Below are 144179 nucleotides of genomic sequence, written 5' to 3' on the forward strand. Positions count from 1 at the left end.
AACTGATATCATGAGTCACTGAGTTTGCTATCTGCAGTTTATAAAACATTGCTTGCATATAGTAGTTACTAGGTAAATGTTTGCTATTATTGCTTAATATATTATATTAATACATTAATTATACATAAATTACTATAATATATAGCTTATGCATATGTAATATATAGCCTATATGATACATAAAATGTTTAATATATGATATTCAGAAATTATTTAATAATAGCTTAATATAAATTATTGCTATTACTATTCATTTAAGGATCCTCAGCACTTGTACAATACCTAGCATGCAGTAAGCACTTGATAAATGTCTATGAATGAATGAATATGGCCTATCAGTGGCCTTTAAGAAAGTGATTTCAAGATAGAGAGTTGGGAGTAGTACCCACTCTTAAGACATTCTTCGTTTTGACTCTGATTAGAACTAGAATATCACCTAGACCCATGTTTGCCTCTTACAGTTGACAGCAAAGGCACTTTGCCAGCCACCAGAGGAAGACAGCTGTTCTGTAGTTGTCACTGGCTGTGCATGTCCAAACTTGCTCCTGCAGGCAAGGCATGTGTTCACTATTGTGCCACCTTAGTAAGGTAAATTACATTGGTTGCCCCAAATATGACTGAATTTTAATTTTAATTTGGATTCTTAATTTTTGTCGACAAAGACAAGGTTTGCAACTATGACATACATTGAAACAGGGTCTTTGGGTATGTAAAGAAAGTCAGTTAATGACAGGAAGAGTTAGCAAACTTCTCAAGTCACAGAATTTCCAAAGCTAGGAGAGTTATTCTAACTAACAGATATTTTACAAGTCTATTTCATTGCACTGAACTACTCTCTGCCAAAACCCCTGGCCAACTTTGAAGAAGAGCTTTTAGACATCCAGCCATAAGTGATTCAATTAAGGGAAGAAGGAGGAACAAAACAGATTTTGACCAAATGAAGATACAAATACAACACTAATATTCTTTGGTGTGGTTTAGAATCACCCAGTCCCAGGAATTTGCAAGCAATTAACATCATGTGCACAAGTTAATAATGTCAGCTTGCTTCCACAATGCCAGGCACCATTGCCAGGGAATCTTTAGGCTCTAGAAACAAAAAGAATTTAGGCTAAAACTTTGAATGTGGTAATGAAAAAGAAAGAGTATGTAATTGTATGGATACATGATTGCTATTTTCACTTAGTAGAAAGAGTATCAGCACAATTAATATAGTGTTTCTCTGCTCTGTCCCCACAAAATTGTTGTTCCTAAATTAACACAGTATCTTATAGTCAGTGGCATCTGAGTATACTAAGGATATCCAGTAATTCAAGACCTGATTAGACCAGTGATCCCCAACCTGGGTGCTCACTGGAATCATCTGGGGAGATTTTAAAAATTAGGGTCACCAGGCTTCACCAGAAACTCTAGGAGACAGACCCATGGATCCACATTTTCTTTACACATTCTCCTGATGATCAGCCAGGTTTAAGAATCAATAGTAGATGGCAACCAATTGGTTCCTTCCTGGTCTGAAGAATCAATGGACCACTCTTGCCACTATCATTACAAGGGAAAGATTTGGATGGTAAAGAAAATAGAAACCACGCATAGTCAATTTCCAACTTTCCACTTGACGTCGAGCTTTCTGATTACAATCCTAAACAATGTTTAGCAATAAGATAGGAGTTTGTTACTCGCTCACACTGTCTGTTCATGTCCTATTATTCATAGGTCTTATCTGAGAAGGATACATTTTTCCATGCTTTGTGAATTCAGTATTAGAAGAGATTTAAGAGCAATTTTCAAAGTGGCAACGTAGCATTACATTACCTTATCATAAGGAAAGGTCCCACTCCTGCCTTCTGAGCAACATACCCTGTATGAAAAAAGGTAACAGTAACTTTAATTGGCATTCTCCTTATCACAAGAGACATAAAAACAGGTTCCATTCTTCCATGATTGCAGAGAAAATAGTAATTATACATTCAACCAATGGTTTGGGTAGTTAATTATCTTCCTATATGCCACATACATGAGAAAAATCTACTTACTCATTTTTGTTTTACTTACTGCTCCTCCTTATTTTTTTCTTTTTAGATAAATTCTTGCAACTTCAGAGGGAAAATATGCTCCCAGCCCAGGACAAATAAACCTTTGAAGCCAAAATCAGTCAAAGGGAGAAATAAAGTGGGAGAAACCTGTGTATTGCTTACAATATTATTCTTTAGCACCAAACTCTGAGATGAACACCATATAATATTCCCACCCCACTCTCTCCCCATTTCATAAATAAGAAAAATGGGGTGCAGAGAGATAAAGGAATTTAACAGGGTCACAAGCTGTATGTGGTGAAAGAAAGATTTGAACCCACCAGGTGTAATGCTTAGAGCTTAGATCTGTAGCCCTGCATGATATTTTAGATCTCATCTAAACTCCAACTATACTCATTGTGCTTCTCTTAGGTATGAGTGTACATTCAAATCCTCAAGCAGAAAGCAAATGTCCCATGTCAACCATATCGCCCAAAGAAAGGGCTTAATAAATATCTGAGTGACCAACAGACCAAGTAAACACCTTGCTATTTTTAAGCCATGACAGTCAGTAATCAGGTTAAAAGTGAGATTCTGAAATAGTGAACCCCATCAATATTACATTGAACTCATTAAGAGCAAACCATCAGGGTAGAGAGGGAATAAAACTGGCTCCTTGAAAACTTGACAAAAATTATATGTGTGCATGTGTATGTGTGTGTTCACACATATTTATTAACACGCCGTTTGCTAAATAGACACAGATATAGGTAGGTAGTTAACAAACATGTAGGTTTGATCAAAACAAACTAGTTTACCTTTTCCAGGGCAATAAATCCCTCTCACCTTTGAGGTTGACTTCTCTCCCAGGCTCTAAAATCCTAATGCTTTACCTGCTTCTGCAGGTTAAGTGGTTACACCTCTATAGGGCTGTTAACCCTTCCCGCCTTTATCAGTTATTTATTGACCAAAAGTCACATCCTGCAGACTGTCAGCTGAGGAGCCGTGTAAACAATAGAAGGCCCTGCTGTTCCTAAGTAGGATGGGTAGAAAATAGGAGGAGGTACCCCAAACTGGAGAATTTTCCTGTTTCTAACTTAGGATTTTTTCGTTTTCACTCAACCTGTTTTCGGGATGGAGACAGATCTGGCGGGCTTTGCTTTGGCCGCTCCTCTCCGCAATTTCCTGGGATGTAATTTGTTCTCGGCGGAGGAGAGGCGCAAGGCCGGGCCTCGGTGCCGGGCGCGGCGGCAGCATCGAACCGGGACGAATGTCCTGGGGTCTCCCGGCGCGCCTCTTCGCCCCACCCCGCGGCCCCGGCGGCGCACACGGGGTGGCGGGGCGCGCACGGCCAGTCAGGCGGCGCGCGAGAGTGGGCGCGCGGGGCCGTGGCGGCCTCTCTCGGGAGAGGACTTCGTGCGCGCGGCTTCCTCCTTCCGGCGCGCGGCCGCCCCAACCCAGGCCCGCCGGGCCTCGGCGCGTAGGCCGCCAGGGCAGCAGTGGCGGCGCGCAGGCCTTCGGGCGGGGCGGGCCTCCGGCTGTCTCGGACGCCGGGACCCCGTGCGCTTTGCCCACCCGCCCGCGAGGCCGTAGCCGAGCTTCGCCCTTGCAGCCACGCAGGGCCCGAAGACCCCGGCCAGCCCCGACTCCACGGAGGGTGAGCTCAGGGACGGGCGGCGGTGTGGGGGGCTTACAAACCTCCGGGCCCGACCCCCACCCCATGCCGGGAAAAACGGGGTGAACTGCTTTCCCTGCGCGCAGCAGCCCTGGGTTTTGGCGACTTGAGAACCTCTGATTAATGGGAAAAACCTTCATCCCGTTAATCGTGCAGTGAGACGGTGTCCTTGCTGCGGGGTGCTGGGATGGGTGGAATTACTGATAGTCGGTGATCTACAATTTACTTATTTCATCCTTGGCTAATAATTTGCATTTGTAATGGGGGGGCGGAAAGAGGAAGAAAATGTTCCGCTCCGGTGCGAGGTGCACGCCGAGAGATGGCAGAGAAGGTACGTCGCAGCCTTTCCTAAGCGCACAATTAAGGACGCCTTCCGTGGCAGAGCGGGGAAGGGATGGTTGGGATGCGTGTTTCCTGCCAGTCAGGCTCCTGAGTGCACTCAGCCCTGGTTTTGACCATCTAGAAGCCTGTCAGAAGTTGGAGGTTGGGGCCTAAATTTCTTCACTTCTGACTGGGAAGATGAACCAGGTTTTCCAAAAGCTGCGTTGTTACGTTCCAAGTCCGCTATGGCAGGAAACGGCCGGGCAGTGAGGAGAAAAGCAGCGCAGCCAGGTTCTGGTAACTGGGCGGGCGGGCTGTCGTTAAGGGGTTTCTGTCTGGAACATCCAGAGTCTGGGCTTTGAGCCTTAAAGAGATGGGTATTGGTCAGTTTTAACTAGCAGAATGAGAAGAGTATTAGACATTCTTAAAATGAGGCAGCCCAGTTTAGCTCTGGCTTGCTAATCTTCAACACCTACTTATTCACTTTTTTTCAGTAACTGGGTTGAAAAGACAGAATGAGAGAAATCTTCTCCCTTTCACCCATTATAATTGGGGCAGCATCTTTCCATCTTTGCCTTAGACCCTGAAAAACAGAATCTCAAAGATACCCCTGAGAGGAAAATTCTTTCCTTCCCTGGAATGAAAACTGGAGTGCTTGCCAAACTGACAAAGAAAGGAAAGAATTAACAAATGTCTTAGGCAATTTGCAGTTTATTCAGTTCCTTGTTCAAATGCTTGAGCTTATACAATAAAAAGGTGAGAGAGAGCCCGAAATAGAAGCAGGGGAGAGAAGTAAATGCAAGATACAGAGATTGCAGAAACCAAGAGAGTCTGTTTTCTCCTGATACAGGTATGGAAGAATCTAGATGTGAGTACAGAAGGCGTAATCTTTTGATCTACGTAACACGAAATTGCTTTTAATTTTAACACTGAATTCTTCAGAGTAGAGGGAAGCATAGCTAGGCTGGGCTACATGCATCCCAGTCAGTTTGGACAGTATTGTCTGTTCAGTGAGTTATATGTTTATTTTGCCAGCTAACTCTATTAATAATCTGTTATCTCTAATTCCATGAGTTTGGCTTGTTTCCAGTTATTCCTTCATGATAGGACACTTGGCTAGAATTTGTCAGGGTGTTAAAACTTGAAGAAATGCAAAACCCAGAGAACATTTTGCATTGGAAGATGTGATCATTTCATAACGGGAAATCTTTTACCAAATTGAAACCTATGAAACAGGCGTAATAGGATTTGACTAATTTTCCTACAAAACATTTCATTTTTCACACTAAGTTACAAGGAAGAGTCATTTAAACAAGTATCTCTTTGGTACCTTTAGAATACTTATTCATTTACCAAGAAATCCTAATATAACCCACCTAAGAGACCTGTTGTACAAAATATACTTGAATAATCAAAGTGGTTAGCTATTTCCCAATTATAAACCAAGGTGTGTTAAGTAAGTCTATCCTATAACTTTTAGTGGTATTTATTGTCTTTTCAGTTATCCTGCACAGTGACAGGAGGAACCAAGAACTTTAGGCACAGCAGCTACTGCAAGGAAATGTGGACCCCAGGCCTCAGAAGGTACGTGAAGGAGGGTGTGAGCTCACTGGTTATTTGAGTTCCATGTCATTTAGTAGGCTTACTGCCTCCTTTCTTACCCGTATGAAGATTTTAGGAAACTTCAAAGTGTTAGAAATGTTTTCTTAAGTATAACAACAGGAGCACCCTCTCAGGCTGGGCCTTAGGTGAGTTTAATACCTACTAAAAGCAGTGCCTGACATGCAGCAAGTCCCACACAGGTATTTACTGTTCATTATTTTTACTCATGAGAACCCTACTTAACTGCAGATACGTTCTTCAGCTGGACAGAGTTAGGAGTGTGTTTTCATTCTGGTGATTAAGGATGATCAATCATTCTAAGATAGTAAATTGTAAACATGAAAGTCAAGTAGGCAAAGAATATTTCTGAACTTGGATCAGGAAAAACCCTTACTATGAATTTAAAAATCACATTGACTGTAATGGGACTTTATATGTATTAGGAATTCATATGCAATATTTTATTTTATTAAGTTGTAGTTTAATAATTGTACTGATTAGGGAATGCATTTTAGTTCAAAATCAAAAGGTATAAAAGGGCTGATTATGGAATGCCCCCTGCTCAGCTGTCCACCTTCCTCTTCCCTGTTAATCTTCCCAGGTTGACCAGTTGTGGTGCATTATCAGATTTTTTTTTCTTGATATTTCTTTTGGTGTCTGGATAGGTTTTGAATGAATGTTTTAAAAACAGAACCCTGGACATGTGATCCTTTTCCCTGGGTGCATGTGCAATGGGGGTGGGGATCCAGACGATTCCATCTAAGTAAAGGGCTGGCCATTGACAAGATTCTTCATCTGGGCCACGTCCTTGCCCCCCTGCTCCCTTTGCATGAGGGACACTGGCCTCCTTGCTGCTTTTGGGGTTCTGGTATGCAAGTTCTTGGCCCAGGAAGCTGCATGATTTTGACTCCATTCAGCCTTTTCTCAACATCAATCACCCCCTGCCCAGGACCCTTCTTTGTTAGTAGCCCTGGGACTTGGTGCCTACCTCGTATGATTGTGTATGTTTCTGGCTCTGTTTGTTTATGGCCTGTCTGCCTCTATTAGAACCAAGCACCCTGAGAGCAGGGAGTGTGTGTTCCCCTATCCCCAGGGTCCAAATCCCAGAACAACAACTGGCCCAGAGTGGGCACTTGGTAAATCTTGCTGAATGAATGAATGGTATTTGGAATAAAGCTGTTTTAAATAGAGTTAAATGGGCATATTTTCCACAGAACTTTTCAGAACTTTGAATAAGCAAGTTGCATAGCATAAGTAGAACAAGGCAGGTGGAGTTAAGCTCCTCGGTACAAAGTCAAGAAAGGCTTTGTGCTTTTCGATGACAACTCAAACAGAAAAAGCCACTGGCAGGAATGTTATTGGCAGCCGAACTAAATGGATTTACAAGCGTCTTCTTGATAATCAGGAGAGGGAGAATTTACACCCAAAGGCATTGATAGTACCAAACCCATTGTGAGTAATTACAGACATGTAAAATGTGTGCTTGCTTTTAGCTGAGAGAGAGAGAGAAGCAGATTCAGATTTCCTGTATGGTCTCACTTCCCTGATCCTCTTTCCCCATAAGAAGGGAAATCACCTTAGCCACCAGTTCTGACTTGTGGGTTTTCAGAGTTCAACTCTCTGGCTTGGCTTCAGATTCTGCCATTTTGAAGTGGAAATCCCATTTCCTCACCGGACCCAAGAAGGCTCTGAAGGTGGATGCTGACTCCTGGGGGCTGGAGGGCTCTGCCCAGGCAGCACACCTGACACAACAGGCCTAGGGTTCCCTCGGGTTTGCTCTTAGCTGCAAGAGGCTGCTGGGGAGTTGTCCTGGCTCCTTTAACAAAGGAGCATTAATTACAGAAAATGTCAAGCTTTTTAAAGTCCATTTGTTACCAGGCTGCAGGGACATCAGGGACTCTTTGCAGGGCCGTGGAGAAAGGACTGTTGGTGTCAGGCCCCGTCTCTCTGCAGACAGAAATAGTGAGTCTTGAGGGTGTCATCCTTGTACAGGTGGCAAATCCCATGGGGAATTTTTATATTCAAGGAAACAGTGCAGACAGTGGGGCAGTCTTACCAGAGCTGGACTTAAGGGAATTTGGAATGCCTTTTTTTTTTTAATTAAAAAAAATTGGGGCAAGTTATGATGATTTGTCAATGTCAGGTCAAATACTAATTCTTTTTTCCAAAGGCCAAATAGTTAATATCGAATCACTTTGCTGCAGTCAGGGAATACCAACACATTGAAAGACAGCGTTTTGGTTATTTAAAACGCTTCTACATTCACTTGCAACTTGAGGAGCATTCATGCTTTAGTGGACTAGATTTTAACACAGAGTAGGAAAAAGAAAAAAAAAAAACGAATTTGGAGCTCAAGTCCCTCCTTTGCTATGTGCTGCAGTGAGTTTTCCAATTCCCGTTTTGCCGGGGAAAGCACGCTTAGAAGATCAAATCAAACTGTCCGAAAAAGGCTGTCTGCATCTCTCATGTTTAAAAGAGGAGTTTCTTTCCCTTTCCTTCACACATAAAAGAGGGCACTCGGGGAGGAAATAAACCATAATTAGGTATGAGCGAGTAAGCAGACAGACCCCTTCCTCTGCCTTCCCCATCTCCGCCCCCTAAGCCCTAGCCACAATCCTGGGCGCTAGCTAGGGGCCGGCCACCGCAGCAGCTACAGCTGCAGCGGGCGCGCGGCAGCGGAGCCAACCCGGAGGTGCGCTCGCTCGGGAGCGCGCTCATACAGCGGTTTTCTTATGTCACAATCCAGAGGCTTCGGCGCGGAGGGGCGGAGAGTCGGCAGAGGGAGCAGCGCGCTCTCATTGACCGCGGGCTCCTGCTATTGGTTGGTCGGCGAGGAGCGCGGTGTCATTCGGTTCTGAGAGCGTTACTCCAGCCACTCCAGAGAGGGCGGAGGAGGAGGAGGCTAGAGCGCAGCGGTGATTTTGTGCCTGAGCTTTACAGAGGCGCACTAAAAAAGGCTGGCGGGGTTCAAGAAACTGAGGGGTTAGGAACAGACGTTCAAGCCCCCTCCCCTCGGGGAGGGGTCGAGCCCTGCCTGTCGTTGGTAAGGTGCTGCGGGCAGGGAAGGCTCCGCGGGTCGAAGCGGTTCCATGCCCACTGGTGGCTGGAACGTTTTGAGCATGGGGGCCGCTTTGAATCCTTAGCGTGGTATCTAACGTATTTCATTGATTTCCTCCTACTTAAGCGTTGACCAATTCCCTAGGCGTATTTTTGTGATAGTTCCTTTTACAAATATCCGTAAAATGGAGAACGAGAGTTTTACGCCCCTTGTGGAGCAGTTCATGGCCAGCCCCTTGGTCACTTGGGTAAGTAGGGTGTTGTTTATCGTATTATTTTTCTGCATTATTTGTGGCTGCAGAGATGGAAGTGGGCGTTTGTATCGTGATGACCGTTCTGTTCCAGGTTAAAACGTTTGGACCTCTGGCTGAAGGACATGGGACCGACCTGGATGAATATGTGGCTTTGGTGGATGGGGTATTCTTGAACCAGGTCATGTTCCAAATGTAAGTGTCTTTTTCTTTTCTAGATAACTTGTTTTACTGAAAAATTGCATACTGTAAACTTAGAATTTATGTTTTAAGCCACTGGTTTGGTTCTTTGGCCAGAAAAATTCAAGTGGCTCAAGAATTGGACCTTGAAAGGAGCAATAGTCTTACATGCCCAGCCCATTTATCACAACCCAGTAATTATACTTGTTGAAATTGTGAAGCTTCAGTTTTTCATTCTGCAAACCAAGTATTGTCATTTATTGTCTTCAGTGCTGAAATGCAAATCACACTGTAACCACTTTGATTATTGGTAAAATGGGAGAGAGAATGAGAATAGTTTCCTAAGGGGAGAAAAACCTTTACTGTGAAGTTATGTATATCTGATGCAGAAATGTTTCTCATTAACCTCTGTGTCTAAAAATAAATGGCTCAAATTTTGAAACTGGTGAAGTAATAACATTTTAGAAGAGAGAATTTCAAACAGTTCTGATTGGAGAGGACTGTTGCTGTAGCAAGTAATTTAAATGTGTAAAATGACTGAAGTCTGATTAGATGATTTATCATGTGATTTATTAGATTAATATTTGTGGGATTATTTTAAGGTACTCAGAGCTAATTTTGACATACAGGTTACTGAAATCTTTATAACAACTAGATAATGATTTAGTAGGAAAATCTTGGTCTTTTATACTTATGATTTTGGGTTCATATTAAGTAGGAATGTGTTTTTGAGATGGTAATTGAATATCAAAATCATACCTGGTAGCTGGACCAGTGAAATAAAACTCCATTTTATCATTTTAGGTAGTGTAGCATACATGCATTCTAAATACATCACTATAGGTTCTCAAGCTGAATATTACAGTCGTGTTCCAAATAACATGTATTTAGCTTTATTTCTTTTGAATAATACTGATAACAAGAGTAGTGTAGAGCTTTCAGTTTCAGGAGATTCTTATCTTGGGAATTTAGTGTATTATTAATAAATTGTTACTAGAGAATAAGTCTAGTAGACTACTACCCTAACAAAATATAAATTCTGTATTTTATTGGGAATTCTTTTTTAAATTTCTTTATTTAGAACTGGGTAGAAGTCAAATCCATAAATAATTATTTCAGAGGCAACTTCTCAGTCTGTGTGCTCAAAGAGATTTGTGTTATTTTTCATGTATGTGTCAATCCTACAAGATGTCTTATACTACTATATGTTCTCCAAAAGTGTATAGGCAGCCAAGGAAATATATTCGTTGCCTAAATGTGTGTGTATATTTTTTTTTAGAAAAAAGGAATGTGGACATTAATTATTTACAAGGATAGTGAATATTTTTTTGGCACCTCTCCTACTGTAACTATTTTTTATCTTTGAAATATCCCACTATTTCCTCAACAAAATGGTAGAATAATTTAATTGATTTCTGTTTTAGGTCATGCATTTCAGGAAGGGTAGCCATTACAGTAGATAATCAGATCTTGTTCCTCTATGTCTTTTATTTTTAGACAAAAAAATTTTAATTTGTGTGCTGAACCCTAAAAAAGAAGGTGTGTTTACAAAAATAGGAAAACAGTTTTCCACTTTAATGTTTTTTATTTGAATGATTCTTTTTCCAAGAAATACTTAGGTTTTTTTGAGTCCTGAATAGTTACGTAGGTGCTAGAAACTGACACTCTAGCTTATTTCCACTTTGAGTACAGTTCTATATATTTTTTTAATGTATATGTATATTTTGAAAGTAATGGTGTTCCAAAATAGTGGTTATCAGGTTGTTTTTTGAGAGGACTAGCTCTATTCCAAACCTCAAATCTGCTTCTATTTTCAGTTTCACCTCCCAGTTTCTTTAGAAGTTTTTTCGGTGTCCTAATTCTGTTTTTAATGACCTATATAAATTAAAGGAAAAAAAGTAAGAAGTATGCTTTAGCTTTAAAAAAATTTTTTGCTAAAATATGATCAACACAAATTTATTTTAACCAATTATTTACCTAGTGAAGCAGCAACTTATACTTTATTTTAAAAGCTGTATTTTGCTAGTTTTGAAGTCATTAAGATTTCGGTTAAATACTCTACTCAAATTAATGTTTGATTTAATGTACTCTATTGAATGGTCAGTTGAAACTTCACCCAGTAACTAATCTGAAAGTTAGCCTTAGTCTAAGTAATTTCTAGATTACATTTGGTTATGTATTTTGTGAGTTTTCTTCATGTTTCTTGTGCTTGGATTGTTGAGCTTCTTGGGTCTATAAATTTGTAGTTTATATCAAATTTGGGAAATTTTTTACCATTTCTTTAAATACATTAAGAATATTTGTAATGTAATAACATATATTTAATATACATTTATATAAGAATATATAAATGTGTGTGTATCTGTGTGTGTGTGTCTGTGTTGACCCCCTTCTCCCTTTTGGAAGTCCAGTTAACTGTATATCAGGCTGCTTGATGTTTATTGATGTTCTGTTCAAAGTTTTTTTTTTCAGTCTTTTCTGCTCTGTGTCATTTTGGATAATCTTGTTATGAGTCTAAATTAATTAATATTTTTCTCAGTAATGTTTAATCTGCTGTTAATCCCATCCACCATATTTTTCGTTTCAGACATTCTAGTTTCATCTCTAGAAATTCAGTCTTTTTTTGTATCTTCCAGTTCCATAGCTTTCATGCTCTGTCTTTTCCCTAGTTCTTGCATATGTATAATACAGTTACAACTGTATTAGTGTTCATGTCTACAAATTCTGTCTGTGTCACTTCTGGACTGGCTTTGATTTCTCTTCATTATGGATTAACTTTTGCTTTTGCATACCTGGTACGTTTTGATTGGATGCCAGACATTTTTTATTTTACCTTGTTGGGTGCTAGATATTTTATATTTTACTAAGTATTGAACTTTATTCTGGACAAACTTAAGTTACTTGGAAAGAATTTAATCTTTTAAGTCCTTGCTTCTAAATTGTGTTAGGCAGTACCATCTTGTCCCACTATAGTGGCAAAACCTTTCTGAGTACGCTGGCTTATGGGAACAAGAACTGTACCTGGACCTGTGTGAGCTCTGGGTGCTATTCCCGCTCATCCTGTTTGGTGGTTCTGTTCTGCCCTATATACTGGTAAGTATTCAGCTGAAGACTTGTTGGATACCTTCTGCAGGTCTCAGGATCTTCTGTGCGGCTCTCTCCTCATAGGTACTCTGCCTTGTATATGACAGTTACCTTGCTGTCTCTAGAGTAGAGTCTCTAGCATCTTCTTAACTCAGACCTCTCTTCTCTTCCTGGGTTCCCTATCCCTGTTTTGTGGCCTAGAAATTCTTCCAAGGCAATAAGCTGGGGCAACTGTAGGACTCATCTTGTGTGTTTCTGTCTTACTACAGATCTACTATCCTTTATTGCCTGATGTCCATTTAAAAAATGCTTCATATTTTTTTATTAAGGTATCATTGATATACAGTCTTATGAAGGTTTCACAGGAGCAACATTGTGGTTACTAGATTCCCCCCATTATCAAGTCACCACCACATAACCCATTACAGTCACTGTCATCAGCATAGTAAGATGCTATAGAGTCACTACTTGTCTTCTCTGTGCTGTACTGCCTTCCCTGTGCCCCCCTACATAATGTGTGTTAATCATAATGTTTTTTAATCCCTTTCTCCCTCCCACCCCTCCCCCTTCCCTTTGGTAACAGCTAATCTCTTCTTGGAGTCTGTGAGTCTCCTGTTGTTTTGTTCCTTCAGTTTTGCTTTATTGTTATACTCCACAAATGAGGGAAATCATTTGGTACTTGTCTCTCTACGCCTGGCTTGTTTCACTGAGCATAATACCCTGTAGCTCCATCCATGTTGTTGCAAATGGTAGGATTTGTTTTCTTCTATGGCTGAATAATATCCCCTATGTATATGTTACCCATCTTCTTTACCCATTCGTCTACTGATGGACACTTAGTTAGCTTCCACATCTTGGCTATTGTAAATAGTGCTGTGATAAACATAGGGGTGCATATGTATTTTTGAATCTTGGATCTTGTTTTCTTCAGGAAAATTCCTAGACATGGAATTCCTGGGTCAAATGGTATTTCTGCTGTTAGTTTTTTGAGGCACCTCCATATTGCTTTGCACAACGGTTGAACTAATTTACAGTCCCACCAGCAGTGTAGGAAGGTTCCCCATTCTTTGCATCTTTACTAGCATTTGTTTTTCCTTGTCTTTTGGATGCTGGCCATCCTGACTGGTGTGAGGTGATATCTCATTGTGGTTTTAATTTGCATTTCCCTGATAATTGGTGATGAAAATGCTTCATGTATTTTGTCTTTTATTTTCCAGTTGTTTTAGACGGGGGGGTAAATCTGGCTCCTGTTATTCTATCTTGGCCAGAAGTGGAAATCTGTTTATATACTTATAATTACATTTTTGCTCTGCCAGTCTTGTGTTCCTGCTTTCAGAAGTAACATTCAGTTTTATTAGAGGAGTCTTACAATAGGATTTTTTTCATTTAAATTGTTAAGAGTCAGAGTATTTGTTAACTTAGTGACTGGATTTGCCTTTTTGGACACAGAATTTCAGAGTAAAGAGTTGACTTCTTCATGCCAGTTTACTTTCTCTGCCTTATAATTTTAGAGTCTGTTCACAAGGGGGGACCTGGATTTCACTGAGTAGCTCCTTGACTCAAAGAATCTCTGTAAGAGCTTGTGACATGACATTAGTCCTCTTTAACTAATGGGAAAGGGAAGCTATTTAGAGATCTGGAATGATGGGCCAGCTGTACTGCATGCTGCAGGGCATTTTCCTTCTTCAGTGGAATGAAATCTTTTTTCTTCAGTGCTAGTTACAAGACATAGGGCTTGGGGAGAGGGAAGTACAAGTAATCATCTTGTTTGAGACATCATGCAGTTCTGTAATCAATTTTGAATACTACTTGCTGTGAGTTTTTTAAGGGACTTGTGACATTGTAGTTAATTTTATAATCCTAGTTTAAAAAGGATGCTATTCATATTACCTAAGCACTGAAAATATGGATGTTAGAGTTTTAAGTACTTATTAAAATTGTTAATGGCATCAGATCAGTATTTGGAATTACTCTCTATGGTTCAACCCCATAAGATAGCTATAGAGATCTATACTTGGAATACTTGGTAATTGTGATACTTGTTACGGCTTTTTTTCTTTTAGAATCTTGAGTTTGAAGGGACCTTAGGAGTCACCTTCTATGAACATAATTTTATTTTTTTATTTATTTATTTTGGTATCATTAATCTACAATTACGTGAAGGACATTGTTTACTAGGCTCCCCCCTTCACCATGTCCCCCCCACATCCCCGTTCACAGTCACTGTCCATCAACATAGTAAGATGCTGTAAAATCACTACTTGTCTTCTCTGTGTTGCACAGCCCTCCCCGTGCCACCCCCACACTATACATGTTAATCATAATGCCCCCTTTTTTTCCCACCCTTATCCCTCCCTTCCCACCCATCCTCCCCAGTCCCTTTCCCTTTGGTAACTGTTAGTCCATTCTCGGGTTCTGTGCTTCTGCTGCTGTTTTGTTCCTTCAGTTTTCTTTTGTTCTTATACTCCACATATGAGTGAAATCATTTGGTACTTGTCTTTCTCCGCCTGGCTTATTTCACTGAGCATAATACCCTCTAGCTCCATCCATGTTGTTGCGAATGGTAGGATCTGTTTTTTTCTTATGGCTGAGTAATATTCCATTCTGTATATGTACCACATCTTCTTTATCCATTCATCTACTGATGGACATTTAGGTTGCTTCCATATCTTGGCTATTGTAAATAGTGCAGCGATAAACATAGGGGTGCATCTGTCTTTTTCAAACTGGAGTGCTGCATTCTTGGGGTAAATTCCTAGAAGTGGAATTCCTGGGTCAAATGGTATTTCTATTTTGAGCATTTTGAGGAACCTCCATACTGCTTTCCACAATGGCTGAACTAATTTACATTCCCACCAGCAGTGTAGGAGGGTTCCCCTTTCTCCACAACCTCACCAACATTTGTTGTTGTTTGTCTTTTGGATGGTAGCCATCCTTACTGGTGTGAGATGATATCTCATTGTGGTTTTAATTTGCATTTCTCTGATAACAAGCGATGTGGAGCATCTTTTCATGTGTCTGTTGGCCATCTGAATTTCTTCTTTAGAGAACTTTCTATTCAGCTCCACTGCCAATTTTTTAATTGGATTATTTGCTTTTTGTTTGTTGAGGTGTGTGAGCTCTTTATATATTTTGGATGTCAACCCTTTATCGGATCTGTCATTTACGAATATATTCTCCCATACTGTAGGATACCTTTTTGTTCTATTGATGGTGTCCTTTGCTGTACAGAAGCTTTTCAGCTTGATATAGTCCCATGTGTTCATTTTTGCTTTTGTTTCCCTTGCCTGGGGAGATATGTTCATGTTTATGTCTAAGAGATTTTTGCCTATGTTTTTTCCTAAGAGTTTTCATGACTTACATTCAAGTCTTTGATCCATTTTGAATTTACTTTAGTGTATGGGGTTAGACAGTGATCCAGTTTCATTCTCTTACATGTAGCTGCCCAGTTTTGCCAGCACCATCTGTTGAAGAGACTGTCATTTCCCCATTGTATGTCCATGGCTCCTTTATTATATATTAATTGACCATATATGTTAGGGTTAATATCTGGACTCTCTATTCTGTTTCACTGGTCTGTGGCTCTGCTCTTGTGCCAGTACCAAATTGTCTTGATTACCGTGGCTTTGTAGTGGAGCTTGAAGTTGGGGAGTGAGATTCCCCCCCCCCCCAACTTTATTCTTCCTTCTCAGGATTGCTTTAGCTATTCGGGGTCTTTGGTGTTTCCATATGAATTTTTGAATTATTTGTTCCAGTTCATTGAAGAATGCTGTTGGTAGTTTGATAGGGATTGCATCGAATCTGTATATTGCTTTGGGCAGGATGGCCATTTTGACAATATTAATTCTTCCTAGCCAGGAGCATGGGATGAGTTTCCATTTGTTAGTGACCTCTTTAATTTCTCTTAAGAGTGTCTTATAGTTTTCAGGGTATAGGTCTTTCACTTCTTGGTTAGGTTTATTCCTAGGTATTTTATTCTTTTTGATGCTATTGTGAATGGAATTGTCTTCCCGATTTCTCTTTCTATTAGTTTATTCTTAGTGTATAGGAAAGCCACAGACTTCTGTGTGTTAATTTTGTATCCTGCAACTTTGCTGAATTCAGATATTAGCTCTAGTAGTTTCAGAGTGGAGTCTTCAGGGTTTTTTATATACAATATCATGTCCTCTGCAAATAGTGACACTTTAACTTCTTCTTTACCAATCTGGATTCCTTGTATTTCTTTCTTTGTCTGATTGCCGTGGCTAGGACCTCCAGTACTATGTTGAATAACTTTGGGGAGAGTGGGCATCCCTGTCTTGTTCCCGATTGCAGAGGAAAAGCTTTCAGCTTCTCGCTGTTCAGTATGATGTTGGCTGTGGGTTTATCATATATGGCCTTTATTATGTTGAGGTACTTGCCCTCTATACCCATTTTGTTGAGAGTTTTTATCATGAATGAATGTTGAATTTTGTCGAATGCTTTTTTGACAAAAAAAATGATCATGTGGTTTTTGTCTTTCTTTTTGTTGATGTGGTGGATGATGTTGATGGATTTTCAAATGTTGTACCATCCTTGCATCCCTGGGATGAATCCCACTTGGTCATGGTGTATGATCCTTTTGATGTATTTTTGAATTCGGTTTGCTAATATTTTGTTGAGTATTTTTGCATCTGCGTTCATCAGGGATATTGGTCTGTAGTTTTCTTTTTAGGTGGGGTCTTTGCCTGGTTTTGGTATTAGGGTGATGTTGGCTTCATAGAAAGAGTTTGGGAGTATTCCCTCCTCTTCTATGTTTTGGAAAACTTTAAGGAGAATGGTTATTATGTCTTCTCTGTACGTCTGATAAAATTCCGAGGTAAATCCATCTGGCCCAGGGGTTTTGTTCTTTGGTAGTTTTTTGATTACCGCTTCAATTTCGTTACTGGTAATTGGTCTGTTTAGATTTTCTGTTTGTTTCTGGGTCAGTCTTGGAAGGTTGTATTTGTCTAGGAAGTTGTCCATTTCTCCTAGTTTTCCCAGCTTGTTAGCATATAGGTTTTCATAGTATTCTCTAATAATTCTTTGTATTTCTGTGGGGTCCGTCGTGATTTTTTTCCTTTCTCGTTTCTGATTCTGTTAATGTGTGTTGACTCTCTTTTCCTCTTAATAAGTCTTGCTAGAGGCTTATCTATTTTGTTTATTTTCTCAAAGAACCAGCTCTTGGTTTCATTGATTTTTGCTATTGTTTTATTCTACTCAATTTTATTTATTTCTTCTCTGATCTTTATTATGTCCCTCCTTCTGCTGACCTTAGGCCTCATTTGTTCTTCTTTTTCCAATTTTGGTAATTGTGACTTTAGACCATTCATTTGGGATTGCTCTTCATTCTTTAAATATGCCTGGATTGTTATATATTTTCCTCTTAAGGCTGCTTTTGCTGTATCCCACAGTAGTTGGGGCTTAGTGTTGTTGTTGTCATTTGTTTCCATATATTGCTGGATCTCCATTTTAATTTGGTAATTGATCCATTGTTTATTTAGGAGCATGTAGTTAAGCCTCCATGTGTTTGTGAGCCTTTTTGCTGTCTTTGTACAGTTTATTTCTAGCTTTATGCCTTTGTGGTCTGAAAAGTTGGTTGGTAGGATTTCAATCTTTTGGAATTTTCTGAGGCTCTTTTTGTGGCCTAGTATGTGGTCTATTCTGGAGAATGTTCCAGGTGCACTTGAGAAGAATGTGTATCCTGTTGCTTTTGGATGTAGAGTTCTGTAGATGTCTATTAGGTCCGTCTTTTCTAGTGTGTTGTTCAGTGCCTCTGTGTCCTTACTTATTTTCTGTCTGGTGGATCTGTCCTTTGGAGTGAGTGGTGTGTTGAAGTCTTCCAGAATGAATGCATTGCATTCTATTTCCTCCTTTAGTTCTGTTAGTATTTATTTCAGATATGTTGGTGCTCCTGTATTGGGTGCATATATATTTATAATGGTTATATCCTCTTGTTGGACTGAGCCCTTTATCATTATGTAATGTCCTTCTTTATCTATTTTTACTTTCTTTATTTTGAAGTCTGTTTTGTCTGATAGTAGTATTGCAACACCTGCTTTTTTCTCTCTGTTGTTTGCATGAAATATCTTTTTCCATCCCTTGACTTTAACTCTGTGCATGTCTTTGGGTTTGAGGTGAGTCTCTTGTAAGCAGCATATGGATGGATCTTGCTTTTTTATCCATTCTATTAGTCTGTGTCTTTCGATTGGTGCATTCAGTCCATTTACATTTAGGGTGATTATTGAAAGGTATGTACTTATTGCCATTGCAGGCTTTAAGTTTGTGGTTACCAAAGGTTCAAGGTTAGCTTCTTTACTATCTTACTGTCTAACATAACTCACTTATTGAGCTATTATAAACACGGTCTGATGATTCTTTATTTCTCTCCCTTCTTATTCCTCCTCCTCCCTTCTTCATATGTTGGGTGTTTTGTTCTGTGCTCTTCTTAGGAGTGCTCCCATCTAGAGCAGTCCCTGTAAGATGCCCTGTAGAGGTGGTTTGTGGGAGGCAAATTCCCTCAACTTTTGCTTGTCTGGGAATTGTTTAATCCCTCCTTCATATTTAAATGATAATCGTGCTGGATACAGTATTCTTGGTTCGAGGCCCTTCTGTTTCATTGCATTAAGTATATCATGCCATTCTCTTCTGGCCTGTAGGGTTTCTTTTGAGAAGTCTGATGATAGCCTGATGGGTTTTCCTTTGTAGGTGACCTTTTTTTTCTCTCTGGCTCCCTTTAATACTTTGGCCTTGTCTTTGATCTTTGCCATTTTAATTATTATGTGTCTTGGTGTTGCTCTCCTTGGAGCCCTTGTCATGGGAGTTCTGTGTACCTCTGTGATCTGAGAGGCCATTTCCTCCCCTAGTTTGGGGAAGTTTTCAGCAATTATTTCTTCAAAGACACTTTCTATCCCTTTTTCTCTCTCTTCTTCTTCTGGTACCCCTAGAATGCGGATATTGTTCTGTTTCAATTGGTCACACATTTCTCTTAAAATTCTTTCATTCCTGGAGATCCTTTTATCTCTCTCTGCATCAGCTTCTCTGCGTTCCTGTTCTCTGTTTTCTAGTTCATTAATGGTCTCTTGCATCTCGTCCATTCTCTTTTGAAGTCCTTCCAGAGCTTGTTTTATTTCTGTATTCTCCTTCCTTAGTTCTTGCGTATTTCTCTGCAAGTCCATCAGCATGGTTATGACTTTTGTTTTGAATTCTTTTTCAAGAAGATTGGTTTAATCTATCTCCCCAGGTTCCTTCTCAGGGGAAGATGTAGATGTTGAAGCTGTCTGGGTTATTCTTGTCTGGATCATATTTTTTTGCCTTTTCATGTTGATAGGTGCAGTGGTGTGCTATTGACTCGTCTGTCATCTGGGAGAGTCAAGACTTTCCACTTGCTCCTGGCCTTTCTTTACTGGGACAACTGCGACCCCTAGTGGCTTGTGTTGGGCAACTGCATGTAGAATGGGTCTCTGTATCTTGCCCGGCTGGTATGGAGGAAGCTCCCTTGCTGTGGGCGTGGCCAGCCTCAGGCTTCTGCTCTGCTATGGCGGGGCCCCAGAGGGGTAATGGACAGGGGGCTATTTGGCTGTTTACCTCCGTGAGGGGTCTCAGAGCTGTTGCCCAGGGGGTTAATGCGCCCGGAGTTCTCTGGAATTTCCAGCTGCTGAAGTGTGACCCGGGATGCTTCCGTCCAGCTGTGGGGTCCCTGTCCCTTTAAGACTTTCAAAACGCACTCGCTTTTCTTTGTCCCAGGGGCACCGGCTTCGGGACCCACTCACAGGTCTTACTGTCCTGCTTCCCTAGTTTCCAACACCCCACGCACGGACTGTGTGTCCGCGCTCCAGTGTGGGTGGTTAGGTCTGGGTGTTCCGCAGTCCTGGGCTCCCTCTCCCTCCCCGCTCCGACTCCTCTCCTCCCAGCAGGAGCTGGGGTGAGGGGCCTCTGGTCCCCCCGGGCTGTGGCTTGTATCTTATCTCTTTCACCAGGCGCTAGGTTCTCGCAGGTGTGGATGTAGTCTGGCTGTTGTCCTGTGTCTTCTGGTCTCTCTTTTAGGGATAGTTGTATTTGTTGTATTTTTAAAAATATGTATGTTTTTTGGAGGAGATTCCCACTGTCCTACTCATGTCGCCATCTTGGTGCCGCCCTCTATGAAAATAATTTTAATTAAGCCCTTAACACATGGTTATCCAACTTTTGCTTAAGTATTTCCTGAGAAGGAGCTTCAGAAAGAATACCTAAAGAAGCCATTTATCTAAGAGAGGAAGTTGAGAAATGTTCCTTAGTTCTGTCAGTGCTTAAGCTTAAAAAGTAGATTATGTTAACTTTATGATTGCAAGAACCAATATCTAGGTTATCTTATCAAGTATGGCATTAACTCTGAATGGTCACTCTCAGGTTTTCTCACTGGGCCTGATAGTTTTTGTTTAGTTCTGTTTTTGTTTGCTGCTTCTTTAAATACACACACATGATGTTGTTATCTTATTACCATTTTTTGTGATTTACTTCCCATATATTTCTTGGATGTGCCCCTGACTCCCTGACTTTGGACTAATGCAGTATCCCCTGATTGGTTTTCTTACCTTTGGGCTTGCTGCCTTTAAAGCTGTCTTCTCATCTGTGATTGTAAGAAACTTTCTAAAACATTGATTTTATCATGTCACTCTTGTCTTTCAAACGGTTCGATAGCTTTTTTCTGCCTTCAGAATAAAACACATTTAAGCATCTAGACTCCTGAAATCTGGCTGCTGCCCAAATCCATAGTTTCATCTTTGTGTAGTACTACTCCTCAGTGTATGGCCTAAAATTGAGCAAATTTATAGTTCTCAAAGACCAGCTCTATTCGTACACCTCTGTGCTTTTCTACATACTGTTCCTTTCCCTAGAACACTTGCTTTCTTTAACCGATTCCTACTTTATCGTTGCTTTTCTGCCATTCCCTGTCTCATCCTAGGCTTAGAACTCCTTGTGCATCTATAGGATCTCTGAATACTTTGGTGATAGCATTTATCTCACTGGGTTGCACTTCTTCATATGCTTGACTCTTCTGACTAACCTATACATCTCTTGAACCCACTTTATCTTTCATCTCTCTATTCCTAGAGTAGTGTTTGACATATACTGGTAAGGTCTTGATACACTTCTGTTTTCTTGCATGCATGTCCAAGGTGCTAACTCTTATACTCCCTCTTCTAGATACTGCTCCTTGGCCCATGGGTCTACATGTGTGTAGCATAGTCCATCCTTAGAACAAGTGGCCCATTCAGGCCTTGAAATTGGGTTGGAGGTATTTGGGCAAGAAATTCCAGAGTTTTAAGTGACTGGAGTGTCATTTAGAAGGAGGAGTGTATGGGTACATTGTCTTATTTCCATGGACTTCTTGCCCAGTGGTGAGGGGTGTGGCCCTGAGGAGGGCCAGTCTGGAACTCAGGGCTGAGCCCTCTTTTGCCAGTATCTAAATATAGTACTTACTGAGAGAAGTGTGAAAGGATGGTTCATCAAAGATCAGTCTAGTCAGTGAATGGTTTCTCAGTGCTTACTGCGTGACTTATTCTATATGACAAACTATCTGCAAGGTGTCGGGCATATGATGCTGAATAAGTAAGGTATGGTCCTTGCTCGCTGGTAAGGGGAGACAAGCATGTAAACAAATTGTAGTGTGATGTATGTGTTGTATCCTGTAATTGAGTTCTTGATACAGTGTTGCCACAAAGTGATCTGATGAGTTATATGGAGGAAAGGCTTTTTGGAGGAAGAAGCATTTGAACTAGAACATAAAAGTAAAAATTAAGTAGGAGCAATTGGGTGAATAAGAGTTATAACCAAAAGTAGGAGGAAGGACATTTTAAGCAAAGAAAATAGCATGAAAAGTGGCATTAAAGATGTAGACAACAGTGGTATAATTAAAGAACTCTAGGTTATTTGGTATGGCCAAAGCAGAGATTTGTTTTTCTTGCTCATGGGAAATGAGTTTGAAGAGCTGGGGATTGGGAGATTGTCCTTAAATATCATGTTAAGAAGATTGGAATTTTTTTCTGTAGAAATGTGTGTTAGTTCAGGTTCTCTCCAAAGAAGCAGAACAAACAAGGTGTGTGGTGTGTGTGTGTGTGTGTGTGTGTGTGTGTAGAGAGAGAAATAGATGTATTTTAAGGAACTGGCTCATGAGATTATGGAAGTTTGACTAGTCCAAAATTTGATGGGGGTAAGCTGGCAGGATAGAGTCAGTGAAGAATTGCATTGAATTCCAAGGCAATTTGCTAGAAAGAGGTCAGTGTTTGTTCCACTAAGGTCTTCAAATGATTGGATGAGGCCCACTCACATTATGGAGGGTAGTCTGCTTTAAAAAGTCCATTGACTTAAATGTTAATCTTATCCCCAAAATGCCTTCACAGAACCTCCAGAAATTATTCAGTATCTGGGTGCTGTGGTCCAGCCAAACTGACACATAAAATTAACCATCACAGCTAGTGTTCCTTAAACTGGGTCCAGAGATATTCTTGGAAATCTGGGAGTATTTTAGGAATTTTAATTTCTGTGTTTTCATTTTAGTAATTTAAATTCTTTTTCAAGAAGTAGTAGTAGTAAAATTCTTTCACATGGGTAATTTACAGTTGAAAAAAAATTTTTTTAATACACTAAGACTAGTTTTTTGAACCACTTTCTCACTAGGTCCATGGATGCTTAGAGGTTTCTATGAGCAGATCTGCAGAATTCTTGATAATTTTTTTCTTAAAAGTGTTGTTACTGTACTCCAGCTTGAAAAAGCATAATACAGGCTATAGAAATCATAAAAGGAATTGAAATATTTAAAAAGTTTCCTGAAAAACTGAGATATGCCACAGTATTAGATTTTCTAATATAGAATAACGCTAATATAAAAGTCACAACTACCAGTCTTCTTTCCCCACTACTACATTGTTAATTATAACCCTGTTAAAACTAGCTATTTATTGATATTAGTACATAATTATTCAGTTGGAGGGCCCTAAAACAGTTTATTTCTCTTGGGCCATTTGTAGACCATGCTGTGAATTTCCTTAACTTGTCTCTTAATAATTATTTACCTCCGTTTGTGTCTATGGGCCTTTCCTGTAACTTGGTTTTTAGTTCATCACATCTTTTTCAATACTACACTTGTTCATATATGTGGCTGTTTTTTTCTTTTCTATTTTACTTTTTATTATATTTCTTCTTTTATTTTTGCCCTTTGTAGTGCTTTTTTAATAGGCATCTATTATTTGGTGGTCTTATAATGAAGTTAGCTTGTAATCCTTTGAAGTACTTTTAAAAAAATTATTTTGGTATCATTAATGTACAATTACATGAGCAACATTATGATTACTAGACTCCCCCCGTTATCAAGTCCCCACCACATACCTCATTACAGTCACTGTCCATCAATGTAGTAAGATGCTATAGAATCACTACTTGTCTTCTTTGTGTTATACTGCCTTCCTTTGAAGTGCTTTTATGATACACTGAAAAGGGCAAATTCAACCAATATCGTGGTGATATTATTCTGCTCTCAATAGAATTCAAATTCTTAGAGTTATCCTATGTGGAGACTCTTTGCTTTAATACTAGAGAAACTGATGATGAAAAAGGGTTTTCTTACTGAATTTTGAAACTTCCTACTTGAGGTAAGTTTCTCTGTACATTTTAGTTCATTAATTAAAAGGTATTGTATTTTGGAAAAATACTTAAGGTTTTTCCTCATCTTGGAGGGCCTTATTTCTTCTCAGAAATAACAATGATAGCTGTTACTGGTAATTAATCAAGTGAGCTATTTAAGTTACTCTAGGAGGATTTATATACTTCAAATTAAGAGTTCTTACTCTATTGAATTGATAGTGTGGGAGTGAAAGCCCTGCTAGTTATGTCTGACATTGATCAAGGAAAGCACGTAACTACACATCAGCTCAGTTTGAGATTTGTTGAGTCTCTAAGACTGACTAGATCTGGAGCAGATACTACCCCAGAATGCTCATTAAATTAAAACAAATCTGTGTGACCCTATCGTAAGGTTTAAGGACACTGGGTAAAGGTCCCATCACAGATAAGTGATGCTCATTGGTGCTGGAAACGTACTCATTTAAGTTACTGGCCATGTGGTTGGACCACCATATAAATGAAGATTTTGTTACTTTATGAAGTCACTGATTGCATAATATGAAGTCCTCAGGTCTCCATACCAAAACAGGAATTGATTTCCTTTATTCAGTTCTCAAAGTGAGGTCAACAGACTTTGAACAAAATAATGTATCAAAGCACATTGTAGAGGCAGCTTTAAGAATTCAGATGTCCTTAATTAAGACAAGCATTAAGGAGATATACAAAGTTGTAAAAGAATGTCACTCCCCATTAAATTATTTTGTTTTAGGAAAAAATATTTAACATAAAAGTGGTCTTTAGGTTAACATATGAGTTTGTTCTTAGTGGATTAATAAATTATTTTTTAATCCTTTTAATTTATAATATAGTAAATATAGGTAGATACAGGTCACATAAACAAAAGCTTTTTAGAGTCCTCAGTAATTTAAGAATGAAAAAGGGTGCTCACACCAAAAAGTTAGAAAACTGCTAGTCTAATATTTGAAGGAGTCAAATACTGAAGACTGGCTCATTCTAAGAAGTAAAGCGTAGATCTTCAGTCATTTTGTCCAGTTCAGATAAAACCAAAGTTAAGGGTATGTATTAGGTTTGATTTTTATTTGTTTGTGTCCATTTGCAATTTTTAAATCAGAGCATTGTTTCTCTTGATTTAATACTTTTTTTTTAAACCACTTATTTCCCTGATTATACTCAAGACTGAGATGCCTTCTTACTTGGATAACCTTAAATGGTGATAATTATTTTTCATAAAGCACTCATACTGGTATATGCACATTTGAAGTTAGATATGCAAGTTAATTATTTGAAATGTTTCATCATGACATGGAAATATTATAAAATATACCCCAAATTAAAAAGAAAACCCTGTATATATAGAAAACTACTTGTCAGTTAGAGTGGCATGATCAAAAACGAGTACATGTTGTGAAGCACCAGCACTAAACAGATGGCCCAGGAAGGTACATAACAGGTGTGCAGTCTGGGCAGAAGAACATGAAGCCATTAAAGCTATCAGTTTTCTTTTTTTGTAGATACTGATCTATGAATAAATAAAGACATAATCCTTGGTTATACAAGGACCAAATTTAGAATATTAGTGTTGCAGAACTGCTAACATTTCCTTTATTTCTTACCCTAATTTAAAAATTAGCTATGCACAGTGGTAGATAACACTACTGTTTATTGTAATTAATGCATCTGGTCATAAGTAGATCATTTATAAATGTGAAATTTCTGGAGGCCCTCTTTTCTTGTCATGTTATATTTAACTTCCGGCCAGACGGATTTGAGCTGTATTGCTCTAGGCTATTTGCCTCTAAGTAAAGCATTTTTCTCTTTTCATCATGTGAAAGGAAATGGTCAGTCTGAGATAATGTTGGCTTGGAAATAGCTATATAAGATTAGAAAGGTACTTGTTCACAAATCACATATGTATAATTCCATAGGTTTTCTTTAATTTTAGAAAAACAGGTCTTTCCAAAGATAAGATTTTTTTTAAAGTATGCCTTCTAAAAGAGTTTAATCAAAACTTCATTAACTATGATTCTGTCTATTCTGAATTAATCTTTGGTTAGCATTTTAATTATTAAATGTGAAGGAAAGAGAATATTGAGAATACTTGAGAGACTACAGTTTCCTTTTAGAGAATTGTAGATTCCTACTATACCCAGTTTGTTTAAATTACTATACTGTGACTTCTACTATATAAAGAAACAAAACTTAAAATACATGGAGGAATAGAGTTTTTTCTGTTTTCACACAGAGTGCATACTTTCTACAAAGAAATTTTTTATACTGTTTTGTTTATGCATAGTCTCTCACACTTGTCTTATTGAATCTCTATCATTGAATCCTACAAATATATAGCCTCATTAAATGTGTCTCAGTTAAATAATAGTCAGATACAATTACTTAAATTTTTCCCTACAAGTAAAAAAAATGGACAGGCTTCATGAAACATAATTTTTTTGTGGGTATTTTTTCTCTCTTTAAAAAATGTTTACATGGTTAAAAGGATTAGTTAATACCAAAAGGTTTGTAATGAGAAACAGCAGTCCCCTGCCCTAAGTTACTCACATCTCAGTTCTGTAACGTAAAACCTTTGAATTTTTTTAACAATTTCTTCTATCATTTAGCCCATATATAGTGATAATATGTCTGCCCTAGTATATGTTGATTTATCCCTTTTAGACGTTATCTGTTTTCTTTCTGGATAATGGTAAATGGGATGTGATCTTTTTAATGCCCCATCTTCTTCCCCTGTCCTTCTAATGTAGTTATTCCAAGTTTAGTTAAATCAGTAATCACTGTATACTACACTGTATAGTTATATAGTATAACTATAATGTTCTCTGCAGTGCCAGATAGTGTACCATTATCACATTTTTCTTTTAAAAAAAAATACTCTTTTCTGAGTTACTTTGTTTCTTGATTTGCATAATTTTCAGTAAATCTATCTTTGAATATTCAACTATTTTTCATGGAAGTGGAGATAGTACTTTTGGGGCAGTTTCACCAAAGGGTGATCCTTCTCCCATAAAGAGATCACACTCTTGGACTGAAAGGGCCTGTTTTCCATATTCCTAACATATGTAAGTATGATCATAACTCAAAGTAGACATGAGTCAAATGAGAAATCCAACCCTTTTAACTGGAAGTTTATTGCTCATGCCCAGAGTGCTTAGTAGTTATCCTGGTCTCCAAGTCCAGAAAGTTTATAGATAAACTGTGATGTGATATCCTATGATTCTAAAGAAGTAGGAATTTTATATTTCTGTTTGCACACTCTAAATAGGTATAATGTAGATTAGGAACTGAAACTGAGGCTGTGAGAACCTAGGTATCTGCCTGTTCTACCAAAGAACTCCACTATTACATTGGATTTCCTAATGAGTCAACCAGTTTATAAAAATCCCCTTAAATCCCATGTAATCATAGCAGAGATTTGTAAACACAAAGCACCAGTTTTATAAAAAGATGTAGAAAACTTTCATTCCCCTATCTTTAAGATCCCTGTTGAATATGAGGTTACTTTTAGTTGTTAAAATACTTTTCTGTGAATTTTTCAAAATACTTTCTCTAGCTTCTCTAAATTGCATTTTTTTCTTTTTCCTAGATTACTAAAATAATTTCATCTGATATCTTAATAATTAAAAACTAAACAGTTCCTTTTTTAATATTCAGAATTGTCTTAATTGTTTCAAGCAGTCCTTCTCAAAAGAATGAAAATAAAAAAACATAAAATTTACAAGTAGTTTTTTTTACAAAAAAATCTTAAAAGATCAAGCAAACCACAGTTCTAAATTCTTAAGACTCACCAATTCTTAGAAAAACTTCAATCAAAGAAAGAGACTATGGGCCTTTCTGGTAACTGAGTAAGTTTTGAAATATCATAAGGAGGAGTGTTAGACATAAATTTAACAAAAAGCTTTGGGAATTTATTTTTTAAAAATCTAAAGAGCATGGGAAACTTGGTAATAACCTGTCAGGGAGAAAGATTATATGTACATTACTTGTTAAGGTGAGAGTTTTTTAAAGTGGGAATGAAATCACACATATTTATTAGAATATTATACATCCATCCCAAAGTAAAAATCCAAATTGTTTATTGTCATTTAATAATGGCTTGCATGTAAATTTGTACAGTTTTTATAGTTTATACACATGTTCAGTAGTAATACTGAAATATTTCTTAAGTATTTGTTTTCAGAATTAAATACCTAGATTTATAATAAAAACTACTGTAATAAATAAGAGGTGGGGAGAAAGAAATGAATTTTCATTAGTTTGATTACTTATTATGAAGACAAAATTAGGGATGTGCTCCAAAAACATAGTGAAAACAATGATTTGTGCACATGGATTTTATAGATAAAACACTGCTGAAACTTTTTTCTGCCTGTCTTTTCTTTGTTTTCCTGAATAATCCTAAAAGGGAAAAGCTGAGAAAGAGAATGGAAAAAAGTGGTAAAAACCTATACAAGTTACTACTTTGGACTTTGATTTTCTGATTTATAGTGAAACTAGATAATCTCTAAAGTATTTTTTAGGTTTAAATGTTACCAACATATGAATAGGAGAGTTGTGGATGAGAGGTATATAAGGGGATTCAAATATAGAGCAAGGAAAATAGAAACAGAGATGGAAGAAGACTAGAGAGGAAAAGATTTACTGAGTGCCTAGGATTGCAGATGAAATTTACATAACTATCTAATATTTTTGTTACTGGAGTTGTTCCTACTCTCTTCTCCCAAATACAGATGTACTTTTCTCCACAATGATAGCTTGACTAAACTAAGCTTTTATACATTAATATAGCCACAGTAAGTACTCAATAAACATTTGTTTAATTTACTGATTTAAAGTATACCAGAGTCAGAGTTAATTATATAAAACAAGTATCCTTCAGCTCTCTTTTGAGTTTTTAACCATGACTTCGTGACCATGCTGCTGTTTGTCTGTCTGCCATCACACATGATCTGACATCTGTGATGTAGTTTCCTTGTCTTTGTAAGTGACTAATTCAGATTCATGCTTTTACCTAGTTGACCCACTTTTACAGTTATAATCTCTTTTGCCTTGGGCTATTCATTATTTCCCTTGCACTAAGCGTAAATCTGTCAGGGGTCAGATTTGGCTTGCCATTTTCCTACTATTCTCCCTTATTTGGTAGATCTCAAATTGTATTTAGGACTCTGTTTTCAACTGATTTTGGAGACACACGCATTGGTAGGAAGTATCTGTTCCAGGCTGCCAAGTGAGTTACTAGCTTGGAGAATGTCATCTCATAACTCTTACTAGAAAGCAACAATTTAAAAAATACTATGCTTAGTCTCAGATCACTTATTCTTATCTATTCAAACAACATTTGTGTTAGATTATATGGTAATTTTATAGAGATAAAAATGTGAATATGATATGGTCTCTGCTCTCGAGAAGCTTAGTCTAGTGATAACATGACAGGCATAATGGCAGTTATTAGAAAACCTGTGGTAGAATTATATACCAAAAAAGGGGAGTAGTTGTTATACTGTGGGGTGGAGCTGATGGAGTAAATAGTCTAGGATTATGAGAATGATTCAGTACTAGAAGATGTAACATTAATTCACTACATTAACATGTCAAAGGAGAAGGGTCAGGTGGGTATAGATGTAGGAAAAATTGGATAAAATTCAGCAACTATACAGATAATTGAATAGGAATAGGAGGGAACTTAACTTGAAGGAGAGTATCCATTAGGAAATTATAGCATTAGTGGAGAAACATTAGTGAAGAAATATCCCATTAAATTTAAGAACAAGATAGGGTAGCTCCTATCTCCATTATTATTTGTTAATATAGTAAGTAGAGATATAGAAATGATATGTAAGATTGCAAAGGAGGAACTAAACTGATATTTGATGATGATAAGATTTTTTTACCTGGAAAACCTAGAACAATGAACTAAGTAAACTAAATTTTGAAAGGTGGTTAATCAGAAGTGCAATACACAAAAACTACAGTTTTCCTGTGATACACTGGCAATGATAAAGTAGACAATGAAATAGCAAACATCCATTTCACAAAAACCCAAGTTAAAAAAAATTTTATTCAAATGTGTAACACTTTTGTGGGGGAAATTTTTACATCTTACTAATGCAAATGTCAGTGTTTATCAAATTAATACTAGTGAAATCCTATTAAATCTCAATGATGTTTTTCATAGAACCTTATAAATGTCTAAAATTCATAGAAAAGAGTGATGTATAGGACCAGTCAGGACAAGTTAGAAAACAAAAACATAAAAGAGGAGCTTTCACTAAAAGAATTAAGATAATAATAAAGCTATGGTAATATTAAAAAGATTTTAATGACACAGGAATAAACATATGGGTTAATAGGACAGAATAGACTACGAAAGTAGACCCACACTTACATAATGGGCATCTAGTATACCATAGAGATCAGTGGGAAATGATAAGCTCCTTAGTAATTGTTGGGATAATTGATGATCAATATGGGAAGACTAAATTATATTCAGGGAACCTCAAGGAATATGAAAGGACAACCTATTAAAGTTCAGCAAGATTTCTAAAGATAAGAATGATACACAAAAATTGATAGCGTTCATATATGAATAATAGCCTATTAACAGATATAATTTGAAAATACTACATTCACTCTAACAGCAAATACTAGAAGGCATTTAAGCATCTAATAAAAGACCATCATAAAGAATATTATAAAGTGGCTTTGAAAAAAAGCCCAGTGATGGATATGGCTGCAAAAGCAAAATTCATCAAATGAGATTGCATCAAACTAAAAACTTCACCACCACAAAGGAAATGATCTACAAAACAAAAAGATAACCTATGGTAGTTATCAAAGTAATTATAGTACTAGACTATGATCAGTTGAATACTATTTGTACCCATGAATACATACAGATATAAATAAATTAAAGATCAGATATTGACATAGTTTCAAAGTTTGTTCCCACAAAATACTTAATACAAAAGAAAAAGAGTAACTCTCTTAGAGAAAACTGGCAGATACCAGTTGAATCAAGTGAAAAGGGAATGTCAACAAAAATGGGATAAATCAAAATCATGTACCACCTCTTAGCATGCATTAAGAACACAAGATCTGTTGTCTGTTTTTCTTGTCAATGATATATAACCCGAACTTGAGTCAGATACAGACTAATCTGAGAAATTCAATTGAAGAATGTTCTATGAAATAACTGGCTTGTAACCTTTTTTTTTGGAGGGGGGTATCATTAATGTACAATTACATGAGCAACATTATGGTTACTAGACTCCCCCCATTATCAAGTCCCCACCACATACCCCATTACGGTCACTGTCCATCAGCATAGTAAGATGCTATAGAATCACCACTTGTCTTCTCTGTGTTGTACTGCCTTTCCCGTGCTCCCCCTCCCCCACATCATGTGTGCTACATTATGTGGAGAGAAAATGAGAATGAAGGGTAGCATTTTACTTAATGTTTCAGATTTGTTTTGTAGGTCTTAGAACTATCAGGTATATTTATTATAAATTAGAAGCACAGAATACATGTCAAAGTAATCGTTTGTCCTTTTTTGGATTCTCTATTAATACAGCTGAACGCACAAATTTAAAAAATGTATTCTATTATTATTTTTTGTCATCTATAGGCTGATAGGTGTATGTCAATATAATTGTATCTTAAAGCATTTAAAAATTTTTCTTAATTTCTTTAATTTCTTGTTTTAGTAATCCTAAATTGGAGAGTCAGAGAGTCAGTAAAAAAGTCAACAATGATGCCTCACTTAGAATTCATAATCTATCCATTTTGGTGAGACAGATAAAATTTTATTACCAGGTAAGTGGTCCCTTTTTTCAATTGTTAATTTCATAACTGCTTCATACTCATATTTTTGTGGTATTTAGTATCAATCACCTAATATATATTAAATTCTTATTATGTACCAGATCTGGTCTTTTTGCTGGAGAGAGCAGGAATAATATAGTTTATTTCTTATGCAATATTAAAAATACAAGCAAGCCCTTCATAGTTATCTAATTTCACAAATAATTGATAAATTTTTAAAACCAGTTCCCAGTTTCCTGAGAATTCACATAGTGTAACACTTTGTAGCTTACTTGAATTTGCCTTTGAAAAATGTACTTTCTGTCATCCTTTTTAAAACTTAAGTTGATTGCATATTTCAGAGTTTAAATATGAGCATTTTTAAGGCTATCAATATGCCTCTTAGAATTGCTATAGCTGCATCACACATTTTGATATATTTTTTAAAGTGTTTATGCATTTTCTAATTTTTGTTATGATTTCTTATTTTACTTAATGTTATTTGGAAATACGCTTTTAGATTCCAGACATTTGGTATTTTTCAAGCAGTCTTTTTTGGTTTTCATTTTTGTCAAAGAATATAGTTTGTATGGTACTGATTTTTTGACATTTGTGAATAATTATTTGCCCTGACCTAGTATTTCGTCAGTTTTCATTATTGTTTGACATATGCTTGAGAAAGATGTGTACTCACCAATTGTTTGGGTGAGTCAGAGCAAGTTTGTTTGTTAAATATATTATTCAGTCTTTTGCAGCCTGACTAATTTTGTCCCTTGATCTATTACTTAGTGAGAAAGATGACTTGGAATCTCCCATTTTGATAACAGTTTTGTCAAATTTTCATTTATACATTTTAAAGCTATGTTATTGTGTACGTGAATTTAAAATTGTTTAATTAATCTGCACAATTACACATTTATCAGTTGTTCAGAGATAACTTAAAATTAATACTTGGAAGTAAATTAAAAGGTAGACCTTCCCCCCCACCAGTCTTCATCATCATAGTAACTTGCTACTTTTGTTTCACTTCCTACTCTTCCCAACGAAAGTCATACACATAATAAGTATGGAGCTGATTTAAGCCTAGGCATTCTGGTTCTGCTGTACCAGAGTACTCTTTACTAATTCATTCAATTTCATTACACTAGAGTACATTGTTAGATACATAGAGGTAAGTTTAAATTTAGCAATTTACAACAGCAATTTGCATCATCCAAATATAATCAAACTTCATAGTGTAAAGGTCAGCTGTATTATCACATGATGTCATTGATGGTGCCCTATGGTGAAAGGATATATGAGATTGCTTTCATCTTTGTGGGGAGACTGAGCTAGCATGAGAGCATGGGGTAACATAGTAGGCAGGAAGTGGGGAGCCAGCTGAGGAAGAGGGTGGAGGATAGAGAGTGGACCGTATTGAAGATTCCTAACCACTTTGGACAGTTTCCTCATAAAAGTGTAACAACATAGAAAAATACCTAGTAAATCAGTTACAAAATTGCCTTGGAAATGTAAGCTGATGTTTTCTAGCTGACTCATCAATTTTGACTGTTAACCCCCAAAATAAGTGGTGTGAATAAGAGTTATCTTTTATCTTGGAAGTTGAGATAAAGCTTTTCTTCTGGTAATTCTGGATCTGGTCAAAGTTAAAGCCTCTATGAGAATGAATTTGACTGTTCTTTGTTCAGGCTGAGACTATCTCCACTAAATGGGATATAGACAAAGCACTGATTACTTTTTTATACATATCTCTTCTTTATGATTTCTTTTAAATATCTACAGTGATAGTCCTGATAATTTTGCTTCCAGGCAAGGAAGCTAAAAAATTAGAATGAATTAGAAATATATTCCTTTAAGTCCATTTAGCTGCTGCAGACTTAGCTATAGCATATTCCCTCTTGACATAAATTGCTTTTAACTGGAAAATTCATTTATTAAATAGCAAATTCACTATAAATCTTTAGAGTAAGTGATTTTAGCAATTTTTAATACTCTTAATATTCCTAATTATACTTACCTAAATGATGCACATACTGAGTATACTTTTCTTTAAATGTATGTATATTTTTGGTGATAGTTTTTTTAAGAGCTAGTATATATAATGCTGGAGAAAATTTTTTGAAACTTTCTAATACTTATCTATGAATAATTATATATGAAAGATTAATTCTAACTACCTACTGGTGTCTTGCCACACACTGGCTATAGGAAAATGCTTTAGTGGATCTAGAATTACACATCTTTCAAAAAACAACACAAATTAACTTTTCATGGTTATTATGCTTCCTCATCAGAGTATTAAGAATGATTTGGAAAGAATTGAATACTTTCAAAAACTCATTCCTCAGTAACTAGTTATGTCTGATGATGTATTAGAAGCTAGATTGTAAAGACACTTACAGTTATTTCTGTAATCTTGCAAAGACTCAGTATCATCTGTAGCCTAATTCATCCCAGATCCTTTGTAGCAAATCATTGTAATGGTTGTAATGACCGACACCATGTGTTCCTTTATTTCCTCAAAGGAAAGGTAGCGTAAACAGAAGGTACATACTTGATGTATTTCCTAAAATTAGTAATTTGAAAGTATTCAGTTCGTTCTGAATCATCCTGTACCATCAAATTGTGCATATATTCTTGTCTAAAAATTTGACAGAAGTAAAAAAAAGTAAAACATCTGTTGTAGATAGAAAAAAATGATTCACTGAGGAAGACCTCACTTGCATGAAATGATCATAAGATAGAGTTTCAAATAAAGTAGCTTTCTTAATTTTATCTATTTACTTATTTATGTATTTTACCTTTCTTAATTTTAATATCAGTTGACATTTTTAGTTCCCTCAGAGAGAAGTAACAAAAAAAAGAGAGTACACATGATTGAACTTTTCTTGAAGAATGATATTTAATTATTTAACACCTAAAACTTAAATTTCCAAATTATAAATATTAGACCACTTCTACTTGGACACTTTTATTTTGTGGGTAATTGATATATAATTGCTGTAGTCTATCTGATATTATAATTTTAGTTATTTAATTCATTAACTTAAAGGTACAAAAGACTTAAGACCTTGGATATCTTTTTTCACATTTATTTTTTTTAAGCTTCTAAATTGCAGTATAGCATACCTACAGAGAAGTGCACAAAAGTTAAGTCATGGCTTACTGAGTCATTACCTAATCAGTATTACCCATGTAACAACCTTTGGGTATCTTTTTTTACAGGAGACTTTGCAGCAGTTGATCATGATGTCATTGCCAAATGTATTAGTCATTGGCAGAAATCCCTTTTCTGGTAAGTAATAGAATTGGTATAATGTGATAATAGAGCCTTCTCTTTATGCAATATTGTAATGCTTACCAAGATCTTGCTTATTTACATTAGCACACTAGGTCTTTTATGACTTTATAGGGAAAGTTGGAGGTGATAATCTGTTTTATAGAGATAAAATAAACCTAAAATATTTGTAAGTTGTATATGGGATCAGATACACATTATACATTAAGTCCAGAGTTTTTTTTTACTACCAAATTGATACTTTTTTGTGATGATTTTTAGTGTCTCATTATAAACAAAAAATAGAAGATAATGTAGTCACAACCTTAGAAAAGTGATTTTGAAGTAATTTCTAGGTTGCTATGTGTATATATACTATCTACCATTGCCAAATTTGTCTGAATCTAAAGTTTTACTGACTGATAGGTTGTAATTTATATTAAACTACTTCTGCATGGGAAGCTAAGAAGCAGTTTCTTGGATCATTTAATTTACTTTTCTGAAACTTTTCTGCCCTTTACCATATTTTAAATGTGACATGTTCAGAGTTTTAATTTTGAACAGTTGGGGAAATTAGCAGCAACCACAGAGTTTCAACAAAGGACTTACTCTTCCTACAAGCTACATGTAACCCAAATCAAGTATATTTTCCCCAAACCCCACCCCCACCCTCAAACAAACAAAAAGAAAACCAGAAGAAATTTCTAAAAATGAAAAAAATATTTATTTGGGGAAGGGTAATTAGTATGGTTCAGTGTGGCTAAGAAGGTAGGTCGTTTCATTTAAAAAGATTTTGACTTTGTCTTGATCTTTTATAGAGGAATGTTTTTTTAATTATTGACCTGTGGTAAAATTTTGGGCCAAAGAAGTGACTTATTTTGTCAGCTGAATGTTCTAAGGAAAATCTGATATGAATGCTGTTGGACAGTGAATGAACTCTCTAGTTCTATTACAGATCATTAACTTTTTCCAGCATTATTTATTTTACCAGTGTCATTGTAACTCACTGCATTTGAGGTTTTGGTCCTCATGAATCTACACTGTGGAAATACATATAAATTTTATAGATAGATAAATCTGTATATAAGATGTGTTTTAGAAAGAAAACACTAATAGGCCTAAAAGAAGCCAAACCTGTTAGGAACCATTTTGGCTTTGTGACATGTCCCTATATAAGCAGCTCTTCATTTGGTATGCTCGTGTGGTATAATTTATGGAAAATTAGTGGATTTATAGTGACCATACTTTTTTGCACAGAGCCTGGCATTCTATTTTATCTATACTACAGCCCTTTAAAAAACTGAGATCCTCCCCATCTTCTGCTATTACTTCATTGTGCACATTCAGAGCTTCTATTTAAAATTCTTCACTGTACTTTCAGACCTAATCCTTTGGTCAAATTATGACTCTTACTTCTAGAAGTGATTCTGCCAATACTAAGAAAGAGTGTTGAAGTAAAGTACTTAGTAATTATTTTTATTTCAGAACAAGGCACAGAAGAAGTTAAAAAGTTGCTTTTACTTTTACTGGGTTGTGCAGTTCAGGTAAGTTAAAATATTTCTTCATATTTTCATTTTAATAACTTCCTTATATGTTTTTTCAGACTCTGGTTTCTAAAAGACTTACAGATAGGCTATTGGTTTCCAGTCTGTTAGAAAGTTTTAAATAGCTGTATAACCTCCCAAGGAGAATTTGGAGAAAAACATTTGTTTTGTTATCTAATTTCAAACTTTATATTATCAGATAGTCATAGCATTTAAAATCTTTGTTTTTTTTTTTATCCTGAGGCTTCTAATGGCCCCAAGTTTTTCAAATTTCCGTAGAAGTACCCTTAAAAACCTCCCCCAAAACATAATCCTTATGATTTAAACAGATGCATTTGTATTATAGAAAGGAAGCAGAATTAACAATTAAAAAGAGAATTATGAAAACTAATTTAGGAGTCTGAGTTGTAATTATATTGCCCTTTGGTCAATGATTATAATAATAGGAACTGTGATTTATTGAATGCCTACTTTGTGTCAGATATAATACCTTACATAGGTTTTCTCATATTTTTCAGATAAGGAGGCTGTTATTTAGATAGGGTGATATTTAAGTTATCAAAATTAAGTCACTTGTGAGAGTCAAGAAGGGTTCTCTCAGCAGTTACAGTGGAACTGCACGTGCATGTGTCACTGGGGCTGTCCCCGACAAACCAAGGGGCCGCTTTAGGTTTAAATTCTGTCGCTGGCAGGCCGAAGAGTTGAGATTCACTTCTGGTCTCTCGACTTCAAAACCTGTTATATCATGTTGATTTTCCTTTAATTTGACATTATTTGGATGAGTGATTACAATGTTACTTTAAACTATCTTAGTTCTTTGTGGAATAAAGTTATTTGTAAACAAATAAATAATGTGGCCACTAATGATTTTTTATACATATGCCAGAAGTTGTATATTCAGGAATATTGACTTTTAGAGCTGACTGCAGAACTACGTATTTTTATGTTATTAATGCTTAATGATATGTAATGTATAGGTGTTTACTTCATAATTGATTAAATATGAAGTTGAATATAGTATTGATACTCATTGCTCTTCTAATTTGACCACCAACTGTTGAGTTATAAAACCGCATTAATTATTTACATCCTTTCTGTACTCTATTTGCTTTAAAAATACTCTGTTGATGAATGTTACGTTAATTTAGGTAACACAGTGATGGCATAAATTTGGTTGTTATTTCTGGTTACTATGTGGTTATTATTGCTGGTTAGTAAAATTAACAGTGAATAAAGAAGAACCAAGGACTCTTTTATGAACGAACACCTTAGGGAATGCTTCAATATTAAGGAAACTAATGTTATTACCATCTCTAAGAGTAACAAAGAAAGATTATGATATCTTAACTGCTTCCCCCTTCCCTACCATTTTCTGTAACTCACGTAATAGTGTCCCAGATGCTGGAAAATGAAAAGGATGGCATGAAAATAACATTCTTTTTCTAATAAACTAAAGCTTTAGGTAGGTTAACCTATGTAAACCAGAAGTGTCTTCTCTTTTCTTCTAGATTTAAGAAAATATTCCTTCTGTGTACCAATATATTGTGTACCAATATATCGGTGATTTCCTAAAGAAATTTACAAATAATTTTTGACATTTGAATGACTATTGATACATAAGTTTTAAAACAACTTCCTTCATTTTACTTTACTATTGAAATAAAGCACCTCTATGTAATGGGCAAATTTTTCTTAAAACTACTTAATAGCCATTCTAGAAATCATCAGTTATAATGTCAGATATATACATTCCTTTTTATTAATGCACAGAAACTACATGTGCATAGACTTACTCTTGTAAGGAGCCCACTTTCTAAAATAGTTTCCATTAGTGTCAGCATGTAATTAAAACAAGAAGATTTTCTAGTGATGTTAAAGTATTCTTATTTTTTTCTATTCATTTGTTAGCTGGTTATGATTACCTGTACTTTAGACTCACTTATCTGGGAAGGGCTTGTTAGGTAGTTGTTATTTCAATTGGTCATTGGAGAAAGGAAGAAGAATATTTGGGTATATTAAGGTTTAAGAGACGGCACAGAGTGGGAAAATTGTGTAAAAGAATAATTATATAAATATGCATTGGTGTGACGTAAATAAAGTAACCGAGAAAATAAAGGCAATTTTAAGATGTTTCGAGAGAGCAGGGCAGTGTGAAGGTAGGTTTTAAGGTTGACAGAAGGAGTTCATTAGGTTTATAATTTTTTTCCTAAACTTGAGAATAGTTTAAAGAGCCACTAAATGAAATGTATCTGCCACGTGAAAGTGTGACTCTTGGGAAGTATGAGTGGAGTCAGTGAAGAGTAATTTGTAGCACTATGTTTGGAAGATGTCTAGGACCCAAAGTAGCAAACGCATTTGAAAATAAAGAAAGAATAAATACAGGGAAGTTCATTTTTCATAGTAAAGATAGATTTTACCAGTTGTCAAAAACAAAGCAAAGACTCAAGGAGAGCATCATTCTAATCTTAACCTGTGTCAGCATCATTCAGAGTTTTTATAGAAATGAGGAGGTGGGAGGGTTGTCAGACCTTCGTCTTTGAAGTGAATTGATGTAAACCAGTCATAGTATATATCTTATGTATTTGCAGTCATGGCAGAAATTTTTTTTTCACTTGAAAGCCCTTGAGACGCATCTGTTGTGCCAAAAAGTCAGATCTACCAAGAAGGAAGAAGGATCCAGTTTTGAAAAAAATACTGTATTTTTTTCATTCTGTATTTTTTAAACTGTTAATGATTTGGTTTTGTTTTTCCCAAATGTACACTATGTACCAGATGCTGTAGTTAAGAACAGGGACAGGGATTTTTTTTTTAATACAAATCTCAGGGAGTTTAAATTTTAGAGACAGACCAAACAATAAACAGTACATGGTAATAATTACGATAATGCAAGATATATTGGTACACAGAGGGAATATTTTCTTAAGTCTGCTTATAGTGTAAGGGAATGCCTCTCTCAGGAGGTAATATTTGAAGTGAGAGCAAAGATATTGAGATAAACAACTTGTTAGGGACCATCAAGTATGGTTGGAATGAAACATGCTTTGGGGAGAATGGCAAGAGATTAGAGGGGTGACAGGGATTGGGTCACAAAGGACTGGATTTGCCATATTAAAATAGAGTTTGTATTTCATCCTACAGATATTTGGGAGCTACTAATGCTAAGGACATTAGATGTGTAACAACAAAATTTATTGCTAGCCTTCAGCTCTAACTATATGAACAATTAAAATAAATCTTTGTTGATACTGAAAACCAAAATGTATTTAGGACCAGAAACTTTAGAAAACCAATCAGTTGACAAGTATTACTTGAACACTTTCTAGAACATAATCTCTATTATGGAAAATCAGTTCATCTAGTAGTTGAATAGGTTAAAGTTCTAATATTTAGTATAATGTATAAATGGCATAAATGTTTTATCACATTAAGATCTCCTTTATCTATTATACTTCTGATTTGTAAGTAGAAATAGTAAGTTTAAAGTTTGCTGATTTGATACTATAGTCCAAGAATTCAGTGGGCTTTGGGTTTTTCTTTTGAAGAAAAAATGATGAAATTCTTAAGGGGAAGCAGCATTCAAAAACAGTAACACTAGCCACTATCCAAATATCTTACCTCACAGAATAAATTATAATTAAGACTTTTATATATAAATACATATATATGTAAGCTATAGGAATAACTTTGAATATGAAGAAAACTGTTCAAGACCAGTGTTTGTGTATTTTCATTATTGGTGGGCTAAACCAGTCAGTTCCCTCCAGAATCTTTTTTAGTGGGTAACACAAGTTTCCTGAACCACTTCTGAGCAGCTAGAATTTTCAGAGCTGTATGGCCCTGCATCCCCACTATGAGGTAGTTGAGAGATTCCCACACAAATTCATCCCACACAAAAGGAAGAATTTTGCAGTGTATGTTGTTTGGAGATTTCTCTTCTGAGACCAAGTCTTGGAATTCACCCCTTTTCAGCAGAACTTAGGTTTTATATCCGCAAATAACCTCTGGCTATTCAGTATCCAAAAATATTTATTTTGGACTTTGGCCAGGTTCCATTAGTGCTTGAAAGTAACTGAGTGTCAAATGTGGTTGAAATTAAAATTTTGACCTTAATGTGTGCCCTCACAAGCAATTCTGACATTAGTATTTGATTCCAAAAACCAGTTTCAAACTTGGTCAGCTTGAGGGCTACAATCTATTGTTTTCCTATCGATTTTCTGTAAAGCATGTTAAAAATTAGCATTTTGAAACATTAATTATTGTATTACATTTTGGGGAGATAAAACAATCTATAACTTCTAGCTGAGGCATTTCTGTTTCCAAAAATATGTGAAAATAACAAATGTAGCTTAACTTAAAGAGGTAATTTATTTGCTGATATTTTTTAAATTTTTATTATTTTTTTAGTCATGGAAAAATATACGTAACATAAAATTACCATTTTAACCAATATTTACAGTTCACTAGCACTAAGTACATTCACAGTATCATGCAACCATCATCACTATCCATCAACAGAACTTTCTCTTCTTCCAAAACTGAAATTCTATACCTACTGAATAGTAACTCTCCATCCCTTTTGCTCCCAGCCTTTAACAGTCACCATTCCACTTTCTGTCTCTATGAATTTGACTGCTCTAGGACCTCACCTAAGTGGAATCCTATACTATCTGTCCTTTTGTAAATGGACCCTTAGTATAATCTCTTTAAGATTCACTCAATTTGTGAAATGTGTCATAATTTCCTTTTCAAGAGTAAATAATATTCCATTGTGCATATATACCACATTTTGTTTCTTCATTCATCCATTGATGGACCCTTGGGTTGCTTCTGTTTTTTGGCTACTGTGAATAATGCTGCTATGAACATGGGTGCACAAATAGCACAAGCTCCTGCTTTCTATTCTTTTGCTATGTATTCAGAAGGGGAACTGCTGTATCATATGGTAGTTCTCTTTATAATTTTTTTAGCAACTGCTACTGTTTTCCATAGTATCTGTACCACTTCAAATTCGAAGCAATACACAAGGGTTCCAACTTCTCCACATCCTCTCCAACATTTATTTTCTGGGTTTTTTTTTTTTTGTAATAGCCATCTTTTAAGGAGAGAATTTTAGTTTCCCTTTATTAATTTATTGTGGCTTATTTTTGGTGTTACTTAGATAGAACTATGATCTGTTTAGTGATTGATGTTTTTATTATTGAAAGGACTGTAATGTATTCCTTGCTTTATTATTTTCAGTATCTTGTTTTGGGTATTCCTTCCTCTATTTTAGTGTAATTTTTCCACATAAGTCTGTCTTCTTCCTTTAAGAAATGAAAGCACTGAGAGTACCAAGTGAATATGAGGAATTTGAGGAATAATGTACTAAGAACTTAAACTTTCTGCTGGAAGAAAGTCAATTTCAGGGTTAATGCAATTCTCCTTCCCACACCTTGCCACCCAAATAATTTTTTTGTTCTTTTCCTGTATTCCAGTGTCCGTATATACTCTTGGAATATCATGGTATTTTGCAGGCTTAGGAATCCGTTACTGTAATAGAGTTAGAAGTAACTTTAGTGCTCATAACCCTTGAAGAGCTGTATATACAGACAAAATAGAGCTTGCTTTTAAGTGGAAAAGATTTGCTGATGATTATTCAGTCTTCACCAGAGTCTTTATAGCTAAAAGTGAAACTACTTTTATGTCTTTTTTTAACACCAGACTTTTTTATGCTCTTGAACTAGGCTTGTTTGTACAATAGCCACTGAACATGTAGCTATTTAAATTAAAATTAACTACAGTCGAATAAAATTAAAATTCAACTTCTCAGAAATGTAGCACTAGCTACATTTTAAAACTCAGTAGCCACATGTAGCTAGTAATTACAGTATGTGACAACACTGGTATAAAACGTGGTCTGATGATTTAACTTCAAAGTTTGAATCTTCTCCCATTCTCTTGTCCATCTTTTAATAGTCTTTCTTTTTTCTATCTTTCAAGATCCTATAAACTTCATCCTGTATTCTTTAAGAAAACCTATTTATAAAGCATTTTCAGAATTCTTACAACATTTAAAACATTTACAGTTTGAACAAAGATGAAGTTTAGTAGAAATTGTGGGTATTTTAAGGGTAAAGGAAGAATTATTACTGATTTGTGTTGGTACTGTGTTAGAGGTTGAGCTCCTAAAGATAGTTTAAGTAAAGAGACAATGGCTATGGGGCTTAGAAAAGGGAAGTTATATGTGTTTAGTTTAAACTGAAGTCAAAGATATGACAATTGAATTGGAGGACCCTTCAATGATTCAGTCTTAACCATGCCATTTTTATATGCTCATTGGCTCAGAAACTATGCATAAGTCAACATTTTTGGAAGCATTAAATTTAGAAATTGGGGTTATCATACCTAAAAGGTTAGTTTTTCTGTATACTACAAATATACTGTCAGAAAGTCATTCTTAATTATTTTCATTAGGCCTGTCAAATATTATTTACTGGACAAAAAAAATTTTTGTTTTAAAAATCCATAATTTTCATCCCATTTCCCCCAAACTTCTGACTTTCTAGTCACAGCTGGGAAATGTACATTCCTAGTAACTTAATTTTAAATATTATTATATCATCCTAATAATTGTGTTTTTACAACATAGATATGAAACTTTTTGCACTGATGGGAGGGAATGTGTTTGATTAAGCTGAATTGTATGGCAATAGAAACAGAATGTTATGATTTGATGTAATGTGTAGAGTATAAATCAGAACCTTGCTAAATATCTTGATTAGAGAGCCAGTTTTTCTTTTTTGACTATATTGTCTTCACTAGTAGTTCAGAAATTGGCTCAGGAGATGCAGCTAAGCTAGACAAGGCAATGCTGTCTATTTTGTATGCACTTCTCTTTTGGTAACTGCAAGAATACAGTTATACTAGCAGTTGGATTGCAGTGGAAGAGATGCGGACAGGAGGCAGAGATTAAGATGCATGTTAAATATTTATTCAATACTGATTGGAAAAAAAGGGATTATATTTGCATTGTAATATTTTTAATTGATTTAAAGCTCTCTAAACGTTACACAATAAAGAATGCTGCCTTTATTCTGCATGATATATATGTACTTATATATGCATTCTTAAATTTTGCCCCTGGTAACTTTATGTAATGGTAGAAACAAATTAAACATTTGTTGTATTACCTTCTAAATGTTGAACTGGGCCTCAGAAGTAGGTCTTTTATTAAGATTGATAGGATGAAGATGTGAGAATGAATTGTAAGCTTAAAATAAAAATTGCTTAAATTTTTTTTCCAAGAAGAAAGGATGTGTTGTTTGATGATAGCCAAAGACTGAGCATTTTGGCTGTATTCCGAATTCTGCCACTGACTCACTGTGTTTTTTGACAGTAACCCACCCTCCCTGAAACAAGTTCTTGATTCTTTACTTCTGTTTGTAACGTTAGCATAATAATAATACTGTATTGACCTCAGATAGGTTGTGTAATGGTTTCCCACTTTAGTACTTCGCAGCATAAAAATAGTATGGATTTTCAGTGCCTTGCTTTTTAAATAAATATTTCTGAATTCGTATCTTTTTATTAGGTATGTACATTAAAGACCATTTAAATACAAAGTAAAACAAACCCTCATTGTACTGTTCAAACATAGCCAGGCTTTTTGACCTGATGAGTTTTAGCTAAAGCTTATTAAGGACTTCATCTGTTAAGTGTGAATGATGGTTTTATTCATTTCTTTTAGTGTCAGAAAAAAGAAGAATTTATTGGAAGAATTCAAGGCTTAAATTTTGACACAAAAGCAGCAGTTGCTGCCCATATTCAAGAGGTAATATAACCTGCATACAATTTTTATGTACTTTTTATGAAGCCTGTGGTGTATTTGAATATGTCCCAAAATACTCAAAGAATAAGCATGAACACATGAAGGTCAAATCCTGATGAACTCTGCTTTTAGGCATTTTGTTTTCCTCTTGTCAGAAATAGTTTCTTAAATGAATTATCTTATATATTCTTATATATGGCACAGTGCTTAACTACAGATGTACTGTGCTAGGGACATAGGCACAAAGTGTTAATTTGATGAAGTATATGTCTTTGTTAGCACAGAGTGAGTAGTGTAGTAAATGGAAGCAGCAGAAAGTGGATCACTTCCTGTAATTCAAAACTAAAGTGAGGTAAGGTAAGATAACAACCTTAGTATTATGTTCTTCTAGTGATTTTCTTTTGAATGAATATTCAGCATAATTTTTGTTGAAAATATTACTAGAATAATAAATTCCTTAGTGATTTTACTATCCATATAAAACTTCAATCTAGGACATACTGTGCAATGTCAAATAATTAAAGTTAAGATAATTCATTTGTTAAGATGGATTTTAAAAGCTGCCATTTCTGCCTCTATCGAGTGATAGGCTTTTAATCTTGCATGCTTAACAAGACTTTAGAACTAGAGCATATGAGATTTTCCATGTTAAGCAGAAAAAGAACTGAAAAGGGAGGGGAGCAAATTTTTAAATGGTGAAAATAAATGGTAGTGTTTAAAAATATTATCTAAATGACTTTGTGTTCCATCTATCATCTTTTCTCATAGTTAACATTCACAGAGCCCAGCTTTCTTCTCTGTAATATTGTTGTCACCAGTAAGCACATTAGTACTCTATAAAATACAGTTTAATTGGTTTTGGTTTATGTATGTGTGAATATATATATGCACATACATATATGTTTGTTTTTGCTAGCTTTGTGGTTTGTATTTTATTTTGAATAAATGCTAAGTATTGCAAGTTATGAAATTTGCCACCATTCTTGAAAGTGTTATTCTTTCTGTTTATTATAAAAGTTAAAGGAAAATATTAGAATCATGGTGAGAAATGGAAAATAAGAAATAAGTATTTTACTAAAATAGCTTTTCCATTCTTAAAAATCTTTTTCATATTTTAATATATAAGTATGAATTTTATTATATAAACATGAATACATAAATATGAATATTATATATCTCAACAAATATTGTACTAAAATGAAACCAGTTTTTAAGTATTAGCCATTTTTTAATTGTTTAATTGGTTTGCTTTCCTAAAGGTAATCAATAATCAGGAGAATGTTTGATCTTCGGTGGATGGAAGAGACTGATATGTCTCAGGAGGAACTAGAACCACTCTTGAAAAATATGGCATTGCATCTAAAAAGACTTATAGATGAAAGAAATGAACATTCAGAGGTTTGTGGGTTTCTTTCAATGTATTATAAAAGTTTGCTTTCCAAAAAAGGAAAAAAGTAGCTTCAGAGAGTGTTTAGAATTGATACTCTGTTGCTTAGGGACAGTAATAAAGTACTGTATGTCTTTTTTTGTGCAACACAGGAACTAGAAAGGATGTATAAAATCCCCAAATTGCTAGTAAGCAGATTGCAGTTAGGTTTTCTTTTCTCCTTCCTTTTAAATTGTTATTCTGATTTTCGTCCTGTATGTTTTTGCAGTCATCTCCATAGCTCTGGCAGTAGTACAAAAATGTGAAACTGAAAATATTGTTGATCTAGATGGAGAAATCATTGCCTTGAAGCATAAGAATCAACTTACAGTTATCTTAGTTTTATTGCCACATTTTGAGTTTAGAAAAATAAGTGTTAATGAAAGGAGAATAACAGGTGTTCTGAATAAAACGTCCCACGAAATATTTCAAATTTCTGTAGTCAGTATAATGACGTGTGATTTTTAAAAAAAGAATTATTATACCCTCCTTTAAGAGAGTACTTTGCTTTTATTTTTCTTAGATGTATTTATTTATTTATTTATTTTGGTATCATTCATCTACAATTACATGAGGAACATTATGTTTACTAGACTCCCCTCATCACCAAGTATCCCCCACAAACCCCATTACATTCACTGTCCATCAGTGTAGTAAGATGCTGTAGAATCACTACTTGTCTTCTTTTTGCTGTACAGCCCTGTCCGTGCCCACCTCCCACATTGTACATGCTAATCGTAATGCCACCTTTCTTTTTTCTCCCCTCTGATCCTTCCCTTCCCACCCATCTTCCCCAGTCCCTTTCCCTTTGGTAACTGTTAGTCCATTCTTGGGTTCTGTGATTCTGCTACAGTTTTGTTCCTTCATTTTTTTCTTTGTTCTTATACTCCACATATGAGTGAAATCATTTGGTACTTGTCTTTCTCTGCGTGGCTTATTTCACTGAGCATAATACCCTCTAGCTCCATCCATGTTGTTGCAAATGGTAGGATTTGTTTTCTTCTTATGGCTGAATAATATTCCATTGTGTATATGTACCACCTCTTCTTTATCCATTCATCTACTGAAGGACACTTAGGTTGCTTCTATTTCTTGGATATTGTAAATAAAGCTGCGATAAACATAGGGGTGCATCTGTCTTTTTCAAACTGGGCTGCTACATTCTTAGGGTAAATTCCTAGAAGTGGAATTCCTGGGTCAAATGGTATTTCTATTTTGAGCATTTTGAGGAACCTCCATACTGCTTTCCACAATGGTTGAACTAGTTTACATTCCCAGAGAGTACTTTGCTTTTTAAGGAGAACAAAATTACACAGATTTTTTTGCCTGCCCACTCTGAAAGCAGCTTATAATTTTTAGAGGAGTCTAGACTTTGTTGCAAATGATGCTGAGTAATGTTTTCTTAATAGCTGACCAGAGTACTCTGCCTTTCAGGAGAATGTGTTGCTTTGATCAGATGTTCCATTTACATGGGAGAGGCAGTTTTGAGCTTATTTATAGAAAATTTGTTCACTCGTTGGACTAACGAAAGACTACATCAAAGAAATTCCTAAAGATTTTTATTTTCTGAACCAAAACTCTGTGTTGCTATACAGTGTATTCATTTCTGATAAGAATTTTCAGTTTTATTCGCACATTAAAAGAGAAAAAGTATAGGAAATAAGTAAATATTTTAGAGCAACAATTAAATTTTAAAAAAATCTGAGACACTGAGACTGAAGAAAGAAAACAGTGAACTAAAAAGTATCCTGAGTATATATCAAACTTATTCTGAGGTACTTAGATCATTTCATTTTCAATATGAATTTTGAATCATATTTGCTGTATATATATATACTGAATATACTGTATAGTCTTTTAGTATTAGTGCATTTTACTGCTTTATCAATTCTCTAGAACATTCTTTGTTCTAGAGCATTTTGATAAGGTGTCCTCCAACTTCTGAGGAATTATTTCTAAAAATCTATACTTTATAGTTTCATGTAACTGGTGGATATGTATAAATTGACCTCACATGAAATGATTAATATGGGGTGAAGGAAGACATTACTTTGGAGAAATGTGAACAAAATGCTTGTCATTACATAATCTGTGTCAAAATATAAAAACAGAGTGATGAAAAACCTTTTAAAATCTATTATATTGACTGATTAAGAACATTTTAAATGAATTTGTTTTTCTAACAAGAAAAAAGAAGTCACATTCTCATATCACGTATCTGGAAAGCTAGTTTAAACCCAGTTTTCTGGGGGTAAAATTTTTTCAATTTGGTTGCCAGTGGAATAATTAGAAAAGATAATGTAAGATAATTGTGAAAAATATTAGACAAATGTAAATATAATTCTCCATCATTCTGTTGGATTGAAACAAGCTGTTTATATATTCCCTTTAACTTTTTTTGACTTTTTTCTCCAAAACATTTCATTAATAAAAATTTTATGTAAAAAGCAAAATAGAAAAAAGTTATATATGTCACACTGATAACACCAGCAAAGATGGAATAAGGAAAGAAAGAGTAGCTACCATATTTATATCATTTTTGGGAACACTTCAAAGTACAAAAAGCATTATGCTAATTTTTAAGTACAAAGAAGGCTTATAAAATAGACTTAAAACTTATAAATAAAAATCTGTATATCAAAGATTTTCAAGGCCTTTCTGTGTACATAGCACCATGTAGAAAGAAAAGTGGAACTCCCAAGTGTTTCAGATAGGGTGTTACAGATTTGGCCCATTTCAGCTTGTAGGACCATCCCCTCTTTCTCAAGGGGAAAGCCTCAGTCAAGTTGAAGAGAGTCATAGGGTTCACCAGAGAGACCTTATGCTCCTTGTCTGTGCTATCCTTATCCTCTAGCACCACACTGAAGGAGCAGAGTGGAATTTGCAGTAACAGCTTGAGCTGTAGCACTAGTGCTGGAGGCATAATCTTTGCTCCCATCCTGCTGGACATGCCTACCAGCTCCAGCACTGTGAGGTATCAAAGATCCAGGCCGTGCTGTCCTTGTTGTAGCATTCCCAGCTGCAGCCAGAAGAGGTTTCCAGCTATGGGTATGGACACCATGAGGACCCTCCTTTTCTGATAAAACTGATCCAGGAGTCAGAAAACTGCTATTCTGACACCCACATTGACATTCATGGCTGTACACGTGGGCTCTGTGCCAGACCAAGCCAGGTTGGACTGACAGACTTGGTCAGGGATACCCTGTAGTTCATAGCCAATAATGCAGAAGGTCTGTAGCAGTAGGACCCACAGGTGGGTCTGTAATTATGGCTGTTGCTGGAGCACTTTATGTAACCATTCTCTGGAGAGTTGAGTTTCTGCTAGTGTGTCTTCCTTGCAAATGCCCTTCTTCTTGGCCCTGTTATGAACTGTGTACTGGATCTTGTGGTCTTCTTGAAAATTCAAGTCTGGGAGGATGCCTTTTAGAATAACATCAGTTAAAATGTTGTCTGATATGTTTCTTCCCTCAGGAGTCTCCCTGGACACATGGACTGTCAGTTTATTTGGTTGCATTAGTGTGCATCCTTCACACTTGGGCATTTGATTCTAGGAGGTTCCTATGAACACAAGAGACTGGTCAACAGCTCCACCCTATCCATACACATGACTGCTTCCGCTTAAATATATTTCAACAAATAAATATTGAAGGTCTACTCCATACTCTATACAAACCTATAATGTGTACCCTGGTGAGCAGTAGTCGTCTCACTGGGAGTTAAAATAGGCACCATCTATGCACTTAAGAACCCTACATTTGCAGGCATGGCATGAGTGAGACGTCATTTTTCAGTCAGTATTGGCAACTGCAAGCTGCCCACTGGGGATGCTCTCTCTGTTTAGAACAGAGAGCCCTTTTTTTTCTGTCCTAATTGATCTTTTGTCTTAATTGTCTCTTCAATCTAGAAAGTATAGTTTGGTCACCCTGTTTTTATTTCTCTTCACTTTTTTAATCTGACTGCTGTAGAACAAGGGTCTTTTTAATCATCTCCTTTTATTAAGAACCAAATAGGAGAGCTTAATAAATTTAAGATCTCTTTATTATTGCTGTTTATTTTTTTGCCAAGCTTTATGTTACAAGGTTATCCAGTACTATCTTATCCATTGTATGCAATAATCCCATTTTATAGATGAGGATGTTCAAACTCAGAGAAGTTAAATAACTTATCAAGTCTAATTCCAATGCTTGTGTTCCTAACCATTATAATACCTTTGCCTAAATCCACCTTTACCTGAAACATATCTTTGATTATTTTCCTTAATGATGAGTGTGATTAAGTAGAATTATTAGGTCACCTGATTTTTGTTCTCAGCCTTGATATATCTTTTTGTGTTCATTCTAATGTATTAGTAAGCCCCTGTTTTTGCAAGGTCTTGTACTAAGAGTGCGTTGGAGCAACAAACTAACTTTCAAAAAGACGCATAGATTGTTACAATCCATTAGGGAAGTTATTTTAATAAAATAATTAACTAATAAAATTTTAAAAGTGATAATTACCAAATGAGACATCTATCTAAATACTGTAGGAATTTAAAGAAAGAAGATGTTATTTGCAACTGCTAGCAGAATGTCTAGGGTCAGAAGGACGAGAGGCAACTTATGAAATTAAAGTTATGCTTTAATACCATTTCCTCTCAGATTTTTTTGAAATGTTTGGAAGCTTTGTGCTCAAGAAACTGTCACCATTAGAAGTCAAAATGCTATGTAATTTTAGTTGAAAATACTTCTGGATACTCTTAATTCTTAGTACCAGGTTTCTTTCTTTTTTTATTTTTAAAAAATAGTTTGCTGTCCATAGTTTTTTCATAATCTGTTGGCATCTGGAAGCTCTCGATAATCTCTATTTCACTACTTAACTAAGCTCAAGTGGACTATGTGTCTTCAGTACTTCTCTTGAGTTTTCCATTTTGTGAGTCATTTAGTTAAATAATTATGAACAGCTCTTTTTGTGCCCACTACTATGCTGGATAAGAACATTTGCCAGGAACTGAGCAAGATTTCCAATAAAACAATTGATGGGCATTACAAAGAACATACTTGAAAATGGATGTCATGATCTGTATCAGTGCTGTGTATTTTTTTGTTTTTGTTTTTCTTATAGAGTTCTTTATCACCTTGGAGCAGGAATAGAAAAACTAATGATAGAAAAATAACATAGTGTTTTAGTCAAACTTAAATTTGAATTCCTGTTAACTACCATTAGATATGTGACTTTGATTATTTAATCTATATGAACCTCAGTTTCCTTATGTGTACAGACATAATATCTCTATTGCAGATTATAATATTGAATGAGCTCTTATAGGAAAATCCCCTAGCTAAGAGTTCTCTAAATATTCATTCCCTTTTCTTTGTTCCCCAATGTGATTTAGAGTCAAAGAATGGAATGATAGTATTACATTCAAAAGTAAGGGTGATACTTAAGGGCTAAATTGTAGTTCCAGGCTACGTAGGAACTCTGCAGTAAAAGAATAATCTTTTTGAGTGGGCAAAAAGCAGGGAATTGAGTGATTAAAGGTTTAGGATAGATACATTGACTTGGGAGTAATGCTAGTAGGAAACATGGCACAAAAGGGGAATGGTTCTCTCATGGAGAAACCTCTATTTAATGAATAGCGAGTGGATGTGGAGTTGTAGAGAGAAAAGGGACTGGGAAGCCACTCTCTGTGGTTTATTAGTAGGCATACTGGAATCTGTAAAAGCAATAGTTGGACAGACCTTGATTCAGGTGCTGAAAAAAAACCCAAAGGATAAAGAAATGAATTGTGATGAGTAGTTAAAAAAAAGAAAAGTAATGATTTAGTGAGAGCATTATAAGACTTGGTGATGAGAAGCAAAGTGAGGATTGTGATTTCATGGTCCCAAGGTGGTATTCCCACCCATTCTGGAGCAGGACAGTTGAAGTTGCTATTGAAGACAATTTCTGTTTGCCTGAGAAGTTTGAAAGAAAACCTGAGAAATTAGTTTAGAATAAAGAGAGTTTTCAAAAAGAGGAAAATTAGAGGAGAATATGATTGAATGAAGTCCATGTAGGTTAAATAGCCCTTTAAAATTAAAGTTCAGTTCTAGGATAAATAGAAGGAGATTTGTGTCCCATAAGGGTCTTTAAACAAAGAAATAAAAGTAGCATTGACATGGGAAGCAGATTGGACCAGTACTGTAAGAGGAGAGCATAGGATATGGAGTCAAGAGACTGGCCTAGAGTCTTGGCATTGCTTGCTACTAGCTTGTGTGATCATAAGCAAATCAATTCCTGTGACTCAGTTACCTTACTTGCAGAATTAAGAAATTGAACTAAACTTCTGAGGTCCTATTAGGTCCCTGTCAGGCCCCTGTTAGGTCAGTTCTAGAGCATTGTCCAGTTCTGCAGTGATGGCAAGATTGTATTTCTGCTCTATGCAGTACGGTAACTACTTTATATATGGCCATTGTGCACTTGAAAGGTGGCTAGCATGACAAGGGAACCTTGTCTTTAACTTGAAAAGATTTTAATTAAATAGCTACTTGTGCTATTGGCTACAATATTGGCCAGCACAGTTGTAGACATATCACTCTTGGGTTAATTTTTTTTCTATGTCATTTTCCTATGCCTTTCCAACATTGCTATCGGAATCATTACTTTTATCACAATTGATTTCTTAAAAGAACTAGGAAGGAAAAAAATAGTAAGTTGTCTTCTAGTATTGTCAACTAAATAGCTTATCCATGAACTGTTGAATGAAACTTTTAAAAATGAGAACTACGTATCACAAAGTTAAGATATTTTTTGACCAATGAGTTGTTTTTCACATTGTAGTACAGTACTACATGCAGTGAATCATGTTGATGTTCTCATAACCTAGAATACTAAAAGTGAATCTGTGTTTATTTCTGTATTTCCTTAGACTATCATAGAACTCTCTGAAGAGCAAGATGGTCTTCACTTTCTACCCCATGCCTGTCCATCTGTACAGTCACCCTGTAGTTCTCCAGGCATGAAGCAAACAGAAAGTCGACAACTGGCAGACGCTAAAGCCAAGATAAGAAGGCTTAGGGACGAATTGTAAGTTGCTGATTTTCAAGTTTCATTGAATTTATATGGTCACAGAGTTGACCTAAGTAATGTTTATAGACCTATGGCATATACAGCAATGGTTCCCATTGACTAGCCTGTGTCAGAGTTTTACTAGTATTTGTCAAAATGAGAAAAATAAGGAAACTGGCATAAGGATTTCCTGACGCTTAATCTTACCAGTCTAAAGTATGTCCTTTATTCTGGATTTTTGTCCTTCCTATGTTTCTAGTTTTAAAATATCCTGTCATTTATAAAATAATGTTCTTCCTTGGTATTTTGGGGTCTTCTTAATTTTTTTTATTTTAACATCCCATGAAATCCAAAATACTAGCATCCACCAAACCAGATCAACAAGTCTAGCTCTTAAAATTAATGTTATAAAAGACTAAATTGTTAGCATAAAGTATTACAAAAAATTTATATTGTGTATGTATTCTCTGCACTGAGTAATGGGAATGCTTGAGTCATGTACTTAGAAATGGTAAATACTCAGATTGGTTAGTGCTGATGAAATTATATTTATTTAATCTTCAAAGATCATTATAGAAAAGTCAGTATAAATGTCACATAGGCATTCCTTGGTGAAGAAAATGTCGAGGCATACCTCATTCTATTGCTCTTTAATTGCGTACTTGGCTTTACTGCGCACACAGATACTGCATTCTTTACAATTTGAAGGTTTGTGGCAATCCTGTGTCAAGTAAGTCTATCGGTGCCATTTTCCAAAACCATTTGCTCACTTCATGTTTGTGTCACATTTTGGAAATTCTCACAATATTTCAACTTTTTCATTATTTTTAAGTTCGTTATGGTGATCTGTGATCGGTGATCTTTAAGGCTACTGTAATTGTTTTGGGGTACCAAAACACACCCCAAAGTTAATCCATAAGTGTTGTGCATGTTCTGATTGCTCTAACAACTGGCCATTCCCGTCTCTCTCCATGTTCTCGGGCCTCCCTGTTCCCCGAGACACAACAATATTGAAATTAGGCCAGTTAATAACCCTACGATGGGCTCTAAAGTGTTCAAGTGAAAGGAAGAGTTGCACATCTCTCACTTTAAATCAAAAGCTAGAAATGGTTAAGCTTAGCGAGGAAGGCATGTCAACAACCGAGGCAGGCTGAAAGCTAGGCCTCTTGCGGCAGTTAGCCAGGTTGTGAACGCAAAGGAAGAGTTCTTGAAGGATATTAAAAGCACTACTCTGGTTAACCCATGGATGAAAAGAAAGTGGAACAGCCTTACTGCTGATCTGGAGAAAGGTTTAGTGGTCTGGATAGAAGACCAAACCAGCCGCCACATTCCTTAAAGCCAAAGCCTCATCCAGAGCAAGGCCCTAACTATCTTCAATTCTATAAAGGCTGAGAGAGGTAAGGAAGGGGCAGAAGAAAAGTTTGAAGCTAGCAGAGGTTGGTTCTTAAGGTTTTAGGAAGGGAGCTGTCTCCAAAACACATCTAAGTGCAGGTGAAGCAGCAAGTGCTGACTCAGAAGCTGCAACAAGTTATCCAGAAGATCTGGCTAAGGCAACTCTTGAAGGTGGCTGCACTGAGCAGTGGATTTTCAATGTAAACAGAACAGCCTTGTATTAGAAGAACTTGCCACCTTGGACTTCCATCCCTAGAAAGGAGAAGTCAAAGCCTGCCTTCAAAGCTTCAAAGGACAGGCTGGCTCTCTTGTTAGGGAGTAATGCAGCTGGTGACTTGAAGTTGAAGCCAGTGTTCATTGACCATTCTGAAAACGCTAGGGCCCTTAAGAATTATGCTAAGTCTACTCTACCTGTTCTCCATATATGGAACAACAAAGCCTGGATGACAGCATATCTGTTTACAGTATGGTTTACTGCATATATCAGGCCCATTGTTGAGAGTGACTGCTCAGAAAAAAGATTCCTTTCAAAACACTACTGCTCATTGGCAACGCACCTGCTCACCCAACAGCTCTGGTGGAGATGTGCAACAAGAGTAATGTGTTTGCGTGTCTGCTTACACAACAGCCATTCTGCAGCCCATGGATCAAGGAGTAATTCTGACTTGCAAGTCTTGTTATTTAAGAAATACATTTCATAAGGCTGTAGCTGCCATAGATAGATTCCTTTGATGGATCTGGCCAAAGTAAACCGAAAACCTGGAAAGTAATCACTATTCTAGATGCTATTAAGGACACTTGTGATTCGTGGAGGAAGCTCAAAATTGTCAATATTAACAGACTTTGGAAGAAGTTAACTCCAGCCTTCATGGATGACTTTGAGGGGTTCAAGACTCTGAGGAGGAAGTAACTGCAGATGTCGCAAAAACAGAAAGAGAACTAGAATTACAAGTGGAGCCAGGAAATGTGACTGAATGGCTGCAACCTCATGGTAAAACTTGAATGGATGAGGATTTCCGTCTTGTGGATGAGCAAAGAAAGGGGTTTCTTGAGATGCTATCCATTCCTGCTAAAGATGCTGTGAAGATTGTTGAAATGACAACAAACGGTTTAGACTACTACATAAACTGAGCTGATAAAGCAGCAGCGGAGTTTGAGAGGACTGACTCCAGCTTTGAAAGATGTTCCACTGTGGGTGGAATGCTAGTAAACAGCATAACACTCTCCAGAGAAACCAGCCACGAAAGGAAGAGTTTGTCAGTGTGGCGAACTTCATTGTTGTTTTAAGAAGTTGCCCCAGCCAGCCCAGCCTTCAGCAACTACCACCCTGAGCAGTCAGCAGCCAGCACCGTGGAGGCAAGAAGATGATAACTTGCTGAGAACTTGGGTGATGGTTAGCATTTTTTAGCAATAAGTATTTTAAAGTTAACATGTGTATATATTTTTAGACATAATGCTATTGCACACTATTAACTACAGTATAGTATAAACCTGACTTTTATATGCATTGGGAAAGCAAGAAATTCATTTGACTTGCTTTTTTGTGATATTCACTTTATTGTGATATTTGCTTCTTGGGGTGGTCTGGAACCAAACCTGCAGTATCTCTGAGCTATGCCTGTAAAGACATAACCAATCTCTAGTGGAGATTTTTTATTTTGCACTTCAAAAAGAACACAGGATTTTTGTGTTTGGAGTTTTTTTCTTTTTACCTTTTTTCTTGATGTTTTCTCCTAGATTTGGACTTCAGAGTATAGATTTAAATTTAAAGACACTATATAGTGATTAAGTTTATTTACTGATTATTTAAAACATTTGGTTTAAAAATCCGACTGAATATACAAGGTATTAAAAATGCAGAGTCTGTAGGAAAACTTGAAAACAAAAAGATACAGCTTTCATTGTGGATGTCCGTATTATTATGTACCTGTTGAAGTGAACACGCCCAGGATATTCTATAAACAGCTGCACCAGGGAAGTTGGAGGAGAGATTGCTGTTCTTAGTTTGACTGACAGTTAATGGATAGCCTAAACAGTGAACACTAGTTGTTTCCGTATAATTTAGCATAATCTTCTTCAGTATTTAATGTATGCAGTTAGAATTGCAGTGATGGCTGTGAACTCATTTAACATTTTGCACTATATTAAAATTTGATTTTTAAATAAAACTTACTTGGCCCTGGAGTATTTTAAAATTCCAAGCAACTTAGAGTGATTGATAAAATTGAGTGTCTCATATGCTGGTGGAAAAATGTAAATGAGGATTTTAAATGAGTAAAGAAATGTGCCAGATATAACAGGTATTCCCAGTAACTAACATTTTTTCAAATGCCATCTTTGTTATTCTCTGAAAATGCATTCCTTCATGGATTTCTTCTATTAACATTAGTTTTACGTATTTTTGTTGGGACAGATCTTTACAAAAGTGATAAGGTGTGGGAATCATGGTAGGTAAAAATAGTTCAGGTTGCCTTATACCTAATGGAAATAAGTAATTGTAATGAGAACATGCAATGGATAGCATAATTACTTATGGGTAGTACATTGTAATATAATTGCTTTTGATTTATTAATATACAGAGTAAAAGAATAATTTGTGAATTGGATGGAAGAATACGTAATTCCTTATAAATTTCACTGTTTGCATTAGTTAACATCAAAAACTTCATTTTTTTCTTCTTTTTTATTGAAATATAGTTGACATACAGTATTATAATGTTTTCAAGTATACAACATAGTTATTCAACAGTTGCTCACATTGTTAAATCCTCACCCCAACTAATGCAGTTACTGTCAACATAGAAAGATTTTACAGAATCATTGACTGTATTCTCCATGGTGCACTTCATCCCTGCAACCAACTTACATTATGATTTAGATTTTGTGCCTCATTATCTCTTTTACCTACCCATCCTAACCCCGCCTCCATGGTAACCACCAGGCACTTCTCAGTTATCAAAGACTTTCTTTAATAATTTTCTCTGCTTCCTTGTATCTAATGTATTCAGAGTTTTTATTTCACACAAATTATGTATTTTTTTAAATAGATTTCTTGAGATATAATTCAAAAATCAGAAAATTCATGTTTCTAATGTATACAATTGCATGATTTTTATAAAATTCATAGAGCTGGGCAACCATCACATACCATCTAATATCAAGTAATTTTTAACACCACACAAAGAAACTGCATACTCATTAGCAGCCATTCCCTGTCCCTTTTTACCCAAGGCTCTTGGGAACCATTAATCTACTTTCTAGTCCATGGATTTGCCTATTCTGGACATTTCATATAAATGAAATTATATACTATGTGGCCTTTTGTTACTGGCTTCTTTCACTTAGCATAATGTTGTCAAGGTTTGTCCTCATTCTAGCATGTTCCAGTACTTCATTCCTTTTTATGGCTGAATAATATTCCATTACATGGATAATATCACATTTTAGTTATCCATTTATGAGTTGTATGTTTGGATTGTTTCTCCTTCTTGGCTTTATAAAACAATGTTCCTATTATCATTCATATCCAAGTCTGTATGTGGGCATTTGTTTTCATTTATCTTGGTGGTTGTATACCAAGAAGGAGAAATGCTGTGTTATATGGTAGCTCTATGTTTAGCCTTTTGAGGAACTGTCAGACTGTCTGCACTATTTTACATTTGCACCAGCAATGTCTGAGGGCCTCAGTTTTTCCATAGCCTCACCAATACTTATATTATATTCCTTTTTGGTTACAGCCATGTTAGTAAGTGTGAAGTGATACCTCATTGTGGTTTTGAGTTGCATTTCCCTGATGACTAATGATGTGGAGCATCTTTTCCTGTACTTACTGGTCATATGTGCATCATCTTTGGAGAAATGTTTATTCAGTTCCTTTGCCCATTTTAAAATTGAATTTTGAGATAAACTTTTAATCAGTGAAGTTACATGAAACTGGAGTTATATAAGCAGTCCATATAGTCTGCAGTTGAAACCTAAAGGATTTTGGTCACTTCTGACTTGGCAGCGAAAAGGGAGGGTGTAAAGAAGTTTTCATAGAGATAGTCACATTTCAGCTTTAGTAGACATTAACTACGTTGAAAAAGCTTATTTGGGTGTTGTGAGCAGAAGGTGAAGTTGAAGATTTTCAATAAGATTTAAGGAGGGCAATGGCAAGAAGTGAAGTTGAAATGATGGAGTGAATACCAATGGAATATTATTCAGCCATAAAAAGAAAAGAAATCCTACTATTCACAACAACATGGATGGAGCTCGAGGGTATTATGCTCAGTGAAATAAGCCAGGAGGAGAAAGACAAGTATCAAATGATATCACTCATTTGTGGAGTATAACAATAAAGCAAAACTGAAGGAACAAAACAGTAGCAGACTCACAGACTCCAAGAAGGGACCAGTGGTTACCAAAGGGAAGGGGTTGGGGTGGAGAGGGTGGGAGAAGGGGATTAAGAGGCATTTTGATTAACATACATAATGTAGTGGGGGGGCATGGGGAAGGCAGTATAGCACAGAGAAGACAAGTAATCACTCTATAGCATCTTACTATGCTGATAGACAGTGACTGCAATGGGGTCAGGGCAGGGGGACTTGATAATATGGGTGAATGTTGAAACCACAGTGTTGTTCATGTGAAACCTTCATAAGATTGTGTATCAATGATATGTTAATTAAAAAAAGAGAGGGAGGAAGGGAAGGAAAGGAAGGAAATGTTGGAGGGAGTACATGGAGGGTCATATATGTAGTACTCAGAAGTTCAGACTTTAAATAGCAGGGACCAATTGAAGATTTTTTTGTGTAGGAGTGTAATATGATCTGATTTGTGTTTTACTAAAGACATACTAGTCTTAATAACTGATTCTTAGTGACTTTTTAGACTAAAAAAATTAATTCTGTTGACAATGTGAAGGTTGACTGAAGGGCAGTCCAGGCATATAGTGTAGGTCTGATGCAAAGTTGTAATAGTGAAGTTGTAGAGGAGGTAAGGGAGAAGGCAGGATCTTAGGTATAATTCCTGGTTTCTTACAATTGGTTTCTATTGGGATGGTGATGCCATTTAGTCAGATAGGGAACATAACAGGGAAGAAGAATAGTAAGGTAAAAGACAAATTTAGTTTTTGACATATTCAGTTTGAGGTACCTTTGATATATCTCCATGGAGATGATCCCTGGATGAGCGATTTGGAATTATTAGGATATACCTGATGCAGAATAAAAGCAGCATTGTGCATAGGAGTTGAACCTTGGGAGTGGTATGACTGCCCAGGAAGAACATGAAGAATGAGAAGAATGTGATCTGAAAAACACAATATAAAGGTGTTTAAGTGGTTAAGGGGAGACTTCACCATTTTTTAGCCACATTACTGTATTTCTTCACACATATTATTCAACCATATTATAGATGTATTCATACATCTGTCTCTGCATTACTCTGTCTCTTCATAAAAATGAAATTCTAATATGTACCCTGGAGAGAGGCTGCCTGTAGCCTATGATCAAGTGCATGAGCTTGAGAGGCATTCTGCCTGAGTGAATCCTGGCCCACCACTTAACTGAGTGACTATGGCCAAGTTACTTAATCTCTCTAAGATCAGTTTCCTAGCCTATTAAGTAGGAATAATAATTGTGCCTATTGTAAGGTTGTTGTGGGAGGTAAATTGTCAAGTGAACAGTGTCTAGTACATTAGTGCTCAATAAATGTAAGCTGCTATCACTGCTACTGTTTCTTTAGAGGGCGCTTGTGAGGATTAAGTGCTTGGCAAAGTGAAAAGTGCTTAACAAAAGTGCTTGGTACAGATAATTCGAGTTTGATAATTTTGGCCAAAAGATGGGCACAAAACACGAAATCAGTGAAAGGGCTAGAGTTAATGTGTAGAGGAGTAGAAACACCTGAGTGTGGAGTCAGGAAGTCAAAGGAGAGTGTTTTAAGGAAAAGAATGGAGTTGATTATATTAAATTCTGCTAAAAGATCCAAAAATAATCCACTGGATTTGGCAGTAAGGAAGTAATCAGCTCTTGAAAAACAGTGTCAGTGGGGAAGTGTGGATGAAAGCCTCGTTGCTATAAATAGTCAAATGAGTGCAGAAGGAAATGATTATTGAGGCTGGAAATCCTGGATAACTCTTGGAAAAATTATTTAAATTAATATTGCACATAAACCAAATTGAATTTCAGATGGATTAAAGAGCTAAATGTAAAAAATTAAATAATGATGAAAGAACCAAAAAGAAATATAGAAGTATGTATATATATTTGTCCTCTAGGTAGGGGATATCTTTGCACAAAGCAGAAGAAGTGGTTGCTCTTTTTTTTTTTTTTTGATATACAGTCTTATATTAGCTTCAGGTATACACCACAGTGGTTCAACAGTTACCCATATTAAATCCTCACCCACACTAGTACAGCTACTATCTGTCAACATAGGAAGATGTTACAGAATCATTGGCTATATTCTCCATGTTGTACTAATATCCCCAGGACCAACCTACATTATGATTGAGAATTTTTGTGCCGCTTTATCCCCCTCACACTCCCCACCCACCCACTCCAATGCCACCCCCATAGTAAACACCAGTCCCTTCTCAGTGTCTATGACACTACTGCTGTTTTGTTCATTGAGTTTTGCTTTGTATTTATATTCCACAAATAAGTGAAATCGTATCGTATTTGTCTTTCTCCATCTGATTTGTTTCACTGAGCACAATACTCTATAGCTCCATCCATGTTGTCGCAAATGGGAAGATTACTTTTCTTTTTATGGCTGAATAATATTCCATTGTGTATATGTACCACATATTCTTTATCCATTCATCTATTGATGAATACTTAGTTTGCTTCCATATCTTGGCCATTGTAAATAATGCAGCAATAAATGGGTGCGTTTATCTTTTTGGATCAAGGATTTTGTTGATTCAAAATTCCTAGGGTAAATTCCTAGAAGTGGAATTACTTTGTCGATAGGTGTTTCTATTTCTAATTTTTTGAAGAAACTCCACACTGCTTTGCACAGTGGCTGCACCAATTGACATTCCCATCAGCAGTCTAGGAGGGGTCCCATTTCTTCACATCCTCACCAACACTTATTTCTTGTCTTTTGTATAGTGGCCCTTCTGCTGGTGTGAGATGATACCTCATTGTGGTTTTGATTTACATTTCCCTGATGATTAGTGATGTAAAACATCTTTTCATGTGCCTGTTTGCCATCTGTATTTCTTCTTTGGAGAAATGTCTGTTTTGGTTCTCCACCCATTTTGTAATCAGGTTATTTGTTTTTTTGTGTTTAGGTGTATGAGCTCTTTATGTATTTTGGATGTTAACCCCTTATTAGATAAATCATTTACAGATATATTCTCTGATACTGTAGGTCGCTTTTTTGTTCTGCCGATGATGTCCTTTGCTGTACAGACACTTTTTTGTCTGATGTGGTCCCACTTGTTCGTTTTCAATTTTGTTTCCCTTGCCTGAAGGGATGTGTCCAGGAAAAAATTGCTTATATTTATGTTCAAGAGATTTTTGCCTATGTTTTCTTCAAAGAGTTTCATGGTTTCATACCTTATATTCAGGTCTTCGATCCATTTTGACTTTACTTTTTTGTGTATGGAGTTTGGCAGTAGTCCAGTTTCATTCTCTTGTATGTGGCTGCCTTTTCCCCATTGTATATTCATGGCTCCTTTATCGTATATTAATTGACCATATATCTGTGGGTTTATATCTGGGCTCTCTATTCTGTTCCATTGGTCTATGGGTCTGTTCTTGTGCCAGTACCAAATTGTCTTGATTACTGCGGCTTTGTAGTAGAACTTGAAGTCAGGGAGTGTAATCCCCCAGCTTTGTTCTTGTTTCTGAGGATTGCTTTGGCTCTTCAGGGTCTTTTGTGGTTCCATATGTATTTTAGAAGTAGTTGTTCTAGTCCACTGTAAAATGCTGTTGGTATTTTGATAGGAATTGCATTGAATCTGTAGATTGCTTTGGGCAAGATGGTCATTTTGACTGCATTCTTCCTACCTATGAGCATGGGATAGATTTCCACTTATTTGTGTCTTTAATTCCTCTCATGAATGTTTTAGAGTCTAGGTCTTTCACTTCCTTGGTAAGGTTTATTCCTAGGTATTTTATTCTTTTCAATGCAATTATAAATGAAATTATTTTCTTGATTTCCCTTTTTGCTAGTTCATTGTTAGTATATAGGAGTGTAACAGATTTCTGTCTGTTAATTTTATATCCTGCAACTTTACTGAATCCAGTTATTAGTTCTAGTAGTTTTTTCATCGATTCTTTAGGGTTTTCTATTTATAATATTTCATCTGCAAATAGTGACTTTAACTTTGAAATATTTATCAAGATGATTTGTGATCTCTGTTTCATTTAGCCCTCTTTCTGGTGTCTTAATCTGTTGTTTTGTTTGGAACATAGTTCTCTGCCTCCTCATTTTGTCAGGGTTCTGTGTTTTTTCTTTTCTATTAGATGGATTGATCTGCTATGCTTCCTGATGTAGAGAGTAAAGGCTTTATAAAGAAAGTGTCTTGTGGTGCCCAGAAGCTCAGGACTCTTTCCTCACAAGTCCCTGCTTCCCCTTTTCTGTGGAGCCCCAGCTGCTGTTGGTGGGCAATGGGTGGGGTTGCCTTCCTGTATGTCTTCTGGCCATGGTTTATCTCAATCTGCTGAGGCCCAGCAGTTTTCCTCAGCCAGGCCTATGTGATCATACCAGTGGTTTCTTTTGGGATTGTTGTGGGCAGGGCTGCCCTCTGCCCTGCAGCAATGGTGCGGCTGCTGCCTTAACAGGGTGTGCCGAGTGGTTTCAGGGGTAGTTGTACTATGTCAGGGTGCAGGCGTTGTCAAATCACCTGGTTGTGGAGTGCAGGGGTGCTCAGCAGTGGCTTAGCTGTGTGATTGGAGGGCATGGGGCATGCAGTAGCTGTGGTGGGGTGCTGAGGTGCTGGGAGGGGTGTAGGTGTGCTGAGTCAGTTAGTCCCGTGGTGGGTGTGGGGGGGTGCGCAGGTGTGCAGTGGGAGCGAGTTGTGCAGTGGGAGCCCATATCAGCAGTGCAGGCAGCATATCATGCTGCCGTGGCACACAGCTGCTAGAGCAGTGAGTCCTGTGGGTGCCCTCTACCAACAGTGGGGCACCATTACCCAGCTTGGCCACCCTTGGGGAGGAAGATACTCTCATATCTGGCTCCTGCAGGCACCTCCCCAGTTGGGCTGAAACAGAGCTGTGAAAGCTGGGAGAGTCTCCCAGGCAGCAAGGTCCAATGCTGTTGGGCTGAGTGGGCTGTCGCATTGGTGGGGTACAGGAAGGCACTTCAGAGTGAGGCCAGCAAGGAGAATGGCGTATCTAGGGCTCCCATGTGTGCCCAAGCTGTTGGGCCAAGGGAGTGTTGGGGAGGTGTTGTCCACCTGCCCTTCCTCCTGCAGAGATACGTCCCTCCAGCCCTTGCTCCTCTGGCTCCCCTCCCACTGCTGGCAGGTTTTTCAAACTGCTGCCTCTGCTTTTGGGCCTCAGCAGGACAAATGGAGCATGTCTGTCCTCCAAAGGTGGCTGGTGTCTCATCTCTCAGAGTATTCCAGCTGCCCCTGGTGTCTACTCCCTCTAATCAGCTGAACATAGTGCAGTGTGGTCTCGTGTTCCCAGAGCAGATCTCCAGGGCCAGGTGTGCAGAGTTCCTGGGCACCTATCCCCTCCCTGCTCTGTTCCTCTTCCTCCTGCCTGTGGGCTGGGACGGGTGAAGGGCTTGGGTCCCACTCCATTGGTGCTCTGCCACTTTACCTTTTCTGTGTGGTCTTCTCTTCTCCCCCAGGTGTAGATGCTCTGTTCTGCAGTCTTCAGTTCATTTTTGGGTTTAATTGGATTTGCTGTAGTTGCTTCCTTTGTGTGTGTGTGTGTGTGTGTGTGTGTGTGTGTGTGTGAGTGTGTGTGTGTGTGTGTGTAGATGTCTGTCTTGCCTTCCTACTCCTCCATATTCAGCCTCCCCTCCTGGTTGCTCTATTTTTATAAAAAATATTAAATATATAGACATCCAGAAAGAAACGAGTAAAATTAAAACATTTGAATATTAATCATAAAGTTAAACATAGAACTTTCATATGACCTAGATTCTGTGCCTAGGTGTATTCCCTCAGAATTGAAAACAGGGACTCAGAACAGGCATTTGTTATGCCTGTGTTCGTTGCCGCATTCTCCCAATAGCCAAGAGGTGGAAACAAGCCAAGTGTCCATGTACAGATGGATTCATAAACAAAATGTGCTATAAGCATATGATAGAATATTATTCAGCCAAAAAAGGATGAAATTTTCTTATCTGCTACAACATGAATGAGCTCTGAAAACAATTTGCTAAGTCAGATAAGACAGATACAAAGGACAAATATTGTATGATTCCACTTAAATGAATTATCTTTAATAGGCAAATTTAGAGAAACAAAAAGTACTTTAGAGGTAAGGGGTTGGAGGAATGGGGGAGTTATTGCTTAATGGTTTCAAAATTGGGGTGATGATGAAGTTCTGGGAATAAGTAGTGGTGATAATTTAACAACATTGTAAATGTCATTAATACCCCTGAATTATATATTTGAAATGGTTAAAATTACAATTTTATGTTATATATACATAACAATAAAAAAATTTTCTTAATTTTTAAAAATCATTCAACAAACTATAAAGAAATATTTGTAAGAAATATCTTATAAATCACAAAAGTAATAGCTTTTTTTCAGTTAAAAGACTTAAAATAATAGCTTTTTATCAGAAGAAGTTTTAGTGGCATAAAATAAAGCACAGTGATTCTTTCTTTGTATGCAAATAAATGCAATTTAGATCAATATCAGCACTTTTCGGTTGTTAAATTTTTTCACATATAGGCATTTTTATCCTCTGCTGGGTGTATTATAAATTGCTAACGACCTTTCTGAAGATCATTTTGACAGTATACATCAAAAACTTTCAAACCTGTAATGTATTTTTAGAAATCTGGAATATGTAGGTTTTATGTATAACTTTATTTACCAGACCATTATTCATTACAGTGAAAAATGGAATTCACTTAAATAAATTATAGTTTCTCTATCAAAGGAAATATTTTTCCATTAAAAATTATTGTTTTAAAAAAATGTATTGGTATGAGGGGATGTCAACAACACATTGTTTTTTTACAATGAACATTTACCCTTTATAAAAATTGAAATACAGTTCATATACACAAACATTTTATTAAAGAACAGATGGTGGGGGTTTATATGGGGGACCTGGTATAGGGGAGAGCCTAGTAAACATAATATTCGTCATGTAAGTGTAGATTAATGATACCAAAAAAAAAAAAAAAAAGGCAGTTCCTGTGTGGAGACCTCCAATGAGTCCTACACAAGGGTATAAAGGGCATATAAAAGTGTAGGCAAAGGGTCTGTTTGTGTTTATACAGAGGATCAAAGCCTAATTGGGCTACCCAGAAAATGAACTAAGATACGATATGAAAAAGAACTTCCAACATCAGCACTTTCTGGAAGACTCATGCCAGAAGGTGATCATCAAAAAACCCCAACAAAGATCCACGCACTGCTACAGGTGTAGATGCACTCATCCCACCAGTTCCTGGATTTCCCATGGGAATGAGGAAGGAGGTATCTAAGCTGGCCTGTGCATACAGTAAAACAACAAATTTGACTGGATCTATACTGTTGGAACTCAACCAAGAATTAGGAGAAGTGCAAATTGTAGTGCTCCAAATTCTTAAAACTACAGACTATTTACTGTTAAAAGAACATATGGGATGTGAACAGTCCCCAGGAATGGGTTGTTTTAATTTGTCTGATTTTTCTCAGACTGTTCGAGCTCAGTTGGACAATATCCAACATATCATAGATAAGTTTTCACAAATGCCTAAGGTGCCTAACTGGTTTTCTTGGTTTCACTGGAGATGGCTGGTAATTACAGGTATGATTTGGTTATGTAACTATACTCCTATTATGTTAATGTGTGTGCACAATTTAATTAGTAGTTTAAAACCTATACATGCTAAAGTTACTCTACAAGAAGATATGTCAAAGAAATAATCAATCTTCCCATGTTTTCTGCCACCTGCTACTTCTATAGCTTTTCTTCTTACTTCCTAATTACAACCCTTAAATAGAATTTGTGCCTCATATCAAATTTACCGAGTATCATAATTCTTCCAAGTGGTAAAGATACCTCAAGACAAATGCTGGGCATAGAAGCCACAGGGCATAAATATGCAAAGAAGTAAAAAGCTAACCTTTTCAAACAGTAAGGCTTCTCTCTCACTTACCAACTTCACATTTCCCTGTATGGCCCCGGAAGATGACTGGTTAGCCAGAGACGGGTAAGATTCCTCAAGGGAGGAACAACCTAAGACAGGCACAGTCGCAGGGGGGCCATCAGGTGAGAAATTGGGGATCAACAGAGGTGAGGCGTAGAACCTCAGCCCCCTGTTCTGAGAGAAATTTCCTGCATACATGGTTGTTTTATTGCCCTTGTCTAGCTTGGATTAACACATAGTCTACAGGCACACACCTGATCATCTACATTTGCTCTCTTACAACACTAAACTATGTTTTCTACCTTTATCTTGTATCTACCTACCACTTCAGCATTTTATTAAAAATAATAATAATAAAGAGAGAAATGTGGTATCCACATATAAATCAAGTATAAAAATCAAATGAGTATTCATATTTGAACTGACTGTTTATAGTTCATAATGCATGAGCAAAACCAAAAGTTTCTGTGATGACTGCCCTTGTACTGTTCACCATGTAACTTATTCACTATATAAGAATTTGTTCTCCATGTAAGAACTTGTTCGTTACGCTTCAGAAGATTGGAGACTGATGAAAATTAGGCTTGGGGTGGATTAATGATTGTGCATTGAGCATTGACTCCCCTATACAGAATTTTATTGTTGTTAACAACCATTTGATCAATGAATATGAGAGATGCCCTCACAACAACAACAACAAAAAGTACACACTTCCAATTGTAAAATAAATAAGTAACCGGGATGTAATGTATAGCATAAGGAATATAGTCAAAATATTGTAACAACTTGGTATGGTGATAGCTGGTACCTAGAATTATCATGTATATAAATGTTGAATCACTGTGTTGTACACCTGAAACTAATGTAATGTAATACTGTGTGTCAACTACCCTTCAATAAAAAATAATTACCTAAAAAAAAAAAAAAAAAAAAACTTTGTTACAACATCTAAACTACCTTTCAATAAAATTGTCTTTGTTAATGGAAAAAAAAAAAAAAGAACAGATGGTGGAAAGCCTCTCCCAGTTCTGCCAACCCCTGGGAGTTTCAGTTGCTGCTCTGGACCCCCACAGACCCCAGTGCCTCCTCTATCACAGCACCAGTCACATTGTCTCCAGACAAACTGTAGGTTCAGCAACGGCAGAGCCTTTGCTTCACCCATGTGACTATCCAACCCGCAGCCCAGGGCCTGTTTCAGAGCAGGAACTTGGGAAATGCTTTCTCAAGGACCCAGATGCCTGGTTCCCTTACCTTCCTGCCTCTGCACTGTTGTCCCTGGATTGCCTTTTCTTTCTATCCCAGCCTATGCAACTCTGTTTTTATTGTGCAAGTCCTAGCACAGATGCCAGCTTCCCCGGGGTGTCCTTCCTGAGCAAACTGACGCTGTGACTTGTCTCCCTGTAAAGCTTCAAGCTCTCACTGCTTCTACCACCAACTTGCCACTTTCACATAAGCTCTCCAGCTTGGTACCTTGAGGTTTTTTGCTTGTTTTGTTGGATACTTCTTTTCTTTTCATGTTACATTCCCAATGAAATTTTGTTTTCTAGTGAGGCTGTTGACATTTGCCAACATTTATCATTAGGGAAAGCTAGTTCCTTTAGACAGGTATGCATAGCATGTGGAACATGGTATGTACATGTAAAATCATGCTATTTGTTTCCTGTCTACTTCAGAAATAGATTTTAAAATGAAATAAGGTCGTAAATTTAGTTAATGGTATTGTACCAATGCCAAATTCCTGCTTTTGATACTATACTGCCAATATATAAAATGTCACCATTGAGGAAAGCTGTATGAAGGGTACATGAGAACAGGTACTATTTTTGCAATTTCCTTTAAGTCTATAACTATTTCAAAATAAAAATTTCTATGAAAACGACTTAAGACTGATTAAAAATATAAAACCACATTAAGTATTAAAATAATATGTAGATTAGATAGGACATACACATTTGGCTGTGCAAGCTTATTTATTAAGTTTTATAATATTAAAAGACTGGTAACAACCTAAGTGTATGACTATTGGTGATTATTTTTTGAGAACAGCACCATATAGAAATGGATTGATGGTATTTATGTATTATGCTTTTTTTTCTATGTATTGTTTTGTGAAAGTTTTTCCAATATCCTGTTGAATTAAAAATATCAAATGATAAAAAAAAAAACAACAGATGGTGGAAAAGTAGGGATAATGAGTGGAGACTTTATTTATGAGCGTGGCCTTGAAGGGAAGATAGAAAATGGGAGGTAGAAGTAAAGCAATTTAAAGAGAAAAAAAATAGTAGAAATTTGAAGATGTTTATAGACTACAAGGAAGAAACCAATAGAGATATAAAGACTATAGGAATCTGTGTGGCAGTGTATGATTTCCTTTAGGCCGTTGACTATGTTGAAAATAGTTTGGAGAACCTTATAAGTCTCAGACCCATATAGTATTGCCTTGCATGAAAACTCTTCCAGCTTATTTGTTTTTGACTATGCAGAGAGGGAGAGAGCAAGAAAGGGGAGTGAGAATGGAGGTTGGCAGGAAGGGTGAAGAGAGAGAAACTACCTTGTGAACTAAGAGGGCATTAATCCCTGAGGTTATTAGCCTTTGGAAAACTTTAAGGGGTAGTTTGATTAATGACATCCGATCACAAATTCCCAATGCCCATTTCTTTCTCTTTCTCCCCTTGGTTGGGGTTATGCCTAATGCTGTGTTCAACTAGATATTTAGTAATAATAATACATTTGTATTAATGCAGATGATGATCATAGTTTTCAAAAGCAGTAAGCTTATTATAAAATAAAGATTTTTTGCATTTAAGGGACGAAAATACTGAAGAGTTATTGGACTGCAAAGAAGAACTTGAGCAAATGGAAATAGAATTAAAAAGGCTGCAACAAGAGGTTTGTACCTGGAACTTTTATTATGTAGGACTGCTAAGTAATTGGGAATTAATTTTTCTCCTTATAATTTATAACTTTTACTTTAATGAATTATGAGGTTGCTGATGCTTAAAGAAATTTGATGACTTTTCAGTGTCTCTTTTCAAAAATTCTAGAGCCAAGATTAGAAATCAAGGTCTTTGGACTTTTCTTTTTTCTACATCAGTGTTACTCCAACCTCACTAAGATTCAGAGGAGCCTCTTAGGCCGAGGGCAGTTCCAAGTTTCTCTTTTATGTGCATTTGACTTCAGTGGGCTTGGAAGCTGGAACACCTGTACTGTAACCTGTGCTGGTTATATGTGTCTCCTTAGGTCTCTGCTCTTTGATGGTGCTTTATGTTAACTTATATACGATAGAATGTTTTTTGCTTTTTCCCTTTTTTTTTATTAAGATAAAAATTTTTTACTTTAAAAAAGTTATTTTTAGTTTACTAAAGCTTTATGTTTCTTAATCTTGAACCAAGATTGTTTAAGAGTTCACTTCTTTTAATAACTATAAGGTTTCATTTCCATTTGGAGGTAGTGCTTGAGGTCTTCTTTAACCATAAACGGTAGGACTGTGGTAAGCTGGACAATTATTTCTTTTCCTTACCCGAACGTGCCATTTTAAATTGAGGGAATATTCTACTTGCAGGATCATAAACTGGAACCTTGCTAGATGAATGACACTGGGAATCATGATATTTATTTCTAAATATGCTGTGGTTGCTTTCTACTTTTGGCAGCAGAATTTTTTATATGTGTGTTCTGTCTAAAACAGTGATTCTCGATCTTTTTGATCTCAAGACTCTTTTCCACTCTTGAAAATTAATAAGGATGTTTAATGTGGATTGTATCTACTGGTATTTACTATACTTGAAATTAAAACTTAAAAAACTAAATATTAATTCATTTAAAAAGAATATACAACCCATTCTATGCTAAAAATTATGTTAACCAAATAACCATTATTCCCCCCCACCCCCGCCAAATTAAGAAGACTTGTACTTTTACATTTTTGCAAATTCTTTAATGCCTGGCTTAATTGAAGACTACCAGATTCTCATATCTGTTTTCTGCATTCAGTCTCTTGAGATTTCACATGCTATGTAGTCTCTGGAAAGCTCCATTGCACTCTTGTGAGAGAATGAGAGCAAAAGGGTAAATAATGTTTTAGTATTATTCTGAAAATGGTTTTCAGCTCATGAACTCCCTGAAAGGGTTTCAGGGACCCACAGATGTCCCTGGATCACAGTGTGGTAACTGCTGTTCTAAAGTATTATGATAACTTATAAAAGGTTGAATTTTAATTTGCCTGAAATGACATTAAGATATGCAGCTAAGCATACCCTTGGAAGTATTAAAAAATACTCAGCAGAATTTTGTTACATTACCTGGATAGAAACATTATTTTTCCAAAGTAAGTAATGATGAATTTTAGTAATACAGTTTGCCTCTTCTGTGTTCTTACCCAGTATTTTAAAGTTAACTTTTTCACCTTAAGTTAATTATAAATGATTATGTTAAATAGAAGTACATTTACTTTAAAATATCCTGAATACTTTTTATATTCCTATATATAACATTTCATAAAAATTTGTGTTAAGTAGAGGTTCACTTATTTTAAAATATCCTGAGTATTTTTTATATTCCTAATACAGAATACTACAGAAAAATTGTATGTAAGCTTAAGTTTGTATATTTATATGTAAAAAAATATTTTAAAATACTTTTTATTCTTGGTTTTAAAAAAACTTATCTGTTCATTTAAAAAAAAACAACTTGAGATATAATTTACCTACCATAAAATTCACACTTTCAAAGTATACAATTTTTTTATTATTTAGTAAATTCATCAAGTTGTGCAACCAAAGGTTATCAATTTGAAAATATAAAACAATATTAAGATATTAATATTTATGTATATTTAGAACATGAACTTGCTTTCGGATGCTCATTCTGCAAGAATGTACCGAGATGAATTAGATGCACTTCAGGAGAAGGCAGTCAGACTTGATCAGCTGGAAAGTGAAGTCAGCAAATATAAAGAAAGGCTACATGATACTGAATTTTATAAGGCAAGAGTTGAGGTATGTTGCATAATTTAAGCCACTCACAATTTTTTTCTTTGAAATTGTTGCGATTTTTCAAAGTGCATTTCAAATGCACTTAATAAATGTAAGGAACTCTGGAAATGTTGACAAACTGTAAATACTTCCAGGTGTTTATGATAGGTGAGCATATCACTTAGACTTGTAAAAAGGGTTTGGGGACATAACTAATCTCATCGAATTCTTTGGGGTTCTTCTTTCATTCCTTTATTTTGCATTATAGGTAGGGAAGACTTGAGTCCTCTCGTAGTCAAAATAAAGTGTGTATCTCTACTAATTCAAACATGTTCCTAGAAGTGAAAGCAAAACGTATTTCTCTTTGCTGCTCAATGCAGAATACTAAAGTAGGATCAATGAAGGCTCTCTCAACACATGCTCATGCTCCTTCCCTTTCTCTCTCCCTCCCCTCTGAATATTTTTTCTTACTTAATGGTTGTGCTTCAGTGTTATGTGAAGTTGAGTTTGACAGCTAGAATTTGACAGTGCTTGCTTCTGCATTCTTTTTTCTTTTTTTAGTTTCTTCATTGTAAATGGGAGAATTTGGTTCACTTTCATTATGGGGATAAGGAAGCTGTATGCAAATTCAAGTGAAAATATTATAAGTGAAAGTAGTTAGAAACTAGTTCATTCCTGGTGATATAGATTCATGACAAAATAAAAGCATGCTGAATTAAAAAATAAAAAATCATTCATCATGACCAACTGTGGTTTATTCTAGAGATGCAAGGATGGTTCATTATCATCAGTCAGTGTGATACACCACATTAACATAAAGAAGGATAAAATCCATCAATAGATGCAGAAAATATATTTGACAAAATTCATTCATTCATTATAAAAACTCTCGACAAATTGGGTATAGAGGGAATGTACCTCAACATAATAAAGGCCATATATGACATACAGCTAGCATCAAAATAGTGAAAAGCTGAAAAAACCTTTCCTTCAAAAATCAGCAATGAGTCAAGGATGCCCACTCTTACCACTTTTTTCATGATATTGGAAGTCCTAGCCACAGCAATCAGACAAGAAAATGAAAAAACAAAAGGCATCCAAATTAGTAATGAAGAGGTTAAATTGTCACGATTTACAGATGACATGATAGTTTATATAGAAACCCAAAAGACTCTACAAAGAGTTAGAAAATTTAACAGATGTTAACCCATTTGTTGTAAATAAAGCCTATTTGAAATGCTTTTAGGAATTAAAAGAAGACAATCAAGTTTTATTTGAAACAAAAACCATGTTGGAGGTCCAATTAGAAGGCACTCGAGCTCATTCTGATAAATTGCATGAATTAGAAAAAGAGAATTTACAACTAAAAACTAAACTGCATGATATGGAAATGGTAAGTATTTTAAGGTAACATGGCCTCTAAGAAAAAAAAATACACGCTTCTTCTAATTTCGTTGTAATGACAAGGATGGCTAGTGCCCTTGAGGCTTTAACAGAGAACTAGCTAAATAAATTATATATAAATAAATTACATATAAATTTTATATAAATACAGGAGTGGTAGAATTTTATGCTCTTGTTCAAAATTATTATTTATTAATTTTCTCTTCTACTTTTTCAAAAACCCTAATAAGCTATTGTGTAAACATGCCTTAAAAAATACAGAAATAAAACTATTTGCTAAAATTTAGCATTGGGTAGGAAATTATTTATTATACTACCAAAATGGTATATTCACATGAAGAAATTTTCAGTGGCCCAGAGATTACTTTTTAAGGATGTCAGACACCTGCTCAGTGTAATGACCAGTAGTAATGATTGTAACCGACTATTACCTCCAAACTGTGAAAAATTTTAAGGAACTCAAAATTTATCCTCATATTGTTCAGTTTCTGATAAATAAGAGTAATAATAAAATATTAGCTTGAAATTGTACAGTTTCTTAGCTTCTTTTCTCTGTCTCCTCCCTGCCAATGAAAAAGGAATGTGGTATGGATAGAAAAAAGATAGAAGAGTTAATGGAAGAAAATATGACTTTGGAAATGGCACAGAAACAGAGTATGGATGAATCATTACATCTTGGCTGGCAGCTAGAACAAATATACAGAACTAGTGAACTTTCTGAAGGTATTCCCTATATCATTTTAATTAAAATGATGAGTGAGTAAATGAAGTCATATTTATGCTTACATTTCTGGATATTTTATTGCAGTTTTATATTCCCTGCCTGGAGATGTCTCTCTAGATATGATGTCTAGAGTAATTTTAATTACCACATTCCTGGATCTGGTCCTTATCTTTACATGTCTTACAACTCAACTTTATAAGTGCAGTGACAGATTTGATCAGTTGTTTAGGCATTATTTCATGTTAATATCACAGGAAGCTGGAATACGAGTTTATTAATTTATTTTGAAAAAGATAGCCATCTACTAGATAGTACAGAAAAGTCATACTTAGCTGGTCAACCTGTTCTTTGACTAGAGGCAAACCTAATTAGAAAGTCAAAATGCAGAGAAAAGATTCTTAGGAGAATATGTAGCCAGATTTCTAAAAGCAAGTTAAGGATCTTAATGGCTATTTTCATCGATATATGTAATCAGCAATTTAGGATTATACCTAACAACCAGTCCAGGCCAGTTATACCCTAGAGATGATGAAAGACCCTTAGATAAATTTTTAACTTTTGACTCTTTTTTCATACGCTCCATATTGACTTGTCCTCTTACTTAAAGCTGAGCATATACATATATTTATTTGGGTTATAGCTTTGAGAATGCTAGTACTGCTATGTTTATTGAAATTACATCTAAGTCACATTTATTTGAATTAGACTGGTTCCATAATTCCTCAGTTAATCAGTATTAGATTATTTCACCTGCTTTCCTTCCTTTTGCAGATATTTAATAAGCATCTACCATGTGTAAAATATTATAGCAGGCTGCAGATACAGTGGTGACATAGATATAAGGTCTGAGAAAGCTTATAGTCTGGTGCTAACAGAGTAATTACAGTAATTACTTTCACAGATGATTTGTCATATTTATTACCATTAGGCTTTTCCTGATTTTATACTTGAGAACCCAATTCCAAATTCTAGGAATTCCCTTTGTCGTAAGTGATAATATTCAGCCAGTGAACTTGGTGAGATGTGTTTCTTAAAATACCTGTGAAACATTTTTTATTATATTCTTTATGAATTGTTACAAGGAAAGCAATTCAAACTAAAATGTTTTCTATACCAAAGTAGTTAAAATTACAGTTTTCCCATCTGTTAAATGAGAACAATAACAGTAAATACCTTGTAGGGCTGTTGTGAAGATTGAATTTATTAATACTTATGAAGCCCCTAAAATAGTGCTTGGTAAATAGTAAGCATTTGAACGTTTATAATTATTATTATCATTATATCATCGTCATCATCCTCACTTGGGGTTATAGACCTGCAAATCCATTCTAATGGGTTGTAGTTTGGTTTTTTAAGTTGTACAAGGGACTTTATAGAAAATTTGGAAAAAATATAAAATGCGGAAAAATATAAAGTGAGAAATTAAAGAAACAAATACTTTCTTAAGTCACTTTTACATTTCACAAAATTTGCTTCTAGAAGTTTTTTACACATGCATAGATATTTTAGACATTATTAGATTAGTGTGTATACAATTCAGGTTCTTTTTCACCTAGGATTATAACATGGGCAGATCCCCATGTTGTTAAAAATGTGTTGTAAGCATCCTTTTAATTCTGCAGTGTCTGACCTGAAACTTCTTTCAAACACAGTTACTGTATTAAAAGTATTACTAAGGTATATTGCTTTAATAGCTTAATCTTGTTTAATTGAAATGCGTGACTACAAATCATGAACTAGAGTTTTACTAAAGAAGACTTGGACAACTAATGGAATTTTAAAAGTGAGTGACTCCCTAGTACATCAACTTTTAAAAGATTAATAATATGCAGACTAGAATAAAAAGCTAGATAGAAGAATCAAGGCTTTCTTTGCTTAAAATCTAAGGGATAGTCTATCATACCTAATTTGGAAAGAATGTATGCTTGTGGGGATATTATTTTGTGTGTTCATATTTCTTTACTTTTTATGATGGAGAATTTCAATATACACAAAAGTAGACAGACCTAGAAAGGCCTTCCTGTACTTCTGTTGCCTTTCCTGAAATTGAGGATTTTAAAATAAATTATAGGTGTCTTTTTTTATTTGTAAACCCTAATATTTTTATATCATCAAAGTAAATATTTTAAATTAATTAACAGATTAAATGAGTCTGCTGCAGGGTTACTTAAAAATAACTATTTTAGCTTACCGAAGAGTATCATTTACAGAACTAGAAACTGAGTTTTCTTAATTTAAAAAATGTAATGCTCAAATCTGTTTAGATTTTTTTTCTTTGGCAAAGTGAAGTACATATTGCTCTTTACACTTAGGTTTACTAGGGATTCTTAATTTAGAGAAAGACTTTTTCAAGGTGACCAGTGTATGCTGTCTTTCCTTTTTCAGAATCAGATTAGGATATTTTAACCCAAACTGTCCTTTAATTTTTGAAGGTGTGGGGATAGGATATGTTTTATACTTCTTACTTGAACCAAACAATGACTCCAGGAGAGAGCGCACAGGGCAATAACTATATTTTGCACAAGTAAACTAAGACTCATTGAACTTAAAGTGGCTGGGACATTGTCAAATAATTGATTTCTCATGGAATGAGAGCTGAAACTCTAGTCTCTTCAGTGTAAATTTTGTACATTTTTTCCCCACTAGAATGTCTGTGGATGCAATAAAAATTCAAGATTTACCTGCCTTTAATATGTTATTTTTTTATTGTGTATATCTTGTATCACTGTAGAAAATTTTATAAAGTTCAGGACCAGGTGATATAGTACATTTAGACTCAACAATTTAAATAGTAAAGAGTAGACACAGATTTACCAAATATATATTTTTCAATATTTTAGTACCACAAAAATCTTTGGGCCATGAGGTGAATGAATTGACATCAAGTAGTTTATTGAAATTAGAAATGGAAAACCAGAGTTTGACAAAAACTGTAGAAGAACTTCGGAGTAGTATGGATTCTGCAGAAGGTAACACTTCCAAAATCCTGAAAGTTCAGAAGGAAAATCAAAGACTAAATAAAAAGGTAAATTCAAATTAATTTTTAATGTAATGTCAAAAAAATATATGTAAAAGTATCAATTAATAGCACTGTCAGAGTACTTACTTTCCAGTTTTTAATGTACTCTCATTTTTTTACCTTACTATGAAAATTTTCAGACACATAAATGTGGAGTAATGAACTCCTATATTTATTATTCAGCTTCAACAATTATTTCTTACTTCTACCCTGTCTACTCTCCCTACAACCACTAGATGATGTTGAAATAAGTCCTAGACTTGGTATAATTTCACCAATAAATATCTCAGTATATATTGCTAAAAAGTAAGGAATTTTTTCAGAAAACAAGAACAGTGACATTATCACACTTAAAAAATTAATGTGTTTTGGTCAGTATTTCAGTTTCTCCAAATCTGTTACGATTTTTTTAACGTTTTGTTGGAATCTAAATCCAAGTAAGATGAATATGTTCAATCAAAAAAGACTCTGGTTTTAATATGTTACAAAATAATAGACTCTTAAGTTTTTTTTAGTGTATAGATTTATTCTTTTTTCCTGGCAATTTTCCTCTTGAAGAAACCAGGATTTTTGTCTAACTATACCCCACAATCTAGATTTTGCTCCTTGCATCCTTTTTGTGTCACTTAGCAAGTTCTTTTGTCTCCTGTAATTCTTGTTTTATCTGTAGGCATAATCAGGTTCAAACTGAGTTTTTAGTAAGAATATTCATAAGGAGTATATTTCAATCAAGAGGCACATTGATTGATTGGTTGTCTCTCTTTTTGTAATGTTAGTTGTCATGGAAATCATATGCTTGGATCCCTTAATCAAAGTTGCAAAATTTTGATATTGTTCTTAATTTGGTAACTAGATTATTTCTATAAAGAAAAACTTTCTCTTAAAAATTATTGGTTTAAACAAAAATCAGTCGTTCGTTACTCTGGAATAGCTCTATGGAAAAAGCAAGATGAATGTTTGAGTCTTTCCCTTTATTTACAAGTTTCCAAGTAAGGAATTGGTTCTCTCATATCCTGAGATAATGAATGAGTTTGTTTGTTTTACTGTCATTATGAACTCATGGATTTAAAATATTTGAAGTGTTTCAGTCCACTGCATTTACGTTTGTTACTGTCATAACTCTTTAAAATGCTTCCTTAATCCTTAGGACATGACCTTAGCACTCCTTGTAAGCTACCTTGCTTTCTGCCATGACAAAGTATTCTAGGCTCCTCTGAAATATTTCTGTAATTTCTCCAAAAAGCCCTTGTTCCTTTCAGTGGTAAATGGTTTAGAGACCACAATTTAGGCATTACAAAACCTGAATTTTAATTAGGCTTGGTTGAATCAGAAGTATTACAATTGTGTGATAGATCCAAGTAACTTATTTTTGCATATCTTTCTGCATACACTCATACACACACATTTTATATAAATAGAATCATGTCATAGGAACACACGTGATGTTTTTATCAGGAACACCTGTCATCACATTTTTTCCCCCAAATGTGCTTTCACTTTTGTTTCCAGTTCTTGGTCACTGGGAAAAGTATTACAATAAATACTCTTACACATATGTCTTTATGAATTAGTTTTTATTTCTATATGTAGTCAACCATGTCTAGTTTTTCCTTTGATAGATTCTGGGTTTCTAGACTTGGTTATGAAAATCTCCCTAACCCTTACAATAGTGGTTTTGAACTATAGATTCATCAGAATCATTTTAAAGACTTGTTCAAACAGATTGCTGAGCCCCCTGCTCAGAGTTTCTGATTTGGTAGGTCACAGCTAAGGGCTAAGAGTTCTTATTAATAGGAAATTCTTAGACGATGCTCATCTTCTTGTTTTGGAACCATGCTTTGAGAACCACTGCCTTAGGTAATGTGAAAAGAGTCCTTGATTTTCTTAAAAAATTTTTACTCATTTAAAGCATTTTTTATTTCTTTAATCCATTAACCAACTAATAAGCTTTTGACAACCAATATAGTGTTAAAGTGTAGGAGTAGCCATTTAGTATTTGGAAGTTTTATTTTAGTTGTCATTATAGTTGGATCTGGAAATTATAATTTGATTTTGAAATTAGCTTTGCAGTCTAATTTGTAAATTCTTAGTGATTCTAGCAATTTCTGATAAAGTCATTGCATGAAAGATGTCTTGTAAACTGAATGTTTCACTTGAATTTCACTGATGTAAAACGAGTGTAATTGAATACCTGTTATCCATATATTTCAATCTGTAAAGGTAGAACCGTTAGTTATTAATAGCTAAAACCTTCCTGAACATGGAAATTAATGTTGACTTGAGTTCCTGGATAAGATTTGCAAGTTGATGCTTTTGAGATAATATGGGAAGACTTTTTTCCATGTGAGATTATCTTCCATTTTTGTTAAGGTTAAAGTAGAAAAATAAAACTTCCTTTACATAAAATGATCAAAATTCTTAGAATTCTTAACTATTTAAATAAATTTCCTAATAGCAATGTATTTAACATTTGTTGAAGTTATTTTAAAATGTATGCAAACAAAATGTCATAGAACATTAAAGGGAAATATTTTAGAATTTTTTAGATTTTTCAAGTAACTATGGTTTTACATAATTTTCTCTCATATTTTAGGAAAGTTGAAAGGAAAGCTTAAAATTTTTTAAATTGCCATTATGCTTAATAATCTTCTGGTATAAAATTTTGCCATAACTGTGCTTTAAAGTATCTGTGGAAGAGGGCTACAGATTCTGAAGTCCCTGAGTAGAGGCGGAGGGAAACACCCCTGTACTCTACCCTCACTGAGGAGGGAGAAGTGGTGGCAACAACATTTCTGGGTACTTTCACATTTGCTTTCAAGGGTTGATTGGTCATTCTCATTTTATGCTTGAGGAAACTGGATAGATTGAATGACTTCCTAGTTTAAAATTTCTATTTATTTTTTAGAAGTAAGATGATTTGTTTATATTATATAGGTATAGTCCTCAGGCCACCTATAAAAATACAGATTTCCATAGAGCTACAGAACAAAAATTCTATAGCCAACCATGAATCTGTACTTCTGTAACTTCTTAAGGGATTGTTTAACACACTGAATTTTGAGAACCATTACATTAGGCCATGATATAAATTGAATGGATTAGTTCAGATGTTCCAGGAGATTTTGTCATTTTGATGTTGGCAAATTAGAATTCTTTTGGGGAATGAATACACACATACATATATATACACCCATATATATATATATATATACATGTAAAATAGAGCAAAATATTTATTGAAGACCAATGTATATATACATTGCAAAATTAATTTAATTAAAAGCTTATCAAAGAAATTTAAGTAAATATGTGTGTGTATTTCACCAGTATTCATACTTGAAATTAAAAATATAATTGTATATAACTAAAGGTCATTTTGAGTAATATTGAATACATTATGAACTCCTGAAAGACATGAGCTTTAATGACCTGGCCGACCTGGCCGTGTGTTCATACAATGGTGTCTCAGTAAATATTTGTCAGAATTATAAGTAAGATAGACATGTTATACACATTCATGTTCTGATTTCTTCATTGGTTTTTGAAATGGAAAAACTACGTAATTTAAAATATTTAGTTTATGCTAATTTAAGGTTTTAATTTTCTCCTTTCTTTTTAAAAATTAGATGAAAATATTAGAACAGGAAAATGAACATCTGAATAAAACTGTGTCTTCCTTAAGGCAGCGCTCCCAGATAAGTGCTGAAGCAAGGGTGAAAGACATTCAAAAAGAAAATAAAATTCTCCATGAATCTATCAAAGAAACAAGTAGCAAGCTAAGCAAGATTGAATTTGAAAAAAGACAAATTAAAAAAGAATTGGAACATTATAAAGAAAAAGGAGAACGAGCAGAGGAACTTGAAAATGAGTTGCATCATCTTGAAAAAGAAAATGAATTGTTACAGAAAAAGATAACCAATTTAAAAACTACTTGTGAAAAAATTGAGGCCTTGAAACAAGAAAATTCAGAGCTAGAAAGAGAGAATAGGAAATTTAAAAAAGCACTGGATAGCTTTCAAAACCTTACTTTACAGTTACAATCCCTAGAAAAAGAGAATTCCCAACTTGACGAGGAAAACTTAGAACTACGAAGCAATGTGGAATCTTTGAAGTGTGCAAGCATGAAAATGGCTCAGCTACAACTAGAAAATAAAGAACTGGAAAGTGAAAAAGAACAGCTTAAGAAGGGTTTAGAGCTCATGAAAGCAGCTTTCGAGATAACAGAATGCTTGGAAGTTAGCTACCAGGGTTTAGATACCGAAAATCAAAGGCTACAGAAAGATCTAGAAAACAGCAAGAAGAAAATTCAGCAATTAGAGAATGAACTTCAAGACTTAGAGATGGAAAATCAAACATTGCAAAAAAAACCTAGAAGAGTTAAAAGTATCTAGCAAAAGACCAGAACAGTTAGAAAAAGAAAATAAGTCATTAGAGCAAGAGACTTCTCAACTAGAAAAGGATAAGAAACAATTGGAGAAGGAAAATAAGAGACTCTGACAACAAGCAGAAATAAAAGGTACTACATTAGAAGAAAATAATGTGAAAATTGGAAATTTGAAAAAAGAAAATAAAACCCTCTACAAAGAGATTGGTGTTTATAAAGAATCCTACATTCATCTGAAAGAATTAGTGAAAGAGAATAAGGAGCTCATGAAAAGAGCATCTATTGAAATAAAAACTTTGGTTACATTACAAGAGGTAAATATAATTACTTAGATTTAAGACAAATATTTTATGTATTTTTAACTCAAGACTTAAAAATTTTTTTATTGGAGCCATTAGTGATTTGCATCATCTGGTTCAAAGTTGAAATTTGGAATTAAAACTATAGTTTACAAGTTTCCTTCTTTTCTTAAACTAAGAAGTAAATGTGAATTGTTTTTTAATGAAGTTGTGGTAATAAGGCTTCCTTGTGATATCTGACTTCTTACATTATAATTTTATACTTCTGTTTCAAAATAATATTAAAATATTTGATCAAACTAATACTGAATGCTAAGTAAAATAGGAAGCATGGTAGGTACTATTTATTGAATGTTAACTAAGTAGCAAGTACTGGGCTAAAAACTTCAGTTGTATTTCTGTATATTCATGTAATTTTTATGACCAGTTCTTTATAGTTATTCTCTTCATTAGATTATAAAACTGAGGTTCAGGATCACAGCTAATAAATGGCAGAATCAGATTGCTGGATTCAAACCCACACCTTAAAAATTCCAAAGTCTTACGAATTTTGACCTCTAAGCTAGAGAATGCAAATCAGGGTTGAACTTAAAAATCAACACTGAACAATTGGCAGTTGCTTAGATCTATGTGTTGAAAATAATTTTGAGACTTATAAGGGTAGATTGGTAATAGGTCCTATGAAAAATGGTTGGTGTGTATCAGAAGATAGCATTCTTGGCTCTTTTTTGCTTTCCCTATTCTATACTATATATATGATAATCCTTTAAGTTCCTTAAGCACTCTGGCAGAAAATCATATTGGGAAGTCTTCATTTCTGCTGAAGACGTATTGAGAGGGACCACTATTAGCCTTTTGTTTTATTCTGTGTTCTTCAGTCTAATAGACATAGACATCAGGTTCTTATGCCTGAACTTCTAAGAATGCCCCCTAGTTCTTCAGATGAATATCTTAAGCCTTTTCCACTGGGACAGAGGTTTTTGGGGTGGGAGTGAGTGTTGTACCCAACATACATTCATAAGAAGAAATATGCACTAAAGTTCTAGCTCATTATTAAAAAGTGAATGGATGTGTGTACTTTTTCCCCAAGTTCTCAAACCTAAGGTATGTATTCACAAGTAAAGAATTTCACCTTTTAGTTTGAACACTATAAAGTTAAAAAGAAGTACCAGCCAGAAAAAAACACGGCTGTTTAAATTAGTTTATATTTGTTGCTTAACTGCTTTTTAATGATAAAGGAAAAGTTCAGCAACATTTCTGTCTGTCTTGGTTTGAATTATATTGTTCCGTTTGGATTGGTCAAAAGTTCTCTCAATACTCTTTCATTCTTAAAGATCCTTTTTTCTCTCTGTGCCTCAGCTTCTTTGTATTCCTCTTCTCAAATTTCTATTTAATTTATCATCTCCTCCACTGTATCTAATCTGCTTTTACAACCCTCCATTGTATTCCTTAATGATTGGATATCTGACAGGAATTTTTTCCTGAGTTCTTGGATGTTTTTTTGTACCTCCATTTGCATGTTTATGATTTTTATATTGAAATCTCTTTTCTGGAAGATTGATGAGATCGGTTTCATTTGACTCTCTTTCTGGTGTTTGTATAATTTTGGTTTGAACCAGGTTTCTTTGACGTTTTATATTTGTATGTGGCGCCCTCTAGTGCCCAGAAGCTCTACTCTCTGGAGCTGCTCAGCCCCTCCCTGTAGCATTGTCGGGAGTTGCAAGGGAGCAGCGTTGGAGCGGTGTTGGTGCCTGGGGGGAGGAAAAGAGCTGTTTCCTGTTTCCCAGCTGCTATGCCTGTCTCCACTGCCAGAACCAGTGGGCTGAGCACACAGGTGTAAGCCTCTATGCTTTGCGATTGTAGTTGCTGTAGGCAGGGCTTCCCTCTGGCTGGCCTGACACCATGGCAGGGGCTGCTGGTTTGTGAGCCAGGGGCGGCTGGCTGGGCGGAAGGCATAGCAGGCTGCATGTCACAGTGGGGGTCCTTGGAATGCATATCCAGCCAGGGGGATGGAGCACCTGAAGATCGTGAAAGCTCCCAACCTGCTGGGCAGAGTGTGTCTAGACAATTTTGTCTACCTGTCCTTTCTCCTGAGCAGTAAGCTCTGTGCCATCCTTGCCCCTTTAGCAGCCCTCTCACTGTTAGGAAGTCTCTCAGACTGCCTGCCTTCTTTTGTCCCAGAGCAGCCAGATATGGATCACTGTTTTCCATAAGCGGCTGGAATCAGTCTGTCTCTCCAGGTATTCCACCTGTCTTAGCTTTCCAACTCCACTAATCACAAGAACACCGTGAAATGTAGGTTTGTGCTCCCAGAGCAGATCTACAGAGCTAGGTGTTCAGCAGTCCCAGGCCTCCAGTCCCTCCCTGATCCGTTTTTCTTCCTCCCGCCAGTGAGCTGAGGTGAGGCAAGTGCTTGGGGCCCGCCAGGTCACAGCTTTGGTACTTTACCCTATTCCGTGAGGTCTGTTCTTTTCTCCACGTGTTTGCAATCTGGCACAGCCTTCTTTCCTGTTGCTTTCTCAGGATTAGTTGTATTAATTATATTTTCATATTATATGTGGTTTTAGGAGGAGCCCTCTGTGTCACCTCTCACTTCGCCATCTTTAATCCTTTCCCTAAACTTTTGAATTTACTGGAATGTGTCTGCCCTGACCTTGATTCTTAAATGAGCATAATTCATTCATTCAGCAAATTCACAGCAGCTTCTGTTCTGGGTGCGGTCTTGGGGCCCTGACCAACTGTGGATAAAGTGAAGATTCCTGTGACCAGGATTCTCACCTGACCCTGGTTGAGGTTGGAATTATTATCCTTATTTTATAGATGAAGTCATTGAAAGTAAGAAAATAAAGTAAGTTGTCCAGTTTTCATAGCTACTTAAATAGAGGGCCATAGATTTGAATTGAATTTTCAGACTGTGAGTTAAACAGTTTTGAAGAAAGCTATGATTTTGGAACTAGATAATTTATTATATGTTAAAACCCAGTGTTCATGAGAATTAAGGAAATGTATGGGTAGAACACAGAGCCCAGCACTCTAGCTGTCATCTCTAAAATAAATCACTCATGTTATGTTCAATGTGTAACCATCTAATTGCTCAAATAGCAGAAGTCTCAAGTCTTTGTGAAGTACTCTGTATTTTTCAGATGTTTTGGGTGATTTATGTTAAATTTAAATGTTGGTATTTTAAGAAATAAATGTTTGTTTTAAACAGTTGCTAAGCCAACTTAAAGGAAATATAGAAGAAGAAAATCGACATCTGCTAGATCAAATTCAGACATTAATGCTACAGAACGGAAAACTATTGGAACAAAATATGGAAAGCAAGGATCTTTTTCATATTGAACAAAGACAGTACATGTAGGTACCAAATAATTTTGCACTCTGAAATATTATTCATGATTTCACCATTGCCATAAGCAGTGGCAGAGAAACTCAATGTTAATTTTTCTTGATTTTTGACATTATTATTTCAATATATACTTTTTTGAATGCTTATGCTTTGCACATTATGTTAGGAACCAGAAGTACTAACGTTTATACATGTGGGTTCTGCTCTTTAAGAACTAGTAATATAAAGGAAGCAATACAAATCATTGCTATAATGGAATAGAAATAGAGCAAACATAGTAAAAAGGAGTACCTTAGTCTGGGAGAGGCAAGGAGGACTTTACAGAGATGGTTGCTTGATCTGAGACTTAAAAGTTCAATATGAGCTCACCTGAGGAGTTTTACCAGGCCAAGAAAGCAAAAAATGTAAAAACACGAAGTATGTTATAGTATGGTATAAGATCTAAAAAGTAATTGTTATTGCCTGGAGCAAAACTGAGGAAGGAGGAACACCAGAACAGTGGGTAAATACTCAGGGGCCACTTCTCAAAGGTACCTCTATGCCATACAAAGAAGTCATTGAAAAATTTAAACAGGAGAATATGATGGAATTTGTATTTTTTTAAACCACCTATAACATTTTTCTAGAGTATGAATTTGAGGTTTTGAGAATAGAGATTAGTAAATTTTAAGAAAGCTGTTGCAGTGATTTTTTGAAAAATAATCACAAGCAGTTGTAACTTGAGATCAAAGACAAAGATAGATATGAGAGACAGAACTGACAGGACTAAATTGGATCTCTATTGAGAATAGAGGAATCTGGTAAAATCAGGGATTTTAACCTGGGCATCTCAGTGAATTAATTGTCTTAGTATTAAACCATGATTCACCTTTACTAAATTTTTCTCTTCCCCTTGTTCCCGAAATGAGAAGCACCATAGTATAATGGAAATAGCATAAATTTTTTGTTATGATATCCATCCTAAGATGTAATTTTTGTTGTTATAGTGAGAAGTTAAATGAATTAAGAAGACAAAAGGAGAAATTAGAAGAAAAAATAATGGATCAATACAAATTTTCTGACCCATCTCCTCCTAGAAGGTACTATTAACCAAATTTATTCATTCATGGTTTGACAAAAAAAGTTAAGATATCTAATTTTGTGAAGGATTTATATGTTGAATTTTAGGCTGATAAGATTTTTTAAACTATTAGGAGAGGCAACTGGATTACTCTGAAAATGAGGAAATTGATGAAGTCTAAGAAAGATATTAATCAGGAACATCAGAAATCTCTAACATTAACACCTACCTGCTCAGACTCCAGTGAAGGATTTCTTCAACTCCCCCATCAAGATAGTCAAGTCAGTTCTTCAGCAGGTTCAAACTCTTTAGAAGATGGCCAAATTTTGGGGACCAAGAAAAGAAGCAGTGAGTGTTTAAATTCTTTAAATATTTGTGATTTCTAGTCTGATTTAGAATCGTTTCTAAAGATTCCTCTTAAATAACTTCAACAGCCCTTTGGGATAATAGTCTGGTGAATCATTTCTTTTTAATGCCATGTAATTATAAAATGCATTGCATACTGCAATACTGCATAACCACATGATTTATGATATTGTGTATTTAGGGATATACTATACACAAAGATACCATCATTTGACCAGGGAGGGAAAATACTATAGAAAGAAAATTGAAATGAGAACCAGAATACCTCTGCCAGTTTCTAGTTCTGCTAATACAAGGCAAGCCTTTTTTACCTTTGTGTCATACTTCATAGGGTGATTATGAGGTGTGAAATATTTGTAAGAGGTCATTTTTATAATTCTTTATAACTAAATAGATAATAAGACATTTTATAATGAGGTTTTATTCTGATACATTGATGGTGTCAAATTGGAACAAAGTTACATTGGGGGTAGCAAAGAGACATAGATATAAATTTGAAGAGAATGTTAATGGTTTAGAATTAATTGAAGGTTATGAGAATTGAGTGGTTGGTAAATGATCAATTAAAATTAAATAGATGTGGTGATAGAAGTTTGTGTATAAACTTGTGATTTCATTTTTTTTAATGACAAAAGCAGAAGTACACATCATAATGTACCACATATAATTCATAGTCTTTATATTTCTTTCCTAGTGTGCTTAGCTAAACAGCAAGAGCAAAGGAAAGGCCTGAAGAAGCATATTTTAAGAGAGAAAAAAGTCTAGTGTTAGGCCTTTTGAAGATGTCCAAGAAGTTGACCACTAGCAATGGTCTTACAATATGTAAACAGGGTAAACAGGGTACTTTGCATCCATTCACACTAACCCCAGAGTCACTAAATTAAAAATATGTATTTATATGTATATAAATGTAGTATGTATGTTTATATTATTTATATACTTATAAACATATATAGAATAATAGTGAAATTATATACATATTATATATAGTAAGTATATGAAGTAAATAGGCAAAAACAGCTATAGCTAATACTTGCCCCCAAGATAGAATCTCCTTATGGGCAGCTCTCAAAACACTCAAAATTAACTATAGCCTTGTGGGAATTATCTCTGAGAAGAATATTTTTTAGAGTAAAGGAGATTAGACATTCATTATAGGATATGTTTCAGAATGCACCTATATCACTCTAAAAATCCATATGTAAGGAACAAAAACCATCACACAATACATATATGCATGTCTACATTTATGAATAATGTATGTTATACGTACATATGTTTGTATTAGTCTCAAGAAAATGATTTAATTCTATACCGTGTGTGTGTGTGTGTGTGTGTGTGTGTGTGTGTGTGTGTGTGTGTGTGTTAGTCTCAAGCAAGTGGCTTAATTCTTTACCCCCACATAAGATTATTGTTGCCTGGGTCTTTTGCTAGTCTTGTTAGCAAATCTACATGAAACCTGAATATTGTAGAGAGATCAAGTTTCCCTTAAAAAGGTGCCAGGTAATTCAACTTTATCTGCCACCTTTTGAAATAAAAAACCTAACATCTTATTAAATAAGAGATGGTAATGGAGGCACTTAATTTTTTTGATCAAAGGAAGATACTTGAATGCAGATATGAGAACATACACAAGAAAAGCACAATCATTTTTGAGGGCATCTTGTTTGTTTTAAATATAAATTTGTCATTCCTTCATACTCTCTGCTAAAACATTTCCAGAATAAGAATCAGAAGGAAGTAATATTCTCCTTTCCTGCAGTTGTTCAGTTTTAGAGGTTTTAAAAGGAACACAAAATCCAACAATGCTAACATTCCCTTAATTTCAGTATGGTTTGGGGAAAGAACATTGTATATCTACAAACTAACTGCCATGAGAGGGATCACATTCCACCACTGGCATACTTAAAACTTTTATCCAGTCCATTGGAAGAGTCTCTGTTTATGCAGGTTGTTTCCCTAGCTCCTAAATTGCAATTCCCAAAGATGTTATAACTTTTTGTATTCAAATCTGATAAAATGTAGTTTATGAATGTTGTGAGCGACTCTAGTGAACATTTTTATTTGTATGCTGTTGACACCTATGTATAACCCTAATTTTCATTCACAAAATTTTTTAGAAGTTACCTTTGATTTTTTTTTAATAAACTCATTCAGAAAGTTCTTCAGAATATCTAATGTTATAAACGCAGATTTCTCTGTCATTTTTGCTTGCTTTAGGGTGCTTCCTTATCTATTAGCTTTTATATATTAAGTGCTAGCATTTATTACTACTGTCAATACTTTTCTCTTCCGCCAGCCAACCTTTTGCAAAATGACATTAATATAATTACTAATGTTATCTTTTGAAAGATTTTGCTCAAACGAGTGTGTATTTCCATGGTGCTGCTAAAAATACACCAGAATTCAGTTTAAACCAAGAATCCCCTATTTTCTACAGTAGAGTTTAATAATGAAAGTCCTTAATGAAAATATTAAAAGTTTCTTTAGACTGTTTTAATCATCCCCGGGCACCCCAGTTATGGTTGATGTATTTTACTAAAATGCTCCTGTACAGAATTTGTATTTTCCTAAATTATGTTTTTTCCAGAATTAAGCCTTATAATTTAAAAAGTAGAAAAACATAAAGAATTGAAAAGCCTTTAGATATTTTCATAACGTGTGCTTTGTGGGCCACCAATAGCCCTAATTTAAAGGTAAACCTTTACAACTTAACGAGAAAAACTTTTCCTTCCATAAGTGACTCTAATCAGTTCCTGTATTGATAGGACTCTAGCCGATCCAAGCTTTCAAAATATATTGTTCCTTATCATTACCTTCAGTGTTATTCCAAGTATTTTAAAGTATCAAAGGACATATTTCATATTTCATTATCACTCAGCAGCAAGAGAATAATAGCTTTAGTATAGCATACATAGCTGAAACTCAGACATTCATTTCTGTCCTTAATTTCAACATTTAACTCCCATCTGTTTTTCTCCCTTTTTTCTTTCATTTCTGTTTCTGTTTTTCCTCATGCTCTGACATTAAAGTGGTTGCACTGAGAAGACTGCCCTTTTTGATGAAGAGACCGAAGGATAAAGACAAAAATGAAGACCTACCATCGTTCCATGTGTAAGACTTTATGACAGTTCAGCTTCTTTCAAATGACTACACTGGCTTCCATTTCTAATATTTCACTAACCTTTCTCTGGACTGTGCCAATTGTCTTATTTTGCAAAGTGCAGTCTTCCTCTAATAAAAGGAGCTGGAAGAATATTTTTTTTAAACTGGCACTGAATTTGCATTATATGCATGCTCAGATACATTTGCATGCATATATTTAGTCATACATGTAATATAAATTTCCAGTGCTTTCTAAGAGTTGGCAGGAAAAAAAACCTTTAATTATATGCCATAGAGATTTTTTCCCAAATAAATTGGTTTAAAACAAAACCTTTAGCATTAGGAATTTATTTCCTTAATGAACAAAATTAAATATAATGAATAAATAAAATGGCTTGTAACTCTTGAAAATGTTTGTCATTCTTTATATAGTAATACTCTGGTTTTTCTAAGTTGAAATTGGTTATTATATAATCACATTAAATATCTGTCACTTTGGATATCATCTCTTTCAGGTTTTTACTGAGTGGTACACTTATTTGATTCATAAATGAATAATTTCTTCAGTAACCTGCTTTGACCAAGGACTCTTTATCATTTTCAATGATGATGCTGTATAAGAACTGCTCTCCATCTTACCTTTATTCATTCCATTTTTGTCACCATAAAACCACACTATGAAGGCTTCTAATTATATTGCACATTACTGCACAAGAGCATGACAGTTGTACAGAGTAAAATTCCTTTTCCTCTCTTTAAAGGGGGTGGAGGTGGGATAAAAATACTCATTGAAATTTATCAAGCTTTGGCCTACTCATTTCATTCAGCTAAATGCATGTTATAATTAGAATGACGTTGTGGTTATAGTTTTTGGTGTTCATTTGCATTAAGCCATAGACAAAAACCAGCTCATTTATAATACAAAATAGAAATAAGAGCATATACATTAACCATGCTGATTCATTTGCTTTCATTTGCATCCCAGCTATGAATGACCTGGTGCGGTCCATGGTCCTAGCAGGAGGACAGTGGACAGGTAGTACTGAACATTTGGAGGTTCCTGATGATATTTCAGCGGGTAAAAGGAGAAAAGAATTGGGAGCTATGGCCTTGACTACAGCCATCAACTTTTCAACTGTCAACTCTTCTACAGGCTTCATATGCAAGCAGTTGTTTAATAATAAAGTATAGGCCATCTGCTATTTGCACTGTGGTGTAACTATTGGCAACAGGAATTTTCATTTGATTTGCCTATGTATAATTTTGATAGCAGCAACCCGAAATAATTATCAAAACAATATGGATTTGATTTGAAATCATTTCAAAAATTTAAAACATCATACAAATAACCGAAGTCTTTCCTAGGCTTTTCATAATAAACAGCTGATGAGCTAACAAGCAAAGGAAAAGGTAAACCAAGTAAAGAGTGAGAAAAGGAGAAATAAAAGCTTTACAAAAAGCCTAAAAACACTCCAACTGCACAGAGAACCATGTATAACAATCCAGGCTCTAGCTTTGCTTTGCAGGGTCATGGGAGATTGTCTCATTGCTTCTTGTGTTTTCACTAAATGAGTCAACTCTCCTCAGAGCTATTCTTTCTTGCACCTAGTGTTTCTGGTTAAATCCATGAAATATGTTAAATCAAGATGTATTAGCTATGACTGAAAAGAATTTCCATATTCTGCATAAATAATTTTATAACGGCTTTTTTTTTTTTTTTGCTTAAAAATATTTTTATATCCATTTTGCTATTTTATATAGATACTACCATCCTCTGGAGATGTAAGTCCACAAGGTATTAGTGATGATTCTAGTACGAGATCAAGAGTTCATGGTAAGATACAAACTTTATGTAGAGAGTTCTTATCATGTACAGAATGGGAATGCTAAGACTTGTATTATACTGGTGAATGTGGCACTGCCAGCAAGCATGTTTTCTCTAACTTATATCATATAGCTACCTCTGCCATTTCTTCAAGCCTAAAACTTTGTTTTGCCCCTTTTAAGGTTATTGCTTCGTCTAAATATTCTGTATTTTAGTCAAGATCATTCACAAATAATTTTGTGGCTATTTTGGTATAAGATTGAAGTTATGAGTGATACATTTTACCGTTGGTTCAAAAAATACTTCGGTAACAGATGAACTTTAAGAAACCACATTTTCTGCAATGTTGAATGTCTGTGATTTTTAAGTTTCTATTTGGAGAATATCTTGCCAAACTAAATTATTAACAATAAGTGGATAAGATGTTAAAGGAATTTCATATGTAAGCAGGACTTTAAGAAATAGGATAGAGCCATGTTAACTGCAGTTGTTTCCCTTGTGTGGATAGGAATACAGGACATTAACAGTGCAGGTGCTCATATTCCTCCTGTTCGTGGCGTCTCTGCCATGTGCAGGGTACCTTGTGTGATCTCTTGTAAGTGACCTAATCACTAGCACTTTTCTGTGGGGGACATGTCATCCTGGTCAACTAAAACAGTCTGTGTGGCCATCTAGAAATCATTTCCAAATCTAAATATGCACTTTATCTTCTTTTTTTTGAATCTTAACTATTGTTGCAGAAGTATCCTCTTCTCAAGTGTCTATCTGGAAATGCCTGTGCTCTCTAATGTCTAAGATTCAACTTTCTGTGGGCATGTTCAGCCTGTGAACGTATGCATGATTGCTTCCTGACAGCATTCTGTGATCAGAATGTAGAGTTCAGTGGCATTAGCTGGAAGTTTTATCACACTGTCTCCTGATTTTTTCATTTAGCTTCAAGATCAGCCAGCCTTGACAGTAGCCGAACATCCACTGGCAATAGCAATAATAATGCTTCACTCCATGAGGTCAAAGGTACGCTGTAGGTGAATTTATTAATATGCTCCGTCCATTGCCAGATTTAAAAGTGGGAGACTGATGAAGTTTCTGGAGTAAAGTATGAAATCCAAATCATGTACTCATCACATTGTAATACAAATGTATTTCAATGTATACAAATGTGAAAACAGGAGCAGTTATTGTGGTTTCCATATTTCATCTTCACAGATAAAATTTTTTTATTATAATCTTTACTTCAAAAATATATGTAGGTCCTCATTTACTTGTTTGTCTTTGTCATGAAAATGGTTGTCCTGATGCATGAACATGGAACACATTACACAAGTCTTTTAGAGATACTTAATAGCTTAATTTATCCACAAATAAGGGGAATTTTTTTTAACTTGAGAAGACATTTGTGTGTAACAAGAGCTAAATGGATGCATATAGCTCATATAAAGAATTATTTCAAGAAACTTTCCCTTAATTTTTTAACAAGCATTCCAACATAATATTTTTATATGTAAATGTCTGGAAGCCTTGACTAGTATCTTTTTCCTTAAAGGTATACTGCCTATTCAGATTATAGAATTGTTTAATGGATTATAAAGGTTGGTTAAAGTAGTTGTTCTCTGCAGTCCAGAATTGTCAAATTATAGTGAATGCATTTGTTCTGTTGCTTTTTGTATCATAAAATGATTTTGTCTCGGTTGTAATTTTATCATTAATACTATATAACTGTGTTGTAATGCTCTGAAAAATCTGATTTCAAGGAGGGAAAATGTTTTCATTTTTATAGTCATGTTCTTATATCCAGTACAGAAATGTAGTCAGAAAATATAAAGAAGTATTTTTCTGATTTGAAAATTTAAGGAAATCATATTTCTATAAAATGTTACATAACTTACACCAAATCTTGCATGGCCCACTTTACTCTCTCTGACTAGGAAACTATGAAAAGGTGGATTTTTCTATCTCAATACTGTATATACATAGTTCACTATTGCTCAAAATGAATCACGATTCTTAAGGAATGGCATAAACTATAGGGTGCTTTTTCCAGAATTCTCTACAGTTTCTCTAGTCTCTCTCTACTCTCTAAGAGAGTGCTTTTTGCATTCTCTACAGTTGTGCAACCTTAAGTGATCTTTTAAGGTTATGTAGCCACCATACCAACCATGGAAAGCAGAAGAAATCAGATAATTCAGATATTAAGTAAAAATTAAGTACTACATATTTGGTTTTCTATTTTTACAGGAATTATCTAAGTGAATCATCATTTCTCCATTTGACTTTCCTTATATAAGTACCATTTAAATTAAAAAATTTCTTTAAGGTTATTCATTTAGGGTGAATGAAGAAGCCCTCAAATAAAGAATAAAGACTTCATAGTGAGGCAGAGAATTAGCATTTTTCCCATTTAAAAGTTTTGATCTTAACATTTCTGAAATAATTTAAAATTCATATATAATCATGTTTTCAAAATTGTGAGGTGTTTTATAATTATTTGAACTTGAATTTTTAAAGAAGTATTATTTGTTTATTTATTCATTCATTCATTCATTAAACATACCAAGTGCTTGTTTTGTATGTTTAGGCTCTGGGTAAGGTGATGAAAGCAAATCTTTGCCCTTGTTAAGCTTATAGTATTTGTCAATTTGACAAAATAAGGAAGCGGGCTATGGTAGACTCAATGAAAGATTAACATGGCTTAAGCATTTCTAAACAAAGCTTGAAAGTCAGTTTGGCTATTCATAAAATCTAGTCAGTAAATGTTATTACTTACATAGTTTTTACCTCATTTCTATTATTAAACTCTAAATGCATCATTTACTCCCAAAGCAGGTACAGATACTATTGAAAGCAGGCCACAAAGCCACAGCAGTGGAGAATTTAGCCTGCTTCATGACTGTGAGGCTTGGTCCAGCAGGGGTAGCAGTCCAATCCAGCACTTGAAAAGACAAGCCAGATCAAGTCCAGGGCTCCAGCACAAAATGCCTGAAACGTTAGAGAGTCGAGCACACCACAAGTTCAACACTGGTTCCCCTGGAAGTGAAGTTGTTACTCTGCAACAGTTTTTAGAAGAAAGCAACAAGCTTACCTCAATACAGGTTAGTTTTATCTATGATTACTTTAATTTAGAAGGACACTACAGTTAAATTTCTGAGATCAAACTTTAGAGCTTTTCTTTTTAAAGGAGTGTTTAGAGATACTAATGATTTTATATCATACAATGTAATGTATCAGGAAAGTAAAAACATGGTTGTATTCACTAATCTGCTTTGATTTTTTTTAACAGATAAAGTCCTCAAGTCAAGAAAATCTTTTAGATGAAGTAATGAAAAGTTTGTCTGTCTCTTCTGACTTTTTGGGAAAAAACAAACCAGTTAGCTGTGGTCTGGCCAGGTCAGCAAGTGGGAAATCTCCAGGAGACTTTTATGATAGACAGACAACTAAGCCTGAACAATTTGTAAGACCTGGTCCTCCAAAGACTGAAGATACTTATTTCATTAGTTCTCCAGGAAAACCTACACTAGGCACACAAGGAAAGATAAAATTAGTAAAAGAAACTTCTCTGTCACGACAATCAAAAGATAGTAATCCTTCTGCCACTTACCTCGCGCAAGCAGTGTGATCTCTACTGACGAAGGAACTACTCCAAGGACAAGCGTCCATGAATTTCTGACCAAGGACAGTAAACTGCCTATGTCAGTTGATTCACCACCAGCTACTGCTGATAGCAGCATGACTGCAGCATCCAGTGAGTACCGTTTACATCAGGGGTCCTCTCGTGCACTTCACAGTCCAACATATGCTGCTGTGGGTTCTTGTGCACAAAATGACTTAGCTACACATAAGCCGGAGTGTCTATATGCCCAGGCTGGAAACTCAAGAACAGAAAGGTCACATTTTTTAAACCAAACTTTTGCCACTATTAATATGACTAATTATGCATTTGTAATATCAGCTAAAGATAGCACAGAGTCATTTACTGTGGCTCATCCATCTCAACCATTTGTATCCCTGAATACAGAATTAGTTAGCAACATAAGTGATCACCTCCTAGGCCAGTCCCCAGAGTAACTGATCAGGCTTCTGCCTCCTTGGATAAAGCTGCCGAAAAAGGTAATCAACAGTTGTCTGATAATCAGAACCCTAGTAACAGTAACCCACAGTCTTCTGTAGACAGAAGTAATCTTATCACTCCTGCATGCCTCTATCCTAGTGACACAGAAGCTACATTGTTGGTTTCTGAGGATAATCACACTGTCTGGTATGATTATGGTTGTGTATGATCAAAACCACACAATACAAAACATGTCATTTGATATATACTACACTTCTCTAATCTGATTTGAAGAGCTGCTGTATAAAACTATCATTTGGCTAGGTTTATATTTTCACTTTTAAATTGTGGCATAGTGTTGAGTTGTACATGATGGCATGTATACAAACGTGAATGTGTAACCCCACCAAAGCCTGCATGAATAATTAATTGCATTGTGCACACTGTCTGCATGACCTTAAAAACCTTAACAATATATGCTCCTCTTTCACATTTCTTGTCACCTGGTAAGAGAGTACTTTGATACCTAGAAGCATGTTAAAATAGCTGCATGCTGTAATTACCAAGAAGGCATTTCCAAGTCACATTTACTTTGTTACTTCAAAAAAAATGCTCCTTTTTTTCCCCTCCCTCTCTTTAGCTTTCCTTCTCCCCCTCCCGCCCTCTCTTCCGCTCATTCCTTTTTTTCCAGAATGTACACTTCATATTGCACATGGATGGTATTAGCAAGGGGAAAAATAGGAAAAAGGTGCCATTTTCTTTTGCCATTTAACTATGCCTTCTGCCCTGCTGTTTTATTTTCAAAGAAATAGTTAATAACTCAGTTAACACTTTGTGTAGCAAATATTTACTGCCCATATTTATAAAATTGTTGAGATTTAAAACATTGTTAATACTCATAAATTCAGTATAATTCTTTAAAAAACATCGAATTCAAATGTGACCTATACGATGACTGGGAGCATTTGTATTAGTTTTATTTCTTCTCTGCACTTTTTTCCATCTGGTAGTATAAGAGCTCAAGTACTATCTTACCTTCTAGACAACTTTTTTATTTGGAATCAGTTAACACAATAGTTTTTCCATTACTTTTTTTATGTAGAGTCAAAGAAATAAACCAAATCATACTGAATGTGTTGGAAATTTGCATTTTCACTTCTCTTCAAAAAGAGTAGCAAGTTAAAAAGTGATGAAGATTGTAACTTCTGTAATTCTATAATTCATTTCTAATTAAATTATACATGTCCTTAAAACAGAATTTTCTAAAATGAGTACATTGTGCTAAAATAAAATGTAAGATTAGAATTTGTAACCATTTAAACGAAGTATGTTTTTGGTAGAACAAATTTTGGAACTAAGAATAAATACAAACTTTTAGTTAAACAAACAAACAAAAAAACCATGTAAGATAGAAAAAATATTTACTAACTCTGACTCCATTGTCATAAGCTTTAGATTATCTTGCTGTGGTCATAGCATGTTTAAAGCACAGTCAGCTAAACTTGAATGTCTAACTCCCAGAGTAAAACAAAACACCTCTAAAACCCTATAACCTGATTCACTTACTGGAGGAGTTTGTCTTAGAATGTTTTTGCCATTTTGATTCAGCCTAAATATTACTGGTAATAACTCAGGCTGGCATCTGGAAGGAATACATAACTTTCTAAATGGGAAGGAAATTATTATTTTATACATGTTAAATTATTATTGTTATTAATTGAGCCAAAGCAAACAGAATCTAATAAATCTTTGCTTAATGAAATTTGTATCCTTTGCAAATTAAGCCATCCTCTTATACTTACAAAAGATTAAATCAGGGGCTAGGCCCCTTCCGTTTGTATCTTTGACTACACTCCTTTTCCCATAACCAGCTATTACTAAAAATGGTAGTGCAGGTGATCAAATAAAATCAGAACATTTTCATAGTTCTGTTTTCTAGCACCACCTATTTTCTACTTGAGTGTTCTGTCTGTTTTATTGTCAGTTGTTTCACAGCCAATCTTAACCTTTCAAATGTTTTTGGTATTCCTTTTCTTTTCTTACAACCTAATAATAAAGGCAAATGGTAAATGTAGGTGAGGTTAGATGGGAACCATATAGGATACAAATGTAATAATTAGTGTTATTTCTTTTCCACATAGTCAGATTATTTCACAACCATTTCAGCTTTTTTGACACTATAAATGTAGCCATACATTAAACTTAAAATATTAAACTTATTTATGCAAAACACACTGAGAGATCATGTGCCATTACATTAAAAACTATGTGATTATTTTATAAAGTTAGACTTATAGGAAAGGAGTTATTTCCAATCCAAATGGCTATAGTTATATATACAGCATGCTTTCAAAAAGACCGTATACACTGCATGTAAGACAGGTATATACCATGTCCATGTGTCCTGAGGATCGTCTGAGAAAACAGGCTTGACTTCCTACGGAAACTACCACCAGCTGTGGAGTCATAAAATTCCTCCAAAACACTAGGTTCTTACCTATGTTTCTTCATAGCACTTCAAATAAAATTTTTAGCAACGGTAAAAACCTTAGAAATCACTTAAAGCCAATGTTTCCTAAACTTTAAAAAAATCAACATAATACTCTCTATAAATGAGATCTTACAGAAATGCAGTTTTTTCTTCTTAAATGATAAAAGTGTAGCAATTCTAACTCAACTGAACAGCTGCACTTTTTTCCTCTAAAACATCTCCATAAATACCCTACACCTTCACAAAGTATTATTTGAAGAACTATTTGGAGATTTAGTCCCCTAATTTTTATATTAAACTGATTAGCTTTCATATACTTGGCCTAAGTTTCTAGAAATTGTACCCTTATTATTTGTGTGACATTGTAAACTTATATTAGGCATTGGGTCCCTTTGGACCAAAGCAATTTCAGCTATACCCATTTAAGTGGGCATATTATTGGCCTATAAAATATGCTTTAAGCCCTGTTTTTTTTAGTAGATAATACAGATATTTCACTGTGGATGTTTCTGTTGCTGCATGGATTATTTTTTACTTTAAAACCATATGAGACCATTTAGTAAATAAACATAGTATAAGTGAACTTATCTGACTCTAAAAGGGTATGTTATCTTAGCTTTAATACATAAAAATCAGTCTTTAAGTAATGAGGTGTCTTGTGGATTAACAAACTTCCCAAAGTTAGATACCTTTCTCCTTGCCCTAATCAGTGAGAGCTCTTTAGTTCTTATCTTCATGAATTGTATTCTGTGTAACCTTTGATTAAATAACATGAAATGCTTTTCTCCTGCAGATGTGGGCAAAGTACAAGAAAGCAGAAATTCAAAAAGATTGTGCATTGAGTCCCCTATACAGAATTTTATTGTTGTTAACAACCATTTGATCAATAAATATGAGAGATGCCCTCTCAAAAAAAAAAAAAAAAAGCAGGTCTAGGGAGCAACAAAGCTCCTGATTCTATTACCCACTACATGACATGTGGGCCAAGTGGTGAGTTTCTTGCTTAAAATGTAAATGAGATTAATCTCATTAATACAAACTGTATTAAGAGCAAGTGTACATTGCATTAACAGATCTAAATATTGCTTGCTTAAGCTGTGACTTTCTGCCCTCCTTACTAGTAAAACAAGATTAGTTAATTGCTGTAAGTTTTTGCCTATCAATGTAGGCAACAAACCTTTAAAAACCTGTTTTTTTCTCAATATAAATTTGATTTTTATGAGTGAATAACATTTTAGGAATTTTTAGTTTGGAGTCTTTTTTTTTTATGGTAGGAATACAACTTCCCCACAATGTTGTTGATAATTGAGAATAAACTAAATGACTTTTCTAGGAAGAGCCACAGGACACCCAACTATAGGAATCATTTTTTTAAATACAATCCTTCATGACTAGAGCAGTCAAGAACTAGAAACGCTCATTCCCTCCTTGAATCGAGGAGCACTACTGGAATCAACTGCCAAAAATGTTAGACGGTGTTAGGACTTACTATACATTGTACTGTTAACATCTACTGAATAAAGGATGTTCTCTCACTAAGCACCAAGTGTTTTAAGGTTTCAAGAAGTTCTCCAAGAACAATCTACTTCTTTCATCATTTGTTTATCCATGTTTGCTCAGTGCTTCTGCTAAGTATTAGCCAAAATCTAGTCATTTATATTTAGCTGTGTAAATCTACATTAAATGCTGTAGTATATTGTGGAATGTACTATCTATCAAGATGCAGAGAACATTGTTTTGGCATGTCAGAGCCTTATTTGGTTAGCAGACTGCATGTGTTGGTAATTTTTAATCCAATTATTTCGATGCACTGCAAAAGAAATTCAGTTTATATGATAAATCTAAAAAACCCATAATGAGATAGGACTTATAAAAATTTACAGTAATAATAATCTTCCTGTATTCCCCACTAAGCATTCACACATGGATCGAAGGTAATTAGTGTTTCTCTGGAACTGTTTTAGTTGTTTTGCAGCAAATGGTATTCCTGAGATAAAGCTGCTGTTTTATAGCTCATTTCCCTTCTTTAGTATTAAGAGTGTGTGTGTTTTAACTTGAGAGCTGACTGTTACTTAAGAAGTTTTCTTATGGCAAAAATAATGTAAATAATTTACTATGATCTGAATTTTGCCAGGAACTCATTTATTATTAAGGTTATCACTTATTAATAATAATTTTTCTATTTTTGTCCTTTATTAAAGTTGATAACTGTTATTAGTACTTGTGAAATATTTGTATGCTTTTGTTACCTTAAACATTTGAAGGAAGCACAAAAAAGTAGATTTAGTTAACCCAGGGAAACCGATTATTTTTTTGTAGTTCCAATTTTGTATCAGTTTTATTTGTTCTTATGAAAGCAAAAAATGCATTGAAACTTACTAATGCAAACTCATTTAATGTAAATATCAGGATAATCTTAAACATCTGAAATGAGAAAAATATTGACATTTTTATTGTACCAATATACTTCTTAGGCTCTCATTATCAGCTCTAAAAATCTTTTTGGAATGATTCCATATTCCAAAGTGAGTGGTTAATGAACTGTGTGTTTCATCACTAACCTAGTTGCCATGAGAAATATGTTTCTCCTACTCCCTTCTTTACTCTCTACGTCTCCCCCTTTCTCTTTCCCCCATCCCCCACCATTATGTTGTGTTCAGTCCCTTTTTAGAAAGACTGTTAATGAAAAGAGCGTGTACAGTTGACCACAGAGACTGAAGTGAAAGAGAACCTGGACTTAACTTAATGTCACCATTAACTTAGATTTTGCCACAAAAAAATGATGTAAAGTTAAATCACTTTTAAACTCTTGGCTGAAAGGTGCTATGTACATGTAAATATAAGTAGTTCTTACTAAACTAGAAGTATTGCACAACAGACATATTTAAAACTTGTTCCTTAGACTTTGAAACCTCTCTGTCCATCATGACTCCCTAGATTCAAATGTCAAACTGATAACGGGCATCATGGCAGTCTAGAGACACTTGCATGTAAAAAATGTAAATTCATTTTTAGGTGGACAAATCAAAAGTAGATACAGAAATCATGTTTTAGCTAAATACAGTAAGTGGGTAACTTAGATTTCTATTAACTGGCATCTAATTTGCGCAACTAGGACATATCCCAAGACAACCGAGTTGTAATTTAATGAGTAGGAGATGGCCCAGTGAGGGTGAATGGTATCACAGCTTGACCTCTCTGGGACATTAATATCCTAAAATAAAGACCCTGCTAAACTAAGCAGCACATTATTGCTTCAAGCAGAAAATGCCTAAGGGCAGGACTAATAACCACATGAATATTTTACTTATTCTCCATCAGATATCTTCAGGAGCAAGCTTAGTAGGAAGTCACTCTTTTCCCTTGGATGTACTACTCCTGTCAGACAAAATAGGATAGCCAACTAGAAACTAACTGGGGCTGCTTTCCTGACCGGGGACTGTCATGCTTTTAATTACCTGACTATTCTATCACACCTAAACCCCCAAGGAAACTGAAGAATTTAATATACAGGGTAATAGCTTTGGCCTAGAGGACCAATAAAATGCTTCATACCTGGCCATGCGGAAGTGTTTTTGGTCCAAGTTATTGAACTGGTAGTTACCAAAGAGTTCATAAAACAGGTATGTACGTAGCACCTTCCATGCAAGGCATGCTAAGAGCCTACTTAAAAATCACTGTGCATGTTATAGAATTGCAGCCACTTCACAAAGGAAGTATTACAGCCTGCAGTGTCTTAACAGTTTGTCAGGAAGTGAAAAAGATACTGTACCAAATCTGGCCTTACAATGAGGAGTAATAACATACGCTAAATGACTAATTATTTTAGTTATGTTTTATGAGAAAAGTGGTGAAGTTTTTGTTTTTTCTATGCTACAGTTAGTCCTGAGATGTACTTTTATCTTTAAGCCTTGAATGAATAATACAAAAGGAGCCCATTTTATATATAAACCTTGATGTATACGTTGCGATAGTTGGAAAAATGAAAATGCCTTAAAAGGAATGCTTACGGATCAAGTTGCACTTACAACACCCTTTAGCAAAACCTGATTAAAAATTTTTTTCTTTTCTACTAAGGGTTCTCTCTTTCCATGTTTGCCACCGTACTTATAACTGTTATTAAACACCAAATTAAGTAATTACAAAAGCTGTAACATTTCCTTTAAAAGTAATGCTACTGAGGGGATTTGGCATTGACTGGCAAAATGGTTATTATTTGGCAATACCTAGTAACAGCCCCAGAAATCCAATTCATAACAAGATACCATTATTTGGTTGATCTTTTTAAAGTTGTTTTCATCTTAGTCTTTATTACTCCTAAAAATAATTAAGTCGGTTTAACAATTTTTTATCAACTGCTAAAGAAATAAAACAAAATAGTGATATTTATAGCAAGTGGTTAGTAATCACTTAAAAATTATAATTTTATCTATTAATTATTGCCTTTTCCTTTGCCCTGGAAAACGTATTTTCAGACATAACCCATGATCTTGTTTAGATGATTCTGCCCTAATCGTTTTGGGATGAGTACTGGAGGTTTTGGAAGAAAAAGAGTCTATCAGTACTGTCAATCCCAAAATAGGTTTAAATTCAATAATGGGTTGTACAAAACAATCTCATTTTGTTTATAAACTTTGGAAGGCAGAATGTTAAGAGATAGCAGCCAGCCTTGTGTGAGTCTTTCTGGGCCTGTAATCACCATAAGGTGGGGTGGGCAGTTAGAACAGTTTGTCTTTAATTCTGTTCACTAAACCTTCATATTATTTGCAAAGCAAACTAAAATTTACCTTCTTTAAGTACAGAGTAGGTTAAAAACTAACATGGCACCTCAGAATAAGGTTATCATTTATGGAATATATTTCTAACTCCCCATCTCTTAAATCCATCCTGTATTTTATAAAAATTCTGCCATGGGTAGACTTGTAGTCTCTAATCATAAACATCAAGAAATGACAAGTTTTTACTTTAATTTTGCCTTTTAGTTACACAAATTGGTACAAATTAAGTATACTATCTCTGCCAAACAGAAATTATATTTTTGTGATCAAATTTTGGAAAATATGGTTATCTAACAAATATCCTATGTGATTGTACTAGAGAAAAATGTGAACATTTTCCTGAAATATCCAGACTATTTTTGTTGGCTAGTATATGTCACATCCTCAGCTAATGAAGGGCTTTGTTTGAATTTAAGTAATAAGGTGAAAAAACATGTTAATTTTCCTTTATTTTTGAACCAGTTTCCACATGACAAGTGGCAGTACATAATCCTGGGTCTTACACCATTTCAGATGGCATTTGAAAGGGGATAAGTAAAATGTAATATAGCTTAGCAGAAGAAACTTGTTCAAGCATATTCCCATTTCTAACATAAAGACAAAACAAACCCTAATGGTCTACGTTTCCAATGGATATTCCTCTGTTGTTTAAAATGTAATTTCATCAGTGTAATGATTATCACATTTTCCATACTTTGAGTAATTTTTCTAGATAAACATTTTCTAAAAGTATACTTCATAAAGGTAGCTTATTTTGATGAAAAAAAATCACTGATTTAAAAACAAATACCCAGTAATGGGAAGTTTTTGCCCTTGCCCCCATGTTTGTTTTAATTATTTGATGGGGAGTTCTTTTACCTTCATTCTCATTCCCTGGAAATAACGACTATCAACAATTTAATATATTGCTATAATCCTTTTGATTTTTTCCCTATATGTATAATTTTATGTATGCTGTTTTTGCATCTTACTCTTTTCAAGTGCAATAAACACCCTAAAGAAGATAATAAGACACTTCATCTTCGTTAACAGTCTTGGCTTTTATGTTAATTTATTCTTAATTATTGAAGGCATTCCTTCAATGAATAATTGTCATGGGGGATAGGACCCTGGAATCTGAGGTAAAACTACCTCAATATATCCTTTTAAATTTAGCTCCCTGAAGATGAAAAATTCCTAACATAACAGGTAGTCATCAAACTGAGGTGCTAAATACTTTATCATTTTTAATGCTTTTTATCAAATACAAAAACATCTTTCAGAAATAAAGGTGTTCTAAACATTAGCCCAATTTGTTGTTTGTATCAAAATTTAGTATGATGGGATCATGTCCTGTCTTCTTCACAAATGTGAGAAAATCTTCAGGGCTCAATCCTGTGGTTGCAGCATTGGTCATTCGATGAAAGTATACCTTTTCATGTCCACCTTCCGAAAAAGCAGAATCCAGAACAAATCTCACATCTCCGTCATCACAGAAGAGTGTCAAGGGTGTGGCACAGCCTTGGCCAACTTTCAGTTTTTCTAGCATGGCTGTTTCATCAGCAAACCGCAGATTTCCACTCCCACTACCTAACTGCTTGGCACTGGGCCACCTTAAACACTCAAGGGTCATGGGGTGAAAATTTGGGCTCCCCACTAAGATGCACCTCAATGGCTGGGAGGAACATGGCCCCCACTGATACCATCTGGGCTGGCCGTGTTTACGCTGGACAATAATGAACACCCTGACTTTACTAGACTTCTCTAACTGCCTGGGCAAGAGAACTGAGGCACTTCTTCATACCTGATGAAGACTGATGTCTTAGCTCCCCACTCAGCCTTTGCTGGAATAGTGGAGAGTAGGGTCACAGGGTTTTTTTTGTTTGGTTGATTGGTTGGTTTTGGGTAGTATTTAGCTGGAGTAGAGCAGTTACTATACAAAAGTGTCCTGTCTTGTCCGCTGTACTTTTCCCAGTGCTTTAGCTAGAAAGAGCAGGCTCTGTTGAGGATTTTTAAATTTTGTCACACCATTACCATTTCCAGGTTTCCAGCTTCTTCTCCTCTAAGTCTGGAATATATGAAGCAAAATATAAGATAAAGTACAATCCAAGGAGTTCACCACCATGTCATTCCAAGTTCGTCTGCCTTCTCTCCATCTTTCAGAGTCTTCTTATATTTGTTTTGTATATAATGTCAATGTTTTTCAGTTGTACTTGGTGGTTGGAGCAAGTAAAGTACACCTACTCTATCTTCCTAGAAGTCCCTGATACATGTGTAGATTTTTCTTGGAAGTTTATGGAGACCAACCTTCCCACAATGGAATATGTTGCCTCAGCAGTGGTCTTGTCAAAGGTCATCTATTAGAGCAGCCCTGTCCCTGACTGACTGACATTCAGTTCCCAGAAGCAGACCAGAGATGGGAACTTGGAGGAAAGGGATGTACAAGGAAGCAAGTAACCAGTAGTGGAATGAGGAAGTGGGACTGGGAAGTGAGGGAGGCCAAACAAGGGGCGTTATAACAGAGGGTAACTTTGGCTCCCACCTGCAGGTAGCAGTGGAGACAGTGCAGGTATCCCCCCTGAAATGTCCTGATCAGAGACAAGGACAGGGTCGGTTTCATAGGCTGTCATACAGGGCTTCACACACAGAAGAGCCCCAGGCTTCATTTGAGGCTCTGCTCTCACCATCTTGAAATTCAATGACTTTTTTTGACACAGGGCCCTACCTTTTCATTTTGCACTGGGCCCTACAAATTATGTAGCCAGGAAGTGGAATATTTATACCTCCCTCCACAAAGGAGTTGGAGGGATATAAATTCCTATGCATTTGGGTTCTTTAGCTCACAGATACTGAGTTGGGCAGTGTCTCCCCAAAACTCATGTCCACTGGAACTTCAGAATGTGGCCTTATTTGGAAATAGGGTCTTTGCAAATATAATCAGTGAATATGAAGTCATACCAGATTAGGATGAGCTCTAATACAATGATTGACATCCTTACAAGAAGAGAAAACAGATACACACACATACACACAGAGGGGAGCATGCCATATGAAGACAGGCAGAGGTTGGACTGAAGCATGTACAAGCCAAGGAACACCAAAAATTGCAAACAACCCATCAGAAGCTAGGAGAGGCATGGAACAATTTCTCCTTCAAAGCCTCCAAAAGGAAGAAACCCTGCTGACACTTTGATTTTGCACTTCCAGCCTCCTTAACTATGAATAAATTCTTGTTGTTTGAAACCACCCACTTTATAACCGCCTTTAGGAAACTAATACCTAGGGTAGGTAGGTAAACACCAGGCCAGACCGACTCCGGGTACTGACTGTTGGAGGGAAAGGCACACCTGGGCTAGCATGCAAAGAATTGGCAAAGGATCTGAAAGGCAAAGGTAGAGCCCTGTTGGGGCCAGGGCCCCTGCTCTTAGCCTTTCACTTAATCATACCAACTTCTCATCTCTAAAATAAGGATGAATGACCCAGCCAAGAGGGCCGAGTTCAGACAATAGGGAGGGTGGGGCTTCCAGTGAACCAGCTGACACCCACTTAATTGCATCTGCATTCAAATGAAAAAACAAGAAATACCAACCAAACAAGACCTGTCAGAGGGTCAAATTCAATTTCTGGGCCTGGAAACTACTTCTGGCCCAGAAGCTCTGCAGGTATTCAGCCAGCTCGTGCACTGTCTTCTTACAGCTGTTCTCTGGGATGAAGGTTATTCTACCCTAAAGGCAGGCCAGCTGTATTCATAACTCTGTTATTCAGTGTCCTCAGCTATTCGTAAATATCTCCCCAGTTGGCCCTAAGGTTCTGAAAGTCCTAGCTGATCTACTTCTTGAGTTAGGATATTGAGATTATTTGCTCAAATGCAAATAACATCAATGTTTACAATCTATTAAAGCAGTGGAAATTTAACTTAAATGACATCATCACATTATCTCTCTGAAGACCTTGCGTAGTCTTAAGCAGATGGGACACTAAACAGGTATGTTTTGATGAGAATCAAGAGAATCTGAACCGTAGACCTCTGCCTAGGGAGTGCAATCCAGGTAGAATGACACTGAATGAGATAGCAGGCTGTGGGCAGAAAGGAGTGTGCTATGACTTGGAGGAAAGGTGACACGGAAAAGGAAAAGGAGATCTGGAAGATAAATATCATTGAATCAAAATATTGCATATGCCTAGCACCACCCACAGAAATTGCTTAGGGAGCATGGACTCTAAGAATTTTCTCCCAAATTTTGGCATTTTGCTTGACGCACAGACTCAAAAAAAATAAAACCATAAATGTAAACGTGTTTTCTTCTTATTTCATTTGGCCCTCACAACATCTCTGATTAGAAGCTATTTATGTGTTCATTATACAGATAAAGATTGAGTTTTCCAAAGAGCAAGTAGAAAAAGATCATTGAATTTGTGTTTTTTAAGTGAAGTCCAAGGGCACAATGGAACACACTCCAGGGGCTTAGAGCTTGTGGGTAAAATTGTAATATTTCCAGAATACCTCGCCTGGCTTTAGTACATCTGCATATCAACAGGCGTTCCTTAGGGGTGGATACAGGTAGTTCATCTCCATATCAATGGGTAATTACGGGGCAACTGAGGGTTTATCTGAACCTAAAAGGTTAGGGGGAGGGCTGGTTTGCTTCTGCAAGAGCAGGAAAGAGAAACAGCCCCAGACTGCAGTTTGTAAGCAATAAATGGGTTTTAAACTTTATTTTTCCCTTTGACTGATTTTGGTTTTAGAGGTATATTGCCCCGAGATTTCCTTTTCCCGGAGTTACAGAGCCTCAGCTCATCATCCCACCTATGCTGCCTCCCAGCCACCCCAGGCTTAGCTGCGCACTCCTGCAACCCCACCCAGCAGCCCTGGCTGCCCTTTGCTCCTGCTGAGGGCTGTTCATGGCTCAGGGAGAGTCAAGGTCAAGCCACTTGATCTGTGCACCTAACTGTGGGTTGGGGTCGTAGGCATCTGTGAGGGTCTTCCTTTGCCCATGAGACTCCCCATACCCTAAGGAGCTCCACATTAAATAGAAAATTTTAAAAAGGTTATCAGGTCAAGAGAGAGAAAGAGACCACAAAAGAAAGGAAAAAGGCATTTCCTTTTTTATAAACACAGGGATCCACAGTCACACCTTGCACTGGGCCCTGCCAGTGCTGTCGCCAGCCTCGATAGCGAGGACCCAACACACAGAGTCGGTGTAAGTAACTTGCTGAGCCAAGGAGCTCTGTGCAACTTGTTGGCGCACTTAACACAGTGCCAACACTGACATTTTAAAGACGTATCTGTAATGCTAAAAGTAGCACTCCAGGGGCCACCAGCCTGTCACTGCTCTCCAACGCACTCCAGTCCTATGGCTGTGGCTGCTCTGCAGCTGAGAACAATGCAGACCAGTGACAGACTCCCTTACAAAGAGCCTCGGCTCACCCTCTCCTGCAAAGGAGTTCTAACACATACTCTTAGATTTATGTTAGTCTATATAAGAAGAAATTAGGTTTATTTTCTTGCTAACTTCCATCAGTAGAATCCTGAGTAGCACAGAAAATGTAAACCGTGAGCTCTTCCGCTACCTTTGGCCTTCTGTGGAGAGGCCTAGGTTGCCCTCACCTCCCTGCTTACTTTTTGCCCTTGATTCCATGGGTTCAGGTTGCAGTGTTACTACACAGTGCTGGGTGTGGGTCAGCCCTCGCAGATTCAACGCAATTGTTGTCCAAAGGGGTTGATTTTTGCTCCAAGCCCACCATGATCCTTCCTGTTGTTTCCTTCCGCTTATTCGTGTTGTCCTGGGGATATTCAGCCCTGCTCTTGTCACTTCTTCCAGCAACAGCCGACTGGCAGGACAGGCTCCTCCTGGGTCAGCTCCTGGGCAGCTGGCAGGAACAGAGGCTGTGCACTTGAACCCCAGCTAGCAGCAGCCTGGGGCACAAAAGGGAAGCAGGTGGGCCAGGCAGAGGCAGCTGAGGTCAGGGGGCTCTGCTATGGCAGAGCTTGGGGCTCAGATGGCAGCAGGACATACCTGAGGGACAACCATAGGCTTCTGTATGCCCGCCCATGGGGGTTCATGGAGGAACACAGAGAACATGCTTAGGACTGCATTCACAAAAACCCTAAAGCACAAAGGAAGAGCATGCGTCCCCCCATGAGTGAGGCCACACTCAAAGCCAAGCCCACTGAGGCTGGAGTCTTCCAGGGGGTCCCTTAAAGTAGTCAGCCCACTTCTCCAAAAGTCACAATAAAATATCTACTCCATCGAGGACTAACTGGAAATGGGTCTGAGGGCTTTTATCAGGGTGATGGAAATGTCCTAATTGTGGTGCAGGTTGCACAACTCTGTACATTTACTAAAAGTCATTTGTTCAATTTAACTTAAATTATTAGTTTAAATGTAATAAGTTATTACACTGAAAACACATAAATTTTATGGTATATATATATATATAAAGTCTTAGTTCCTTAAGTGTTCCTATCCTATGTCCATTCAGATCCTAGCTCCAAATGCATGTCTGTTCTTGCTTTTAAATCAGTTTTACTGAGGTATAATTTACATATAAATAAATGTATAGCTTAATAAGTTTTGACAAATGTATATATCTGTGTAACCTCTGTCACAGTCATGATCTAGAACATCCTTTTCCCCAGAAAGTCCCTTCCAGCCTCTGCAGCCACTTCTCCCCCACCCTGGCCCCAGGCCACCACTCATCTGCTTTTTGTCACTTTAGATTAGTTTTGAGTCTTCTAGAATTTCATATAAGTGTACTCTTTTATGTCTGGCTTCTTTCTCGCGACATGTTTTTGAGGTTCATCTTATGCCCTTCTTTAGAAATAAAACAAGGCAAACTTGTGTTGGTGGCTTCTGCAAAGGGAGACCATCTCTGGACAAGAATAAGTTTTCCAAACTAGGGAACAACTTTCCTTCATTAGTCTCAAGCTCCTGGCTGATAATATTTTTCTCAATAAAAAGTTTGGGAGAGGAAATTTCATTTCTAATTTATTATATATTTTTATATTATCTCTTTTAATGTTTTTAAAGACAGGAAAAGTGTTCTGCTTTCTAAGCTATCCAGTGTGAGGCCCTTTGTCAGGGCAGCCATAGGAAACTAACGCAGCAGGTAACTCTCATTTGCACTTAACTGTCGCCTCCTCCACAAAGCCAGTCAAGGTTAGGAGCCACTCCTCCAAAACCCTATATTATCCTCTGTTTAACAATCTAATGAAATAAGATTTCATAAACAATGAATGTGTTTTTTTACTTTCCTGGTATTCCTCCCAAGCAAATGATGAGCCCCAACATGAGCGGGATATGATAGGACAAGGGAGAAAAAAATACCAGTGGTACTTTTCCTGACCTTTGGTTTCCAAAGCCTGAGTCCAGGGAATGTGGAGGACCAAAGCATAGACATTATGTTTGGAAGAAGTGAGGTTTGAGAAATGGAACTCATTCCCATCCCTGCCAGGTTAGAAATACTTCCCCCTGGTGTGGAGGGAGAAGGACAGGGAGAAGAGATGACAGCGGAGGATTGGAGGATCTCATGGAGAGAAGCTACAATTGGCTTTCTTGGAAGAGTCCTGGGTGATGTCAGGGGGGCAGCAGGGACCCTGTGACAGTTCAAAGCTCTTTATAAGCATTTAATCCTCACAAGTCCCTGTGAGGTAAGTACTATACGTTTATAAATGAGGGAACAGAGGCTTAGGTAGGTTAAGTGACTTGCAGAAAGACACACCCCGAAGGAGGTATGGAAGACAGGCTCCAGGGAGCCCTGCTTCCTGGTATGCAGGCTCTTTTGCAGTCCTAGCCTCCAAAATCGAGCCAGGATTGGTCCAGGGGACCAAGAGAATATGGCAGAAATGATGGTATATCACTTCTAAAGCTAGTCATAAAACATACGTATCTTCTGCCTTCTCTCTCTTGGACTGCTGCTCTTGGAGAAGTTAGCTGCCATGCATGTGGACATTCAAGCAGTCCAGGAAGAATCTCACCTGGTAAGGAACTGAAGCCTCAAGAATGAAACATCTTGTGAGCCCCAGTCAAGCCTTCACGTTGACTGCAACTACATGAGAGATTCTGAGCTGGAACCATCCAGCTAAGTCACTTCCGAATTCATGCCTCACTCAAAGTGTGGAATAAGAAACATTTGTTGCTTTAAGTCACTTTGGAGGAATTGTTTAGGTATCAATAACAAACACAGCAGAGTTCAAACAGAAGCTTGTCTGTGTGACCCCTGAGCGATGCCATCAATCTCTTCACAGGTCCTTCTGTTTTCCATCCTTTCTCTAATCAATAATAAAAGGAGAACACATCAACAAGTAAAATTAAAAATGCAAATGCTGTTAAGGGCTCTGGCAGAAGTTTAAAGAATAGAGAGAGGAAAAATTCTGTCAGCCACAGAAGACAAGCATGGCAGGAATGGGAGGCACAGCTAGGGCACAAAAACATTCAACCCACGACTTTAATGAGTACGAACTCTGGGCTGGGCATGCATCCGGCCCTGATGAGACACAGAATGTAAGAAGGCCCAGTGCTTGGCCTCAGGATGCCTACAGACTAGCTTGGGGGAGTCTCTTTTTTCTGGTGTGATTGATGGTTAAGTACAAGTTGAGAGAGGCAGAGAGGAGACTGGGCCATCCTAGAGGCACAGTCAGGGAGGTGTATCCAGAAAATGTGCATTCACTGTTCCATTGGGAGACCTCTGGCCCTTTTCATTCTGAAAGTGAAAACTATGAGCCTTTCCAGAGGGGACCTGAGCCTGGACACAGGTGGGCAGCATCCCAGGGTGTGACCAATGCTGGGACACAATGGGAGGTAAACATGTCACCTTAAAGTGCCATATTCAAACAGCACCGAGTATGTATCTCCTGAGCTCTTCTGTATGCAAGGCACTGTACTCGATACTGCAGGATCCACCCTCAGGAGCCAAACATTCAGAGGATTAATATCCAAGAAAATATTCAGCATCTGTGAGGTTAAAGACATAACCCAAAGGCTAAATCCTGGTCAGTGATGCTCAATGGGCATCTGGGGGGTTGTGGCCTGGGTATACTGATAGCCACTAGGGTGAAAGACACCAGAAACTGGGAGCTTGTTTACAGGTTTGTGAGTCCAGTAGTATCAAGGAAATACATGCACCTTTTCAGCCAGGAGCTAGGAAAACCAAGACACAGTTGGGGACAGACTCTGAAAGTTCCAGCGCAAAGTAAGGAATGTATAGGAAAAAAGTTGAGAGTCCAACTGGGCATGGAAATTCAGGTTAGAGGGAACCAGGAGAGCAGGAATGGGAAGGCTAATGTGGGAGACACTTTCCCAAGAGCAGAGGGATGGGCTGAGGTGTGAGAGTCATAGTCGTTGTCTCCCTGGGGAGAGGGGCCTGGTCTGAAAAGATGGTGAAAAACGCAGTCCAAGAATTAGAGAACAAGTTCGTATCTGGTTGGGGAGCCAAGAAAGGCCTGTGGGGATGTGAAGGATCAGTAAGATTTTTATCAGCAGTTGGTCCTCAAGGAAGAGAAGGATTCCAAGTGGAGGAATCAAAATGAGCCACGGCACAGATACGGGAAAGTGCAGAGGCACGGCTGATGGACGGCACACACCAGGCAGACACAGTAGGGGGAGAGAGGAGGGAATGCTGTTGAAACAGAATGGAAGGCATTTGTCTTCCTCCAATTTCATTTTATTTTCATGGGGAAGGAGGGCTTTGAATGCCTGGTTGGAGCATTTCAGTGTTGTTCTGTGGAGAATAAGCCCACAGGTTTGTTGGAAAGTTGAGGGTCAGCTTCATTTCTAAGTTACAGAACTGGCTTCAAACCAGTTGAAAAAGAAGTGGTCACATACAAAGAGCTCTATTTTCCTTCCCAAATGAACTATTTGCTATTTCATTTCTAAACCCATTCTAAAATTTCAGCCTTTGCAAAAGCTGTTGCTGCTCAAAGCAAGGAACCTCACCTTCCTCACCTTCCTCCAGGACTCTGTGGGGGTCTCACCGTTCCTCAGGCCCAGTGAAATGCCGTACACCGTTTTCCCACATTTTTATATTTTTACCAGCTGCTGGGCAGAGGAGTAGACATGATAAGGTTGTCATTGTGTGTACATACACAAGTTTAACCATGTGTGACAGTTTCTGATGATGTGACTGTCACTCCGATTGAGTTACTTGCATTGGTAGCATCGGGCAAAATCGAATTTAAATTTGAATTCAGTTCCCTAATCATCACTTAATATGACGCTTGAAAGATTACATGTGATACAGACTGAAACTAAAAATAATGTTGTATGCAAAAGACTCCCTGAGGGCGAGCCTTCTGGTTTTAAAATGCAGCATAGAGACGGCGGGTTCCTTCTTCTCTGAAAAATCAAGAAGCAAGAAGAAAAAGAAATAGGAACAACACTCTATCTTAAGAGAAATTAAGAAACATCTGTAACCCTGAACCAAAATAGATGAGGAAGGGCCTGCACACGCAGTGAAGGTCAAGAAGCCATGTGGGAAGATAATGAGAGGATATCCACGATTGGAAACATCAGTCAAATCCAGGAAAGCCGAGTTCCGTAAAGTAGATGACACACCCCAGGAACAAAACTAACCATCTCTTCTGGGGACAATGGGAGCGGTGCACAGGTCTGTGGCTGGAGACTCTGTAGAGTGGTTAAATCCAAAGCCTTGACATGTAGGAAAGGCTGGAGTGAGTGAAGAAGGACACAGACGAGCTGTGCCGGCGTCCCCGCAGCGGGGCACCGCATGTGAGCGGTCCTGCCGTGCTTCTCCCACTTGAATGGGGAGAAATAATGGGTAAAATCCTCTTCCACGCACAACCATCTGTAGCCTGGAAAATGGCAGGGGCCCCTATTCAATCTAAACCTCCAGGAAGAATTCATCTCTTTATGAAAGAGTACTAATTATTATTAAAGTCACCGAGTCTAGACAAAGATAGCACAATAAAGAAAAAGATGAAAGTAACAGGAGGGAAGTGGAGCGCATGAGGAACAATAACCAAAAAGTCTATTGTCACAGAACAGATGAAAAGTTGACTAAGCATAATACCAGACATTTTAGAAAGAAATGAATAAATGATTTGTTCACAAAAAGAGGAGCACAAAGCCACAGGTTCAAGAGCCCAGGAAAGATAAGGTAAGGTACAGAGAAAGATGGAATATGAGTTAGCAGCACGTAGGAAAGCAGTGGAAATACAAAGCAAAACAATTACAGAAGCAAAGAATGGATAAATAGATGCAGCACATATGAGAAGAGACTTAGCTGAAAATAAAATAAAAGGAAAAGGAATTGAGATGAGTAAGCAAATGGGATGAAAATGACCAAGGAATTTTAAATGATCTAGAGATATCTCCAGCTATGACACACTGGTATGTTTCAGCTCAAACTTCGCCCATGAGAAAAACAGCAAATTACACACAGAGGAGGGAATTAGAGAACTGGAAAAGAAGCCATTTGGAAATATCCTAATTGAAATCATGAAAAGAAAAACAAAAAACATCAAACACAAAAGAGAGTGAGAGACACTTGGGATGTGGTGGAAAAGTCCAACATCCATGGGATTCAAGTCCCAGAAAGAGTGAAGAGAGACAACGTGGCTCCTGAAAACCTGGCTTATAATTTTCCAAAAGTGGTGCTAGATATCAAGTCACAGGCTCCTGACAGTAGAAATACAAGGAAAATCACACCGAGGCATATCATCAAAAGACTGAAGACCAATGGTAAAGGGTGAGACTTAAAAGCATTTTTCAATTAGAAGAAGAGAATAAAAACACCTTACATTCAAAGATACAGTAACATTTCTAGATGACTTTCAACAGAACTTACAAAAGCCCAAAGAAATGCACTGTTATCTTTCCAGTACTGAAAGAATATAACTGCCAATCTGGAATTCTCTACCCAGGAAAAATACCATTCAAAAACAAAGGAAAAATAAAATCATGTTTAAAACAAAAACAAAAAACCTGAGAGACTGACAATGAAAGAAATTCTTCCTTCTACTTTCTAAAAGTCAGACAGAAACTGATCTCAGCAAAAGGTATAGGAAGAAATGAAGTAAATCAGAAAAGGAAAAAATGCAGGTAAATATAAATACTGAGATTAGAGATTTTTTTGAGAAGTTTATAATATATGCTCAATTAAAATACATGACCACAAAAAATAAATGTCAGGAAGAAGGTAATGGAATGAAAGTGTCCAAAAGTCCTTGACTGTCTGGGAAATGGTAGAAGTCTTAATTTAGGGAGACTCTAAAAAAGTAAAAGAAGCATGTTGAAATCTCTAAGATAAATGAATAGTAAGAAAATACATAATCAATGATAAAAGGGGGAACATGGAATGACATAGCAATAACATACCCAAAAAACTGTTGATCTAAAAGAAGTCAAGACAGGAGAAATATAAAGAAACAAAGAAAATATAGGATAAATAGAAAAATGAGTATTAAGTTAGCTGATTTAAAACTAAATATACCTGTAATTATTAAATTACAAGACTTAATAATTAAAAAGCAAAAAGACTCTCAGCCTTGATTAAAGTGAATCAAATTCTACACTGCTTAAAAGAGACATTTTAAATATAGGGACTCAGAAAGAATAAAAGGATAGAAAAAACTTACAAACAATAAGAAAAACTTATACAAACAATAACCAAAAGTAAGCTGTAGTAGCTATACTAAATCAGAGGAAGAGTTTAAGACAAGAGTGATTGTTACATATAAAGAACATGTCATAATAATAGCAGGATCAATTTAACAGGAAAATGTGATTTTTCTAAGTAACCTAGAGGTCAAAGTAGAAATGCAATGGAAAACACAAAATATTTAAAATGAAATGACAAAAAAAAAAACAGTATGATATTTAGCTAAAGCCATGCTTAGAAATGTATAGCCTTACGTGTATATATTACAAGAGGAAAAAGGCTGAAAATCGATCATTATAAGCATTCATTCTGTTAAATCAATTTTTAAAAGGAAGATGTAAGACTGAAGTGGTTCTAATTTCTTAGAAGCCTGCCTGCCTACCTAAGCAAACCAAAACCTAACCCTATAAATGCCTCAAGGTAAAGAAATCAAAGCCTAAGAACAACCAGTCAGGAACAGCCAACCAGGCTTTCCAAATAAGGCAAATGCTTAAGCTATAGCCAATCAAATAACTTCCTGGCTTTGTCTTCTGCATCTTTTCTATGAAAGTCTTTCCCCAGCTCCTGTCAATGGAGCACACCTAACCACGTCCAGTTTGGTGCACCCCAGTTCAAATAGATTTTTATTCAAATAAACTCTTAAAATCTTTTTAATATCCCAGTTCTTCTTTAAACAATTTCAAAAAAGCTGGAAAAAGATCATCAAAATAAACAGAAAGAAGAAATTAATCAATGTAAAAATAATATGCAGTACAGAAAAAATTTTAAAGCCTAAATTAGTTTTTAGACTAATAAAATTGATAGTCTCCTACCAATCAAAAACAAAGACCAATGAAAGCAAGATGTAAAAAAAGCATAAAAACACCAACATAGTCTTACAGATGTTAAAAAGATGATGAGAAGACACTAAAACTAATCTTACAATAAAGTTAGACATTCAAATGAATGGGAAAATTTCCTTGAAAAACACTATTTTCAAAAATTATCTCAAGAAAGACTAGAAAATAGTAATCTTATATTTATTAAATAAAATTGAATATGTAATTAAAACTCTTTTCACAGAGAAAATTCCAAGCTCTGATGGCTTCAATGGGAAATTTCTCCAAACACTAATGTGATCGATATTACACAAACTTTTCCAGAGAAAACACAAAGCGTTAAGAGGCCATCATAAACTTGATCACAACCTGACACTTTAATAAAAACATTCACTTTTAAAAGAAGGCTGTAGAACAAAATTTATTAGAAAACGCACACAGAAGTCAGAAAATATAGTGAAAGATTTAAAACAGCATAACAAAATATGACAAAATTGAGGCTGAAGATTAAATTAATAAATACAGAGACTCTCTTATTAAAAAGGAAAACATCCAATTACAAAAAAAAAAAACCTACCGCTCTAATATACAGAAATACACCTGCATATAGAAATACATCTAGAAAAAGTTGCTCAGAAAAGTTACCATTTTTTTAAAATGTGCAAAGGCCAACCAGGCAAAGAGAAACAAAGGAAAAGCAGAGTCACAATCTTTATCAAAGACAAGTTGAAAAGAGACAAAAAGTATTTGCAAGCTAAAGAAATTTATTTTGTAGTAGCAAAACCGGGCAATTCACAAACCATTGTGAATATCTGTGCCTTAAATACTATAACATAGTACTTCAAATGGATTGAGCTCAATTCATCAACCTCTAGCACAAAAAAAGCCACAAAGCATGTGACTTACACTCTTTTAATCAGATGTATTGGTAGGAGCAATGGAACACAAAAGCGAACAGAATGACATGACATCATCAACCACGCACGGGGATTGGCATGAATTGAAAGCAGTAGACGAAGCATTTGGTTCTGGGATGGCTACGGTACCAGGAGGTGCTACCATCTGGTCCCTGGCATTTTATAGAACAAGTGTCGGAGGGCAGAGGCTGTGCGTAGGGGGCAGTGGTAAAACAGAACACGTCCTGTCTATCCTTTCCTTGCCCCATTTACTGTATTTCAGAAGCAGATAACTTGTTTCTAGTTTTCATAGGTTCACAGAGAGAGGGAAAATTTTCCCCTGGATGGCCCATCCCCAGTATCTCTCTCATAATTGGTTTAGGTGTTTTACAAGATAAGATTTGGGATTTTTTAATGCAATTTCAGGCTTAAAGTTGATCCCAGAATAGGTTTAAGAATTTGTGGGTATTACAATGTGGTGAATGTGTTTTGGGACATGACTTGTGGGACAAATTTGAATTTTATGTGCCAGATTTACCAGGTTGAATAGTGCCTCCCAAAATCCATGTTCATCTGGAATCTCAGAATGTGACATTATTTGGAAACATGTTTCCTCCCCAGAGCCTTCAGGGGGGCATGGCTCTGCTGGAAACCTTGATTTCAGACTTCTAGCCTCCAAAACTGTAAAGGGATAAGTTTCTGTTGTTATAAACTACCAAGTTTGTGATAATTTGTTCTAGCAACTCTAAGAAACTATTACAGTGACCTACTGGTCTTTTTCTAGACATGCATACTCCTTTCACATATGTGCAAAATTAGGGTAGGGTGTGCACAACCATTTTTTAGATCTAAGCATCTTTTTATGTGATCAGGTAAACCTTATAGCAGGCTACTCAATGGCCCAGCCATGCAATAAGTCTATTTCATGAATCCCACAATATTAATTTAACCTTTTCCCCGCAGGTAGACATTAGTGTGCTCCTTATTTTCCCCTTCAAACATTTCTTCCAAAGTTTCCCTGACCCTGTTTGAGAGGTAACAGATAGTCATTCCTTGGAACTCGTGGGTTCAGTTCTAGAGCACTGCAAGAAAGCAAATATTACAGTAAAGCGAGTCAAATGAAGGTTTTAGTTTCCCAGTGCACATAAAAGTTATGTTTACATTATGCCATAGTCTATTAAAGATGCAATAGCAGTACATCTAAAAACAAAAAGTACATACCTTAACTTAAAAATGTTTTGTTGCTAAAAAATGCTGACCATCATCTGAGCTTTCAGCGAGTGGTAATTACTGATCACAGATCACCATAACAAATATACTAATAATGAAAAAGGTTGAAATATTGGGAGAATTACCAAAGTGTGACACAGAGCCACAAAATGAGTGAATGCTGTTGGAAAAGTGGTGCTGATAGGCTGGCTCAAAACAGGGCTGCCACAAACCTTCAATTTGCACAAAAACACGGTATCTGCCGAGCACAATGCATGAAAACCCAGTAAAACAAGGTCTGCCTGGAGCAGTGCTTAGTCCTCAGCATCTGAAGCCAGGCAGGTTCAACTCTCGGCTGGACGTCATACTAACCAGCTACCCATGAGTGAGTTATACAGTCCTGTGTGCTGCTGTTTCTTCCATGTACATTGGGAAGGATATGTGTGCCCTCCTCGTAGGGTTGTTTGGGGATTGCTGGGCTACCAAGAGAGCCCTTAGAACAAACAGCTCTGGCAACGCGGGTCGTGCTCCATCAGTGCTCCTGTCCCTCAGCCGCCACAGTAAAGACTCCCCTTCCTTCCCACAGAGCCTTTACCTTGAGGAGGAGAAAGCCCCTTAGGACAAAGAGTGTTGTAGATCTTTAAGTTCTGAGGAGACTCCCTCTCCTACTTTCTCTGAGATGAGACCAATGTCCAAAGGAGGCGGGATGACACTGCTCGGTGGAAACATCACGTGGGAGAGACAGCAGGAAGGTGGCCACACTCTTCCCCAACTCCTCAGAGTCACATTCAAAGAATGCAACAGGCTGACTGTGCAGATCACAATCCTGCAAAAATTCATGGCAGGGCCACTATGTGCTAGGCCCTGAGCTGGGTGCTTTCACAGCTACGCTCTGGTTTCATCCTCACATAGCAAACATAGCAAAAAAAATTAAAGCCCTGCTAAGATCTAGAGGCTAAGTGTTAAACCCACAGCAGGTAAACCTGTGGCTCTCAAATTCAACTCATTAACAGAATCACCTGGAGAGTTTGTTAAAACTCAAGATTGTTGGTCAGAGTTTCTCATCAAGTAGGTCTGGGGGGGCCTGAAGATTTACACATTGAAGAAGTTCCCAGGTGATACAGATGCCGCTGGCCCCAGGGAACAGACTTTGAGAACCACTGGAGGAAATAATGCAGGTCATCGGGGACCATTTAGAACACCATTGCCACGCTAGGGATGTGGCAGATGTCGTAAAGGGCTTGTGGTTTAGATGCCTGTACATCTGCTTGTGAGTCCTCTACTTCTTCCTTCTTAGTCTAGCTCAGCAGGTTTTACACTTCAGGGCCTCTAAGAGTCTCAGTTTGGGGCCGTGTAACTTATACCAAGACTGCGTGCTCTGTGACAGATTTAAGAGAATCTCGACGTCAGCTTTGGTTCTCCTTGATTTTTGCCTTCTGTGCTAATTATAGAACATAATCTGCTAATAGATTCTGATGCCACTACTTAATAATATATGGGATATTATATGAGAAGGAAGGTTTTACACCCACACGCCCACACACACACTCTGAGGGAAGCACAAGGGAAGAAAGGCTTTATGCATGTGAGGGCTTATGTGCTACACCTGGAGAATGGATTGACAGCAGGACTTCTTGTAAGGCCGGACTACCAGACACAGGAACAGCATGTGCAGAAGCATAGAGATAGAAAGGTCCAGACTTACTTAGTGATGGGCGAGGAAATACGTTATGCTGCTGCTGTTCCTCTCTTTGGTAAGGGAGCATTTCCTCACGATGCTAACAGGGGGATATACTGCTTACATTTTGTCTTTTGTTCCCAGGGCTAAAAGTAGTTGACATAGCTCTGATGGGCTTGGAGTGTAACGGACCAACACTAAGGGTACCCCCAGTGGTCACCAGTCATGGCATCCTCTTAGACCAGCACTGTCCAGTTGAACTTTCTGTGATGATGGAAATGTTCTATTGTCCCATGTAGCACTTGCTAGCCATACGTGGCTTATTTAACACTTCGAAATGTGCCTACTGGGGCTAAGGAACTAGATTTTTAATTTTAGTTCATTTAAATTCAATTTTGATTTTAAATTTAAATAGGTATGTCTGGCAACATGTGACGGCAGCTCCAGAGACGGCTCTTCAGGAGTCACACGTGCTGGTCTTCAGCAGCCGCTAACATGCCTCCCTGATGGCACAGTTCAGCATTAGATGCCTGTGGGAGTAAGCGACAAAGGGGTGTGACCCTTGTCCTTGAGAAGCGCACGACCTAGAGAGAGAGAACAAACCACACAACCGGCGAGCCAGGAGCTGAGTGGAGCCACAGAGGGGGCGCGGGGTTCCGTGGGGGCACGTGGAGAACCCCGGAGATCTGTCTGTTGCTCAGAGAGGGCTTCCCGGGAGGGTGGGGGCTGGGCAGAGGCATGAGGATGAGCTGCAGTGAGTAGGAGTGGTTGGGGAGGGGCCACGCGGGGGAGGCAGCGCCCTGTGGTTGTCATGGCAACACGGAGACCCTGGAAAGCACAGCCTGCCCAGTGCTGCTGTTTAATTGAGTCAACCAACCATGGCAGGAAACTACCATTCATTTAATTTACTTTTAAACTTTGTTTCATCCCCAAAAGAGCTAAGGGTGATTTTAAGAACAAGCACACTGCACAGTCACGTAAACAGAAAGCCCCAGCCTTTAGAGAAAGTAAGGACAGCCTGTAAGATGAGCCCCGAGGCCTTCTGGGTAGTCCCCATCCCTGGTGAGCCATCAGATGCATCAGTCACTTGGAGGAGCCTCTGCCTGCTGTGACACCCGGAATCCAAGGCACTTGATATCACAGTATCGGGTTCCTGGGCAGGCTTCCCCAGGCAGCACCCAGCCAAGCCATTGCCCGAAGATGGGGGTGAGTTTGAAGAAGGTGGAACCATGCAACCCTCCCAGTTCTGTAAGTGCAGGAAACAAGAACATGTAACTGAAACATGTGACCTTGCACCCTGCTGTGGGTAAAATTGTGTCCCCCTCAAAAGCTAGCTGGAAGTCCCAACTCCCAGTACCTCACTATGTGACCTTGTTTGGTACCAGGGCCTTTGCAGCTGTAATCAGGAGGAGGTCATAAGGTGGGTCCTGGTCCAGTATGACCGGTGTCCTTACAAAAGGAGAAAATTTGGACACAGAGACAAACACAGAGGAAAGGGGTTCATGTGAAAATAGTAGATTGAAGTGATGCACCCACAAGTCAAGGAGCTGATTGCCAGCAAACCCCCAGAAACTAGCAGGAGACAAGGAAGGATTCCTCCCCTACAGTTTCCAGAGGGAGTGCAGCCCTGTCGACACCTTGACTTTGGACTTCTGAACTCAAGAACTGTGAGACGGTACATGTCTGTTGTTCTTAGCCAGCCACTTTGTGGTGCTTTATTATGGTAGCCCTAAGAAACCAATACACAGCCTGACTCAAAACATGCTACTTGGAAGGCTGCTGGAGTCAGGATTCGCTTGGGGATGTGTGACCACATATATATGCACATTTAGTTTATACACGATCTTAGAAAGACTTCCCAGGTCCTGATCTGTGTGCTATTTGTTTCTACTTTCAGGTTGCTTTTTGTTTGTTTGTTTTAGTTCTAATGTCTTTGATGAACCACTTTCCTACCTAGTCTGTAACATTTTAGTTTGAAATACAAATAGCTAATTATAACTAATGTGTACCTTTTGTCCCATGTCAGAATCACAGTGTTACTCACCATACTTGACAGAGAATTTAGATGTGCTCCTACGTGACTACAGTACTGAAAGGAAAACCATACGGAGGAAAAATACAGTGAGCAGAGTGGGGCGTGGCCAAAGAGGTGCTTTGCCATAGTGTTTACCAAAGTCTTAATGTTCATTGTGCAATTTTTGATTTCCAAAATTTGATTTGATAACAGCCTCCCAATGTAACCTGGCCCTTGATTTTTTAAAATACATTTCTGTGCCTCCATTTCCCTATCTGTAAAATAGTGGGGATGATAACACCACCTCATGCCTTCATGAGGGCTTCTCAGTTAACCTGGAACCATGCCAGATACATGGTTAGTGCTCCAGGGTGTTAGGTTTGAAAGGTCTTCCAGGTGCAGGCCCTGCCCTCAGGGAGCAGACAGTCAACTCTAGTACACCAGCAAGTGAGGCAACAGTGGGCTTCCTTCATCTCCCCATCCCCTCCCCTCTCTTCCTTGACCTACAAGAGAGTTCCTTCTAGAAGGTTAAAAAGGCAGAGACTACAGATAGCACATAAATGTTAAAAGACATGTTAGCATTGCTCTCACTTCTCCTTAGCTCATTCTGACTATAGTGTGAAGAGTTTATTTTCAGAGGTGCATAGAGCAGTAGGGGGAGTGCAGAGACCCATAAAGCTAAAAGACAGGCCAGGTGGGGCATGGCAGCCAGGAGGGAAAGGAGTGGCAGAGAGGAGAGATGTTTGGGGGCTACAATTCCAAAGACTTGGTGAGTACTACGGACAGGAATGGGATAAATGAAGGTGTATCTAATGTGGCTCCCAGTAACAGTGAGGTAGTGATGTCATCTGCTGAGGCAGATAACCTAGGAGGAACAGACTTGGGGAGAAGAGTCATGACTTCAGTTGTATTACCATTACATAGGCTAGCCTGTGACCTATGCCATACTGGACTCTTGAGTTGTATGTGGACCTCAGAGGCCACCTGAGTCAGCTAGCATGGCATTTCCTCTCCAGCATTCCTAAATGGTGACAGCACTGCTGGTACCCAGGCTTCACTCATGGCAACACCCTTACAGTCACTACCAAAGCAGTTTAAACAGCTGAAATGTTAAACATGTTCTTCCTTATTCCAAAGCTAGGAAATCCCACTAACTAGAAATTCAAAATTAAGAAATAGGAAAGCCACAGTAATCAAGACAAATTGGTAACTGGCACAAGAACAGAACCATAGACCAATGAAACAAACTTGAGAGCCCAGATATAAACCCAAGTATATATGGTCAATTAATATATGATAGAGGAGCCATGGACATACAATGGGGAGATGACAGCCTCTTCAACAACTGGTGTTGGCAAAATTGCACAGCTACATGCAAGAGAATGAAACTGTATTATTGTCTAACCACATCACACAAAAGTAAACTCATAATGGATCAAAGACCTGAATGTAAGTCATGAAACCATAAAAATCTTAGAAGACAACATAGGCAAAAATCTTCTGAATATAAACATGAGCAACTTCTTCCTGAACACATCTCCTCAGGCAAGGGAAACAAAAGCAAAAATAAACACATAAGACTACATCAAGCTAAAAAGCTTCTGTACAGCAAAGAACACCATCAGCAGAACAAAAAGGAATCCTACATTATCAGAGAATATATTTGTAAGTGACATATCCAACAAGGGTTTAACATCCAAAATATATAAAGAACTCACATGTCTCAACAACCAAAAAGCAAATAACCCCATTAAAAAATGGGCAGAGGATCTGAACAGACACTTCTCCAAAGAAGAAATTCAGATAGCCAAAAGGCACATGAAAAGATGCTCCACCTCACTAATTATCAGGGAAATGCAAATTAAAACCACAATGAGATATCACCTCACACCAGTTAGGATGGCCAGCATCGAAAAGACTAAGAACAATAAATGCTGGCGAGGATGTGGAGAAAGGGGAACCCTCCTACACTGCTGGTTGGAATGTAAGCTAGTTCAACCATTGTGGAAGGCAATATGGAGGTTCCTCAAAAAACTCAAAATAGAAATACCATTTGACCCAGGAATTCCACTCCTAGGAATTTACCCAAAGTATACAAGTTCTCAGATTCAAAAAGATGTATGCACCCCTATTTTTATTGCAGCATTATTTACAATAGCCAAGAAATGGAAGCAATGTAAGTGTCCTTCAGTAGATGAATGGATAAAGAAGATGTGGTACATATACACAATGGAATACTATTCAACCATAAGAAAGAAACAAATCCTACCATTTGCAACAGCATGGGTGGAGCTGGAGCATAATATGCTCAATGAAATAAGCCAAATGGAGAAGGACAAATACCAAATGATTTCCCTCATTTGTGGAGTATAAAAATGAAAAAAAACGGAAGGAACAAAACAGCAGCTGACTCACAGACTCCAAGAAGGTACTAGCAGTTACCGAAGGGGAGGGGTTGTGGAGGGCAGGGAGGGAGAGAGGGAGAAGGGGATTGAGGGGTATTATAATTAGTACACATGGTTTGAGGGGTATCATGGGGAAGACAGTGTAGCACAGAGAAGACAAGTAGTGACTCTATGGCATCTTGCTACACTGATAGACAATGACTGCAATGGTGTATGGGGAGGACTCGATAATATGGGTGAATGTAATAACCGCATTGTTTTTCCACGTGAAAACTTCATGAGAGTGTATATCAATGATAACTTAATTTTAAAGAAAACATCCATCCCTTCATGTACTTACCAAAGAAAAAAAAAATTTCCTTGTGATGAGAACTTTCAGAATCCACTCTATTAGCACCTTTCAGCTATATCATACAGCAGTGTTAACTGTAATCATCATATTGTACATTACATCCCCATTATTTATCTTATAACTAGAAGTTTGTACCTTTTGACCACCTTTGTCCAATTCCTTTATCCCTGCACCCCTAATAACCACTAATTATATCTCTTTTTCTGTAATTTTGTATTTTCTGGGTTTTCTTAAATTCCTCATATAAGTGAAATCATACAGTATTTGCCTTTCTCTGATTTATTTCACTAGTCATAATGCCCTCAAAGTCCATGTATATTGTTGCAAATGGCAGGATAGCCTTCATTTTATGGCTAAATAGTGTTCCATCATGTATATATACCATATTTTCTTAATCCATTCACCTAATAGTGTCCTTTGAAGCCCCAAAATTTTTAATGTTAAGTCCAGTTTATTTGTTTATCCTTTGGTTATTTGTGCTTTTAATGTTATAGCTAAAGAAACTGTTGTCTAATCCAAGGTCACAAAGATGTACTCCCATTTTCTTCTAAGAGTTTTACAATTTTAGCTCTTAGATTTAGGCCTTTGATCTTTTTTAGTTAATTTTTATATATAAGGTGAGGTAGAGGTCTAGTCTCACTCTTTTTCAATATGATTATCCAGTTTTCCCAGCACCATTTATTGAAAACACTCTTCTTTACCCCTTTGAATTGTCTTGGCACCCTGTCAAAAATCTTTCAACCATGAAAGTATTGGTTGATTTCTGGATTCTCAATTCTATTTCACCGATCTCTATGTTTATCCTTATGCCAATACCACACTGTCTTGATTTTTGTAGATTTGTAGTAAATTTTGGGAAAGGGAAGTATGGATCCTGCAACTTTGTTCTTTTTCAGGATTTCAAGCAAATTATGTCTTTATACATTGTGTACCGGTCAACACAGGTTTGCAATTATTACTTCATGTAATATCTTTTAAATCAAATAGGGGGAAAAAAGTATTAAGAATACTCACAGTCTCCAGGTGGGATATAAGCTCATCTCCCTGCTAGGCCTAGGTGAAACGGGGCAGGGGGATATGAAGGGTCAACTAACCCTATCACAACCTGTCTCATCAGTTTCATTGATGCCAGGTAGGGGCAGATGCTCAGGCATCCACTAGCCCCCAGACAGAGTACTGCCTGCGTCTGCTGGGTGGCAAGATTAGCTCCCTGTTTGGCCCTGCCAACACCACCAGGTGGATAAATCAGAACCCCATGCCTGCTTATTTGGGGCTGTCAAGGGAAAAGGAAGATTATCTCCCCACTGGCCTGGCAGAAAGCTTGGGTGGGGTCTTCGTCCATGGATATTTGTCTGGAGCATCCAGTATCAGCTGGATGGAAAATATTATCAAAAATGTTTTCTGTCCTCTTACACATCTCTTTTCTTGGTCCTTTCTTAAGGGGAAATAGGCTTTTCTTGGTGCTGTTTTTCTCTTCACTGTGCTTATTGATTCCAGACTGCAGGCTTCTCCAGGGCTCCATTCAGGATACATGGGAGGCAGAAAGAAAACCCAGGGAACGCACTGCCATCTAGTTTCTCCAGTCATGGCTGGTTTCCTGTGCTTGTTTGTTGTTTTCTATCAGGGTCTTTTTAGTTGTAAAAAGGAAATCTCAGGAGAAGTGTAACTATTCCATCTTGGCTGGAACCAGAACTCTGAAATTACTTTTCATGAAGATCGTAATGATGTGGGAAATGCTTAATGTTAAGTAAAAAAGATAGATAGAATTTGCATGTATTACATAATCTTGACCATGTAATGCATCCCAAAACTGGATGGATATACACCACACTGTCAACAATGCTTATGACTTAGTTGTGAGATTAGGTATGATTTTAGTATTTTCACATTAGTGCTTAAGTATTCCAATTTTTCTCCTGGATATATACATAACTCTTACACTACAAGGCACGTTTACTAAAAGGCCCTTAAATACTGATCTATAGTCACCTCCCTCTTACCTTTTCTATTGGTCCTAGTGTGCCTCCTGGAAATACACTGAATAAATACATCCTATTTCCTTCAGAGAGTCCATAGAACATTCAAAGAAATCTAAAATCCTTTAGGGTAAGTAAATATGAGCTTCTCCACTTTCCTCTCAAATCTTGGTCTTCAGTTTCTTACCAATATTCTATTGCTTATAGCTGCAAGAACATTCTTTTTGAAAGACAAAATGGAAGCACACTAGGAATTGGGTCATGGCTCTTGTTTATCTCCCCCAGCTAAGGTAGCTGTCTGTCCTCTGTGCACCAGAGCACCCTGATCGTGTCTGTGAGGGCTCTCACAACCTGGGCTTCTACTGTAGGCTCTGTTTCCACCCCCAACCACAGTGAGTTCCTTGATTTCCTTTCCCATTTTTCTCTGTACCCCCAACACTTAGCATAATGCCTGGTGTAGAATAGGCACTCTGGAAATATTGAATTAGATGGATGAGTGGGTGAATGAATATACACAAGGACGAATTGACAGTTGTTGGATAGATGGATGAATTAATTAATGAACATCTTCAGTCAGTTCTGCATCACCTGATTCCCACAATTTGATCACATTTTTACACCAAAACCTTAATATTGCTTAGAAACCTCTGTGGGTACCCAGCTATGGTCTCACCAAGGTTTACCTTACAAATCCTGAGCCTCCTTTGAAATGTCATTTTTATGAGTCCTGCTTTTGATCATTTGTCCACTCTTATGTCATAGGTAGTGAGGTTTAGGAATAAATTTTTTAATAAATTGGTTGGAGTACTTTAGTGATTGTCCTGAATCTGGTTAATTTGGTCAAATAATTCATTTTTCCTACCCACCAAGGCAAGACTCATTACATTAAAGCATCTGTTCAGCCATCAAATTACTATAAAGGGAGAGAGAATTAAAGAGACTTAGCTTATAAAGTGTAGAATCATTGACTGACCAGTGAAAGACCTTAGCAACATCCAGGGGGTGGTTGGGATCCATCATAGGAGGATCATTAGGGACTTACATTCTTGAAAGAGCTCAAGTTCAGACCTGCGATATTATCTCCAAATAAGGTTCTCAGTACAATCCCAGAGATACCCCAGTGGCATAATGACACCACATTATATGTTCTTGTTTTAAAAGTATTAATTTGTTCAACTTAAAATACACCACAATTTTTATAACCTTGTTTTAGAATTTCATCTTTGTTCAATAGATCAGTGATCTCAAAAAAAAAAAAATAGAAGTACCTGAGGGTCTTTCTTTATCTTTAAGAAGCTACTGTGGGAACTGGAACCAACATTCCTTGAGTTATTGATCACAGTGACTTGGAATAATGTGTCCACCATTATCACAGTTTGTCTGCTTGGAATAGTGAGCAAATGGAATAGTCCTGAGTGATAATTCAAACCAAAGGTGTAATTAAATTGCACTTGGCTCCTTTGGCCCTATATCTGCTTCAAGAGATGTCTTGTGGCTTTACAAGATCTCCAGCACATAATGATATTGAAGCATTGTGGGATTTTCATCAAGTGATATCTCCCTGTAAGGTTCTATAGCTATTTGCTCATTTTATGTAAATGCAAACACAAGAGGCATTTTTTCTTCTCCAGACAAACTTTTCTCACACTCCATAGCAAACCTGTGTGTAACAAACCTTTCATGTAATGGAGGCTGTTTTTGACTCTGAATGCCATTGTTTCTGTTTAAGAAAAGGTAAAAATAGGTTATTCTGAAAGACGCAGATGGTGTAGTAGCTTTCTCCTGGGGTGTTGCTTTTTTTTCTTATTTTTATATATTCTCCTTTTTGGACTTTTATTGAAATTAACCTGTGAGAAGATGATTGAATCCAGAAAACTTCAGTACAGTTTCCCCACTGTGAGATACAGCAACCTATAAGTACTTTTGCAACAGTGATTTTTATTCATAAAAGTCCATTAAAAATTTCAAATTTTCCAGTATATTTTCAATTTTGGGTGTCTTTTTTTAATCCTCTCAGTCTGAACTGCCTCACAAAAATTACATTTAAATACATTTATTATAATTCATATGATTTGTTCAACTTCATTTATTGAGACCTTCCTAAGTGTCAGGCAGTATTAGGATACTAATTAGAATAGAAATAATTCTATTCTAATTAGATATACTAATTCTAATACTAGAATTCTAATACAGTATTGAATAGGTGCCTTGGATACAGCAATAAACACAACAGACAATACCTATTCTCACAGAGCTTACCTTAATTGGGACATATAAGTCAATGAAAAGATATAATACATGTCAGGCAGTGATAAATGCTATGAAGAAAATGAAACAATGTGAGGCAATAGTAACAAGGAATAGAATCTTAATACAGGGTGATGAGGGAAGGCTTCTCTGAGAATGTGGCATAGGGAGTGAGGAAATGAGTCATGTGGATGTTGGAAGGAAGAGCAATCCAGAAAGAGGAGCCTGCAGATACAAAGGCCCTTTGATGGGAGCATGCCTGCCATATTCTAAAGACATCGTCAAGAAGGCTAGCATGGCTGAAAGGCCATAATAGAGGTAGACACTGGGAAGAGGAGACAATGGAGAGATATCCAGGGCATAAAACCATTAGGGCTCTTTAGGCCATGGGAAGGGAAGGACTTTGAATTTTATTCTAAGTGCATTGAGAGGCCAGTGGAGGAGTTTGAGCAGAGGGATGGCATGCACTTACTTACATACTAAGAGGGCCACTTTGGTTGCCACCTGAAAAATAGACCAAAGGAACCAAGAAAGAAGCTGAAAGATGAGTTTTTGAGCTGCTGCAACAGTGCAGGTGAGAGATGATGGTCATTTGATCAAAGATGGTATGTCTAGATCATGAGAAGTGATCAGATCCTGTGTGTATTTTGAAGACAGAATAGTATCTGCTAACATATTGAATATAGAGTACAAGGAAAAGAAATAGTCAAGGATACAGCACCAAGGATTTTGGCCTGAGAAACAAAATGGGTGAAGTTGCCATTTACTGAAATGGTGAATACTGGCTTTGGAGGAACTCAGTATTTGGAGAAAAGGCTTAGAGAAACATCTTTGGAAATTAAGACTTGTTTTAGACATATTAAGTTTAGACGCCTACTGGAGATCCAAATGAAGTGGTAAATAAAGCAAGCTCTTGGAATACATAAGTTACTATTACTAAAACTTGAGAACGAAATTTAAAATAAATTATCTCAGCATTTCTCAAAGTATGTTTTTCAGGTTGCTATTTCATGTGCTGTTTATATCAGATTTCCATTTTTAATCATGAGAGGGTAAATGGTACCAGAGTAACCCTCCCTCCATAAGCAACTGTGAAACTGGACAAAATACATAGGCAACTGTTTTTCGGTAATGGACAACAGGCAGCACAAGACTGTAATTTCTGAAAGAGAGGGAACTTACAAGGTGAGCGTCTTGACTGTTCAAATCTCTGCCTGGGGAATGTTTTTCAATTGACCAGAGTAGAGAGGTGGAGTTCAGGTTGAACACTGTGGTCTATCTGAGCTAAGCAGGTAAAAATAATAATTTGGGGCAGCCAAAGCAGCTGGAATCTGTAGGGTGGGACACAGGGAAGGAGGAAGCTATGAAGAGAGGGAGCCCTAGAAGTCCATATGGGGAACCCCTTGAATCCACTGATGAGGGGTAGGCTGTCCACGTGCAGGGAAAGATCCCTGCGGCTTACCAGACAGCAATGCCTATGAGGTTGAGAGTGGAACAGAGATACTAGAGGCTGAAGAGTACTTGAGGATGCTGGAGTACAGCCCTGCTACAGTGAAGAGATCTTGTTTATGCCTCATTAACATCTCTGGCATCCAGCTGAGATATTGGGAAGCCTGCACCTTATGAGGAAACACCAAGTCCTAGAGTAATATGTCCTCTAAACTACCCTAAAGAAGTCTTAAGCCAAGTCCCAAAACAGTTCCCATAGAATAAAGAGAGTTTGGAGGCTGAGTCCTGCCAAGTTAGAATGGCTTGGGAAAGATCTTGAACTTTCCACATATTGGCACTAACCAAGTATAAAACTAAGCCTACGTAAGTTCACAGTGATCATCCACTAATTAATCAGCCTGCTGAAACAAGAATCAACACTTTTCAGAGAAAGATAACAGAAACTAGAATCCCTAAAATGTACTCACACAATGTCCAGTAAACAATCAAACACTGCTAGACATGCAAAGAAAACAGGGTAGTGTGATCCATAGTAATTTGAAAAATGAATAAAAGGCAGTAAATTGAAAGCAAATAAAATATGGATCAGATTTTAGAGTTAGCAAAAAAAGACTTTAAGGCAGCTGTTAAATTTCTGTTTAAGGACTTAGAGGAAAATATGATCTAGTAAGTGAACAGATAAGGAATCTCAACAGAAAAATTTAAACTACGAAAAATGGAAATTCTTGCAGCAAAAAATAAAGATGTTATTTTGGGGTAAAAGAAGGATCCTGTGGACAGTTAAAATGGGACACTTGTTAAAGAGAATTTAGCAGGTTGTCTTACTGCAATACTGCATAAAGCCTTTAATATGCTTATATATTTTATGAATATCCAAAAGACATTAGAAGATACAGTGGTCTTCATACATATTTCACTACAGAACCTGTATTACCCAGGAACAATGTTCTCCAGAACATATTGAAGATTATTCCTGGCTTTATACTCCTATCTACTCTAGCTGTGTTCATTCCCTAACCTGCCATGTACTCCTATACTTCCATGACCTGGAGCACTACTTCCATTGCTTTTGAACATTTCACCCATCTGATTCTATTTTCATTCTTTAAAACTTATTTTAAATATCTCTTTCTCTCTGAAGCCTTTCCAATCTCCTTCTTGCAGAATTCGCCACTCCATCTCCCAAAATTCTCTAGCACTCTTTAGAAACATCCACTGATTCATCATTTGCCATACTGCATGATAAACATGTGTTTACATGACTCCTCTTCTTGTGACCTTATGCAGACTGTCACCTCCTTGATAATCAATCTGACTCATCTTGACATCCCCAGCATACAACATAAGTCTAGGGACTGGCAGCATCCTAAGTATTTGTTGAGTAAGCAATGTCTTACTTCAGATGACAACCAGTGGGAAGAAATGACCAAGACAATGCTTGCTTCCATTTTCAGCATCATTAAGGCAAAGTCACAACAACCCTCTGAGACATAGTATTTCCTGATGATTAGGAACACAAACTCTAGGGTCAGACTATCAGGGTTCAAATCAATACTTTATCACTTGCTATCTGTATAACTTAGGCCAACTTAACTTTAGCCTCAGATTCCCCTTCTGGAAAATAGGGATACTAGCACTCTCTACTTCATAGGATATGTGAAGATTAAAAGAGAAAATTCATGTGCCTTAGCTAGCACAAAACCTTACACATAGGAAGTAATCAGTGGGCAGTGGATACTTGTATTATTACCTTTCTCTGCTTGTCATCTCCCTGCCACCAGCTCCCCTCCTAAGCATCAGTCAGTGATCAGTACTCTCCCTGTAAGATAAATTCTAACCGAAATAAGCAGGCAAAGAGAGGTAACAAAGGGCCAGGTAGTTTATTTGAGCACAGTTCCTGGGCAATGTTCCTCAGTCTGAGACACAGGCTGGGGAAGTCGCATGCAAGTAGACAGGTGGAGAGTTTTTAAAGAAGGCAGGGGGAGGCAGAGCTTAGATTTACAGCGGCACGAGGATTGGCTAGCCTTAGGCACATTTTTCAGGTTGGGAGGGGGCAACAGCTGGGGACTTTGGCACATCATCAGTGTTCGACATGCCCACTCCTCCCTCCAGTGCCTCCAGCCTTACACTCCCCTCTAGCTACCTTGCTCACCCAAACCCCTACTAGTTACTACCACCCCTTACCAATGCCTATTTACCCACTTATACTAAAGGAGCAGCATAGGCTGCCTGCATGTTCCAGCATGTATTTACCCCTATGTACACCTGGAATGTTTAGGGCAGAGCTCTAACTCATCCCTCAAGGCTAGATTATGTATGAGTCTGCCCATGAAGCTTTACCAAATCTTACACTTTCTCTGAACCTTCTGCAGCATTTGTCGGGCCTACCTGGTTTGGCATTTGGCTGTGTACTCCCATTGTTTCATGTATGCAAGTACTCTTTCCTCAGAAAGACTGGTCCTTCTTGGCAGGAACCTAGCCTCATTCCATTTCCTTCTGTGATAGCCTCCTAGACTCGAGTCCCAGTGATACCCGGGTTCTTGTTCACAAAGCCGAAGAATGACCTTCATAAACACTCAGGGTAGGAGAGCAAGGTACAGGCTTTTATTTAGAGATAAAGTGAAAGGACAGAGCTCCTGGCTTATGCCAGGAGGGGACAAAAGAGTCCTGCGTGGTGCATTGTCTAGGGGTTTTATAGGCAGTTGAGGATTTTGGGGAACATGAGAAAAGCTTAGGGGTGTGGACTTATTAAGTGGTCTCTGAATATTTAGAATTAACTTAACACAAGCAACTTCCTACTCTGATGATTTCTCCCTGAGATACCAGCATCTTGGTCTGAGAGCATATCAAACAAGGCTACCTGCCCAGCCCCCAAGGTGGGCTGAGGTACTGTTTTGCTAAAGAGTAAGTTAAGAATTTCTAACTTCTTAACTTCCTGGGTATTAAAATGCCATCTTATCTTTAAGGAAGAATCCTTTTTGCCTTTTTACTCTGTTGTTTATGCCTGGGCCTACTTGCAAAATTAGTTGTGCAGTTTGCAAAATCACCTCATCAGATCCAAAGGAGGAAAGATAGCAGATAGGCCTTGGCCTTTTAGCATACTAAGTGAATCTTACACATGATTATAAATGATTAGCATAATAAAAACATGTGCTACTCTTCTTTATCTGGGGAATATTAACGGATCTCACTGAAGAATGACCTTAGAGCTTAATGTTTAACACAGAGTTTTGATAGGGGGTATCCTTGCATGTAGTTACACTGCTCTGACTGCAAATATCCTGCCTTGCTTTTTCAGGAGGCCCTCACCCTACTCTGACTACACCCACAGTCCCTATCTCACCAGGAAAGGGCCCTCATAGAACATTTGAAATGCAGCAGGGCATCAAACCATCTCTATAGATGTCCTTTGGGGTTGCAGTGATTGTACAGCAAGAGTCACACGTTCAGCTGCCTACAGAGTCCAGGCAGCAGGTTTGTGTGTGAGCTGCTCAAGGTTTTAGACAATCGAACATAATAACTCAGTAATATAATATGTTACCTAAAAAATGTTTGATGGTCTTGGGCTGCATGAACAGAAGATAGTGCCCCAAATAAGGGCAACAGTGACCTATCTTCCCGACTGGGGTAATGTATCTTGTCCCATCCTAGTGCACTGATAGACTGCAGTAACATTCCCAAACACAGGCAAGGGAAGGAAGCAAAGTGCCATCAGAGGGTGAACATCTGGAAGGCTTGTTGGAGATATTCAGTTGAGAAATCATGTGGTTTAGAGTGATGTCCTTTGATAAAGATTGTTAGAGATAGGGATCACGGAAGATGGTGGCATGCATAGTTCAGAGGAAATATCCTCCCCAAAACATATGTATTTATGAAAATACAACAAATAAAACTATTCCTAAAAGAGACACCAGTGGATGCAGTACAACAGCCAGGATACATCAACATCTGTGAGAACTCAACATCACACAAAGGGGGTAAGATACAAGCTGTGGCCAGGTAGGACCCGAATGCTCCCCCACCCCAGAACCCAGCGGGAAGAAAGGAGTCGGAACGGGGAGGGAGTGAAAGTCCAGGACTGCTAAACAACGAGCTCTAGAAATCTGCACAGAGAGTGCAGACACAACATGCACAGGGTGCTGGATATTAGAGAAACGGAAAAGCAAAACCTGTTGGCAGGTTCCTGCAACCGGTGCCCCTGAGACAAAAGAAAAGCGAGTGCTTTCTGCAAGTCTTAAAGAGACAGGGACCCCATAGCAGGTCGAAGTCGTCCTGGCACACTTAGCCAGCAGCTGGGAATCCCGGGGAACCTTAGGTGCCCTAAACCCTGGGGAGGCAGTGCAGCTCTGAAGCCCCTCATGGCACTATGCAGCCTGCCAGTCGTTCGTCCAACCACCGCGGACCCTGATACACTGGCCCAGTAGCAGGAGAGTGGCAATGCATGCCAGGGGCAGAGGCGCCGGAAGAGACTGGAAGCAGAAGGCGTGTACCAATGGCACCAGAGGGGACCAGGAGAGGCTTGTGTGAGCCTGCAGCGGTGGCGACCGAACAGCCTGGGTGCGGATCACATGCACTGGCAGCAGTGGAGACAGAGGAGCCTGGTAGAGGCCCACGCAGGAGAGCCCTGCGCGCACCTGCAGCGGAGCCAGAGGGAGCAGGCATGCTCCCAGCAGCCGACCAGAATCCCAGCCCAATGCACAGCCAACCAGGGCAGACTCAAAGGCCGTTGCTGGCACACTGCTGCCCAGCAGGGGCGCCGCTATCATGGAGGAGTGCACCTGGCATGCCTGCCACTCCCCACAGGGCTCCGCACTGCTCTGATGGAGACCCCGCCCACAGCAGCTTTGGGGACTAACTCAGTGACAGCTCCAGGAGTGCGGGTAACCGACACAGGCAGCGTAAAATGGCAAGGCATACAGCAAGCAGGAAAGGACTTTCTTCTCCCAGCTGACATACCCGCAACATGCCTACAGCCACCGCTATCACCAAGAAAAGTCAAAAAAATTTAGTCCAGTCCAAGATAGTTCAGAAAACACCCAAGAGAGGATCTGAAGAGACAGACCTAACCAGTCTCCCTGAAAAAGAGTTCAAAATAAAAATCATAAACATGCTGACAGAGCTGCAGAGAAATATGCAAGAGCTAAGGGATGAAGTCTGGAGGGAGATTACAGATGTCCGGAGGGAAATTACAGAAGTGAAACAAACTCTGGAAGGATTTATAAGCAGAATGGATAAGATGCAAGAGGCCATTGATGGAATAGAAACGAGAGAACAGGAATGCACAGAAACTGACGCAGAGAGAGATAAAAGGATCTCCAGGAATGAAGCAATATTAAGAGAACTGTGTGACCAATCCAAACGGAACAGTATCTGCATTATAGGGATACCAGAAGAAGAAGAGAGAGAAAAAGATATAGAAAGTGTCTTTGAAGAAATAATTGCTGAAAACTTCCCCAAACTGGGGGAGGAAATAGTTGCTCAGACTACGGAGGCACACAGAACTCCCGAGAGATGGGACCCAAAGAGGACAACACCAAGACACATAATAATTAAAATGGCAAAGATCAAGGACAAGAACAGAGTATTAAAGGCAGCCAGAGAGAGAAAAAAGGTCACCTACAAAGGAAAACCCATCAGGCTATCATCAGAATAGAAACCTTACAGGCCAGAAGAGAATGGAATGATACATTTAATGCAATGAAACAGAAGGGACTTGAACCAAGGATACTGTATCCAGCACAGTTATCATTTAACTATGAAGGAGGGATTAAACAATTCCCAGACAAGCAAAAGTTGAAGGAATTTGCCTCCCACAAACCACCTCTACAGGACATCTTACAGGGACTGCTCTAGATGGGAGCACTCCTAAAAAGAGCACAGAACAAAGCACCCAACATATGGAGAATGGAGGAGGAGTATTAAGAAGGGAGAGAAATAATCATCAGACTGTGTTTATAATAGCTCAATAAGTGAGTTAAGTTAGACAGTAAGGTAGTAAACAAGCTAACCTTGAACCTTTGGTAACCATGAATCCAAAGCCTGCAATGGCAATAAGTACATATCTTTCAAGAATCACCCTAAATGTTAATGGGCTGAATGCACCAATCAAAAGACACAGAGTAATAGAATGGATAAAAGAGCAAGAACCATCTATATGCTGCTTACAAGAGACTCACCTCAAACCCAAAGACATGAATAGATTAAAATACATGGGATGGAAAAAGATATTTTATGCAAACAACAGAGAGAAAAAAGCAGGTGTTACAATACTAATATCAGAAAAAATAGATTTCAAAATAAAGAAAGTAACAAGAGATAAAGAAGGACATTACATAATGATAAAGGGCTCAGTTCAACAAGAAGATATGACCATTAGAAACATATATGCACCCAAAACAGGAGCACCAGCATATGCAAAACAAATACTAACAGAATTAAAGGAGAAAATAGAATGCAATGCATTCATTTTGGGAGACTTGAACATACCACTCACTCCAAAGGACACATCCACCAGACAGAAAATAAGTAAGGACACAGAGGTACTGAACAACACACTAGAACAGATGGACCTAATAGACATCTATAGAACTCTACATCCAAAAGCAAAAGGATACACATTCTTCTCAAGTGCACATGGAACATTCTCCAGAATAGACCACATACTAGGCCACAAAAAGAGCCTCAGTAAATTCCAAAAGAATGAAATCCTACCAACCAACTTTTCAGACCATAAAGGTATAAAACTAGAAATAAATTGTGCAAAGAAAGCACAAAGGCTTACAAACACATGCTCCTAAATAGCTTAACAACATGCTCCTAAATAATCAATGGATCAATGACCAAATTAAAATGGAGTTCCAGCAATATATGGAAACAAATGACAATAACAAAACAAAGCCCCAACTTCTTTGGGACCCAGAAAAAGCAGTCTTAAGACAAAAGTACACAGCAATCCAGGCATATTTAAAGAAGGAAGAATAATCCCAAATGAATAGTCTAAATTCACAATTATCAAAATTGGAAAAAGAAGAACAGATGAGGCCTAAGGTCAGCAGAAAGAGGGACAAATAAAGATCGGAGAAGAAATAAATAAAATTGAGAAGAATAAAACAATAGAAAAAATCAATGAAACCAAGAGCTAGTTCTTTGAGAAAATAAACAAAATAGATAAGCCTCTAGCCAGACTTATTAAGAGAAAAAGAGAGTCAACACACATCAACAGAATCAGAAACGAGAAAGGAAAAATCATGACGGACCACACAGAAATACAAAGAATTATTAGAGAATACTATGAAAACCTATATGCTAACAAGCTGGAAAACCTAGGAGAAATGGACAACTTCCTAGAAAAATACAACCTTCCAAGACTGACCCAGAAAGAAACAGAAAATCTAAACAGACCAATTACCAGCAACGAAATTGAAGTGGTAATCAAAAAACTACTGCAGAACAAAACCCCTGAGCCAGATGGATTTACCTCGGAATTTTATCAGACATACAGAGAAGACATAATACCCATTCTCCTTAAAGTTTTCCAAAAAATAGAAGAGGAGGGAATTCTCCCAAACTCATTGTATGAAGCTAACATCACCCTAATACCAAAACCAGGCAAAGACCCCACCAAAAAAGAAAACTACAGACCAATATCCCTGATGAACGTAGATGCAAAAATACTCAACAAAATAATTAGCAAACCGAATTCAAAAATACATCAAGAGTATCATACACCATGACCAAGCGGGATTCATCCAAGAGATGCAAGGGTGGTACAACATTCAAAAATCCATCAAAATCATCCACCACATCAACAAAAAAAGGACAAAAACCACATGATCATTTCCATAGATGCTGAAAAAGCGTTCGACAAAATTCAACATCCATTCATGATAAAAACTCTCAACAAAATGGGCATAGAGGGCAAATACCTCAACATAATAAAGGCCATATGTGATAAACCCACAGCTAACATCATACTGAACAGTGAGAGGCTGAAAGCTTTTCCTGTGAGATTGGGAACAATACAGGGATGCCCACTCTCCCCACTGTTATTCAACATAGTACTGGAGGTCCTAGCCACGACAATCAGACAAAACAAAGAAATACAAGGAATCCAGATTGGTAAAGAATAAGTCAAACTATCACTATTTGCAGAAGACATGACATTGTACATAAAAAACCCTAAAGACGGCACTGCAAAACTACTAGAACTAATATTGGAATTCAGCAAAGTTGCAGGATACAAAATGAACACACAGAAATCTGTGGCCTTCCTATACACTAACAATGAATTAATAGAAAGAGAAATCAGGAAAACAATTCTATTCACAATTGCATCAAAAAGAATAAAATACCCAGGAATAAACCTAACCAAGGAAGTGAAAGACCTATACCCTGAAAACTATAAGACACTCTTAAGAGAAATTAAAGAGGTCACTAACAAAAGGGAACTCATCCCATGCTCATGGCTAGGAAGAATTAATATCGTCAAAATGGCCATCCTGCCAAAAGCAATATACAGATTCGATGCAATCCCTATCAAAATACCAACAGCATTCTCAAATGAACTGGAACAAATAGTTCAAAAATTCATATGGAAACACCAAAGACCCAGAATAGCCAAAGCAATCCTGAGAAGGAAGAATAAAGTGGGGGGGATCTCGCTCCCCAACTTCAAGCTCTACTACAAAGCCACAGTAATCAAGACAATTTGGTACTGGCACAAGAACAGAGCCACAGACCAGTGGAACGGAATAGAGACTCCAAACATTAACCCAAACATATATGGCCAATTAATATATGATAAAGGAGCCATGGACAGACAATGGGGAAATGACAATCTCTTCAACAGATGGTGCTGGCAAAACTGGACAGCTACATGTAAGAGAATGAAACTGGATCAATGTCTAACCCCATACACTAAAGTAAATTCAAAATGGATCAAAGACCTGAATGTAAGTCAAGAAACCATAAAAATCTTAGGAAAAAAACATAGGCAAAAATATCATGGACATAAACATGAGTATCTTCTTCATGAACATATCTCCCCAGGCAAGGGAAACAAAGGAAAAAATGAACAAGTGGGACTATATCAAGCTAAAAAGCTTCTGTACAGTAAAGGACACCATCAAAAGAACAAAAAGGTATCCTACAGTATGGGAGAATATATTCATAAATGACAGATCTGATAAAGGATTGACATCCAAAATATATAAAGAGCTCACAGACCTCAACAAACAAAAAGCAAGTAATCCAATTAAAAAATAGGCAGAGGAGCTGAATAGACAGTTCTCTAAAGAAGAAATCCAGATGGCCAACAGGCACATGAAAAGATGCTCCACATCGCTAATCATCAGAGAAATGCAAATTAAAACCACAATGGGATATCACCTCACACCAGTAAGGATCGCCATCATTGAAAAGACAAACAACAACAAATGTTGGCGAGGTTGTGGAGAAAGGGGAACCCTCCTACACTGCTGGTGGGAATGTAAATTCGTTCAACCATTGTGGAAAGCACTATGGAGGTTCCTCAGAATGCTCAAAATAGAAATACCATTTGACCCAGGAATTCCACTTCAAGGAATTTACCCTAAAAATGCAGCACTCCAGTTTGTAAAAGACAGATGCACCCCTATGTTTATCACTGCACTATTTACAATAGCCCAGATATGGAGGCAACCTAAATGTCCATCAGTAGATGAATGGATAAAGAAGATGTGGTACATATACACAATGGAATATTACTCAGCCATAAGAAAAAAACAGATCCTACCATTCACAACAACATGGATGGAGCTAGAGGGTATTATGCTCAGTGAAATAAGCCAGGCAGAGAAAGACAAGTACCAAATGATTTCACTCATATGTGGAGTATAAGAACAAAGGAAAACTGAAGGAACAAAACAGCAGCAGAATCACAGAACCCAAGAATGGACTAATAGTTACCAAAGGGAAAGGGACTGGGGAGGATGGGAGGGAAGGGAGGGATAAGGGCAGGGAAAAAGAAACAGGGCATTACGATTAGCATGTATAGTGCGTGGGGGGCACAGGGAGGGCTGTGCAACACAGAGAAGACAAGTAGTGATTTTATAGCATCTTACTACGCAGATGGACAGTGAGTGTGAAGGGGTATGTGGGGGGTACTTGGTGAAGGGGGGAGCCTTGTAAACATAATGTTCTTTATGTAATTGTAGATTAATGATAGCAAAATAAATAAATAAATAAATAAATAAAAATAAAAGATTGTTAGAGTTTTTTCTAACCCTTAAAATCTATCCTTGATAGTGACAGAGCTATAACAACTTAGCAAGAGGCTTCTTAAAAATGTTATCAAATTACCTTCTGTTAAACCTGTTGAGCAAGTGATTGGTGAAGGTGCTGTCTCCTTCCTTTTTCCCATGGCAATCTTAATTATGGAAAAAAAACAGACTACAGTACTCCTTTCACATCAAGGCTTTAAAACAATATGAACTATCTCGTATAAAGTGTGAGGTCTGGACAAGAGTGGGAACAATACTCTCTAAACTGACCACTCATTGTAGAAAGACGATGAATATTATCTTGCAGTACTGGGATCATGTTACCGCATCAGTGTTAGGTTACTACACAACGTGTACATGAGATCATAAGGAGGAGACTCAGCAAATACAACAAATGGCAGAATTAATATTCCAAGAACTAACGACAGTGAAACAGTCTGCGAGATGAAAAGGATTCAAAAAGACAAAGGAATGAATACAAAACATAAGGCATGAGGGGAAAATGAGGGAAAATAAGGAAGCAAGTGGAAATTCTGGAAATGAAATATGTAGTCATTAAAATTAAAAACTCAATAGACAAGTTAAACAGACTAGATGACTAGAGAGAGAATTAGTGGTTTGGAAGGTGGGTCTCAGGAAGTCACACTGAAGTCCAGAGAGAAGAGCAGAAATTGTGAAAGTGAAATCAATGTCATGTGAAGAATTAAATGACAAAATCCAATATAAATCCACTAGAAGTCCCAAAGGAAAGAATAGAGAGAATTAAGGGGAGGCAACCTATTGAAGAGATAACAGCAGAGAATGTACCAGAGCTGAAGGAAGATGAGTGCTCAAGTTGAAAAGGCCCACTGGGTCATGAGCAGGAGAGGCAAAAACACACCTACCTACGGCCATGTTATAGTGAAACTGAGGGGCATCAAGCACAAAGATGAAATACTAAGATTCCCTTAAGGAAGGGAACCAAAGTAGGCTACCGACAAGCCACATCCTGTCCTGTCTGCTGGTGTGGTGGTATTCTGCAGATTCCAAGCAGAGAAAGGAGCGAGACTTGAAAAATAGCCAGTTATTGTCCAGGTGAAGAGTAGGAGATTCAAGAGAGACTTTGGACCCAAAGAACCACGTAGTGGTTTAGTGAAAACCGCTTTGCAAGGTCTCATTGCTAGGATTTGTTGATAACATGGGCTTGGACTTCCATCCACTAATTGTGTGTTTTGGTGCGGGTGCGGTGGGGGTGGTGGTCAGGAACCTTAAATCAGTACGAAATTAGGTCTAACCTTATGTTCACCCTGAGCCTGGGGCAGTGCCTAGCACAATTACAGCACCTTAGGACCATTAAATAAATGAACAATGTTAATTTACGGAAACAGCAGGATGAGGACCAATGGGATGATGAAATAGGTGCTGACGAAGGTAAGATGGCCAATTTTGAAAAAAGTTATGGTAAAGGGGATATAAGAGGGTAACTAAAGAGGCACAGCGGGTCCAAGGAAGCTTTTTGCTTTTAACTCTCTGGAGAGTGACATCGATGATGTAGATGCCTTCTATGCTATCAGGCCTCCTTCTCGGTCCGTGTCCTGAGGGAGCTCAGCCAGCGTACCGTGAGGATGCATCTAGTGCCCCTCTGAGTGTCAGGTCCTGTTAGGTGCTACCGTCTATGACAGAGCTGCTGTTTCTCTGCTCTCTCAACCCTCTTCTAACCACAGTCGTGTCCACTGCTCAGTTCCCACCCCTGCTGTGAGGTCAGCCCCACCTCAGGCAGGGCCTGCAAGACATTTCGTTTCTGGCAAAATGTAAATATGACCTTTGAGAACTGCTTACCCAAACACTTGAGGGCTGATTCCAGCAGGAACTGGGAACTTCTTCACCATTTTCATTTACAGAATTACTAAGTGATGATGAAAGTTGAGTTTTGTAGTGAGTTTTAAATACTATCATCCAGAAATCTACCCCTGGCCAGAGAGCTGACTGGAATATACTTGCCTCCTTCATGTGTGTGGGTTGGATAAACCACTTGATTTTTCTGAGCTTCAGTTTGTTCATCAATAAAATGAATGAGGGGGCAGGATGGCACCTTGAGCTTGCAACCGAGGACACACTCATGCTCAGACTCACTGTCTATCCTCTGAATCAAGGTGTTTGAGGGCAGAACCCACACCATGTATTTTAAGAAGCCTCTTCATTTGATCCTGAGAAACACTGTTGTTTACTGGCTGAGATTCTTTTAATTCATAACATTTTATATTAATACCTCTGCTTAAAGTAAAACCTGTCTAAAATAGTGCTAAAATTTCCCTCATGAAATTTTGATACAATGATTACATTTAAATTACATTTTTTTTCAAAACCACTTTATTCAGATGAATAATTCATTTATAATAAAAGAAGTGCAAGTAGTAATGCTTTATTAATCTATATTAATCTCTAAAAATGCTCATCATTTACATGAAAGAAGTTCTTGATTTAGGAAGAATGCTACTGCAATAAACAAGACATCTGAATTAGAAAATGTTCTGTGACATTCATGGCAGAATGTAGCATAGGAATCTCCAAACACAACTACCTCATTTCATTACCAACCTTTAGACCTGAGAATCAGAGGAAAAATCTATTACTGGGGATGAAAATAAAGAACTGAAACTTACCATGGAATTGAGAACAGAAATTATAGACTTGGTTAAAAAGCAGAACATAGCTGTAGGGAAACGACCTCCTTGTAACAGAGCCCAGTGGGTGAGTCAGAAAGAACTGATGAAGGAAAACCCTGGTGAGATAGGCTCAGATTGCTGATGGACCTCAGCCTCTCCAGTCTGCTTAGACAGGCAGGAGCACTGTCTCAGCCATCCAGGAATGAAGTCAGTGCTCCACCCCAACCCAGGGAATCTGCACAGAACCCTGGCCCCCCACCCAGAGGCAAAGGACAGTACCTCAAATGTAGCTAAGTGCCTCCATCATGTCAAAATAAAGCTCCCAAATAGGAATTGGGTTAAGTTATAGAAAAATTAAGTTGCTTTTCTTGCACATCTCAAGTTTGTGGACAGGATCCATCCCTGCCACAGAGTTGCTGCTGTTCTGACCTTTGCTGTTTTTATCCCTGCCTTCATTCTGGGAGCCCTTTCACCCTTGCTCTGTGGCTCAAGTGGATATCACTGACATTCCTTGAGTCCTTCCTGCTCAAGTTACCATCTATCCTTTCATTTCTGCTGGCAGGGATTGCCCCCTTCCTCCATGAACAGTGGGCAGATTCATTCACTCACTCCCTCATTTCTGTCACTCATTCTACAAAGGTCATGTGTCAGAGAACACTTTAGACAACAGAAATATAGCAGGGAACAGACGTCAGTTCCTTCTCTCCTGAAGAGTGCATTCTGAAGGTGAGAGACAGACAGTACACCAATAAATCTATAATGTGTCAAGTGGTGACAAGTGCTCTGAAGATAAATATAGTAGGGTAAATGAATGGAGAGAGACGGGAGGCAGATGCTATTTTAGAGGTGGTCAGGGAGGCTCCTCTGCTGAGCTGACATTTGAGCAGAGAGCTCTGTGAACTTATAAAAATGTTTTATACACATGAAAACCACAGATAGTCAGCCAACTAGCCGAGTAGGGGGACTGTTCCTTTGGCACTATACCCAGAGCTCTTTCACAATGTAAGGCTAAATCAAATGACTTTCAAGAGACAGGTAAATGCCACTGGGATGTGCGTCCTCACTGAAGAAAGAGACACTGACCCAAAATAACAACTGGTAGCAGCAGAAATGGACTTTCATTCAAAAACTGTTCCTTTCAACATATACAAAATGATTTGGTAAAAGAATAGGATTTTGACAAAATCTAAATACCTAAAACTATCCAATTGGCATTTCTAAATAGTGTTTTTCCATATACCACATTGATTTAAAAATGTTGAGAGAAGGTTTAGAAGTTCATGGTCCCAGTCATGTTCCAAGGTTTCTAGAGAAAAAGACAATACAGCCAAGGGAAAGCTTCCTCTCAACTGCATGTGAGAGATGAGATGGTGTAGTGGAGATGGGGGGCTTCGGAATCAGGAGGACCTCAGTTTGAATGGAAACTGAGACAGAGACGTTAACTAACTTGCCTAAAACCACAACAG

At 37.0% G+C, this 144179-nt stretch overlaps 1 protein-coding gene and 1 pseudogene across 1 annotated transcript; one reads left to right on the top strand and one right to left on the bottom strand.

Annotated features, from left to right (window-relative positions):
- Nucleotides 1-3278: 3278 nt before the first annotated feature.
- Nucleotides 3279-98281, top strand: LOC118909530 (girdin-like). The gene is given in 30 exon segments (XM_057496962.1): nt 3279-3672; nt 5513-5595; nt 8798-8918; nt 9016-9116; nt 31520-31628; nt 34842-34911; nt 36379-36437; nt 44164-44247; nt 45504-45523; nt 45525-45642; nt 52554-52711; nt 69154-69235; nt 71185-71343; nt 72566-72712; nt 73302-73446; nt 76288-76472; nt 80093-80827; nt 80829-81164; nt 84361-84506; nt 85485-85577; nt 85692-85906; nt 88957-89009; nt 89011-89038; nt 90015-90214; nt 90791-90863; nt 91788-91868; nt 93675-93943; nt 94132-94444; nt 94447-94887; nt 94890-98281. Coding segments are annotated over 30 exon segments (5250 nt in total). The 5' UTR covers nt 3279-3285; the 3' UTR covers nt 95129-98281.
- LOC130679712 (sushi repeat-containing protein SRPX-like) lies at nt 48280-49435 on the bottom strand (annotated as a pseudogene).
- Nucleotides 98282-144179: the final 45898 nt, after the last annotated feature.

Source organism: Manis pentadactyla, chromosome 2 (assembly GCF_030020395.1).
Source record: "Manis pentadactyla isolate mManPen7 chromosome 2, mManPen7.hap1, whole genome shotgun sequence".
NCBI lineage: Eukaryota > Metazoa > Chordata > Mammalia > Pholidota > Manidae > Manis > Manis pentadactyla.